Genomic DNA, 137,806 nt, shown 5'->3' with positions numbered 1-137,806 from the left:
ATCTTGGACACTGTGTAGTAATCTGTTAATGATCAGTTCTTGCTCAGCTGTCAGATGTGACCTACACCATTCATTGATTGGTTGCTTGGTCTTTCCAGCTATACACTACGAATAATGCGCTCATTTCTGATGATGATGGTTCTCACAATATTTGGTTTGCAGCAGACATCTGACACGATTTTCTAATATGCTCACCATCACCAGTAATCCCTGCCCCATCATCAGTGTCCTCCGCTCCTCAACATCTGTTTGCCGGTTGAGAGGACATACAGCTTCCTATTGTTTTCTTAGGTGTTCCATGCCTGACACAAGAACAAATATCTCAGAAAAATCTCTAATTAAAAAAATCCTTAAGTGCACCTCCAACCTCAGCTTCAGGTCCTGGTAACACTTTTGCAGCTACTGCTAGGGGAGCTTAATGACTCCATTAGGAGCTGTGTAACTCTGTATGTGGTGATCTCCAAGTAATAAGAAGTTCCTACTTAAAGGGGACCTGTCACCAGGTCAAAAATTGTCAGATTATGCTCTTATTTTATTCTCGCTGATCCCCTGTTTATTCCGGTTTTTGTTTTTTTAAAATCCGCCATATGGTTCCAGAGATACGGTCCTTTTTATTTAGAGCTTATTTTTAATGACTTTCCTTAGGGGGCGTGACTCACAGTGTAATTATGCAGAGCAACATAAAGACACGCCCCCACGGAATCCCGTGAGCCACACCCCCTTAGTGAAGATCATTAGCACTAAATAAAAAGGCCTATATCTCTGGAACCGTACGGCAGATTTAAAAAAATCAAAAAGAATATTCAAGGGAGCAGCAGGAATAAAACTATGCTCAAAACTGTCCACTTTTGACCTGGGGACAGATTCTCTTTAAAGGAATTTTTCAAGCTTATGTTACTGTTTTTGAATCCTTGCATCTGAATCTTTTGACAACGGAAGTTTGTATGCTACTTGTACTCCCCTGACATTCTACAAAATTTACCTAAATCAATAGTACAAGAAAATATAAGAACTTTTCACCTTATCAGAGAAATCAGCTTTTTTTCTCCACTTATGAGACACTTTTTTCTACTCCTTCCACCCTGTCAAACTCATTGTTCACTTTGAAAACCAGCTAGAATCCTCAAGCCAACCTACAAGTTCACAGAGAAATCAGGTTACAGCTGTTTATTGAAGTCTATGGAGAGGGCAGTAGCAGAGTGAGAAAGAGGCAGAGAGACAAACAGATGGCAGTGCTGCTTTCTAGTGACTAAACAGTCAGTGCTGGGTTCACAACTACAATGCACAGTAATGCTGTATAATGCTCTGTACGGTACCACAGCATTTGTAAGGAAAACACACACACACAAGAGGACTGGGGGGATATGGATATCACCCCGCCATCACCAATCTGTGACAGAGCTTACACAGTCGCAGCTCTCTGGCGCCCCCTTACCCTCAGGTCAGTCAGGGGACTGCACCTACGATAGATAGAGATTTTTCTGTATTTTCATGACTATGACAATTGTACATTCGCACTGAAGGCATCAAAACTATGAATTAACACATGTGGAATTATATACTTAACAAAAAAGTGTGAAATAACTGAAAATATGTCTTATATTCTAGGTTCTTCAAAGTAGCCACCTTTTGCTTTGATGACTGCTTTGCACACTCTTGGCATTGTCTTCATGAGCTTCAAGAGGTAGTCACCGGAAATGGTCTTCCAACAATCTTAAGGAGTTCCCAGAGATGCTTAGCACTTGTTGGCCCTTTTGCCTTCTCTCTGCGGTCCAGCTCACCCCAAACCATCTCGATTGGGTTCAGGTCTGGTGACTGTGGAGGCCAGGTCATCTGGAGTAGCACCCTATCACTCTCCTTCTTAGTCAAATAGCCCTTACACAGCCTGGAGGTTTGTTTGGGGGTCATTGTCCTGTTGAAAAATAAATGATGGTCCAACTGAACGCAAACCGGATGGAATAGCATGCCGCTACAAGATTCTGTGGTCGCCATGCTGGTTCAGTATGCCTTCAATTTTGAATAAATCCCCAACAGTGTCAGCAGCAAAGCACCCCCACACCATCACACCTCCTCCTCCATGCTTCACGGTGGGAACCAGGCATGTAGAGTCCATCCGTTCACCTTTTCTGCGTCGCACAAAGACCCGGTGGTTGGAACCAAAGATCTCAAATTTGGACTCATCAGACCAAAGCACAGATTTCCACTGGTCTAATGTCCATTCCTTGTGTTCTTTAGCCTAAACAAGTCTCTTCTGCTTGTTGCCTGTCCTTAGCAGTGGTTTCCTAGCAGCTATTTTACCATGAAGGCCTGCTGCACAAAGTCTCCTCTAACAGTTGTTGTAGAGATGAGTCTGCTGCTAGAACTCTGTGTGGCATTGACCTGGTCTCTAATCTGAGCTGCTGTTAACCTGCAATTTCTGAGGCTGGTGACTCAGATAAACTTATCCTTAGAAGCAGAGGTGACTCTTAGTCTTCCTTTCCTGGGGCGGTCCTCATGTGAGCCAGATTCTTTGTAGCGCTTGATGGTTTTTGCCACGGCACTTGGGGACACTTTCAAAGTTTGCCCAATTTTTGGACTGACTGACCTTCATTTCTTAAAGTAATGATGGCCACTCATTTTTTCTTTACTTAGCTGCTTTTTTCTTGCCATAATACAAATTCTAACAGTCTATTCAGTAGGACTATCAGCTGTGTATCCACCTGACTTCTGCACAACACAACTGATGGTCCCAACCCCATTTATAAGGCAAGAAATCCCACTTATTAAACCTGACAGGGCACACCTGTGAAGTGAAAATCATTTCCTGTGACTACCTCTTGAAGCTCGTCAAGAGAATGCCAAGAGTGTGCAAAGCAGTCATCAAAGCAAAAGGTGGCTACTTTGAAGAACCTAGAATATAAGACATCATTTCAGTTGTTTCACACTTTTTTGTTAAGTATATAATTCCACATGTGTTAATTCATAGTTTTGATGCCTTCAGTGTGAATATACAATTTTCATAGTCATGAAAATACAGAAAAATCTTTAAATGAGATGGTGTGTCCAAACTTTTGGTCTATACTGTATATATATACACATATACCTGGGTCCGTCTCTGCCAGGATCCCCCAATAACATCAAAATGGTATGCTGCCACCAGTTCCTCGTTAGATATAAGCCCAGTCCGTTAAAAAGCTTATATTGGGTCAGAAACCAACCCCAGGTAGCATATAAGTACTGGCCGAACTCACGGACGTGGGAAATCGGGTTTCGAGATAGAAGAGCAGCCCAAAATGAATTGATAGTTTAATTGCCGAAAGGCGCACTAGAAACTACTACTACTAGATAACACAGCCAGAGGTACAGATAAAAATTAGGGTACAAGTTGGGAATAGCAGTTAGCTGTAGTTGTCAAGTTACCATGTCTTATAGCATGTGGGCCCCAGGGAAGCTCTCATATCCACAGGTACTTCCTTAGTTCCTGGTCCGTCTCCACCCGTGACATAATGTTTCTTCCATGGCAGAAGGAAGACGGGGCTAAAAGTGTGTAGCTAGCTTTTAACCCTTTGCGCACCCCCTCCCATATTTGCCCCCGCCCCTCTGGGTTGGGCTGGATTCTCCTCCCTTTACCTCCTAGCCGAAATAATTCCCAATGTCTAGGATGGGTCATAACTTTTCATGGGAGGTCCAAACAGGACGACTGACGTCTCAACGGGTTCGTTGGGGCTGGATGACACAGAAAGTCCAAACTTAGGGGTCCTGTCATGGTTCCCAATGGCAAGGGAACGTAAGAAACATATAAATAACGAACGAGCTCTCGGGTGATGGAAACTCGAGTTGACCGTGAGCTAAATCTACCACACAACTAATAGTAGCCAGGGAGCATACCTACGGCTTCCTATATGCCACGCGCCAGCCGGAGGACTAACTACGCCTGGTAGAGGAAGAAACAGACCTGGCTTACCTCTAGGGAAATACCCCAAAAGATGATAGCAGCCCCCCACATGTAATAACGGTGAATTAAGAGGAAAAGACATACACAGTATGAAAGTAGATTTAGCAAAGAGAGGTCCACTTACTAGATAGCAGAAAGATACAAAAGAGGACTTCACGGTCAACTGAAAACCCTTTCAAAAACCATCCTGAAATTACTTTAAGACTCCTGTGTCAACTCATGACACAGGAGTGGCAATTTCAGCCCGCAAGAGCTTCCAGCTACAGAGAATTACAAAAACTGCAAACTGGACAAAAGATACAAAACAAAAGGACAAAGTCCACTTAGCTGATCAGCAGACTAGTAGCAGGAACATGCAACCGAAGGCTCTGGTTACAATGATGACCGGCAAGGAAATGACTGGAGAGCAAGGCTAAATAGGAAACTCCCAAACGCTGATGGAAGCAGGTGAACAGAAGCAGCAAAGTGCAAACAAGTCACCAATACCACCAGCAACCACCAGGGGAGCCCAAAAAGCGGATACACAACAGGGTCCTAGCTCTGCTCCTCCCTGCATTCATTAACACGTGGCCTCTAATTCTCTGGCCAAATGCTAAAGTTCTGCTATTTTGGGAATCTGTGTACTTTTCCCAAGGGTGGGGGCAACATTTCAGGAGTGGAGGAAGATCCCTGGATAAGATATGAGGCTTGAACTTATAAATCCAAAATGTAGTCTCCCTTGTCCCTCACATTTATCTTATCCAGAGCTGGATTCACATCTACACAGTTCAGCACTGCTGTATAATATCCTGCCAAGTGCCACAGCTTCCTAATAAGTGTTTTATCTTATCCAGAGCTGGGTTCACAGCTACATAGCTTGGTATTGCTGTATAATGTCCTACCAGGTGCCACAGCTTTCCAGTAAGTGTTTTATTTCATCCAGAGCTCGGTTCACAACTACACTGCACAGCAATGCTGTATAATAATAATAATCATTTTATTTATATAGCGCCAACATATTCCGCAGCGTTTTAAAATTATAGAGGGGATTTGTACAGACAATAGACATTACAGCATAACAATAATCACAGTTCAAAACAGATACCAAGAGGAATGAGGACCCTACTCACAAGCTTACAAACTATGAGGAAAAGGGAGACACGAGAGGTGGATGGTAACAATTACTTTTGTTGTTCAGACCAGCCATAGTGTAAGGATCGAGTGTTCATGTAAAGCTGCATAAACCAGTTAACAGCCTAAGTATGTAGCAGTACAGACACAGAGGGCTATTAACTGTATAAAGTGCATGAGAACATGATGCGAGGAACCTGATTATGGTTTAAGTTTTTTGAGTGGGTAACACAGGGATAGTTAGGTTAATGCATTGAGGCGGTAGGCCAGTCTGAACAAATGCGCTTTTAGGGCACGCTTAAAACTGTGGGGATTGGGGATTAATCGTATTAACCTGGGTAGTGCATTCCAAAGAATTGGCGTAGCATGTGAAAAGTCATGGAGATGGGAGTGGGAGGTTCTGATTATTGAGGATGCTAACCTCAGGTCATTAGCAGAACGGAGGGCACTGGTAGACTGAGACCAGAGAGGAGATGTAGGGCGGTGCTGAGCCATGGAGTGCTTTGTGGATGAGGGTAATAGTTTTGTACTGGATTCTGGAGCGGATGGGTAACCAGTGTAATGACTGGCACAGGGTAGAGGCATCGGTGTAACAGTTGGTGAGGAATATGATCCTGGCTGCAGCATTCAGGACAGATTGGAGAGGGGAGAGTTTGGTAAGAGGGAGGCCAATTAGTAGAGAGTTACAATAGTCCAGACGAGTCGAAAGTAAGAAAAGGGCGAATTCTTGAAATGTTTTTGAGATGCAGATAAGAAGAGCAAGCCAGTGATCAGATGTGGGGGGTGAAGGAAAGCTCAGAATCAAGTATGACCCCAAGGCAGCGGGCATGTTGCTTGGGAGTAATAGTTGAACCACATGGAGATGGCAATGCCAGGCAAAGGTAGGTTATTAGAGGGAGAGAACACAAGGAGTTCAGTTTTTGACAGGTTCAGTTTCAGATAGAGGGAGGACATGATGTTAGAGACAGCGATAAGACAATCACTGGTGTTTTCTAAAAAGGCAGGCGTGATATCAGGAGAAGTGTATAATTGTGTGTCATCAGCATAGAGATGGTACTGGAAACCAAATCTATTGATTGTTTGTCCAATAGGGGCAGTATACAAAGAGAAGAGGAGGGGGCCTAGGACTGATCCTTGAGGAACCCCAACAGTAAGAGGAAGGTGAGAGGAGGAGCCAGCAAAAGATACAGTGAAGGAGCGGTCAGAGAGATAGGAGGAGAACCAAGAGAGAACGGTATCCTTGAGGCCGATGGAGCGGAGCATAGTGAGGAGGAGTGGATGGTCCACAGTATCGAATGCTGCGGAGAGATCCAAGAGAATTAGCTGTTGTGATTCGGTTCGTGGGCTCCCCCGGTGGTCTCTTGTGGTACTGGTGTCCTGCAAGCTTTGCCTTCTCAGTTCACCTGTTCCTATCAGGATGTGGGAGTATCCTATTTAACCTTGCTCCTCAGTCATTCTAATGCTGGCCATCAATGTATCCAGAGTGATTATGTTGCATGTTCCTGCTCCCAGTTTTCTGCTCAGCTAAGTTGGACGCTTTAGTCCTTAAGTCTATTTTTGTATGTTTTGTCCAGTTTGCACTTATGTGAATCTCTGCAGCTGGAAGCTCTTGTTGGGCTGAAATTACCACTCCAGTGGCATGAGTTGTCACATGAGTTAAGGTAATTTCAGGATGGTGTTTTGAAGGGTTTTGCAGCTGACCGCGAAGTCCTCTGTTGTATCTTTCTGTTATTTAGTTAGCGGGCCTCTCTGTGCTAAATCTGCTTTCATACTACGTGTGTCTTTTCATCTGCTCTCACCGTTATTATATGTGGGGGGCTGCCCTCTCCTGTGGGGACATTCTCTGGAGGCAAGCCAGGACTGTGTTTTCTTCTACCAGGGGTAGTTAGTTCTCCGGCTGGCGCGCGGCATCTAGAGACAACGCAGGAATGCCCCCTGGCTACTTCTAGTGTGGTGTGTAGGTTTAGCATCGCGGTCAGCTCTAGTTTCCATCACCCGAGAGCTTGTCCGTTTATTCTATGCTTCTGATGTTTCCTTGCCATTGGAAACCATAACAGTATGGCCAGCCCAAATGTTTAATCTATAGGCTGAAGCAGGAGAGAAAAGGAACTGTGTGAAACCTTTTTTTTTTTTTTTTCCTTCCTCTGAAGTTGCACTCCAGCTCTAATTGCAGTCTCCTGTTTTCCTCTCCTCTTAACCCCTGAATGGCTCAGACTTTATCTGTTGAAATATGGATCCCCAGAGTCTGGCTACCAATTTGAATAATCTTGCCTCTAAAGTTCAGAATATACAAGATTTTTTGTTACATGCTCCTCGGTCTGAACCTAAAATTCCTATACCGGAGTTTTTTTCTGGAGATCGATCTTGTTTTCTAAATTTTAAATACAATTGTAAATTGTTTCTTTCGCTGAGATCTCATTCTGCTGGAGATCCTGCCCAGCAAGTAAAAATTGTTATTTCTTTACTGCGGGGTGACCCCCAAAATTGGGCATTTTCATTGGCACCAGGGGATCCTGCGTTGCTCAATGTGGATGCGTTTTTTCTGGCTTTGGGGTTGCTTTATGAGGAACCAAATTTGGAGATTCAGGCTGAGAAAGCCCTAATAGCCCTCTCTCAGGGGCAAGATGAAGCCGAAATATATTGCCAAAAATTTCGAAAATGGTCTGTGCTTACTCAGTGGAATGAGTGCGCTCTGGCGGCAATTTTCAGAGAAGGTCTCTCTGATGCTGTAAAAGATGTCATGGTGGGGTTTCCTGCGCCTACTGGTCTGAATGAGTCCATGACAATGGCAATTCAGATTGATCGGCGTTTACGGGAATGCAAACCTGTGCACCAGTTGGCGGTGTCTTCTGAAGAGGCACCACAGAGTATGCAATGTGATAGCTTTCTGTCCAGAAGCGAACGACAGATTTACAGGCGCAAAAATCATTTGTGCTTCTGCGGCGCGCCCCCACACCGCCGCAGGGCCGAGGGGTACCCGGAGCCGGGCCTCTGAGATCTCAGTCCTGGGGTTGTCACGGTGGCTAGACCCGGTCCGTGGCCCTGTCTGTCAGTGGGGGACGTCCGGTGCAATAAGTGGTGTTGTAACGGTGCAGGTCGCGGTAAATAATGAGGACACCAGGTTGCAGTCTCTTTACCTCTTTACTGAAGATGTTGGAGACCTCAGTCCAGAGCGCTGTTAACTGGGTTTTCAGAGACCGGCCGGTCCAACGACACATCAGGAGTTCCTCCTTACAGGTGGGAATCAGTATCTACCTTCTAGCGCTGTGTGTTGTAGTTCTTCCCTGCTGAGCTCCCGGGATAGTCCTCACAACTGTTTCTTTCTGTCTCTACTGTTCTTTCTCCGTCCTCCAGATGATATGGTAGGACGCACCCGTATGACGGGGTAGGCCTGGAGTTCTTCCGGGACCCTAGAGTCGCCCCTCTCCCACAGCTGCCTCCGTTGTCTGCTTAGGTGTTAAGTGAGACAGCCAACCTGTAATTAGCTGTCCTGCCGTGGTTTGCAATGTACTTAAAGTCTCTTACTTGCTCGGCGTTCCGGCCACCGACTATTTGCGCCTCAGAAGGATGTTGCCTCGGTCTAGCAGCAGGACCCCTTCTGGTATTTCTCCTTTTCTGTATTCCCATTGTTTACTGGTTAGTTCTGCTCTGAGGAGTCTGCCAGGATCCCATCCCTGACAGGTCCTCTCACTAGCTCTTCCCAGCTACTTCTCCCTGTCTTCCTGTCCAACCCCCAGTTTTACCAGAGTTGTGAGGAGTGGCCTACTAGATAGGACCACCCCCCCTGGTGGCCGGAGTGTGAAGTGTGGTGTGAGTGTACCTGGTCAGAGAAACTCCTTTAGTGCAATCAGACGTACCACAGCTCCCCATAGTGGCGGAGCCACAGTACTGCAACAACCAGGACTCTGGGGTGCTGCACTCCCCCCCGGTTAAATCCAGTACTCCGGGACTGGGAAAACAAGAACAATAATACATGTTAACAGGAAACACACAAACTTTTGAAATAGCATAACAATTGAACATAACAAGGCTTCCCTTTACGGGAGGTGAGGATTCTTGAACGTTGCAAAAGTTAGGTCATGCACAGTTTATGACTCTCAGTTCAGTGATTGAAACAGCGGGGACCCCGGGTAAACAAAGGGGCCCCCCTTTTTGAAAGTTTTTGAGCAATTCACCGTCCATTACTCTATTGTCCATTTAAAAACCTGTAACAAAAAGATATATATACAACATTTTCAATTAAATAGCAGCCCTTATTAATACCTCCAAAGTTTGTAGCGGAGGGGAGTTTGATTTTGAGTGCTGCGTGTGGACCTTCGCAGCGCAGGGGTTGCTATTGGCCTAACAGGGCCCGCTATGCTTGCTACCGCTGGTGTAGTGCGCTGTCTTCTAACTACACTTCTAGTGAGTCTGGGTAGCACTGGCAGGTTGGGGCTCTCAGAGCTGCTGCTATCAACAGTGGGTACGGCAGGCTCACTGATAGCAGAGGGAGGATTTGCCGGTTCAACGGTTGGCATGGCTTCTTCAGGCAAGGCTTGTTGAGGTTGCGGGGCCGGATGATCTGGTACCACCGTTGTTTCTGGTGGGTCCGGCTGTGGAAACGTTAGAACAGGTACCGCGATGGCCTGATTTATCTGAGTCCAGGACTGGGGAAAGTCACCAAGGACAGTATGGAACATCTTCTCCTTTTCTACCGGCGGGGAGATTTCTGGGGCCGTGCCCCTCTCTTTCAACTTATCGGGGCAGACCTTAAGGTGATCCCTGGATACCGCTGTCGAGGTCTCCCCTCTGTCCTTGCTGATGAGACAGACCTTAGTGTTGTCGAAGTCGGATGGCAAGATGGTATACGGTTCCGCTTCCCATTGGTCATCAAGCTTGTGTAACCTCCTCTTTCGTTTAAGCACTTGCTCACCAGGTGACAGGGGAATCGCAGGAGCATGTTGATTGTAGTCCCTTTCTTGTTTCTGCCTAGCCTGGGCGAGACTTCTCTCCACACACTCCTGTACTTCGCGGTATCTTCGCTGCCTTTCTGTATCCCAATCTGCCTCCGGCGAGGTATCTTCGGGTACTAGGACCCCCATGTCCAGATCAACGGGTAACCGACTAGACCTTCCTCGCATCAGGTACGCTGGAGTACAGTTGGTGGAACTTACTGGGATGTGGTTGTACATATCCACCAAGTCAGGCAACTTTGTCGGCCACAGGTTCCGTTCCTCCACAGGCAAGGTCTTCAATAAATCGATTACTACCTGGTTCATCTTCTCGCACATCCCGTTGGTTTGGGGGTGGTACGGTGTAGTTCTGATCTTCTTACACCCGTACAACTGGCAGAATTCTTGAAACACTTCCGCTTCGAATGCAGGCCCCTGATCGGTCAGTACTTTCTCTGGGTAGCCATGGGGTCTACAAAAGTGCTGCTGGAAGGCCCTGGCGGCAGTCCTAGCTGTTAGATCCTTGACAGGCACAACCACCAAAAACCTGGAGTAGTGGTCCACGATGGTAAGGGCGTAGATATAGCCCGACCGGCTAGGCGTCAGCTTCACATGATCCAGCGCGACCAGTTCGAGCGGCCGTTTGGTGATGATAGGCCGCAGGGGAGCCCGTTGACTGTCACGGTCCTTCCTTCGCAGACTACACGGACCACACTCTCGACACCACTTCTCAATGGTTCTCTTCATGCCAATCCAATAGAACCTCCCTCGGAGCAGCTTCTCCAGCTTCCTCCATCCGAAGTGTCCGGCTCCATCATGGTAGGCTCCCAGAACCATGGGCGCATCTCGCCTTGGCACCACTATCTGCCACACCAATTCATGAGTACGTGGGTCGATGCTCCTCCTGCACAACTTGCCATCATGGATAAACAGTTTGCTTCTCCCCTTCCACAGCTGTTGAGTTTCTTGTGGATCATCTGGGCCAGGGTGCAACCCAGCCTGCGTCAAGAGTTCCTTCACCTGACGGACCGCGGGGTCACTATCCTGGGTTTCTGCCCATCCGTGGTGGGGCAGGGGATTCAGCGTGGCATCCGGTTGGTTCTTGTGCCTGTTCTTCACATGGTGAGAGTTCTGAGTGGCTTTGGGGCGATGGAAGGCAGGCAGCTCCACCTCTTCAAGTGCCTCCGGGTCTTCTCCCACTTCTGGTAGATTGGGCATTCGGGACAGAGCATCGGCATTGGCATTCTGGTGTCCTGCCCGATATTTGATGGTGAAATCATAGTTGGACAGCCGGGCCATCCACCGCTGTTCCAAAGCCCCGAGTTTGGCAGTATCCAGATGCGTTAGCGGATTGTTGTCCGTGAAGACGGTGAATTTCGCAGAGGCCAGGTAGTGCTTAAATCTCTCTGTCACTGCCCAGACAAGGGCAAGGAATTCCAGTTTGAAGGAACTGTAGTTGTCAGGGTTCCTTTCCGTGGGACGGAGTTTCCTGCTGGCGTAAGCGATCACCCTTTCTTTGCCGTTCTGAACCTGGGACAGCACGGCTCCTAATCCCACATTACTGGCATCTGTGTACAGCACAAACGGTTGATCGTATTCGGGGTAAGCCAGTATCTCTTCTCCCGTCAGTGCCGACTTCAAACAGGTGAAGGATTCCTCCAGCTCTTCGTTCCAATCAAAGGGGGTTTTCCTCCCCTTGGTCTTCTTTGGTTGGCCCACCAGCAGATTTTGCAAGGGTGCGGCCTTCTTGGTGAAATCCTTAATGAATCTCCGATAGTAACCTACCAACCCGAGGAACTGCCGGACTTCGTGGAGGTCACTGGGCTTTGGCCAGTCCTTGATCACTGTGACCTTGTCGGAGTCTGGGGCCACTCCTTCAGCGCTCACCACATGGCCCAGGTACTGCACTTTAGGTTTCAGCAGATGACACTTGGACGGTTTCACTTTTAGGCCGAAGTTGGACAAGGCTTCGAACACCTCGGCCAGGTGCTTCAGATGGTCTTCGTAGGTTTTAGAGAAGACTATGACGTCATCCAGATATAGCAGTACGGTTTCAAAGTTCAGGTGTCCCAGGCAGCTCTCCATCATCCTCTGGAACGTTCCGGGAGCATTGCACAATCCGAAGGGCATGTAGTTGAACTCACAGAGGCCCATTGGCGTCGTGAAGGCCGTCTTCTCTTTGTCCGCCTCCGCCACAGGAACCTGCCAGTACCCACTGGTGAGATCTAAGGTAGAGAAGTAGTTAGCAGATTTTAAAGCAGCCAGAGATTCCTCTATCCTGGGCAGTGGGTATGCGTCCTTATGTGTAATGCGATTCAACTGCCTGTAATCAACACACATCCTCATTGTACCATCTTTCTTTTTAACGAGGACTAACGGAGCTGCCCAGGGGCTACAGCTGTCTCTCACCACCCCAGCCTCCTTCATTTCCCGCAACATGTCCTTGGCACACTGGTAATGAGCTGGGGGTACAGGGCGATATCTCTCTTTTATGGGTCGGTGATCTCCCGTGGGGATGTGATGTTGGATCCCTTTCACCTGCCCAAAATCTGAGGGGTGTTTGCTGAATACCTGCTCGTACTCGTGTACTACCCTGTAAGCCCCCTGTATTTGATGAGATGGGGTAGAGTCAGTGCCCACATGCAATTCCCGACACCAGTCTTTCGAGTGCTCTGCAGAACCTTTGTTCTCCGCCACGTTTGACGGGACCAAGGGTCCAGGTGTCTGTATTACACTATTATTGACAGTGAACAGTTTGGCGAGCGTGGTATACTTGGTTAGGTGGACCTCTTCCTCCCCACAATTGAGGACACGTACGGGCACTCTCCCCTGTTGGACGTCGACCACCCCCCGGGCTGTCAGAACAGTAGGCCTATTGTCTGAATATACAGGTTCTACCAAGGCCTGGTAGTCCCTACCCCTGAGGCCTATGGCTGCTCGACACCATATTAACATTTCACTCTTGGGAGGTATCGCGATGGGGTTTGAATCACTTACAGTGACACGACCAATCTCACCACCAGTCAGCTCTACCTGCTGTCTCTGCATCAGAGCTCTGATTTCCTTCTGCAGGGCACGTTGCTCACTGTGGCCAGCGTTTTCTGCCACCTGTTGCAACAAAACAATCACTTCTGCAAGACAATTTTCTATAACATTAGTACCAAGAGTCATCATGGGATTACATTCTCGACGATCAATATCTACAATCACAATCCCTTGGGCTTTCAATTCCACCCGCCCCACTTTGATGGTGACCTCCTTATACCCCACTTGTGGCAACGGCTGACCATTACTGGCGATTATGGTGAAATCATCGTCAGGGCCACGAGTAATATCAGCGTCCTCCCAATACCGTTTGTAGAGCACGTAAGGTATAGTCGTCACCTGAGAACCGGTGTCCAGCAAAGCATTCAAGGGGATTCCATCAATCACTACAGGGAGAACTGGTCGTCCTCCAATATACTTGGTTCTCCAATGCTGCGGGCCTGACCGTCCTACTCCTGGGGGTTGGCCCTTTGCCCCAGGGGTTGCTCGTTTAAAGGACAGTACCTTGCAAGATGGCCCACCTGGTGACAGCGGCGGCAGATGGGTCGTCCATCCTGGTGGAAGCGGTCGTCGGGCCGGCTCCTGGTCGGCGGAGTCCTCCTCTGTCGCATCCAAGGGACATCCTCCGGGCTGGAAGCCAACTGGATCTTCTCTTTGGGGGCCTCCTGTAGGGACTGCACCGTCCGGGCCAGGGCAGCGACGCTCTTAGTTAGCTCTTGCATCTGGAGCCGAAGTCCTGCGGGGGAGTCGTCCTCGAAGCTCTGGGCGTCGGCCTCCGCGGCAACTGGGGTATCCGATGCCACCTCCTGGTGGTAGGTGAGAGCGGGGCGCCTGGGTGTTACTGCGCGGCTGGGCTGTCGCTCCTGCAATGCCTGGATAGCTTTATCTTTAAACTGCACAAAAGTCAAGTCTGGATTTTGCATAGCCAGGAAGTGCAATTGGCCCCGCTGGTGACTGCACAGGAGCCCCTCAATGAACCGCTCCTTCAGGATTTTATCTTCATCCTGCATGCTGCCGGGGTCACTCTGCTTAATGGCCCGCATCGCTTCCTGGAGATTAAGGGCATAGTCCCGCAAGCTATCCTGTGACCTTTGTTTGCATCCATAAAAAATCAGTTTAATTTCTGTAGCAGTGCGAGTATCAAAGGTGGCTTTAAGCTTGGCAAAAATCTGTTGTGCAGTTCCTTAATCCTCAGCGGGCCAGGATTTCAATTCTCTAAGAGCCGCCCCAAAGAGTTGGCCGGTTATCATATGGACTTTCTGGGGCTCGGTTAGGGGATAGAACTCGAGCAGGCTGCAGAGCCCTTCTTTAAAGTCAGTGAATGTATGCGCCTCCCCAGAGTATCGTGGGAGCCAGGTCGCTCCGGGCAGGTAGGGCATGGAGAAGGGCATTATGGCTTTTGCGTTAGCGGCGGTGTCCGACTGGCTGATGGGGGCAGCGGGCCCTGCGGCAGCCAGTGGCGGTATTAGGGCTGCGGCTTCGCCCGCTGCGGGGACCGGAGCTGCCCCTGCGTCCGCGGCTGCGACCGCCACCTCCTCTCCTCCCGACTCAGACATGGCTGTCCCTTCCTCCCACTAACCTGCTGGGGGTCGGAGTTCCTCTTCCGGGATTGGCGCCTTACCGCGCTTTCCGTTCCGCGCTTCTTTTGGCTGATCCCGCCCACGTAGCTAAGGCGCCTCCCTCCGCGCGCGGCAATGGCGAATTTTGGCGGTAACTCTCCGCGGCAAGCAGTAGCACACAGTTCTCTCAATAAAGTACAGTCCAAGCACGATAAATCACGGTTCCAAGGCACACATGACCTGATTCTTCAGGCTTAAGTAGATCCTGTTCGTGACGCCAAGTTGCGGCGCGCCCCCACACCGCCGCAGGGCCGAGGGGTACCCGGAGCCGGGCCTCTGAGATCTCAGTCCTGGGGTTGTCACGGTGGCTAGACCCGGTCCGTGGCCCTGTCTGTCAGTGGGGGACGTCCGGTGCAATAAGTGGTGTTGTAACGGTGCAGGTCGCGGTAAATAATGAGGACACCAGGTTGCAGTCTCTTTACCTCTTTACTGAAGATGTTGGAGACCTCAGTCCAGAGCGCTGTTAACTGGGTTTTCAGAGACCGGCCGGTCCAACGACACATCAGGAGTTCCTCCTTACAGGTGGGAATCAGTATCTACCTTCTAGCGCTGTGTGTTGTAGTTCTTCCCTGCTGAGCTCCCGGGATAGTCCTCACAACTGTTTCTTTCTGTCTCTACTGTTCTTTCTCCGTCCTCCAGATGATATGGTAGGACGCACCCGTATGACGGGGTAGGCCTGGAGTTCTTCCGGGACCCTAGAGTCGCCCCTCTCCCACAGCTGCCTCCGTTGTCTGCTTAGGTGTTAAGTGAGACAGCCAACCTGTAATTAGCTGTCCTGCCGTGGTTTGCAATGTACTTAAAGTCTCTTACTTGCTCGGCGTTTCGGCCACCGACTATTTGCGCCTCAGAAGGATGTTGCCTCGGTCTAACAGCAGGACCCCTTCTGGTATTTCTCCTTTTCTGTATTCCCGTTGTTTACTGGTTAGTTCTGCTCTGAGGAGTCTGCCAGGATCCCATCCCTGACAGGTCCTCTCACTAGCTCTTCCCAGCTACTTCTCCCTGTCTTCCTGTCCAACCCCCAGTTTTACCAGAGTTGTGAGGAGTGGCCTACTAGATAGGACCACCCCCCCTGGTGGCCGGAGTGTGAAGTGTGGTGTGAGTGTACCTGGTCAGAGAAACTCCTTTAGTGCAATCAGACGTACCACAGCTCCCCATAGTGGCGGAGCTACAGTACTGCAACAACCAGGACTCTGGGGTGCTGCACTTCTATTGTGGAAATTCTACTCATGTTATATCAGCATGCTCTAAACGAACAAAGAAAGTTGATAAATCCTCTGCTATTGGCACTTTGCAGTCCAAGTTTATTTTGTCTGTAACTCTAATTTGTTCGTTATCTTCTATTGTTGCGGATGCGTATGTGGATTCTGGCGCCGCTTTGAGTCTTATGGATTGGTCCTTTGCCAGGCGCTGTGGGTTTGATCTAGAGCCTCTGGAAGTTCCTATACCTTTAAAGGGTATTGATTCTACACCATTGGCTAGTAATAAACCACAATACTGGACACAAGTGACTATGCGTATGACTCCAGACCATCAAGAGGTGATTCGCTTCCTTGTACTGTATAATCTACATGATGTGTTGGTGCTGGGATTGCCATGGTTGCAAACTCATAACCCAGTCCTTGACTGGAAAGCAATGTCTGTACTAAGCTGGGGATGTCAGGGAAATCATGGGGACACACCTTTGGTCTCCATTGCTTCATCTATTCCCTCTGAAATTCCTGAGTTTTTGTCTGATTATCGTGAGGTTTTTGAGGAATCTACTCTTAATTCTCTTCCTCCTCACAGAGATTGCGATTGCGCCATAGATTTGATCCCTGGCAGTAAATTTCCTAAGGGTCGTCTATTCAATCTGTCTGTACCTGAACATGCTGCCATGCGAGAGTATATTAGGGAGTCCTTGGAAAAGGGACATATTCGTCCTTCTTCGTCTCCTCTTGGAGCGGGGTTCTTTTTCGTAGCTAAAAGTGATGGTTCTTTGAGACCTTGTATTGATTATAGACTCTTGAATAAGATCACAGTCAAGTATCAATATCCTTTGCCATTGCTGACAGATTTATTTGATCGCATTGAGGGGGCGAAGTGGTTCTCTAAGATTGATCTTCGCGGTGCGTATAATTTGGTGCGAATTAAGCAGGGGGATGAGTGGAAAACCGCATTTAATACGCCCGAGGGCCATTTTGAGTATTTGGTGATGCCTTTTGGTCTGTCAAATGCCCCTTCGGTCTTTCAGTCTTTTATGCACAATATTTTCCGTGAATATCTGGATAAATTTATGATTGTGTATTTGGACGATATCTTGATTTTTTCGGATGACTGGGAATCTCATGTTCAACAAGTTAGGAGGGTTTTTCAGGTTTTGCGGACCAATTCTCTGTTTGTTAAAGGTTCAAAGTGTGTTTTTGGGGTTCAGAAGATTTCTTTTTTGGGGTACATTTTTTCCCCCTCTTCTATTGAGATGGATCCTGTGAAGGTTCGGGCTATTTGTGACTGGACGCAACCGACTTCTCTTAACCCCTTCCTGACATCTGACGTACTATCCCGTCGAGGTGGGGTGGGCCCGTATGACCGCCGACGGGATAGTACGTCATACGCGATCAGCGGCGCTCACGGGGGGAGCGCCGCCGATCGCGGCCGGGTGTCAGCTGATTATCACAGCTGACATCCGGCACTATGTGCCAGGAGCGGTCACGGACCGCCCCCGGCACATTAACCCCCGGCACACCGCGATCAAACATGATCGCGATGTGCCGGCGGTGCAGGGAAGCATCGCGCAGGGAGGGGGCTCCCTGCGGGCTTCCCTGAGCCCCCCGCAGCAACGCGATGTGATCGCGTTGCTGCGAGGGTCTTACCTCCCTCCCTGCAGCTCCCAGACCCGGATCCAAGATGGCCGCGGATCCGGGTCCTGCAGGGAGGGAGGTGGCTTCACAGACGCCTGCTCAGAGCAGGCACTGTGAAGCAGCCTGCACTTTCCTCAGATCGGTGATCTGTCAGAGTGCTATGCAAACTGGCAGATCACCGATCTGTATTGTCCCCCCCTGGGGCAAAGTAAAAAAGTTAAAAAAAAATTTTTCCAAATGTGTAAAAAAAAAAAAAAAAAAAAATATTCCAAAATAATGAAAAAAAAAATAAAATATTATTCCCATAAATACATTTCTTTATCTAAATAAAATAAAAAAAACAATAAAAGTACACATATTTAGTATCGCCGCGTCCGTAACGACCCAACCTATAAAACTGCCCCACTAGTTAACCCCTTCAGTAAACACCGTAAGAAAAAAAAAAAAAAAACGAGGCAAAAAACAACGCTTTATTACCATACCGCCGAACAAAAAGTGGAATAACACGCGATCAAAAAGACGGATATAAATAACCATGGTACCGCTGAAAACGTCATCTTGTCCCGCAAAAAACGAGCCGCCATACAGCATCATCAGCAAAAAAATAAAAAAGTTATAGTCCTGAGAATAAAGCGATACCAAAATAATTATTTTTTCTATAAAATAGTTTTTATCGTATAAAAGCGCCAAAACATAAAAAAATTATATAAATGAGATATCGCTGTAATCGTACTGACCCGACGAATAAAACTGCTTTATCAATTTTACCAAACGCGGAACGGTATAAACGCCTCTCCCAAAAGAAATTCATGAATAGCTGGTTTTTGGTCCTTCTGCCTCACAAAAATCGGAATAAAAAGTGATCAAAAATGGTCACGTGTCCGAAAATGTTACCAATAAAAACGTCAACTCGTCCCACAAAAAACAAGACCTCACATGACTCTGTGGACCAAAATGTGGAAAAATTATAGGTCTCAAAATGTGGAGACGCAAAAACGTTTTTGCTATAAAAAGCGTCTTTTAGGCTGGTTTCACACTTGCGTTTTTATCTGCATGCGTTTTTAAAAAAAACGCATGTGTGAAAAAACGCATGTAAACGTGGTAAAACGCATGCGTTTTTAGACGCATGCGTTTTTATAGAAAAACACAAGAAAACAAACAAAAAAAAAAAACCCTACCCCTAACCTGAAATACGTGGCACTAAAATATACGTTTATATACGTATATAAGTGCCACGATATTTCAGTGGCCACGTATATAAGTGCCACGTATATAAGTGCCACGTATATAAGTGCCACGTACTTAAGTGCCACGTACTTAAGTGCCACGTACTTAAGTGCCACGTATTTACGTGCCACGTATTTACGTGCCACGTATTTAAGTGCCACGTACTTAAGTGCCACGTACTTAAGTGCCACGTACTTAAGTGCCACGTATTTACGTGCCACGATATTTCAGTGCCACGTATAACCACATAGTTATAGTATTTATAGTACGTGGCACTGAAATACGTGGCACTGAAATATCGTGGCACTGAAACACGTGGCACTGAAACACGTGGCACTGAAACACGTGGCACTTAAATATGTGGCACTTAAATATGTGGCACTTAAATACGTGGCACTTAAATACGTGGCACTTATGACTGTCAGAAAATGTTCATTAAACGGTTAGAGGTGAGGTTAGGGGTAGGGTTAGGGTTACCGTTGGGATTAGGGTTAGGGGTGTGTTTGGGTTAGGGTTTCAGGTAGAATTGGGGAGTTTCCACTGTTCAGGCACATCAGGGGCTCTCCAAACGCGACATGGCGTCCGATCTCAATTCCAGCCAATTCTGCGTTGAAAAAGTAAAACAGTGCTCCTTCCCTTCCGAGCTCTCCCGTGCGTCCAAAAAGGGGTTTATCCCAACATATGGGTTATCAGCGTACTCGGGACAAATTGAACAACAACTTCTGGGGTCCAAGTTCTCTTGTTATCCTTGGGAAAATAAAAATTTGGGGGGCTAAAAATCATTTTTGTGGGAAAAAAATATGTTTTATTTTCACGGCTCTGCGTTGTAAACTGTAGTGAAACACTTGGGGGTTCAAAGTTCTCACAACACATCTAGATAAGTTCCTTGGGAGGTCTAGTTTCCAATATGGGGTCACTTGTGGGGGGTTTGTACTGTTTGGGTACATCAGGGGCTCTGCAAATGCAACGTGACGCCTGCAGACCAATCCATTTAAGTCTGCATTCCAAATGGCGCTCCTTCCCTTCCGAGCTCTGTCATGTGCCCAAACAGTGGTTACCCCCCACATAGGGGGTATCAGCGTACTCAGGACAAATTGGAAAACAACTTTTAGGGTCCAATTTATTCTGTTACCCTTGTAAAAATACAAAGCTGGGGGCTAAAAAATCATTTTTGTGAAAAAAAAAAGAATTTTTATTTTCACGGCTTTGCGTTACAAACTGTAGTGAAACACTTGGGGGTTCAAAGTTCTCACAACACATCTAGATAAGTTCCTTGGGAGGTCTAGTTTCCAATATGGGGTCACTTGTGGGGGGTTTGTACTGTTTGGGTACATCAGGGGCTCTGCAAATGCAACGTGACGCCTGCAGACCAATCCATTTAAGTCTGCATTCCAAATGGCGCTCCTTCCCTTCCGAGCTCTGTCATGTGCCCAAACAGTGGTTACCCCCCACATAGGGGGTATCAGCGTACTCAGGACAAATTGGAAAACAACTTTTAGGGTCCAATTTATTCTGTTACCCTTGTAAAAATACAAAGCTGGGGGCTAAAAAATCATTTTTGTGAAAAAAAAAAGAATTTTTATTTTCACGGCTTTGCGTTACAAACTGTAGTGAAACACTTGGGGGTTCAAAGTTCTCACAACACATCTAGATAAGTTCCTTGGGAGGTCTAGTTTCCAATATGGGGTCACTTGTGGGGGGTTTGTACTGTTTGGGTACATCAGGGGCTCTGCAAATGCAACGTGACGCCTGCAGACCAATCCATTTAAGTCTGCATTCCAAATGGCGCTCCTTCCCTTCCGAGCTCTGTCATGCGCCCAAACAGTGGTTACCCTCCATATATGGGGTATCAGCGTACTCAGGACAAATTGGACAACAACTTTTGGGGTCCAGTTTATTCTGTTACTCTTGTAAAAATACAAAAGCTGGGGGCTAAAAAATCATTTTTGTGAAAAAAAAAAAAGAATTTTTATTTTCACGGCTCTGCGTTATAATCTGTAGTGAAACACTTGGGGGTGCAAAGCTCTCAAAACACATCTGGATAAGTTCCTTAGGGGGTCTAATTTCCAAAATGGTGTCATTTGTGGGGGGTTTCAATGTTTAGGCACATCAGGGGCTCTCCAAACGCAACATGGCGTCCCATCTCAATTCCAGTCAATTTTGCATTGAAAAGTCAAATGGCGCTCCTTCCCTTCCAAGCTCTGCCATGCGCCCAAACAGTGGTTTACCCCAACATATGGGGTATCTGCGTACTCAGGACAAATTGCACAACGTTTTTTGGGGACCAATTTCTTCTCTTACCCTTGGGAAAATAAAAAATTGGGGGCGAAAAGATCATTTTTGTGAAAAAATATGATTTTTTATTTTTACGGCTCTGCATTATAAACTTCTGTGAAGCACTTGGTGGGTCAAAGTGCTCACCACACATCTAGATAAGTTCCTTAGGGGGTCTACTTTCCAAAATGGTGTCACTTGTAGGAGGTTTCAATGTTTAGGCACATCAGGGGCTCTCCAAACGCAACATGGCGTCCCATCTCAATTCCAGTCAATTTTGCATTGAAAAGTCAAATGGCGCTCCTTCCCTTCCAAGCTCTGCCATGCGCCCAAACAGTGGTTTACCCCAACATATGGGGTATCTGCGTACTCAGGACAAATTGCACAACGTTTTTTGGGGACCAATTTCTTCTCTTACCCTTGGGAAAATAAAAAATTGGGGGCGAAAAGATCATTTTTGTGAAAAAATATGATTTTTTATTTTTACGGCTCTGCATTATAAACTTCTGTGAAGCACTTGGTGGGTCAAAGTGCTCACCACACATCTAGATAAGTTCCTTAGGGGGTCTACTTTCCAAAATGGTGTCACTTGTAGGAGGTTTCAATGTTTAGGCACATCAGGGGCTCTCCAAACGCAACATGGCGTCCCATCTCAATTCCAGTCAATTTTGCATTGAAAAGTCAAATGGCGCTCCTTCCCTTCCAAGCTCTGCCATGCGCCCAAACAATGGTTTACACCCACATATGGGGTATCAGCGTACTCAGGACAAATTGTACAACAACTTTTGCAGTCTATTTTCTCCTGTTACCCTTGGTAAAATAAAACAAATTGGAGCTGAAATAAATTTTGTGTGAAAAAAAATTAAATGTTCATTTTTATTTAAACATTCCAAAAATTCCTGTGAAACACCTGAAGGGTTAATAAACTTCTTGAGTGTGGTTTTGAGCACCTTGAGGGGTGCAGTTTTTAGAATGGTGTCACACTTGGGTATTTTCTATCATACAGACCCCTCAAAATGACTTCAAATGAGATGTGGTCCCTAAAAAAAAATGGTGTTGTAAAAATGAGAAATTTCTGGTCAACTTTTAACCCTTATAACTCCCTAACAAAAAAAAATTTTGGTTCCAAAATTGTGCTGATGTAAAGTAGACATGTGGGAAATGTTACTTATTAAGTATTTTGCGTGACATATGTCTGTGATTTAAGGGCATAAAAATTCAAAGTTGGAAAATTGCAAAATTTTCAAAATTTTCGCCAAATTTCCGTTTTTTTCACAAATAAACGCAAGTTATATCGAAGAAATTTTACCACTATCATGAAGTACAATATGTCACAAGAAAACAATGTCAGAATCGCCAAGATCCGTTGAAGCGTTCCAGAGTTATAACCTCCTAAAGGGACAGTGGTCAGAATTGTAAAAATTGGCCCGGTCATTAACGTGCAAACCACCCTTGGGGGTGAAGGGGTTAAGGGCCTTCAGAAATTTTTGGGCTTTGCTAACTTTTATCGTCGATTCATAACTGGTTTTTCTAGCGTTGTCAGGCCTTTGACTGATTTGACTAAAAAGGGTGCTGATGTTGCAGATTGGTCTCCTGCTGCTGTGGAGGCCTTTCGGGAGCTTAAGCGCCGTTTTTCTTCTGCTCCGGTGTTGTGCCAGCCTGATGTTTCTCTTCCTTTTCAGGTGGAAGTTGATGCTTCCGAGATCGGAGCGGGGGCGGTTTTGTCGCAGAAAAGTTCAGATTGTTCAGTGATGAGACCTTGTGCGTTCTTTTCTCGAAAATTTTCGCCCGCCGAGCGAAATTATGACGTCGGTAATCGGGAGCTTTTGGCGATGAAGTGGGCATTCGAGGAGTGGCGTCATTGGCTTGAGGGTGCTAAACATCAGGTGGTGGTCTTGACTGATCACAAAAATTTGATTTATCTTGAGTCGGCCAGACGTCTGAATCCTAGACAGGCGCGCTGGTCGTTGTTTTTCTCCCGGTTTAATTTTGTGGTTTCGTATCTGCCAGGTACTAAGAATGTGAAGGCGGATGCCCTTTCTAGGAGTTTTGAACCTGATTCCCCTGGTGATTCTAAACCTACGGGTATACTTAAGGATGGGGTGATATTGTCTGCTGTCTTCCCAGACCTGCGACGTGCTTTACAAGAGTTTCAGGCGGATCGGCCTGATCGTTGTCCGCCTGGTAGATTGTTTGTGCCGGATGAGTGGACCAATAGAGTCATCTCGGAGGTTCATTCTTCTGCGTTGGCAGGTCATCCGGGAATTTTTGGTACCAGAGATTTGGTGGCTAGGTCCTTCTGGTGGCCTTCCCTGTCTCGGGACGTGCGTACTTTTGTGCAGTCTTGCGATGTTTGTGCTCGGGCCAAGCCTTGTTGTTCTCGGGCTAGTGGGTTGTTGTTGCCCTTGCCTGTTCCTAAGAGGCCTTGGACACACATCTCTATGGATTTTATTTCTGATCTCCCTGTTTCTCAGAAGATGTCCGTCATTTGGGTGGTGTGTGACCGCTTTTCTAAGATGGTTCATTTGGTGCCCTTGCCCAAGCTGCCTTCCTCATCTGAGTTGGTGCCCCTGTTTTTTCAGAATGTGGTTCGGCTGCATGGTATTCCGGAGAATATCGTTTCCGACAGGGGATCCCAGTTTGTGTCCAGATTTTGGCGGGCGTTTTGTGCCAGGATGGGCATTGATTTGTCTTTTTCGTCTGCATTTCATCCCCAGACAAATGGCCAGACGGAACGTACTAATCAGACCTTGGAGACTTATTTGAGGTGTTTCGTGTCTGCTGATCAGGATGACTGGGTCTCCTTTTTGCCGTTGGCTGAGTTTGCCCTTAATAATCGGGCCAGTTCTGCCACTTTGGTCTCCCCTTTCTTTTGCAATTCAGGGTTCCATCCTCGTTTTTCATCTGGTCAGGTGGAGTCTTCGGATTGTCCTGGAGTGGATACCATGGTGGATAGGTTGCATCGTATTTGGGGGCAGGTGGTGGACAATTTGGAGTTGTCCCAGGAGAAGACTCAACGTTTTGCTAATCGCCATCGTCGTGTTGGTCCTCGTCTTCGTGTTGGGGACTTGGTGTGGTTGTCCTCCCGTTTTGTCCCTATGAGGGTCTCTTCTCCTAAGTTTAAGCCTCGGTTCATCGGTCCTTATAAGATTTTGGAAATTCTTAACCCTGTGTCTTTTCGTTTGGACCTCCCAGCATCCTTTGCTATCCATAATGTCTTCCATCGGTCATTATTGCGGAGGTATGAGGTACCACTTGTGCCTTCTGTTGAGCCTCCTGCTCCTGTGCTGGTTGAGGGTGAATTGGAGTACGTGGTGGAGAAAATCTTGGACTCCCGTGTTTCCAGACGGAGACTTCAATATCTGGTGAAATGGAAGGGCTACGGTCAAGAGGATAATTCTTGGGTTACAGCTTCTGATGTTCATGCTTCTGATTTGGTCCGTGCCTTTCATAGGGCTCATCCAGATCGCCCTGGTGGTTCTTGTGAGGGTTCGGTGCCCCCTCCTTAAGGGGGGGGTACTGTTGTGATTCGGTTCGTGGGCTCCCCCGGTGGTCTCTTGTGGTACTGGTGTCCTGCAAGCTTTGCCTTCTCAGTTCACCTGTTCCTATCAGGATGTGGGAGTATCCTATTTAACCTTGCTCCTCAGTCATTCTAATGCTGGCCATCAATGTATCCAGAGTGATTCTGTTGCATGTTCCTGCTCCCAGTTTTCTGCTCAGCTAAGTTGGACACTTTAGTCCTTAAGTCTATTTTTGTATGTTTTGTCCAGTTTGCACTTATGTGAATCTCTGCAGCTGGAAGCTCTTGTTGGGCTGAAATTACCACTCCAGTGGCATGAGTTGTCACATGAGTTAAGGTAATTTCAGGATGGTGTTTTGAAGGGTTTTGCAGCTGACCGCGAAGTCCTCTGTTGTATCTTTCTGTTATTTAGTTAGCGGGCCTCTCTGTGCTAAATCTGCTTTCATACTACGTGTGTCTTTTCATCTGCTCTCACCGTTATTATATGTGGGGGGCTGCTATCTCCTGTGGGGACATTCTCTGGAGGCAAGCCAGGACTGTGTTTTCTTCTACCAGGGGTAGTTAGTTCTCCGGCTGGCGCGCGGCATCTAGAGACAACGCAGGAATGCCCCCTGGCTACTTCTAGTGTGGTGTGTAGGTTTAGCATCGCGGTCAGCTCTAGTTTCCATCACCCGAGAGCTTGTCCGTTTATTCTATGCTTCTGATGTTTCCTTGCCATTGGAAACCATAACAATTAGCATGGAGTAGTGACCATTAGATTTAGCTGTTAGTAGATCATTAGAGACTTTAGTGAGGGCAGTTTCAGTAGAGTATAAAGAGCGGTAACCAGATTGAAGAGGGTCGAGAAGAGAGTTATCTGAGAGATAGCAGATAAAGCGGGAGTGGACCAGGCGTTCGAGGAGTTTAGAGATGAAGGGAAGATTAGAGACAGGTCTATAATTAGCGGCATAGTTTTGGTCGAGGGATTTTTTTTTAAGTAATGGATGTATGATGGCATGCTTAAATGAGGAGGGAAAGATACCGGAAGAGAGAGAAAGGTTGAATATTTTTGTTAGGTGAGAGGTGACAGCTGGGGAAAGGGACTGGAGGAGAAATGACAGAATGGGTCACTGGTGCAAGTGGTCGGGCGAGAAGATGCAAGGAGCCTGATTACTTCTTCTTCTGTAACTGGTTCAAAGTCAGAGAGTGAGCTAGATGCAGTGGGGGAGGGAGGACAGTGCATGGTATGAAGGGATTGGGAGATCATTTCCTGTCGGATATGGTCAATTTTTTCTTTGAAGTAATTGGTCAGATCATCAGTGTGGAGATCCGTGGTTGGGGCCTGCACTCTTGGGTTGAGTAGGGAATCAAAAGTATCAAAGAGACATTTCGGGTTATTGGATAGTGAGGTGATGATGATGTTGAAATATGTGTGTTTGGAGAGGTGAAGGGCAGAGTTCCACATTTTAAGCATGAACTTATAATGGATGAAATCTTCGGGTAGATTAGATTTTCTCCACAGACGTTCGGCGCCCCTGGAGCACCGCTGCAGGAAATGTGTTTGCAGTGTGTGTCACAGTTGTCGCCGTCTGTGCCGTTGTTCTATGTATAGGAGGTGCAGCTTCATCCAGGGCACTTTGCAGGGTTTCTTTGTAATGCTTCAGTGCAGAATCAGGACATGAGATGGAGGAGATAGGGGCCAAGGATGACTGCAAGTTCTTCATACGTTTCTGAGTGTTAATGGCCGGTATGTTTTTATAAGTGTGGAAAGTGGGGGTGACCTGAGCGGGATGGCATTTCTTGATAGAGAATGAAAGAAGGTTGTGGTCAGAGAGCGGGAGAGGGGAGTTTGTGAAATCGTCCACTGAGCAGAGCCAGGAAAAGACCAAGTCGAGGGAGTTTCCATCTTCAAGCGTTGGAGAGTTAGTATGCTGCGAGAGGCCGAAAGAGGAGGTTAGAGATAAAAGGTGAGAAGCAGATGGGGAGAGGGGAAAAGCAATGGGGATGTTGAAATCACCCATGATGAGGCTGGGGATGTCACAGGAGAGAAGGTGAGGAAGCCATGTGGCAAAGTGATCCAGGAACTTATGAGAGGGGCCGGGAGGATGATACACCACCGCCCCTCGCATGGAGAAGGGGATGTCAAGTCTGACAACATGAACCTCAAAAGAAGGGAAGACAAGTGAGGGTACTTGGGGGATAACCTGAAAGGTACATTTGGTTGATAGGAGCAGACCAACCTCTCCACCTGCTCTGTTGTCCGATCTTGGGGTATGAGAAAAGTGTAGTCCACCATATAAAAGAGCAGCAGCAGCGGTGGTATCTGACTGCTGGATCCAGGTTTCAGTAAGAGCCAGGAGGTTAAGAGAATTATACGAATTATACAAGTCCCCTCTATAATTGTAAAGCGCTGCGGAATATGTTGGCGCTATATAAATAAAATTATTATTATTATAGTATCCTATTAGGTGCTACAACTTTCCAGTAAGTGTTTTATCTCATCCAGAGCTGGATTCACAGCTACAGAGGTCAGTACTGCTACATAATGCCATCCCAGGTGCCACAGCTTTCTAGTAAGTGTTTTAAGTCATCCAGAGCTGAGTTCACAGATACAGAGCTCAGTGCTACTGTATAATGTCCTCCCAGGTGCCACAGCTTTCCAGTAAGTGTTTTATCTCATCCAGAGCTGGGTTCACAACTACACTGCACAGCAATGCTGTGTAACCTCTTCCCAGCAGTCACAGCTTTCTAGTAACTGTTTTATCTCATCCAAAGCTGGGTTCACAGTTACACAGCACAGCCTGTATTGCTGTATAATATCCTCCTTATTGCTGTTACTTCTAAAAATGTAGTACATTGAGACATGAGAGTAGGAATCCCTCATTTGTGTGCAATACATTATAGCAGGTAGTCTTCTCCATCCCACTGTTGAAAACTGGAGGCAGAGAAGAAAAGTGGTGAACTATGCAGGATACGAGTCATATAACGGCCAGAAATAGTGTTATTCCGCATGTACACACAGCAGGACAGCGCATTCTGAAAAGTTACATCAAAGGATAGATACTCATTAAATAATATCAGTTTCAGGATAAGGTTCACTAAGAAGCACCAGACATGGTAAGGATTAGGGTCACCCTTCTGCATGTACTATTATCCCCCCAGACTCCGGGGGCAGAGTACTTCAGGCTCCTGTAAGCACAGTCACGTCGCTGCAGTCACAGATCACAGCTCTGCCATAATGAAGGTGAGTTATAAAGCAGCCAAGCAGCAAGGACTGGGGAAAAATAAATTACAAGTGAGTACCCCTCCATTAGGTACTGAATTTAAAGACCATTTCTAACAATCAAGACTGGAAATTTGCTTCACTTTAAATTAACAATAAGCCTTTAAAAACTGGAGCTGATTAATAAAGACAATAATTATAATAATAATAATAATAATAATACAAAGGATGTTCATATGTAATATCATCCTGGATCCGGCTGTATAATCAGCACTTAGATACAGTTTAACATAACGATGTAAAATCCCTACTCCACTGTTCAGTCTTTGTAAAGGCTAAGGACCCTGCAAGGACCTGCAAGGACATTCAAGGACCTGCAGGTCACTGGACTGACAGCAGAGACTGGGACCAGTTCAGTCCGTGCAGTGGGCAAACTTGATGCTTGTGTGAAGCCATTTTCATTTGTGTGGGGTCTTATTTTGTGAGGGAGACTTTGGGGGCACTATATTATATGGAAAGGATTGTGGGCTGGCATCATCATATTGTGTTGGGGTTGTGGGGGCAGCATATTGCATTGGGGGCTGTGGGGCATCATACTGTGTGTGAGAGGACTGTGGGGTGCATGGTACTGTGTTTGGAAGCTGTGAGGTCATTGTACTGTATGGGGGTTGTGGCAATATTTTATTTGGGGGAGCTGTGGATGCATCATTCTGTATGGGGGGTTGTGATGATATACTGTGTGGGCGACTGTGGGGCATAATACTGTACTTGGAGGCATAATATTGTGTTGGGGTATTGTGGAGACATTACAATGTGGGGAGACTCTAGGGACATAAAATTGTATTAAAGGGCTCCTGGGGCACTATATTGTGTGTGGATGACTGAGAGGTTATCAAACTGTTTGTGGGGGCATAATACTGTGTGGGGGTGTTGTGGGGGCATCATACTATTGGGAGAATCTGGGGGCATAATATTGTGTTAAAGGGCTCTTTGGGCATCATACTGTGTGGGGATATCTTATTGTCTGTGGATGATTGAGACGTTATCAATCTGCATGTGGGGGCATAATACTGTGTGGGGGTGTTGTGGGGGCATCATCCCAGGGTAAGAATCTGGGGGCATAATATTGTGTTAAAGGGCTCTTGGGGCATCATACTGTGTGGGGGTATCATATTGTGTGTGGGTGATTGAGACGTTATCAATCTGTGTGTGGGGGCATAATACTGTGTGGGGGTGTTGTGGGGGCATCATCCCGAGGTAAGAATCTTGGGGCATAATAGTGTGTTAAAGGGCTCTTGGGGCATCATACTGTGTGGGGGGCATCATATTGTGTGTGGGTGACTGAGACGTTATTAAACTGTGTGTGGGGGCATCATATTGTGTATTGGGGCTGTGGGATATCAAACTGTGTGGGGGCATCATTCTGTATGGGAGTTGTGGCGATGTACCGTGGGGGTTGTGGGAGCATAATATTGCGTTGGGAGGCTGTGGGGGCATCTTACTTTGTGTGGGGTGTCCAAAAAAACATCTTTCAGGTGAGAGGGTCCTGACGATTTTTTTCCAGGTCATCTTGGGTACCACTCACTGGGACCAGCCCTGCTTTAGCCTTGGAGAGGGGAAGGTTAGAGTTACAGTCAGGCCCAAGCCGTAGGTCAAGAAGCCTTAAGCCCTTTCTTCCTCTTCTGCGAAAAGAATCGGGAAGTTGAGCAAGATAAAATTTTTGTTAATTTTTGGAAAGTGCCAAGTCTCCAAAAAACATTGGTGGTCCTGACTCCTGACTGGTGGGAGGATTGTGTAAGAATGCCTCCAACATCGATTTTGCATTTTGTCGAAAACCATTAACGGGGTTCTGCAGAAGCTGAAATTTTTTCTTTTTTAAACGCTCAGAATTGTGAAAAATAATATAAGGAGTAATACTTTGCTTCGGATCCCTTGCCACTCCGCCTAATAATTCTTGATTCCATTGTTGGCATTTTGTCCTGGGTTTCCAGGGACTCATATATAAAAAGTGGATGACTTTACCCTACTCAAAAGTGGTCACTGCATGGCGGATCGGGGGGTTTCTGAAAGGTGTGGGAACTAAAACGCCCCCAGAAAAGTAGGCAACTATGTGGTTTCCCTACTCTCTGGTCTCCGTACCTCCTCTTCTGTCTAAGCAGATAAGTGACCGGGTGTCATCACCTGTCCATCGAAACTGAGCAATAAGTACAAAGTCTCTATGGTTGGACAAAATTTTTTCGACTGTAGAGGAAGCATGTTTGTCACCATTTTGGCCATTGATTCGATTCTGCATTTTAAAAAAAATGGAATTAGGCGTTGGAAAACTCCTTTAAGTGGCCGGGTGACCCTTTTGATGGAATTGTAGTGTATTTTTCATCTGTCGGAAATAATAATTTAGAGCATTGACTTTCCATTATTTGGGAAACCACAACTACCAACCATTTCCTAACAGTCAAAAGCTGTCATGGCATGATGTGGGAGTTGTAGTCTTGAAGTGTTGATCTAGAGCACTTGAGCTCGCGTTACCTTGGCGAGATTCATCTCATTAAAATAACATCCCTTCCTTTTAATTCTATTCCTTCCACGGACTGCCGCTTTTATTATGCCCCGAAGGTATAAAACCAGATTCTTTCGGAAAGTATTCAGCTCATGTACACGGAATGGAAATCGAGAGCCCAAAATAAGAGCGTAAACTCCAACAAAAATGGAAATAGGAAACATAGAAGAAATACATCCAACTCCTGAAAGCAATAAAAAGAAATTAGGCAATTGCTCGAATAGCAATTCCTTTGGGAAAATACAGAAATGAAGAAAGTTTTGCATTTACTGGCTTTATAAATCCAATTATACCCTGAAATTTAAACCCATAGTCTGGCATAAAACAGACGATTACGGGAGTTGGAATTTTCATAAACGTTGGGATTTTAGATTTTTGCCACAGGGGGGCACCGTTGAGTGCAGTGTAAAGAATGGGAAATCTGTTCCCTTTCCCGAAAAGTGATGGGAACGCAAAAAAATGTAGAAAATGTTGTTTACTGGCTAATTAATGTTCATATCCATAATGTCTGAAATTGCTCTTTGAGGAGTCAGAAATGTAACACGACTTCACCTCACTCTCCATGTGGTTTTTGGCTCCGGAGTCCTTTTCTTGGCTATTGCACAGCAGACGCCTGGAAAAAAAAAAACCTTTGATATTTCCTGTCTTTAGGGGCGACCTCGTATGAGGAATTCTGCAGCTGAGACAAAGAAACTTCAGAACAGGAGTAAAGGAGAAGAAGCAAGACATATCTGGTCAATTTCTAAGCTCACAGGCTCCAGGCTTGGTTTTCGGGAGGAGATCCTGCTCCATTTTTTTTCCAAATAATGATCTGGACAAGTATTTTCCTTATAGTATTCTGCAGCCTTGACCCCAGCAGCCAGGCAAAAGTACAAGAAAGTGAAGAGGATGGGACGGCTGAGATGGAGAACCGGCTCTTGGCTGAAGAACAAAACAAGAACTTGGAGAAGGTAAGGGAAATTTTCATTTACAGGTTTAGTGACATGACTTTTATGCCAAATATGACTTTTAGAAAGTCAACACAAAAGTTCTTGTCCTGCTATTTTTAATGGAAGATGACCATTCATGGTCATGAACACCTTCATCATTCGTGGTCAACGATGGCACCAGACTATGCCAAAGATCGGTGGAGACTCCGTAGACCGGTGACCAACTATTCATACTTGTCGTAGAGTTTTGGAACACCTCTTTAAGTTGTGATTGCTTCACCAGACCCTAAAAGTGGAATCACTATCGCAACGGAATCTAGTCTGGAGATCAGGTTGACCAGAGGTGGATTCTTGTTCCGAATGTTGACCCAGTCGATTGACACTCGGGATCATGAGGAAGAAACTTGCTCTTTCGGGCAGACTGGATTATGGATGGACCCTTTTTCCTTTCCCATCCCAAGGCTGAACTTGATGGACAAGTGTCTTTTTTCAACCAGGCTATGTAACTACTTAAAGAGTTATTCACAAAGGGGTTTGTCTGGGATTTTAAAAAACCTTTCTAACTTCTAAATATCCAGCTCCAGACTTTTGCTTTTGCTTTGCTGCAGCTATAACATTCCATACATTCCCATAACCACTGCAGCCACAATGTTTGTATGTAAGGCACAAGAGCAGTGATTGGCTGTTCGGGTCATGTGGATGTACGTGATGTCATCACTGTATGACAAGTAAACAAAGACCGGCAGAGGCCACCAAGACAGCAATGCTGGATCGGCGAGGAATTTAACAATTTAATATTGGATATTTTTTCCATTTTATCTCACTCCGTACTGTTAGAATAGTTTTTTATGGGTTTTTTTTTTATAGCCGAGAACCCCTTTAAATCTTACATATTTTTTTCAGTTTCTCTTAGGTCATTTAGATATTACTGTACCACCAGAAAAACGTCCACTGCTGCCCCCTAAAACAGAAACAAAGCTTTCCTTCAATGTCACGTTAATTTCCGTTTCTCAAAACAAGAACGGGGTGATTCTTCCAAAGCCGGATGATGAAGACCAAGAAGAAGAGGAAGTTGAGGAGATAGATGGAGGAACATCAGAGGAAGATGAAGTGGTTCCAACTACAACCGTACAGCCAGCTACTACTCTCCCAGCGGATGATAACTTGAACTATATCAGTGAGTATTTCCATGATATCTGGTGACATTTCCATCCATACGATCTGTAGGTATTGGGGATAAAATCAGTAATTTACATCAATAATAGTTGTTGTTTTTTTAACTAAATCTATTTGTACCAGTTATGACTTGTATTGTTTAAGATTATTGTACTTGTTTTTATTATGTATACCCCTCCTCACATGTAAAGCGCCATGGAATAAATGGCGCTATAACAATAAATAATAATAATAATTTGTCTAAAAACAGGGCAGAAGATTATGGAATCCGAATACTGGGACCCTCATCAATCTTTGAGGGCATTTTGGGACGTGTGTTCTCAAGAACAGTGGCGGTCCTAAAGTTCAGACCCCATCAGTCATACATGTAATACCAATACTGTGGCTAGCATATAAATGTTTTGATAGGGAAAAAACACTTTAAGGAGGACCAATCACTTGCTCTAAAAATTGGATTAACTGCCTTGCAAAAACCCCTGAGCTCCTCTGATTCTGGCGCTCTTTTCAATTTTGTGCTGAGATGTACATTGCAGAGATATTCTAATTTTATGTTTTTCGAGCGCAGTATGTGAAATCTCTGCTTGTAGTGCAACTGGGTGTTTCTTTAGAGTCTTCACTGGGGACGTATGATTTTACCCCTCCCAGTTTCTACCAATCACAGCTCAACGGCTGATCTCAGACTCAAATTGTGATTGGCAGCTCCTGAGATGAAGAGGTGAAAGCACACACTCACAGAGAAGACTCTGAAGAAACGCCTAGTTGCACTACAAGCAGAGATTTCACATACTGCGCTCCAAAAATAACAAATGTGAATATCTCTGTAGTAGAGCAACACAGAACAAAATTGAAAACAATGGCAGAATCAAGGGAGCTCAGGAATTTTTCAAGGTAATTAACTTTATTTTTTTTTGAGTAAGTGATAGCTCCTCTTTAAGGTACTACAGCTCCAAAGGGAAGAGGTTCCAAATCAAGAATGGACATATAAAATATATCAGGGATCCTTTTCCTTGGTTTAAGGATGCTCCTGCTACATTTGATAAATTGCTAACATTCATAAAAGAAGTAATAATAAATTACTAACCTGCAATACCAGACACATCCTATAGTCAAGTGTGGCGCTATTTTGGTATTTTATCATGTGGTCCTTATTAAGTGCCAAAAAAATAAAAAATTGATTTACTTTTGCAGCACCACTTTCATAAAGGTTGTGGTTTGTATTACTGTTAAGATTACAGAAATTGAAAATAAAATAAAGTACTTAAAGGGATATTTTTCAAGTTAATAATCACTAGGAAGTGCAATCAATCAATGATCATTGGTGGTTTGACTCCATTGACCTGATCGCTGGGGGTGTAACACTTTTGCACAGTTTATTCCTGGCCTCCCAGCTGCGCAGGGAACCGCACCCAGTACAACTATAAAGCAGATGAAGAGAGGAAGCGGTACTATGGCCCCTTTTTTCTCAGAATTAGCGAGGGTTCCAGGGATCTATCTTAGTGAAAAGCCATCACTTACTGTACTAAGATGGGAACCGAACTCAATGAAATAAGAAAAATTATTTTTTTTTCACACAGAACCAGCGCCACCCTTATCTATGGCTGCGTCTGGTATTGCAGATACTACAATATTTTTGCGAACATTTAAGAATTCATTATTCTTAAAATTCTAGGACATTCTGAGTCTCTGGCCAATACAAAAACCACAAAGTTTACATTTACATTCTGCCAGACTCTTGCCAGGAGAAAAAAGAAATTTCGGCTTTATTTCTTTTACACATTCCTCTTTCTAAGCATCGATTTAATTCCTCAACTTTTCCTTGTAATTTTTTTTTTGCAATGTGATCTTCTTGACGTGAATACAGACAAGGTTTGGGGGCTTCTGAAAGATGTCCTGGCATGTTGCTCGCTCACCACAAGTCTGTGTTAGGAATTCAGTACACTGAAATCAAACCACAGATCGAGAGGAGAGGGAGAGATTTTTACAAATCTATCAGTTTGTGTCTCCACAGTTGTATGTGTTCTGTTTCCATGGTAACAGACTACAAACAAACACTGTGTAGTCTGATCCTAGTCATACTTAATATCTGTTCCCATTTTTTTTGCTAAATTACCAAAAGTAAGTTAGGAAGAATTAAGGGACTGATGTTAGAAATTATGATTGTAAGATCAAACTAAATAAAAGGAGGAAAAAAGGAGCTTTTAATTACAGGGAACTTATCAGGATAATTATTTTTATTAATGAAACTAGTGATATGGTTGTATAGGACTTAACTCAATAATAAAAACGATACCTGTCTTGTTGAAATCTGATGTTCCAGTGTGGAGAAATTGAGCATTGACCTCTGGAAGTGCATTGGGGGCATGTCAATGCACTAAGAGTTCACGGACACGCCCCCTCAATGTACTTTCAGGCTAATTTGCATGTGGCTTCTAAGCTCAATTTCTCAGTGCTGGCACAACCAATTATTACAAGACTGGTATCATTTTTATTGTCTGGCTAGGACCTAAACAGCCGTACTATTAATTTTAGAAGTAAAATTGTCCTGACGGTTTCCTTTAAAACTGATTACAAAGTTGTATTATTTATTATATTAAATGCACTGGGTCAATCAGTATTTTCTTGTCCATATTAGGACACAAGATCCTGCATTACCATAGGACTCATTAGCTAATTTGGACCTGGATCGGGACTTGTGGCCGTAATAAAGATGAAAAAATACGGATATGTGAATTAGACCTAACAGGTTCCACGCTCAATAGCTGTCTGTCGTGAGCGCTCTCGTGTTTTCTATGAGAGATCAGAAATCTCTGGCAGTAGTGTATCTACTGAGGCTCGTTCAGATGTCCAAGCACAGACCGCTAGTGTACGGGCTAATTGTAGTTCTCTCAACCCAAGCGTGACAGCTTCATAGAAATACATGAAGCTGTAATTTTCAGGTTCGGAGAGCCGCCAGCCAGTCCGTGCATTGCGGTCCGATCTTGCACGATTTGCATAGTTGTCTCAATAAGCCCCACGAGAGCATAACGATCGGTTGTGTGAAATCAGACATGTGGGACCTTTGTCTACCCGACATTTGCCAGTTCGGCCACTGTTGTTAATATAATGTGCATGGGGACTTTTACGGTTGGAGTAGATGGCTGCCCGGCTAACTAGAAGACATCTTCTGACCGAGTATGTTCATAGTTGAAATAGAAAGCTCTGCACCACAAAAAGATGAGATTGTAGGTCTTCCTGAAGTGCTTTTTATATGATCCGGCAAAGCGTCAAAACAGATATGGTCCAAAGTTTCGACTGAGAGCGGTCTTTGTCAAGGACATCTATATGTTGAAAGAGCTGGAACCAGGAAAGGTGGCAAGGTGTGAGCCATTGGCTTCATGCTATGCTTATGAACATGACAAACATTGTTTCCACCAACAGCGAACACATGCGGGCAGTTGTGCTTCCCTCATACACATCAGATTGTTGGGACTAGAGATTATCCAAGACTCTTACCAATTTTTTCACCCAACCTTGACCCAGACCCTCGTAAATAAACAAGACTTGGATTCTGCCATAACATTTCTGAGTGAATCCATATTGAGTAGGTCACGGTTATATACGGTCCTTATGGTTAAATACCGATGTCTCTTCACCCACAGTGTCACGTCTGAGCGGAATAGAGGCTGCCATCCATCGCCTTAACGTCCAGTTCTACGGCCTTGACGTCAAAGTGTCCCAGATGTCTCAAAGCGTGTCCACCATGCGGACTAAGCTCGGTGAAGCAGAAGACACCATCGCCACCGTGTCTGAGATGAATGCAAGAAATCAAAGACAGATTGGACAGATTGAAGGTAGGATTGCCAGGCAGGAACATGTGTCAGGCTGTTGTTTTTCAAGTTAATGTCTTGTTTTAATTACAATATTCTGTACTTTCCTGAGGGATCATCTGTTTCTCGTAGGGGGTATGGGTTTCATTAGGCACAAACCTTGAAAAAAAACAAGAGAGAGCAATAGCAGGCAAAAACAGAAAGAATCAGGAAACAGAACCAGTAAATCCCAAAAATATATGGGAACCTTAGTATATGTGTTAATATGTCCACTCATACCTGCAAATTTTGTGAAGAACTCGGTCATAAGTCATGCATATATGATATATAGAATAACCAATGCCAAACAGAGTGGCACAACTTTTCTCTCAAAGTCGGTCAATCTGGCGCCAATCATCTCGGAATATTTAGTACAGTGAGGGAAGGTAAGGAGGACACATCTGCAGGTTTAAAGGGGTTGTTCTTTTTACTTAAGTGTATGCAATTTGGTCTAAAAATTATTTATTTTCATGAAAAATTCTGCACCATTTGCCTTCTACAGCCTACATGTTGGATTCTTCTCCAGAACAAGTGAATTGCGTTTCCATCAGTCATCCCACTATGTGTCTGTCAGGGAGTTTGTAACTCTTATCTGTCCCATAAAAGCAAAACAGTGAAATATATTTTTAATGAAACCCAATTGCAAAAAATCATTTTCAGAAGTTCTTGGAATGTCCTGTGTATGGCTCCATATTTTACACTCTGCCTGTTCTGTCACTGTGCTCCACACTCCTCCCCTCTTCATAGACTTCAATGGGCAGCAGTAATCTGATTCTTCAGTGAGCCCTTTTGTTTAGATCAAGATGGATTTTTGCTAGTTTTTCAGAATGAATGATGAATTCAGGAGGCGGGGGAGAAAAGAGGTCGCTAATAGGTGGAGAAATAAGCATATTTCTCTGATGAGATAAATTACAGAATTTCTTACAATGTTTCATACACATACTGAGCAGTGTAGCTGTAAATCCAGCTCAGGGATGAGATAAAACGCTCAGTGGAAAGCAGCACATCTGTGTCCCCCTCTGTTCTTTCACTGCATTCCTCACTCCTCCCATCTCCATAGACACCAAAAGGCAGCTGTTCACTGCGTTCTTCTTGTCTCCCTTCTCCATAAACATAAATAAGCAGTTGTAATATGATTCCTCAGTGAGCTGGCAATCCCTCTTGTTTTGATCAAGATGAATTTTAGCTGTTTTTCAGAATGAATTATGAATTCAGGAAGAAGAAAAGAAGTGGTTCATGGGTTGGGAAAGAAACATATTTCTCTGACTAGATAAACTATGAAGTTTCTAATATTAAGCTTCTTATATGTACTGAGCAGTGTAACTGTAAATCCAGTTCAGGAATTAGATCAAATGCTTAGTAGAAAGCAGAACTGTCTGTGTCCCCCTTTGTCTGCTCTTTCACTGCATTCCTCACTCCTCCCCTCTCCATAGACACCAATAGGCAGTTGTTACCTGATTCCTCAGTGAGATGGCTGCCCTTCTTATTTTGATCAAGATGGATTCTAGCTGTTTTTCCTAAACAGTTGATGAATTCGAGAGGCAGGAACAAGAAAATAAGTGGCATATAGATGGAAAAAAATTATATTTCTCTGATGAGATCAATTACGTTTCTTACATTCACTTGTGTGATCGATTTACACAAAGATTGTTGTACTAAAATGTGCATGTTGTATGATGATAATCTAGCGGTTTGGTAGTCCTGACCATGCAGGATTATCGAACTCCATGTTTATTACAGTACTTCTAAAAAGTTGCTTCATACAGAAACTTCCGTGCAGGTTTTGAGAATCTACTTTAAGAAATGTATCCCACAGTTTTGTAAACAAGATGACAGACCCGTAAGTAAGATCAGCACAAACTCATCCTGTTCCATTACATGCATGGTTAACATCCCACGATATTCCCCTTTAAGAATGAAAGAGATACTCTATTTCACCTGGAATTCCTGCTGAGAAAACGCTGTTCCAACCTCTAACTCAGCTGGAAGCCATCTTCTGCAGAAGTTAACCGTGCCAGAATTTGTTTCTCAGACGTGATCCTGCAGGGCGATTTACTATTGTACAATTCTTTAGGCTGTTACTATAAAAATACAGGACACGAGTAGCCGAGGGGGTCCTAATCCCATCACACACTGGTCTTTCCATATGTTTCATGCCATAAAAGTTTTAGAAAGTTGTAAAACTTCATGTATAAAGTAATTAGAGCGCTATTCCCGTCTTGGACCCAGGATATGCCATAAATGTTCGATATATGTTGGTCTACGACCCACATCTGTCTTGAGATATCGGGAATAGAGTGGCGGCTACGTAAGAGTTCCAAAAATTGATGAGCATTGGGCTCAAGAATTTTTGGAACTCAGATATAAAATCAATGGAGTCACACAAGAATGGCCACCGACCCAGCTACTTCGGCAAATTAAATCGCATTCTTCTAAAATGTTCTCAGATTGAGACACTGCCTACCATATTATCGAAAAATGGAAGGAGCAGCCAGCTCCCCAAAAGTAGTCCATAGTTTGACGGAGCTCGGATCAACCCCACTGCTCAGGAAGACAAACGAAGTAGACATAGGTCCACCTACATGGATAAAAATTCATGAAGTTTTCTTCTTTCATGGACATGGTCATGACTAAGAATGCAACCGAAATGTGTTGGTGGTGTTCCGCTTTTGGACTGCAACGGGTGTTTTGTGTAATTTTTAATAGGAACGAATAGAACTTCAGGAATTTGCATTCGTGTAGCTGGATCTATCTCTACTTCGTCAACCGCCTACCATAACTCTACTACGATAGGTTCTAAAAACTTTGATTTTGTCCATTCTTTCTAGGTTGCTTGAAGGGTAAGCGGTACCACCGAAAGTGCTATCTCATTTTTCAGCACTTCGAAAACTACGCAACTGCACAACAGCTTTGCCACAGCCGAGGGGGAAACCTGGCAATGCCAATAGACCAGAATGAATTTGCCTATCTGGCGCAGTATGTTCACGATGCCTTCTATCCATTTAACTGGCCCATCTGGATTGGGATTCATGATCGACGCTCGGAAGGGATGTACACGTTTGAGAACGGCCATCGTGTCTCCTATTTCAACTGGTACAAAGATCATTTGGTGACACAGCCAAATGGTGGCATTCTGGAGAACTGCGTGTCCATCTCATCGGATGACGGAAAGTGGTGGGACAACGACTGCTCGCGGAGAATGTACTACATCTGCGAGTACTAAGCGGCGTGGTGACAAATATGGAGCTTCTTGTAGCATCTAGGTCACGTTTTCTGTAGTTCATATCTCAGGTATTCATATGCTTTCGATAAACATGAGTGCAGGCAGTCATAGAATGTTCAAAAAGTTGACTTAATGTTTATTTCCCTCAAGAATCCTTTTTGATACTTTAATAAGGATGAAACATTTCAACGATCCTTTGTTCCCAAGGGAGAAAATACTTCTACGAGTGGAAGTGGCCTACTCAACTCCAAACTGATCCTTCAGCCAACAATTGGCAGTGTAAGGCCACTTTAAAAAGGGTTATTACCATGTTCAAAAAGGTTTATTTGTCAGGTAGACCTTGGAAATACAAGCGATTTTGCAATTTATTGCTTATCAAAATTTTCAGCCGTTCTTGAGATATTAACACTTTTCTTTTGTTCACAGCTCGTTGACTTGGAGATCGACCACCGCTACTAGAAAGCAGAACATGCACAGTGCTTACAAGCTCTTTTTTATTGAGCTAGTAAGCGCCATTTAAAAGCCAGCCAGGATTGTTGGAGCTCACCGTTACCTCCTCATCACTTTCACAACAGTGCTTACAAGCTAGACAACAGCAGTGGTCGGTCTCCTAGACAATGAGATGTAAATAAAACAAAGGAGTTAATATCTCCAGAACGGCTGAAAATTTTAACAAGCAGTAAATTGCAAAATTGCTTGTATTTACAAGCACTGTTCGACAATATCCATCTATGAAAATGAGAATAACCCTTTAAGTCACATAGATAATGAGGTAATAGCCCAATAGACATCAGAGAAATACAAAAATACGTAATTCCAATTAAGTGAAAAATGCAGGTTTTCATTTAGCCAGGTTTTCTATCCTGTGGATCAGGACATGGTAGATTTTAACCAATCGTGTTTAAGCTTTGCTTCTATTTCCTGTTGAAAATTCAAAGTGTTTTCTATAGTGTAAGCTGTATTTTGCTAAAAACAAAAAATATGAATATTAATCTGTTGGATCACCTTCTACCATTTCAGTGTTTCCCTGGTTCCCCATTAGTACAGATTTCTAGACAAGAGAAAGGAGAACCATGGAGCAATGTATTGGGTTTGTCATGCATAATCTTGGATTATCCACTCTTCTGTTGGTTTGAGGCATGGGGGTCCACCAGTAGGCTACAGCCAATTAGTGATCTCAATCATTGTCGTTGAGGACACTTAGACACAAGGCCCCAATTCATAAAGCGGTTTTTCGACATGCGGTGTAGAATTGCTTGAATTGTCGTAATCGTTTTTGCGTTAAAATAATAGCAACTTTTGGCATCTTTACACAATTCCTGGCCAGCTTCACCAACCAACATGGGCAGAGCTCGGGAAGAACATGGTGTATTCAAGAACTCCTGACAAACTCATCATAATTTATGCCGAAGATGATATACGCCAAATTTTGCCAAAATTGTATGCCAGCCCCTGGATGCATAGTAACATTTCTGGCGTTAGTGCACGGCCGTGCATTTTAATGAACTCGGTGAATCTTACTCCAGTGCTCCCTTTATATAGTCTGGGGTGCAATTTGCAAATTCTACATTGAACATGCAACATCTGACACATTCATCTCCAAGTCGAATCTAACATTGGGATGGGCTTAAAAGTTGCCTAAAAAGTCGTGATGGTGTAATTTGGCAAAAATTTGGCACAAAACAAATGCAATTTTTGAAAAATGTGAACCTTTATCTTTTTTTTCCAGATACTACTTATCATGACTTTGGTATAATCAGGTAATACCCCTTTTAAAGGAGTTATCCGTGAAAATTATATTGATTGACCCATCCTTTGGTCATCAGTATTGGATCGGTGGGGGTCCAACACCAGACACTCTTAAAAATCAGCTATTAGCTCCTTCGGGCACATGGAACGGATCTGCACTGCCAAGTACTGTAGATAGGCTTCTATACAAGGTTCTCCAGTTCACCGGTTGACCTTCCTTGGACCAATTTTGGTAGGAATTACTACTGTATTCCAGGAGCAACCCACAAGGCCTATCGTTTTGGTGCTCTCACATAGTTGTCTCGTTCTCAAATTTTGGTCACCGTCAAAGTTGCTCCGATCCTTTTTTTTTTGCCCATTTTTCCAACACATCCACAACTGACTTAATATCTCCTTCCCGATGACGAGGAGATAATCGGTCAGTCTTATTGCTATGGCTACTCAATGAAGACACAATATAATAGCGATTCCTTAGACCAGTACAGGTTAAGGAGACAATGATGTGCCTTTTAAGGTTTTATCAAGTCACCTCTTTATCCTCTGTGATCCGAGTACGTATGATGTCAGCGCCACTTAGCGGGTGTTTTTACCAAGATTTTGCAGGTATTATTTACGCTGGAGATCTAGTCATTTTCCATGGTGGTAGAGATATAAATAAAGTCAACCAACCTTCAAGAACACTTGGCGGGGGGCTCAAATTTAAGCAGCATGGGTTTATTTTTTTGGTTTAAGACAAAAATGTCGTTTAGACCCCCACTGTTCCAAAATTGAAGCAGCTTCGTGCCGGGACAAAGGAATAATAAACTCCACGACAAGGACGAGAGTTGAGAGAAAATTCTGTTTTGTGACTGTTTGTTTAATCCTCCTGCGCCGTTTAGCGACTCCTCTCCGACTTCCAGCTGTTGTGCCTCGCGCCCAAGGAATATCATTGCCCAAGTGCTAGCAATGGATTCAGCCATGTGTGTATTTAATAAGCGAGTCGTGCTATTAAAAACCACAAGAGTTTTGTAAAATATATAGATTTTTTTTTATTTCAGTGTTTTTGTTTTTTTCAGTTTCATCATATTTGGAGACTTTTACAGAATGCAACACGTAGTCCTTTTTTTTCCCCAATAGTGATTTATTTTGGAATGCCACATTGGCCATTTAAAACAACCAGAGCGGGGCCATTTATCTAATGTCTATGAGAACCTTTAGATGTTGTCCAGCCCAAAAATTGGGGGTGTTTTTTCCTTTATAAATGCTCCTTCTATACTAGCTATTGCTGGTGCTGAGTGAGAGCAGCGCTGTGTATTTTAATGTCTCCTCCTTCTGCTCTTCCCTCCCCTCTCACAGCAGGAACTCTCAGATGGACTGAAGGAGAAATCCTGCAGCTTCATCTCCCCATCCTTCTTTTCATCTCTTTAAATTAACTGGATATTTAGTATATTTGTGAGCCTGTACGCAAAAAAAATGCATCTAGAACTTTCTAATAAAGAAAAGAATAAGCTACATTTTGCCAATACATATGTACTACTAATTTAAAGGGAGCAAAACTGCGTCTAGTGATTGGCTGCTGTCATTCCTGTCGAATGCGGCTAGAAGTCCAGAAACTGGATAGCGATCCAGGAAAGGTCAGAACGGGATCAACAACAGATCGCTTATTTTTATGACTTTACACTATTCTAAACCCTAGGCTGAAGCAAATTGGCGAATACAGGTCGTGTATTCAAAGATCAGTCTCTACTTGTCTGCTACATCAGGGTTGCAATGAAGTCACGACTTCGCAATAGTTTTCAGGTCCCATTTAACTGCATCATGCCACAATTTGACAGAGAAATATAGCAATGTTTAGCCAAGCGAGCTTTGTCACTGGCATGAAAAAAAATAATTAAGTGGCTGGACAACTCTTTTTTAAGCCAGCTGGAGGTACACTTTGAATGAAAAGATAGTCTTTTCTGAGCAGGAATTTTGACTTTGGCCACCGATTTAAGGTATGTTTTAAAATGACTTTTGGGCATCCCCCTCTCGAATTACCATTTCTAAAAAAAAATTTCATCTAGAATTCTCTAAAAGAATTTACAATGTAACATTCCGGCTAACATGCAATAAACAAGATCGTGTAAAAAAAGGGAAGCGAGGAGGTCTTTCGTTACAGTGCTTACACATTTCTTTGGTTTCTAAATTACTGTGTACGCGACATCTTCATGAAACACATAAGACCTAAATACACACACACAACAAAAAATAAATAAAACAAACAGTATATATATATATATATATATAAAAAAAAAAATCATCCAATGACGATCGCTTATCACTGGAGACCAGCTCTCAGAAAAATAAATTACAGTGAAAGGTACTACAGATAAAACTGACCCCTTTTTTTTCCCCCAGTGATCGTTTTCAATTCTGCTGCTTTCCTGTAACTCTCAGCTGCTGAACTTCACAAGTCACTGCTGCTCTCTGCTGGTACAGTGACCTGTACAATGCCTGCTCGGCTGTGGCCGCCTCCAAAAGTTCACCTGCAGCTTTGGATGTGCATGGAGCAGAGGACATGTTGTAACTTATGATCGGTACAAGATCAGCACATTTTAAACCAGGAAAAGTTACTAAAAATTTAATTCTATAGTGCAAAGAAGGATTTAGTTAACAGTAACTAATAAGGACTGATACCTATACGGAGGCTCGAGGCGCTAAGAGGGTGGATTCTTGCCAACTTGAAATTTCATGCACATTACTTGACACTCGCCTAGTTTGGAATTCCTTACAGATCATTTTGGGTACATTTTATAGCAAATATCACAATTATAGTGCAGCCATGTATAAAGTATCGCCTTTTTTGAAATTGGATTTCATTAATAAATTTTACACTTTTTGCTTTCTACAGCCTCTGTTGCACAGTTTATAGCTGGCTGCAGAATGAATTCACTGAGAATCTATCAATGACAAAGTTTATAACTCTACTGACTCGTTCAGACGTAGTTTTTCTGAGTGTAGCCTAAGGCCGTGTTCCCCGACTTTAGTCCTCGAGAGCCAGCAACAGGTCACGCTTTCAGGATATCCTCAGTGTTGCATGATGAAATTATCACCTGGGAAATACTATAAAATATGATCTGTCGGTGGCTCCTGAGGACTGAAGTTGGGGTAGTTGGGACCAAACTCAAAAGAAACTGATGAAAACCTTATCAAAATCACTGATGAAACTAGAACAGTTTTTCTCGTACGTAAAAAGAAAAAAAAAGTCTTAATGAGGCCTTAGAAATCAACGGACAGGACCTCAGAAGGAAGAGAAGTTATAAAAATCAAAGAGCTCATTGGCTGATCCTTAGTTAACTCTTTCTTCAGTGCAACACAGGCTATATAAAAGGCTGATGATGCTAAATTTTTAATGACAATTACAAAAAAAGGCAAAAATGAAAGCATCAAAGAACATAACACTTGGGTTTTGCAGTGTAATGGTAGCATGGGAAGCCATCTCCATCCTTTCTTTTTTAGTGTACAGGGGTAGGCACTGTTGTGTGCCTCGTAAACACAATGAGCAGACAAATGAACCATCTTCCTGTGACACATACATAAAGACACTGATATTTCTCCATCAATACAATAGACATTAACACCATCTATACGATACCATAACTGTGCCTTATATCAGGGACCTAACTGCCCAGAGAAATGATAGTTCAACTTTTAAGTATTTTACACAGGACTGGAAAAATAAAACATGGACTATTATAGGCAGCAAGAAAAGACGATTTCAAGAAAGTAAAAAAATCTATCAAAGTACATCAACCTGCATAATAAAACGTACTATAAATTGGCACCGCCTATTGCTATATAGTAGGACAACTTGGTCTTACTGAGAATCATATCTCCTTGTAATGGTGAAATGACCTGAAGACTGTTGAAGTAGCTTTTGAACCCGATCCCGGACGAGCTCCCAACTTACGATTCTCGGTTTCTTCCAAAAGGGAACAAGTCGGAAACATAAAGGAGTCAACACTACAACACTAACTCCTGAAACAACGGGTCATGTAAGCTTAATAGTAGAGGAGAACGATATTCTGCGGTAAATGACAAGCCTTTGGTGTTTCAACATAGTTCGTTATTGTTCCAACCCGTTTCAGCACCTCTTTCACCCTTGAGAAAGGTGCCGCTCCAGTTCTGAAACATGAGCACCTCATTTTTCTCCTTGGGAAAGGCACAGCTCCAGTTCTGAAACGCGTTGGAACAACTGATAAAACTTTTGTGTTCCAAGTTGGTGCTTTACTGCCCAATACGTTTCAATGGCTTATTTTTCACCTTAGGAAAGATGCCACTCCGGTGCCGAAACGCGTTGTAACAATCGAAAAGACTTTTGTGTTCCAAAATGGCTCTTTATTGCCTAACACGTGTCGATGCCTCATTTCTCACCTTGAGAAAGGCGAAGATCCAACGACAAAACACGTTGGGAGAATAAAGAACCATTTTGAAACACAAAAGGCTTCTCATATACTGTCAACGTGATATCGCCCTCCTCTCCTATTAATCATCTGGAAGACGTTTTTCTTCTCCAGCCGTGGGGCCACAGAAGCGTTACACAAATCTACAGGTGTTGTGCGTTCACCCAACTCCGCCAAGTGAGTACAAACTCCACTTTCTACGAACCTTACCAGTCGATACTGCTTCGAGTGGTTGCGCTTTTGTCCCCCAAACGGCTCATCTAAGCTTAATTAGATTTTTTCCATAAAAAAGTAATATTAGTATTTTTTTTGTTCTAATTAATCACCTTTATAAAAGTACAACAGGTCGGTGAGGGTCCAACCAGTCACTAATATACCACCTTCCCTTGAGAAGTGTGCAGCTCAGAGTACGGATTCAATATCAAGCCTATGCTTTCTATTACATCCGTACCCCACTCAAGCAAGAGATCAAGAGGTGTGGGGTGATAAAGTTAACGATCAGTGGGGAGCCAACCACTAGGACCCACACCAATCAAAACAAATCACTTGTATCATCGTTGGGAAAGACTCAGACAGCCGTATATCTCTGGCGACGATCTCAACGCAATGCTCGGACTGGAGTGGCAAGACAGATGCCCACCACCTCTCCATTCCTTCTCCATAAGGCTGCCGGAAAAAGCCAAGTGAAGATCTCTACAACACCACAGATGGTTGGCCATGCGCATTGGCATTCCTGCGCTTAGTAACCCGATGTTTACCCTGGTTACCCAGGGACCTCGGCATCGTTGGTCGCTGGAGAGCGGTCTGTGTGACAGCTCTCCAGCAATCAAACAGCGACGCTGCAGCGATCGGCATCGTTGTCTAGATCGTTGCAGCGTCGCTTAATGTGAAGGTACCTTTAGGGAAGAGTTAAACAATATATAACACGGGTGAGAGTCGTAACCTAATGCTTGGACTGGCCGTCAGCTCTCCTGACCAGAGCGTGACAGCTGCATAGAAATATATGCGGTCACACTTGGATCATGAGAGCCAACAGCCAGTCCCAGCATTGCACTGCGATCCTTGCCTGAGATATACGGCCGTCTGACTTCCCTCAGAATGGAACGCCAGTGCATATACACACACCAACTATCTAGAGTGCTGCAGAGTGCTGCACTTAGCTTTTTCCACCAGCCCCATGAAGGACAAATGGAGTGGTGGTGGGGCATCTGTTCTGCCGCACCATTTTGTAACAAGGATAAAAGTACTCCAACTGGGATAAACTTTCCCCGTTCTGCTAACTGGTGCACGTCCCAGCTGTGGAACCCCCACTAATCAGTAAGGATAACGGTGACAAATTTTTGTCACCGGAGAGCCCCTTTAAATCTATGAATTCCCTAATAAAGGATTTGGAAAATATAATATATAATGAGGACTCTCGGTAGTTGGGTTAAACTAGGCAGAAAAGCTTCATAAACACAGTAAGTGGGTCACGAGGAGCTGCAATATGAAGACTATGAATACTGATTTACAGGCAGGAGAATGTAAAATATTTATCTCGCACACTTCATCCGCTCAATACAGATGAACAAGATAACAATAGACGACCAAGAACAACCACATAGCTCGGGGTCATGGAAGATGGAAGTAATTAAAGCTCATTCTCCTGATCACATCATCCATATCTCCATCGTAACGCAGCCATCTATCCGACAGTCGCCTCAGTCTTTTATGGTCCTTCAATCTAGATACGCACTAGAAGGTCATGTAACAGTCAGTCGTCGCTTGTATGTACAAAGCAGGAGGGTGAAAAACACGTACAGGATGCGTGAACAACTGACATCTGAACGAGGCCCAACACTGCATGTCACACGAGTGTGTAAGCCACGTAGATAAATGTTAGTTCTATCAAAGTTGTCCTACAGCACCACAGATCTTCGCATCCCAGTGTTCCAACACTTTTCTTTGTATCCATTTACAATACCATAAAAATATGAAGTTTAAGGAGTTTTCTGGGCAAAAAAAAGTGTGTTGCCAGGGGGATTAAAATAAACTAATACTCATCATTCGGCATCCAACTGGATCCACAGGCTACTCCATGGCCCACGCAGGCACAGGCGGCACAAAGTTGAAAAGTTTCTTGTTTTTTTTTAAGCCTCACTGCCTTCCATTACCTGCCTTATCTCCGTCTACCACCCAACCCATCCGCTGCACCGCACTACATCTCCTCCCTCATCTACCAACCCATCCTCTGCAGTGTTGCACCGCCCTACATCTCCTCCCTCAGCTATCTACCACCATACCCATCATATGCAGTGCTACACCGCCCTATATATCCTCCCTCATCTACCACCCCACCCATCCTCTGCACTGCCCTACATCTCCTCCCTCATCTACCAGCCAACTCATCCTCTGCACTGCCCTACATCTCCTCCCTCACCTACCAACCCATCCTCTGCACTGCCCTACATCTCCTCCATCACCTACCAACCCATCCTCTGCACAGTGTTGCATCACTCTACACCTCCTCCCTCAGCTATCTACCACCATACCCATCATATGCAGTGCTACACCGCCCTATATATCCTCCCTCATCTACCACCCCACCCATCCTCTGCACTGCCCTACATCTCCACCCTCACCTACCAACCCATCCTCTGCACTGCTCTACATCTCCTCCCTCACCTACCAACCCATCCTCTGCACTGCTCTACATCTCCTCCCTCACCTACCAACCCATCCTCTGCAGTGTTGCACCACTCTACATCTCCTCCCTCAGCTATCTACCACCATACCCATCATATGCACAGTGCTGCAACGCCCTATATATCCTCCCTCATCTACCACCCCACCCATCCTCTGCACTGCCCTACATCTCCTCCCTCATCTACCACCCCACCCATCCTCTGCACTGCCCTACATCTCCTCCCTCATCTACCACCCCACCCATCTTCTGCACCGCCCTACATCTCCTCCACATGTATCCATCTACCACCCTATCCATTCTGCTAATGATCTAAAAAAAATATCCTCCATAATCCAAACATCCCATTCTTGTCTCCAAGACTTTTCTTGCTGCACCATTTCTGGGAAATGCCTCATTCAGACGTCTCCGCATCACAAACAACTGAATGAGGCCTTACACCGACATGGCAGAGCCATGTATCTAGACCTATCATATGTGACAGCGTGAGCAGCTCAACGTCAACTAACAGATTTCATGCCGCCAGCCATCCTTGGCGAGACTGACCACCAACAAATTGTTTCCGCACTCTAAGCCTAAACTTCATCCTCCCTTATCCTTCTGCAAACGCCCAAAAGGGGAGCAGTGATGGCACACACATGAGCAGATCCTGCCCACATTTACAGCAGTAGTAAAGCGAGCTAGCAGTTCACTAGGTTTCCATGGCAAAATTCAGCAGCTGCTCCCCCTAGTGTTTAAAACTTGAAGTTATCAAAACTTCCACTTCTTCATCTTTAAAATGAAGTTTGTACTTAGTGACTTGGTGATTTCTGGTGGGCTCATGCTTACACGCAGAAGCCAATGAGAAGAAGCAGAGTGCAGTGTAAAGTATCTGGGCAAAATAACTGCCTGAACTTCCAATTACATAATTAGTGAATATCAGGCACACAATAAACAACTAAGATTAACTGTCAGTGATAATAACCATGTACTTAACCAACACAGTAGTTTTATCATCACCGCAAGGGAAGCTCGGCATATTCCATAAACGTAACAGAGCATGATTTTAGGTCTTTTTTTCCCATCATGCCTTCACTGAAATAAGGAAGGACTTGCAAAAAAAAAAAAATTTGCTAAATGGAAACGGTCATCAAGCAGGCTGCCTTCTGATTACAGATCTTTAACTTTAAGATCCGTCAACAGCAGTTTCCTGACAGTCTCCAAAAATGTCACCGACTACGGAGAAGCCAAAAGTGTGAATGCCGTTCCTGAAGCACCGTCTAGTAAACGGGTACAGATGAGAAGGAAGGCGTCATTAGCTGATCGCCCCCTCCTTGTGTTCTGCGCATAAAATTTAGCAAAAAAAAAAATCTTATTGTAAATTTCTGGACTTTTTTTTTTTACCTTAATACATTTTGGACCAAAAATTATTTTTGCCATTGGGTTTCATTAAAAACTTTGCCGAACTTGCATCCTATAGCTTCTGTATTGAACGGTTTATTGCTGGCTGTAGAAGGAGTTAACTGAGAATCCATCAGTGAGCCGGATATAATGGTCTGATGGGAGGTTTGTAACGCTTATTTGTCTTTTTATGGGCTGATTTATGACAATGTTGTGCAAGGAAACAGAGAGCCTGTAAAAGCTAAACGGTGCAGAACTGGTAATGAAACCCCACTGCAAAAATAATTTTTAGCCACATATAACGTGTGTTTCAGAAAAAAAAAAAATCCCCAAATGGTAGACAACCCCTTTAAGTATTAGAAGCTGTTTGTATAATAATTTAAATAAAGTTAGGACATAAAAATCAAACACTAGCTAGCTTCATAATATCAGCTGCCCCTTGTGGCCATCTGAGGAACTACAGCTGCAGGAAACGGGAGCACTGTAAGTTCCCATACCATCAGGCATATAGATCCCCACATAATACTAGTCAAATATAAAACTGCGCATTACAAGCTATTCTTTCTTTTAAAGGGCTTGTCCGATTGTAAAATAAAGCTTAAAGGAGTTATTTAGCTGGTCTCCTTTTGCAGCAGGTCTCTGCTCTGGTAAATGCAAAGGAGGTTGGGAGGCAGTTTCGGCTGTGCTTACAATACTGTCTAGGAAAGGAACGGAAATGTATGCCAAATACAGTGGCATGTAAAAGTTTGGGCACCCCTTATAAAAAAAAATTACTGTTATTGTAAACAGTGAATCAAAGTTGTAGATGAAATGATCTCAAAAAGGCCTAAAGTTACAGATTACACATTTACTTTGTATTTTAGGAGAAAAAAAAAATATATATATATTGTCATCTTTTACATTTAAAAAAAAAAGGCACCCTGCATGGTTAGTACCTAGTAGCGCCCCCTTTTGAAAGTATCACAGCTTGTTAACACGTTTTGTAGCCAGACAAGAGTCCTTCAATTCTTTTGAGGGATTTTGATTTTCAGCCAATCTTCCTTGGAAAATTCCTCCAGTTTTGTGAGATTCCCGGGTTGTCTTGCATCCTCTTCTCTTTTGAGGTCTAGTGACAGATTTTCAATGATGTTCAGATCAGGGGACTGTGAGGGCCATTGTAAAACCTTCACTTTGCGCCTTTTGAGGTCGTGTATTGTGGATTTTGATGTGAGTTTAGGATCATTATCTATTTGTAGGATCCGTCCTCTTTTCACCTTCAGCTTTTTTTTACAGATGGTGTTATGTTTGCACCAAGAATTTGTTGAAATTTCATTGAATCCATTTTTTCCTCTCCCCATGAAATGTTCCCCGTGCCATTGGTTGCAACAGAACCCCAACGTATGATTGATCCACTCCCATGCTTAATGGTTGGTGAGATATTCTTTTCCTGAAATTCTGAGCCCTTTTTACTCCACACAAACCTTTGATCATTGTGGCCTAAAAGTTCTATTTTAACATCATCGGTCCACATTACGTGTTTCCAAAATGCATGTCTTGTTTAGATTTTTTTTGCAAACTTCTGATGCTGAATTTTATGGTGAGGAGGCAGGAGAGGTTTTCTTCTGATGACTCTTCCATGAAGGCCATATTTCTACGGATGTCTCTGAACAGTAGAACAATGTACCACAACTCCAGAGTCTGCTAAATCTTTCTGAAGGTCTTTTGTAGTCAAGTGGGGGTTCTGATTTGTCTCTCTAGAAATCCTACAAGCAGCTCTCACTGAAATTTTGCTTAGTCATCCAAACCTTATCTTGACCTCCACTGGTAATTGCCATTTCTTAATTACATTTCGAACTGAGGAAAAGCCAACTTGAAATCACTTTCCTATCTTCTTAAAGCCTTCTCCTGCTTTGTGGCCGTCACCATTTTCATTCTCAGAGAGCTCATGGCTGCTGTTTGTTGGCACAAGGTTAGAGGAGGCTGGGTTTTTATAAAGCTGGGAAATTTGCATCACCTGGCCGTTTCTATTGATGATCGTGAACATGCCATTACCCTGACAGGCTAATTAAGGCCTGAAACCTTGGTCAAAGTTATCTGAGCACACAAATCTCCAAGGGTGCCCAAACTTTTGCATTTCCCTTTTTGTAATTTTTAGAATGTAAAAAAATGACAATTTTTTTTTGCCTAAAATACAATTGAATTAATTTGAAAAAACTGACCGTCACATCCAAACATAGACTAAGTGTGAACAGGTGCTGAACCTAGAGTCACCAACTCTTATATAGTCAAGCAAATAAGGCAGCACACTGTAGCGCTGAAACATGCAACATGAAACACGAAAATTGAACTGCATTACTGCACTAGAAATATGAAAAATGAGAGCGTTTAGCGCATAAAAATGGCCAATTTTATGTGTACCTGGTAGCCACTTTACGGCATCTCTCTACCAGGTCCTACGCTTTCCTTTCCTCACTGAGAATAAATGTCTCCATTTGAATGGGTACCTATGAAAACCTCTTCTTAGACTAGCATTCTCACTCTCTGTGGAGGGGTAATGGAAAGTTTTAGGAAAGTAGTGGAAGCACTAGATCCGACCTGGAGGATATACGATGGACCACTTGCTAACGGTGGCTACAGTAGGAGTTGGGAGAGGCACAAAGTGAAGCACCAACCATCAGACGATCACAGATATAACCTATTGCCATTGAGAAAGACCAGCATGTCAACGTGTTCGGCAGTAAGGGCAGAACGCTTCCGATACACCGCCAGGCCAGCATCTGTGAATAACCAGTTTGTGGGTACAGAAGTGGCAGGGATAGCCAGCAGTTTACGGGCTGCCCGTGCCAAGAGAGGATATTGGGTGTGGTGCATCTTCCACCACTGTAATGGGTCTTGGCATAAAGAAGACGCCTCGCTCGTCTGGAAGCTACTTATCTCCTGCTCTGCCTGTTGGTTGACCGTGCTAACCGAAATATTTCTTACGTTACACAAGTCTCCCAATAGAAACTCGATGCCAGAGTCCTGCTTGGCTTTTTTGGATGGTGGTCTTGAGTTTTGAGGTTCTGGTGTAACACAGATTGGTTCAGTTGTGGTTATTTTTGCCACGCTGGAAGCCTCGAGCTTCAACAAATGAAGGGTCTCTACCCGGTCTGGTTGACTGAGGAAATCAAGGCCACGGAAACGAGGGTCCAAGGCACATGCCAAGTTCAGAACCTGATTGACTTCGAGATTTGAATACTTAAAACTCAGCTCTTCATGTATGGCCTTTTTGATGTTCTTGGAAAATTCAGAGTCCCACTCGTTCGGTGCCAAGTGTTTATACAACAGGCTGGTGATCACCGGCTTCACCAGTGACAATCCGGCAAATTGATCTTTGGTAAAGGTTGAGGTAGCGATGGATAAGGGTTTAAGGATATCTACGACATCTTGGAGTATTGACCAGTCATCTGGCTGCAGAGAAATCCCGTCTTCGTTCAAGGTCTCGATTAAGCTTTTAAAAAACTTAGTATGGTCGACTATGCTCTGCAGCAAAGTGTAGATGCTGTACCACTTCGTACCGTCCCGCAGAAACATTTTTAAATGGACCTTCAAAACCGGCCCGTGAGTGGTCAACTCTTCATTTTGAGCTGCCGATGAGAAAATAGTAGCTATCAATCGTCGGAACCGATCCAACGTGGTCTGGATGGTATGGTGCTGGAGGATAGCTTCAATGCAGTTCTTCAACACCTGTCCCACACACGGCAGAGACTTCCATCCCACCTTCGAAGCTGCTATTTTAACAGAAGGACTGTTGAGTCCCACAGCGAAGAACGTGTTCTCCCGTATTCCCCATTCCTCCGTGACATCTTGAAGAACCGACTTCAGGCTTTCTTCGGAAAGGTCTTCGGAAACAACCCGACTTGTTAGCACCATATTCTTAGATTCAAAAGTGTCGTTGACGTAGTGGATGGTGAGCGTGAGGTAGGACAGTGAGCCGCTATGTTTCCACAGGTCGAGACTGACGGAGCAATCTTGAAGATTTTTCACCAAGTCCACCACCTTCATCTTGGCTTGAAGGTGCATCTCTTGCAGGATCGTATGAGCCAAAAAAGATGCTGCTGGTAACTTGTAATTGGGATCTAGAATGGACAACATTTGCACAAAGCCTTCACCTTCGATTATTTCAACAGGCATTAGGTCACGGACAATAAAATCCGCCACAGCTTTGGTGGTTCTCCCGACAGTGGGGGTCACGACAGCCCTGGATGGCAGCTCACGAGGAGAGGCTGAGTCAATGTTCTTCTGTGGCTCCACCACTGCTCCCTGGGTTCCCACTAATTCATTGTATTCTCTCCTATGCTTATATATAAGATGCTGCCTCAAGTTAGTGGTATTGCCGCTGTAGGAAAGCCTGACGCCGCAAAGTTTGCAAATAATCTTTGTTTTATCCATAATTCGACCGTAGGCGTCACCTTGAAAACCAAAAAAAGTCCAATAACGGCTCTGGGCTCGACCAAGGCTTACTAAGTTCTGAGTTCCCTCAAGTAGCTGGAAGCCAGATGAAGAATGGCCGATATTGTTTACTGGGTAATTCTGTTTGTGGGACTGTATTAAAGGGGTGACCATATTGTTGCACGCGTACTGACTTCGGGTAGATATGCGATTGGGTAAAGAATCGAGGGTCTTCAATTGCAAGTCTTGAAAAAGCTTCATCAGAAGTTCCTTCTCGCCAAACTCATATTTAAAATGTTCACCTAAGAACAAAAGGCAAAAAAGTGACATCTTAAAATGATAAATTGGTGAACAAAAACTAGACAAAAAAGGCCCAAATGCAATAATGAATCAGGTCCATAATATAGAAAGTGACCAAATCCCTCTAAACATCCAAGAAATATACACTATGGCTTCAAATCGTCAGAATTTGCCGTTTTTTTTTGGCCTTGAAAGGTCACAAAATTTTTGGTCAACTCGAAGTTGGGCAAAAATGTTGAGACTTCTGGTGTTTTTACACCAGTTCTGGAGCTGGGATGGAACGTGGTGAAGCCTGGCAGTCAAATTCATCATAATTTGTGCCATAAAAGTGGTGGAAATTACTCCAGAAATGAAAGTGGAGGCCACTAAAGTCCCATGGACTGGAATTGATCATGCCAAGTGGACTCCTCTCGTGTTATTTTTGGTCGGGGTGAGCTGTGCTGTCGGCGGACCTCCCGATAGGTAATAGTAAGAGGGGAGATCCTGTGGACCACCATCATAATGCCAGTCATGTTTACCTAATTTGAGCCCCAGGGTCCTGGCATACTCCTCCCCGATCCACACCATGAGTTCCGTGCCCGAAGGAATAGGCTGGCACGCCCGATAGTAGATTTTCCCCTGGTACTGAAACACGGTCAGATTGTGTTCCTCTTCGGTAGATGCACACGCCACATATCTAACAAAAAATAAATGTAAAAAATGGCACAAGTGCATATGTGCACCTCCACGTTATCTCCCCCCAATAATCTTTCCTGATATTGGGGTCTTCCTGTGAATGTCAGGACTTACCTCATCCAGCTGCTTTTGGAGTCATCGCTGGCATCAATGTAAAAATAGGATCCGTTTTCCCTAATCTGCACGATCAATAATCAGAAGAGGCAAATATATAAATATTCAAAAGGCAAAAAATACAAATAAAAGCAAAAAAAATAGGATAAAAATATAAGCAAAACTACACATATACAAATAAATAATACAACTATAAAATTAAGCAAAAATATATAAAAATTAAAAAATTAATATAAGAAGCAAAAATGTACGGTAAATGATACATTTTTGTTTTTTAGATGTGGAGTGTAGTGATTTTATAGTAATATTGTAATGTGTCAGGTTACGCCAGCTCACACCTCTCTGCATGCCAGCTGCTCTTTATGGAGGTCACTACTCTCCAAAACAGCGGTAATGACATCACTGTTCCTAAAATAGAACTAATGACATCACCACTCTCCAAACAAATGACATCACTCTTCCTAAAAGAGAAGTAACGACATCACTGTTCCTAAAATAGGACTGATGTCATTTTTTGGGGAGAATGGTGATGTCATCAGTTTTATTTTAGGAACAGTGATGTCATTACTTCTATTTTAGGAAGAGTGATGTCATTTGTTTGGAGATTGGTGATTGTGATGTCACTGGCTGCCGTTTCCATATTCATAAACGGAGATTTTTGGATAGAGATTATAAATACAAGCAATTTTGCAATTTACTGCTTATTAAAATGTTCAGCCGTTCTTGAGATATTCACACTTTTCTTTTGTTTACAGCTTGTTGCCTTGGGAGACCGACCACCGCTGCTGGACAGCAGAACTTGCAGTGTTTACAAGCTCTTTTCTATTGAGCTTGTAAGTGCTGATTAGAAGCTAACCAGAATCGCTGGTGCGCGCCGTTACCTCCTAATCCCGACCAGCTTCAGCGCAGCGCTTACAAACTAGCAAACAGCGGTGGTCGGTCTCCTCGGCAACAAAAGCAAAAATTGTTAATATCTCAAAAACGGCTGAAAATTTTAATTAGCAGTAAATTGAAAAAATGCTTGTCTTTACAAGCTCTAGCCAAACAAATATTCACCAATGAAGATGGGAATAACCCCTTTAAATAAACATTATATTAGAACTCAATAAATTAATTCAAAAGAGGCAAAACTTCTGAGCGCCAATCCAAAATCAGAAACTGGACCTCCCTGATCTCACACATACAACATGAGCAGAGGGACCTTTTTTGCGGCTCCTCAGGTTTTAGGACCTTGATAATTAGCCTCCACTTTACAGGATTTGTTACATATAAGATACTGTTAAAAAAATCCTGGAAATAAAGAAGTACCCATACCGCCCATGAGTAGACAGTGCAGTCGCTCCTATCCATTATTATGTCGCCTTCGTATGGGCCAAAAATGCAACCCCGGGGAATGATGGGAATTGTGCAGCAGACACCGAAGCCTCCTTGAGATCTTTCCTTGACCACCAGTCCTTCTGGCAGAGAAAGTAAAGCACGAGACGGTACATTTTCTGGAACCGATGTGTCCAAGATAAAGGTTGGTGCTCCATGTTGGGCGCAGGAGTCTCTGAAGTACAAGCGGCAATCTTCACAAACTACAGGGAGAGGAAGGATGGGATTACTGGAACGTTAAGGGGTATAGGAAGCCGAAACAGTCGGGGTCCATTGGGCATTAGTAGCAGAAGAGCCCAGACGAACCCCCATCAGAAGTTTATGGAGTCTGTCCTTAGCTATCAGAGAAGATCAGAGCTCGGTTGAGCATTCCTACCCCTCATTTCAGCACTCCAAGAGAGGAGACCCTAACCAATCAAACCAGCAGGGCCGAGCAGTGTTTGATGGCCACTGCTGACAGATCAGTGACATGATTAAATTCTGCTCTGTTCATGCATATGGCAGAGGATTATCTTCTGCCTTATGCATCAACAGAGTGGCATTTGCAGTTTCACATCACTGATCTGTCAGCAGTGGGCATCAAACACAGACCATACAGATCTCAGCTCATCTGTGTTTCTACAATGGTTATTTCCGAGAGCTGAGACCCCAACCAATTCAAATCAGCAAAGCTGAGCTGTGTCTGACACCCATTGCTAACAGATCAGTGATGTGATTAAACTCTGCTCTGTTTATGCACATGGCAAAGGATTATCTTTTGCCATATGCAACAGAGTGGCATTTAGGCTATGTGCACACGTTGCAGATTGTATACGTTTTTGCTGTGGTTTTTTGCCGCGAAATTGCGGCAAAAACACATACACAACACAGCCCATTGAATTCAATGGGATTTTGCAATGCTGTGCATTTTTCCTCGGCGGAATCGCATCGCGGAAAAATACGCAGCATGCTCATTCTTTGTGCGGAATCGTGGCGACTCCGCACCCATAGGAATGCATTGATCCGCTTACTTCCCGCATGGGGCTATGCCCACCATGCGCAAAGTAAGTGGATGATCAGCGGATGGTGCCCAGGGTGGAGGAGAGAAGACTCTCCTCCACCCTGGGAACCATATACCTGTAAAAAAAAAAAAAAAAAAAGAATTGAAATAAAAAATCTTGATATTCTAACCTTCCGGCGGCCCCCGCAGCCTTCCCGCTCCTCGCGATGCTCCTGTTCCCAATAATGCCTTGCGACAATGACCTGTGATGACGTAGCGGTCTCGCATGACGCTACGTCATCTGGGGTCATTGTCGCATCACTGGGAATGGGAGCTGCCGGGAGCATCGTGAAGAGCGGGAAGGTTGCGGGGGCCGCAGGAAGGTGAGAATATCACGATTTTTTATTTTTTTTTATTATTTTTAACATCTTTTTACTATTTATGCTGCATAGGTAGCATCAATAGCAAAAAGTTGGTCACACGTGTCAAACACTATGTTTGACAATTGTGACCAACCTGTCAAACATTTTTCCAAGCGATCTGTAGCTAGTGTTTAGCGGGAATACGCATGCCAATTCTGCATGTGTTATACCCGCGGAAGGGAGTTGCAGAACTGCCGCAGAAATTTCTGCGGCAATTCTGCAACGTGTGCACATAGCCTTACAGTTTTACATTGTTCATTCACATGGCAGAGGATTATCTTCTGCCATATGCATCAACAGAGTGGAATTTACAGTTTTACATCACTGATCTGTCAGCATCGAGCATCAAACACAGCTCAGCCCTTCAGATCCCAATTCAGCTGTGCTTTCACATAGGTTATTTCAAGATCCCTCAATGGAATGGTGTGTAGGACTGTTGAGCTCTGCTGGAAATCAGCTAACAGATTAATGATGTAAAATTGATGGATGAAATTCTGCTCTGTTCATACATATGGCAAAGGATTATCTTTTGCCTTATGCATCAAAAGAGCGGAATTTGCAGTTTCACATAATATATCGGTCAGCAATGGGCATCAAACAGAGCTCAGCCCTGCAGATCTCAGCTTGCCTGTGTTTCTACAATGGTTATTTCTGAGAGCCGAGACCCCAAACAATTCAAATCAGCACGGCTGAGCTGTGTCCGATGACAGATCAGTGGTGCCTGTGCTTCCACAATATATATTTCAAGCTCTCTACTGCCTAGGTGGAATGGAGTGCAGGACTGTTGGCTCTGATGGAATTCAGCTAACAGATGAATGATGTAAACTTGCTGTACTAAATTCAGTTCATGCATATGGCAAAGGATTATCTTCTACTTTATGCATCAACAGAGTGGCATTTACAGTTTCACATGACTGATCTGTCAGCAGTGGGCATCAAACTCAGCTTAGCCCTGCTAAACTCAGCTCGTGTAAAATTGCTGTATATGACAGAAGATAAAATTGGTCAGCACACAAGCATAGTGTATTAACATTACGTCCAAACTTACACAGCAGCTCGTCTTCCAGCTGGGCACAGGCCTCCTCCGCCGCCTGCATGGTTTGACTGACGTCCAAACACCTGAGGAAGTAACAAAAGACAACTGTACAAGCGGCGAAACCAACACCAATCAGCCGAGGACGTGAATCACAAGCCGGGTAACTGTCGCACAATCGTCTATTACTTCCATCAATGTGGAACAGCATAGAATCGAAAAATGCAAAAACGTGTTGTGCTAATGAAACCCATTGATCCGCTGGGAGGCGGGGCGCAGAGGGCAGCACCATGCGCCAGAGGTGCCAATGTGAACAGATTTCATTGATCCAATGCATTTACAATAAAGTAACACGGAACAGCATTGCAGCTGCTGACTATACGTCTGCTGCCGTTTTTTGTATGCAGCTCCCCTGCAGACTCTTATGGCGCTTTGCTTGCTTGGCTATTGTTGGATCTCCCATAGAAGTGAATAGAGAAATCTGCACATGAGCAACTCTCCATTCTTAAGATAATCAATACGTAGGGCTCAGTGAGCAACACCGAGGTCAGCATGGTGGCTCAGTGGCCAGAAAGGCGGCTCAAGGAGTAGCATGGTGGCTCGGTGGGCAGAAGGGTTTTCAGTAAAGGAGTATCAGTGTGGCTTGGCGGGCATCAGGGTTTGTCAGTAAAGGAGTAGCATGGTGGCTCGGTGGGAAGCAGGGATTGTCAGTGGGTAGCCAGGTGGCTCAAGGAATAGCATGGTGGCTCAGTGAGCAGTAGGGCTGGTCAGCAAGGTTTATTAGAGGGCAGCAGGGTGGCTCGGTGAGCAGAAGGGTTGGTCAGAGGGTAGCAGGGTAGCTCAATTTGCATAACAGTGGTTTGGTGGTAAACAGGGTGAATCAGTGGAAAGCACAGAGACTCTAAGCAGCATGGTAGCTCATTAAGCAGCTTGTGGCTTGGTGGGTAGCGCTGTGGCTCAGTGAGTAGCACAGGTTTCCTCTTGGTTTACACACTCACTCAAAACACAAAGAACACACTGCTGGGTTAATTGAATCGGCTTTGTAGAAATTCGTTCCCAGTTTGTCCTGAGAGAATTTGTCTGTATCCAGCGGAAAATCCCTGCACTAGAAAAGCAGCAAAAATCAATCATTCCTCCAGATGGCGCTCACACACACACACACATATAGCTGCTGTACACACATATACACAATGTACACACACACATACACACAGCTGTACACACACACATATTGTACACACACTGTATACACTATTATAATTACTATACACACACACATACACACATTAATAACACACACTGTACAAACACACACTGTACACACTACACACTGTATACACATATTATACACACACAGCTGTACACACACACTCTACATATATTATACACACACTGTATACACCATTATATATACTACTAGATGGTGGCCCGATTGTAACGTATCGGGTATTCTAGAATATGCATGTCCACGTAGTATATTGCCCAGCCACGTAGTATATTGCCCAGCCACGTAGTATATTGCCCAGCCACGTAGTATATTGCCCAGCCACGTAGTATATTGCCCAGCCACGTAGTATATTGCCCAGCCACGTAATATACAGCAAAGAGCCACGTAGTATATTGCACAGCCCACGTAGTATATTGCCCAGTGACGTAGTATATTGCCCAGTGACGTAGTATATTGCCCAGTGATGTAGTATACAGCACAGAGCCACGTAGTATATTGCCCAGTGACGTAGTATATTGCACAGCGACGTAGTATATTGCACAGTGACGTAGTATATTGCACAGTGACGTAGTATATTGCAGTGACGTAGTATATTGCACAGCGACGTAGTATATTGCAGTGACGTAGTATATTGCAGTGACGTAGTATATTGCACAGTGACGTAGTATATTGCACAGTGACGTAGTATAGTGCCCAGTGATGTAGTATATTGTCCAGCCCACGTAGTATATTGCCCAGAGCCACGTAGTATATTGCCCAGTGACGTAGTATACAGCACAGAGCCACGTAGTATATTGCCCAGTGACGTAGTATACAGCACAGAGCCACGTAGTATATTGCCCAGTGACGTAGTATACAGCACAGAGCCACGTAGTATATTGCCCAGTGACGTAGTATACAGCACAGAGCCACGTAATATTTTGCCCAGTGACGTAGTATATTGCACAGACCACGTATATTGCCCAGCCACATAGTATATTGCCCAGCCACGTAGTATATTGCCCAGCCACGTAGTATATTGCCCAGCCACATAGTATATTGCCCAGCCACATAGTATATTGCCCAGTGACGTAGTATATTGCCCAGTGACGTAGCATACAGCACAGAGCCACGTAGTATATTGCCCAGGGACGTAGTATATTGCCCAGCCACGTAGTATATTGCCCAGCGACGTAGTATATATATATGTATAATATATATATATATATATATATATATATATATATATATATATATATATATATATATATATATATATATATATATATAGCCACGTGTGTGACGGGTTAAAAAATTAAAAATTAACATATACTCACCTTCCGAGGGCCCCTTGTAGTTCTGTCGCCTCCTTCTCGCGCAGGACCTGTGATGGCGTTGCGGTCACATGACCGTAACGTCATGGCAGGTCCTTTTCGCAGACCATCCTTCCACCGGAACCTGCCTGGAGCGTCGCGAGGAGCGGGAAAGGTGAGTATATAATGATTTTTTATTTTTTTTTATTATTTTTACCATTAGATGTTTTTACAATTGACGCTGCATAGGCAGCGTCAATAGTAAAAACTTGGTCACACAGGGTTAATAGCGGCGGTAACGGAGTGAGTAACCCGCGGCATAACACGGTCCGTTACCGCCGGCATTAACCCTGTGTGAGCCGTGACTGCGGGGAGTATGGAGCGGGCACAGGGCACTGACTGCAGGGGAGTAGGGAGGGACTAATCGGACTGTGCCCGTCGCTGATTGGTCGCAGCAGCCATGACAGGCAGCTGGCGAGACCAATCAGCGACTTGGATTCCATGACAGACAGAGGCCGCGACCAATGAATATCCGTGACAGACAGAAGGACAGACAAACAGTAAGGCTACGTGCACACGATGCGGTTTTTGCGGCGGATCCGCAGCAGTTTTCCATGCGGTGTACAGTACAATGTTACCCTATGGAAAACAAAAACCGCAGTGCACATGCTGCGGAAAATTCAGCGCGGATTCTCTGCGGAAAAAAAGAAGGAGCATGTCACTTACTTCTGCGGATTCCGCAGCGGTTTTCAACCAGCACCAATAGGAAAGTGCCGTTGAAAACCCACAGAGGAATCCGCAGAAGAAACCGCAGGAAAATCCGCAGTGAAAACCGCAGTGATTTTGCACTGTGGTTTTTCCAAATCCGCTGTGGAAAAATCCACAGCAGAATCCGCAACGTGTGCACATACCCTAAGACGGAAGTGACCCTTAGACAATTATATAGTAGATACACACACACACACATATATACACACATTAATATATATTATACACACACAGTAGATACACACACTGTACACATATATATTATATACACACTGTACAAACACACACTGTATACACACACACTGTACACTGAACACACACACTGTAGAAACATTATACACAGCTGTACACACATATTATACACACACACTACATATATTATACACACACTGTATACATTATATATACACATACACACACACATTATACACACAGCTGTAAACACACATACACACACTGTTTACACTATTATATATACTATACACACACATTAATATATATATTATACACACACTGTACACAATACACACTCACATATATTATATACACACAGCTGTACACACACACACATTATACGCATACACACATATTATACACACTACATATATTATACACATACTGTACACAGTATTATATATACTATACACACACATTACTATATATTATACACACACAGTAGATACACATTATATATACACACACTGTACAAATTACACACACTGTACACAATACAAACTGTACATACATATTATATACACACTGTACACATACAATGTACACACATATATACACACACTACACACATATATACACACACACTGTACACATACACACACTGTATATACACACACGCACACTGTATACATGCACACACACTGTATACATACACACACTGTACAAACATACATATACATACACACACACTGTACACACTGTACACATACACACTGTACACACACACACTGTATACATACACACTGTATACATACACACACACACTGTACACATATATACACACACACACTGTACACATATACACACTGTATACATACACACACACTGTGCACACTGTATACATGTACACACACACACACACACTGTACACACACTGCAAGTTTACACTGTACCCAGCTGTGATGCGTCACTCCTCCACACCGCACATGCGCAGAGCCGGCGGCCGCGTCACATCCATTGCGATATATCGATTATGTGCTGGCTGGTCGCGATTCCCCGCCCCCGCAGCCCCTCTGCCGCCGCCTCACCTCTAATATCGGAGATAATCGGCGATGCTCCTTCCGATTCCTCCTGCGATCCGGACGGATTGTGTTGCCCAGAATCAGGCAGGATTTCTTCGCACCGTTTTTCGTTAAATATCGATATCAAATCGGCAAATATCGGCGGCTGTAGGCGCGATACGATCGGTGAGCGATTCCCGGACGTCACTGTTTATTTTTCTGATATTCTTCGATTTTCTCTAGCAGGACGGTGAATCTGATATCGCGGGTCCAAGCCCCGCCCCGCGGCCTTTACCGATTGGACATATCGATTAGTAATCACACGATGACGGACACTACGAGTAGCCAATCAGGGCCTTGATCCGTCTCGGTTGCCGCCCCCTATCGCCTTGATAGACGGTTAGCTAACCAATCAGCGCTTCGCGTTACCCCCACCTACTTCTCGGCGGATATAGATGGACAGCGTCGCTAGGCAATGGTCGCTAAGAAGGGCAGAACGAGGCTAGATGAATAATAATAAGTAGCGTGTCCAATCATGAAGGAATATTTATAGAGATCCCGCCCCTATGAGCTGAATGACGTGCAGGCTGACCAATGAGAAAGCAGAGGGGGCTTTGTAAGCAGGGAGCATGTCAGGTGTGGGGGACAGACTGTGACTGCGGCTCTGGGGTCAGAGCTGATCACGTGGCCACTGAGAAACGTCACACAGTGGCTTAGTCACTAATGCAGGGATTCATTCTGAGGGCGTTCATGAGAAAATTCACGTCAGCTGTGATATCTGGTCCTGGGAAAGCTGGGTGACAACCAAAATGGCTGCCACTCTAGTTACTAGGCCTCCAGAATGTATAGAAGTCAGTGCTGACCACCATGCACTACATGTGACCCCTGTACGCAGCGCTACGTCCTTTCCCTGCTCTTCAGGAACCTGGGAAAGTTGGGTGACAACGGAAAATGTAATAACGATTAAAATTAGCTGCCGCCAACTTTCCCAGAAATTTTGGATAGACGATAACTAGACGCAGAAAACAAGACCTCATACTTACAAAAAAAGTGACGGCTAGAAAAGGGTTTTGTTTTTTTTAAAGGGGTCGTCAAACGCAGATCATTTCCACATTCTGAGGCGAATGGCGCTAGTGATGGCCAACTGTCTGCGCCTCGGGGGAGGAATGTAAGCGGGGGCTCAGCCACTAAACCAAAGGGCTATGCCCCAAAATGTCACCCTGTTCTCTATCCATAGGATAAGGGATAAATCTGTTATTGCTGGGGGCAACTTCTGGGGACCCGAGGAATCCCAAAACTGGGCTCTGGTACCCTGAAAAAAAGGCCTCAGCAGCTCGGTCCTGAAGGGGGCAGAAATGGGTATACGGGTCTCTGCTCCCATTAGTTACCTATAGGAGCGTGGGCAACTCCACTGCATTCAGGACAGGGTGGCAGAGCACTGCTCCCTGGGTCGCACAGCCCCTTTCCTCTGGGTCGCACGGTCCTTTTTTCCTGGATTGCATGGTCCCGTTCTCTGGGTCACACTGCCTCTTTCTCTGGGTCACACGGCCCCTTTCTCTGGGTCACATGGCCTCTTTCTCTGGGTCACACGGCCCCTTTCTCTGGGTCACATGGCCTCTTTCTCTGGGTCTCACGATCCCTTTCTCTGGGTCACATGGCCTCTTTCTCTGGGTCACACTGCCTCTTTCTCTGGGTCACACGGCCCCTTTCTCTGGGTCACATGGCCTCTTTCTCTGGGTCTCACGATCCCTTTCTCTGGGTCGCAGGGCCTCTTTATCTGGGTCACATGGCCCCTTTTCTCTTGGTCGCGCGGCCCCTTTTCTCTGGGTTGCACAGCCCCTTTCTCTGGGTCGCACAGCCCCTTTCTCTGGGTCGCACGGCCCCTTTCTTTGGGTCAGACGGCCCCTTTCCTCTGGGTCACACGGCCCCTTTTCTCTGAATAACATGGTCCCTTTTCTCTGGGTCGCACAGCCCCTTTCTCTGGGTCGCACGGCCCCTTTTCTTTGGGTCAGACGGCCCCTTTCCTCTAGGTCACACGGCCCCTTTCCTCTGGGTCACACGGCCTCTTTCTCTGGGTCTCACGATCCCTTTCTCTGGGTCGCACGGCCCCTTTCTCTGGGTCGCATGGCCTCTTTATCTGGGTCGCACGGCCCCTTTTCTCTGAATCGCACGACCCCTTTCACTGGGTCGCACGGCTCCTTTCGCTGGGTTGCACAGCTTTCGCTGGGTCGCACGGTCCCTTTTTCCTGGATTGCATGGTCCCGTTCTCTGGGTCACACTGCCTCTTTCTCTGGGTCACACGGCCCCTTTCTCTGGGACACATGGCCTCTTTCTCTGGGTCTCACGATCCCTTTCTCTGGGTCACAGGGCCTCTTTATCTGGGTCACATGGCCCCTTTTCTCTTGGTCGCACGGCCCCTTTTCTCTGGGTTGCACAGCCCCTTTCTCTGGGTCGCACAGCCCCTTTCTCTGGGTCGCACAGCCCCTTTCTTTGGGTCAGACGGCCCCTTTCCTCTGGGTCACACGGCCCCTTTTCTCTGGGTAACATGGTCCCTTTTCTCTGGGTCGCACAGCCCCTTTCTCTGGGTCGCACGGCCCCTTTTCTTTGGGTCAGACGGCCCCTTTCCTCTAGGTCACACGGCCCCTTTCCTCTGGGTCACACGGCCTCTTTCTCTGGGTCTCACGATCCCTTTCTCTGGGTCGCACGGCCCCTTTCTCTGGGTCGCATGGCCTCTTTATCTGGGTCGCACGGCCCCTTTTCTCTGAATCGCACGACCCCTTTCACTGGGTCGCACGGCTCCTTTCGCTGGGTTGCACAGCTTTCGCTGGGTCGCACGGTCCCTTTTTCCTGGATTGCATGGTCCCGTTCTCTGGGTCACACTGCCTCTTTCTCTGGGTCACACTGCCTCTTTCTCTGGGTCACACGGGCTCTTTTCTCTGGGTCGCACGGCCCCTTTCGCTGGGTCGCACGGCCCCCTTTTCTCTGGGTCGCACGGCCTCTTTTCTCTGGGTCGCATGGCCCCGTTCTCTGGGTCACACTGCCTCTTTCTCTGGGTCACACGGCCCCCTTTCTCTGGGTCTCACAATCCCTTTCTCTGGGTCGCACGACCCCTTTCGCTGGGTCGCACGGCCCCCTTTTCTCTGGGTCGCACGGCCCCTTTTCTCTGGGTCACACGGCCCCTTTTTCCTGGATCGCGTGGCCCCATTCTCTGGGTCGCACGGCCCCTTTTCTCTGGGTCGCACAGCCCCTTTTCCCTGGGTCGCATGGCCCCGTTCTCTGGGTCGCACGGCTCATTTCCTCTGGGTCACAAGGTCCCTTTCTCAGGGTCGCACAGCCCCTTTTCTATGGGTCCCAAGGTCTCTTTCCCAGGGTCGGACGGCCCCTAACTGTTGTTCGCAGGACCTTTTCTCTGGGTCGCATCGTCTAGTTCTCAGAGTCGCTCGGTCCCGTTCCCTGGGTCGCACGGCCCCTTTTCTATGGGTCGCAAGGTCCCTTTCTTGGGGTTGCAAGGCCCCCTTTTCTCTGGGTCACACGGCCCCTTTTCTCTGGGTCACACGGCCCCTTTTCCCTGGATCACGTGGCCCCATTCTCTGGGTCGCACGGCCCCTTTTCTATGGGTCGCAAGGTCCCTTTCTCTGGGTCGCACGGTCCTGTTCCTTGGGTCGCAAGGTCCGTTTCTCTGGGACGTACAGTCCTGTTCCTTGGGTCTCAAGGTCCCTTTCTCTGGGTTGCACGGCCCCTTTTCTATGGGTCGCAAGGTCCTGTTCCTTGGGTCGCATGTCCCCTTTTCTCTATTATATCTGTGCACTTACTCCCTGAAATGTAAAAATGCTATTAAAGGGCTTTCCCCCAGGATAGGTGATAAAATACTGACCAGTCGCAAGGCCCCTTTTCTTTGGGTCAGACGGCCCCTTTCTTCTGGGTCACACGGCCTCTTTCTCTGGGTCTCACGATCCCTTTCTCTGGTTCGCACGGCCCCCTTTCGCTGGGTCGCACGGCCCCTTTCTCTGGGTCGCATGGCCTCTTTATCTGGGTCGCACGGCCCCTTTTCTCTGAATCGCACGACCCCTTTCGCTGGGTCGCACGGCTCCTTTCGCTGGGTCGCACAGCTTTCGCTGGGTCGCACGGTCCCTTTTTCCTGGATTGCATGGTCCCGTTCTCTGGGTCACACTGCCTCTTTCTCTGGGTCACACTGCCTCTTTCTCTGGGTCACACGGGCTCTTTTCTCTGGGTCGCACGGCCCCCTTTTCTCTGGGTCGCACGGCCCCTTGTCTTTGGGTCACATGGCCCCTTTTCCCTGGATCGCGTGGCCCCATTCTCTGGGTCGCACGGCCCATTTTCTCTGGGTCGCACGGCCCCTTTTCCCTGGGTCGCATGGCCCCGTTCTCTGGGTCACACTGCCTCTTTCTCTGGGTGACACTGCCTCTTTCTCTGGGTCACACGGCCCCCTTTCTCTGGGTCTCACGATCCCTTTCCCTGGGTCGCACGACCCCTTTCGCTGGGTCGCACGGCCCCCTTTTCTCTGGGTCGCACGGCCCCTTTTCTCTGGGTCACACGGCCCCTTTTCCCTGGATCGCGTGGCCCCATTCTCTGGGTCGCACGGCCCCTTTTCTCTGGGTCGCACAGCCCCTTTTCCCTGGGTCGCATGGCCCCGTTCTCTGGGTCGCACGGCCCCGTTCTCTGGGTCACACGGCTCATTTCCTCTGGATCACAAGGTCCCTTTCTCAGGGTCGCACAGCCCCTTTTCTATGGGTCCCAAGGTCTCTTTCCCAGGGTTGGACGGCCCCTATCTGTTGTTCGCAGGACCCCTTTTCTCTGGGTCGCATCGTCTAGTTCTCAGAGTCGCTCGGTCCCGTTCCCTGGGTCGCACGGCTCCTTTTCTAAGGGTCGCAAGGTCCCTTTCTTGGGGTTGCAAGGCCCCCTTTTCTCTGGGTCACACGGCCCCTTTTCCCTGGATCACGTGGCCCCATTCTCTGGGTCGCAGGGCCCCTTTTCTATGGGTCGCAAGGTCCCTTTCTCTGGGTCGCACGGTCCTGTTCCTTGGGTCGCAAGGTCCGTTTCTCTGGGACGTACAGTCCTGTTCCTTGGGTCTCAAGGTCCCTTTCTCTGGGTTGCACGGCCCCTTTTCTATGGGTCGCAAGGTCCTGTTCCTTGGGTCGCATGTCCCCTTTTCTCTATTATATCTGTGCACTTACTCCCTGAAATGTAAAAATGCTATTAAAGGGCTTTCCCCCAGGATAGGTGATAAAATACTGACCAGTTGGGGTCTGACCGCTGGAACCTGCACCGATTGGGAAATTTAAACCCTGACCCCCACTCTGTTCATTCCCTATGGGGCTGCCAAGCTTTGAGGATAAATGTCACGGGGCCCAATATACTTTCTAACCAGAATAGAAATGTCCCGTTCTGACGATTTTCTTGGGGGTCTGACCCCTGAAACCTGCACCAATCAGGACAATCCCTTTTAATAAAAATACTAAATTGTTACCATGCTGCTCATCGAAAAGAAAATCTGGGTGTAACCAACAACGTGCCCAGTAGAGGGAGCCATTGCAGCATTCCATCGGATGGATGACCCACACAGGTAACCGACCCTCCATATCTGATGGGTGGTCATAACTTTGATCATGGGACCCCGTCCTCTTATTCAGGCCTATTTTTGTCATGGTCGTTGGTCTCCGGCCTCTAATTTTGAAGAATGCGGAGCGTCTGTCACCCGACAGTAACTCTTTGTTTTCTCAGGTAAACGTACAGGGAGTGCCCTGAAGCTAATGACAAGGTGCGAGCTGGCAGGCTGCCATGCTGCCACATTAAACTGAAACTCTGGGAAAGCGGTACTACCTGAAAAAACAATGAGAAGGAGAAACCCCGATTGGGTCCCTATTCACTCCCTGACGCTTCTTGGAACAGTTGCTTTGTGAACTCTGAATAGAGAGCAGGTAAAGACTCAGCCAATGGCATAACTGGGACTTTCTCCACCGCTGTGTACTGGTTTCCAGTAAGACTGCCTCCTCCTGTGCTGTCAGTCAGCCTCTCACCCATCCCGCGAAGCCCCTCAGCCCTTAAGGACAATGTCATCATCTCACCTCCTGTGATCAAACACTACCCAGGTGTACCAGCGGCCGACTGTCAGCCCGCCAGGATGTACCACTCATCGGCACTACCCTTCAACCTCTTCTCCGGCTTCACCGCAGATCTGGCCAACAGCGCTACCCAGACAGGTAAGAAGTTTAACCATTACCAAAACTTTTTAAAACTTTTTTTTTAGCCTCACGTCAAGGAGATCAACCGGTGATTCCAAATTCACACTAATGTAAAAAGTTTTTTAAAAGTTTCCAAAACTTTATTCTCAAGTTCTTTTACACCTTTTTTAAAAAAAAAAAAAAAAAACCTGTTACAACTATTTTAATTATACAACGCTCATACAGTAGAGCCTGATATAATTCTGCCTATTTTGCGGTCTTTCTCATAAAACCCCAAAGAGATAACCCAGGACGAAAGTGAAAGAAACAAAAACCTAAGTAGAAATAATAATAAAATATAGCTTTTATTAACAATGGGTTAATGAAATTACATTATAAGACGCACCCCTATTTTCCCCCAAAATTGTTGGGGAAAAAAGTGCGTCTCATAATCCGAAAAATACGGTATATGTCTTTATTTAACACAGTAGAAGCAAATGTATCTGTGAGTGAATCAATGGGGAAACCTCAGAAAAAGAAAAGTGGCACAAATGGCAAAGTAGGCTTAATATATGTGTATAGTCTAAGTGAAAGTTAATAGTGCAAGGTTCAGATCATATTGACGTCCCCCTAAAAAATGAGGTACATGCTAAAAAAGCAGCTCCCCCACCAAACAAACCTGACTAGCTTCATCAGGGGCACCCAAGTTTCACAAATGCTTTGTCAGGGGTGTTTGATGAATTTACAAATTCCTTGATAAAGCATTTGCATTGTAAAACACCCTGTCGAACGCCCCCCAGTATATAACCTTTGGTCCCCCACTCCGGGTGTATTATATGTGGCCCCTCGCCATCTGCATTTACTAAAGTGACGCTGATGCCAGCGCAGTCTTATAATAGGAGCCACCGGCGTAACAAGTCCGTTCATTCATGACATTTCCTCCTGTTAAATCTTCCCCTATCATCGGTGAAAGATATTATTGAGAAGTGGAAGGAACCGCGGCAACTCAGGCACAAAGTGGAGACCCCGTAACGTTACAGAGCAGGGGGCTAAGAGCTGAGGAGCAGAAGGCAGAAAAGTCACCATCACTCTGCAGCGTCCAGACCTCCTCTGGTATAACATCAGCACAAACACTGTGCCCCCCGCCGGGAGCTTCATGGCCGAGCAGCTGCATTCAGCCTTACATCACCAAGCACAATGCAGAGTGTCGGATTTAGTGGCCTCTGGAGGAGACGTGTTCTGTGCAGTGAGGGATCACACTTCTCTATCTGGCGTCTGATGGAGGAGACTGGATTTGGTTATTCCAGGAGAACGTTACCCCCTGACTGCATTGTGCCCGCTGTACAGTTTGGTGGACAAGGATCATTCTTTGGACTGTTATCAGGGGTCGGCCTTGGGCTCTTTTTTCCACTGATGGGAAATCTTAATACTTCAGCACAAGACATTGTGGACAATTGTAGCTTCCAAAATATTTCTCATCACTGCACCGATCCGTCAGTAATTGATCCAGCCGGGGTTAGTAGTTATGTATTTAAAAACAATTCTTAGGATTAGTATAGGAATATCTATAAAACCTTTCCTGTTAGTAATAAAACTTTTATATATGGTGTATGTAAATAATCCACACCCCAACCCCCCCGCAGTGATGGAATCTGAGCTCCTACCTAGAATACTACACGTGTACCATATACTTGTGGATATATAATAACTGAACACACACATTGCTTTATGACTTGATGGCAATGTGTTCGCAACCTAAAGTGTCAACCGTGCCTTTAAAAGAGTTCTAAAATGGGTTAAAATTGCAAAGATTGTAAAAAAAATAATCAACTTTACAGTTTACTCATTTTTTTTTTTTTTTTAAACTCTCTGCTCTTTAAAGGGAACCTGTCACCCCCCCCCCCCCCCCCAGTCGTTTCAAACTAAAAGAGCCACCTTGTGCAGCAGTAATGCTGCATTCTGACAAGGTGGCTCTTTTAGTTCTGGGTGCTGTAACTAGAGAAATAATCAGTTTTATAATTTGTCCGAAATACCTGGTCCTCAGTCATGTAGGCCGGCGTTTCCCCCCTGCTTCAGACAGCACACAGCTGTCACTCACATCTTCTTGGCGCCGGGCGCCACCTCCTCCTCACCGCTGTTTTCAAAAGTAGCCGGCGCCTGCGCTCTTATCCCCTGCCTGGTGCAGGCGCAGTGAGCGCTGGCCGTCTTTCCTCATATGCAGCCCAGCTGACTGCGCCTGCCCTGCCTGTGAATCCCAGCCCCGCAATGTGAATAAATCATAAGTCACTGCGGGGCTGGGATTCACAGGCAGGGCAGGCGCAGTCAGCTGGACTGCATATGAGGAAAGACGGCCAGCGCTCACTGCGCCTGCACCAGGCAGAGGATAAGAGCGCAGGCACCGGCTACTTTTGAAAACAGCGGCGAGGAGGAGGCGGCGCCAAGAAGATGTGAGTGACAGCTGTGTGCTGTCTGAAGCAGGGGGGAAACGCCGGCCTCCTTGACTGAGGACCAGATATTTAGGACAAATTATAAAACTGATTATTTCTCTAGTTACAGCACCCAGAACTAAAAGAGCCACCCTGTCAGAATGCAGCATTACTGCTGCACAAGGTGGCTCTTTTAGTTTGAAACGACTGGGGGGGGTGACAGGTTCACTTTAATTTTGTAATTTACAGCTTGTTGTTTTAGTAACCGGCCACCTCCTACAATATCAGAGGTGGCAGGTTTCTTAGACAAGGAGCAAAGCCCTTGCTACCTCCTGCCCGATGCTGCCTTTTCTAGCAACATAGGAGAGCCATGCTGCTATTCTGAACTGTGAATCCACACGAGCACACTGTCACTACCCATCAAGTTGGGAGACAGAGGAGTGGTGCACTCCTAAATAAGAAACCTGAGACCACTCCATATTTAAAGAGTTTAGAAAACAAGGGTTATTCACTTGTAAGATTTGACATTCTCTAATAGACTATTTGGACGAATTCATCACATTCAAGATCTCTGCTTGCTGTCATTCATTGGAAACCTTCATTGTACGTTTCCAGGGGATGATAATCTGCCTCGGTCATGGGATGGTCGCAAGTGGAAACAGCTTGTCACATGAGAAGCTACTGTGCACCTGTGTGAGCATCATATGACGAGAAGACATGGCGGTTTCTATTAAAGGGAACCTGACAACAAAAAAACAAAATAGTTACTTGCTACCTTGGTGGCAATTTGCAGGTAAATACCCTTTTAAACATGTGGCAGTCTAATTGGAGCAGCAGCTACAGGGAGAAAGTAAAGTTTTATTCTCCCTGCAGCCACTTGATTCTCTTCGTCGGGGCAGTAACAGTCTATAGTGAGTACACTGTAATCAATCCCCACTGTGCGGCATGTGAGCAGAGCAAGCTGTCAATCAATGTGCCACTTGAATAGTGAGTGGTGACACTTGCCGCTTCTTGCACCGCCTCGATGATTGGAAGCGAGCAGCTGCAAGGAGAATAAAATTCACTTTCTCCCCATAGCTGCGCTTCCAGTAAGCCAGCCAAACATAAATAAAATGATATTTACCTGCAGATATCCACTATAAAATACAGGATTTCTTTGTGGGGTGGGGGGCCGACAGCTTCCCTTTAAATAATAAGAAGCTGAGATCTTGAAGACTGTAAGGAATTTATGCTCAAAGTATATAAAAATGTGTATACACATGTATATAAAATGCTAATAGAGCAAATAGAGCGCTAAAAGGAATTAATCCAACCCTTAAGTTTCAAAAAAAAATGGTTATGATGGAGTGACATACAAAATGAATTAATACCCCTGTGAGGACACATCATTTAATCTTAATTATGCATACGTCTGTTTCCAGCAGGCGAAGAGACATACGCTATTATCTTTATGTATAAGTATTTTTTCTCTGGTTGGTCAAGAAACACAGACTGTTGTTCGTATGAGCCTGGACATTGACTTTTGAGTTGATGTATGTTGTAACTTATCGTCTTATCTCTGGAGGACAGGGACAGAGGGTAATTGAACAATAGATGTTTTTTAATATGTTGATTACAGATTTACCAGGCTAGCTAGTTTGTTGACATGTAAAACCGAGAACGGACTATGCAGATTGATTAAACATTCAAACAATGAGAGTTAAACTCACCCCCCCCACTCCCCCGACCTGTGGATGATGACCTGAGCCACAGATGTGGGTATAAAATGGGATTTCTATAGTTCTGCAAGAAGAATAAAGTGACTTGACAGAACAACATCCAAGACACGATGACTCTATAGAGGAACACTCTACCAGGACAACATGGCTCCATCAAGAGGGACACAGATTTGATATGCTACAGGATGTGAGCTTAGAATACCACGGTCCCAACTGAAAGAATACAGATCTGCTCTATTGACCATCACTGAACCCATTGATACATTTGGGGAAGCCAGGATTTGGACGCACCGGCCACCTGAGCCCCACAGATACGTTTGGGGAAGCCAGGTTGGGACCATTCGATCGCCTGGCTCCATAGAGACGTTCGGAGGATCCAGGTTGTGACCCACCGGTCACCTGGCTCCATGGAGACATTTGGGGATACCAGGTTGGGACCCCCAAGGATGCATTTGGAGAAGCCAGGTTGAGACCATCCGATCACCTGAAACCCATGGATATGTTTGGGAATGCCAAAATTGTGACCCTCAAGTAACCCGACTCCATGGAGACGTTTGGGGATACCAGGTTGGGACCCTCTGGTCACCTCAACCCCATGAATGCGTTTGGAGAAGCCAGGTTGGTACCATCCGGTCACCCAACTTCATGGAGACGTTCGGAGAACTTTTCATTACCTTCTCTCTGTGGCTGTCTGCGAAAAGCAGGGTGCCACAGGTGGGGGTAGTCGGCCCTGGAAGTCCCGTAGTTGCAACTTTTCTAATCCCGGCGAGTCAGATGAAGAGTGGGACTCTGTAATTTTGCCCTATTGAGTATTTTGCGAGGACTGTTCTATGTGTCATTGTCTGTTTTGTGGTTCGGTAAAGTATTGCCACACTGTTTTACTGTGACCCTGTGTTGTCTGAGTAGTATTATGCCACGGGAAAAAGTGAATGAGCATTCAGTGGGACGATACATGGTCCATGGGGTCTCGGGCCAGTGCACTAGAGCACCCACTGACCCCCCATGTCTCCACAACTCCCTTTACCAACTCCCTGTGCCGATGCTTCCCTGGTTCTCCAGTACGAGCGATGACGTGTGACCGCTGCAGCCAATGACTGCCTATAGCGGTGATATTTTAACACCACTGAGGCCATTGATTGGCTGCAGCGGTCACATGTCATTGCTGGAGGAGGGGAGCTGGCTGTTTTGCTGTGTGTAGACAAAATCTTTTTTGCCATTCACTAAAGCCCCGTGAACCAAAAAATGTACAAACTGAGTGCAGTATAAGCCGAGAGAAACACAGGTGGTTGTACTGCAGGTATCGAATGCCTGAAATGACGTCACTGCTCTTGGCTTTGCACAGCCGGGTGCAGACAACAGGTTTAACTGGAACGTGCAGATTTTGAGAAGTTCCAGTAAAAATGATAGATACGAAGGAATCGGAACAGGTCCTGTTGTAATTATCAACATACATATTTCTAGATCCAGCATGTCCGGGCGAGTCTGGGCCTCCACCATACAAATTACTGTGCTGAAAGTTCATACCCCCAGAACGTGGAAAGCAAACAGACAATCCCTACATGTGTTACAGATGTCGAACAGTCAGGAGACATGCAGCTGCAGGGACTCAAACATATTTTTCGGGCATGCCGAGGACACTTGGTTAGCACCTGAGCATGCTCGGATGACACCTTATCCCAGCACATTCGCTCATCACTATTGCTCACCCCGGATGGGCTATGATAACAGACAACTAGTTCCAGGGAAAAAAGGCAACACTCCAGCAGACAACGGAGTGTAAAATTAGTAAAACTGAGCAATGAAAAAAAAACATGGTCTGGTGATTCCTGATTACTGTTACACCATGGTGATGGAAGGGTCCAAATTTTGCTAAATTTAGGCTGATGAATGTGGAGTAATGGCAAGGGGAAGGTGTTTCAGCACCATCTGGATCGCAAAACTCGAGGACGGACTTTTGGCCTGTAGGACTTCCATAACCATTTTGGCCAACCAAGCTCATCCCTTCATGATAGCTGTTCTAAGGACACTTTTTCATCAGGCTCATACATTCATAGATTGGATCCAAGGACACAGCAGTGACTTTTCCAATGCTTTCCTGCCCCATCTTTGGATGAGGCCCTTCAGAAGATGTCATTACCTTTTATCTAATTAGCTTGTCCACAAACTACTAAATGGGTGTCTATAGAAAGTAGCCATTCAATAGTTTACGTGTAACGAGATGTCCGTCACTGAGCAGAAGATCTTGAGGCTCTTTGTATTGATCTTGGGATGTAACGAAACAGACATCCATGTATCGTAGTTAAGACCTTGGATTGGTGATCTGACATATAGAGTATGACAAGGTTGGTGAACTTTCTGTTCAACAGACAACTTTTTCCAAACTATTTTTAAAAGAACTTGTATTGTGGTATAGACCTACAATTTTCTACCCATATGGTCTTATTATATTGGTCACACACATTTATCCTTGAGGTTTTTCCAAGAAAGACATTTATCTCTTATCCATAGCACGGGTCCCGATCTAATGTGAGTGGAGCTACATGGTTGCTTATTGTCTATCGACTGATGACCGTCATGCCACTCTAGTCAATCCTGACCTCCAAAAAGGCAGAACAAGAGATTGGGATTCTACACTCCCCTCTTCTAGTGCTTGGTGGGACCTCAAGAGATCAAACCTATCCTATGTGTACGTGTTCAATGTCTTTGGTGGGAAAATCCCTTTTACTTATAAAGGCATTCTTCATCGCGTACCGTGTTACGGAGATATTCTACCCTAAAGGCACTGAAAGTAGATCTGTCATCGTAATATATTTTCACAGGTCTGAGGGCTGTTGAGCGAAATAGTTCAAAGATATATCATGCTATTTGGTTAATACCAGAGTCCCTCCATTAATCTCCCCACCTTCTCTCACCTCTTGACCATTGACGGCCATTCACACCAGTTGGTATTAGGGCTGTGGAGTCAGTAAGCCAAACCACCGACTCCTCAATTTCCATGACACCCACTCCACGACTCCGAGAGCCCTGGTTGGTATCCAGTATAAAGGTCATCCCACCCATACACAGTGGAGTAAAGTTGGTCGAACCCACCAACATTGAGGGGAGAGTCAGGTGGCCACCATACACATTAGACTGTTGGCCAATCCCACCAATATTTGGTGTTGCTGTGTATGGTCAACTCTAACCCAACTGATGATGTTTTAGAAGAGAAGAATTGGCACCATATTAGATTCTCATAGAGGACACCATCAAGCAGAAGTTGGGAAAGATGGCTGTCGGCCAAGCGATGGTTCAACTGACAGCTGTCCAATGTGTATGAAGGTCGAAGAGCCTGTCACTGTGTTATGCTACATATTAGGGTGAAGGATTGAAGCAATCACCCAAGAACCAAGTAACAAAAACTAGTCTTATTATATCCCTGTGTATATATAATTCTGAACCTTGGTTTGGCTTTTATTTGCAGAGCTTTCCACCCTCATGAATTCCTGGGACTGTACGGACTACGACTATGATGTCAATGACATAGATTTGCCCTTTTTGGCTTATCTTACCTCCCCTGATTATTCCTCTGGTGACTCAGACATCTGTACCCTGTCTGAAAGCACTGGCGTCAGTGAAACCCTCCCTCACTTTACAGGTGAGTGCACTGATAAGAGTTTTATTATTTGATTATAGATATTACCTGTCGAAAGCTGCTCCTACACTAAAGGTCGATTTACAATTATCGGGACATGAACCTTCATAGGAACACTCATTTCCCGATAATTGGCTCATGATCACTCGACGAACGAGCAAAACGCTTGTTCGTCGGGTGAAATGATCTCTTGGTTTGCACAAAAGATCATCCTTCTCGGCAGCACATTGTTCTGTGTAAACAGGACTCGTGCTGCCGAGAACAATCTACAGTATTACTGATCGTTCTGCCCATATATTAAATGTGATTGGCCCATCTAAACGATCACTGATCAGCACCCAAGTAGCTGATTGGAGGTAGTGTAATGCCGCATATCAGGTGGTGGAAGCCCACCATAACATGCTATAGTCTCCACGACATTACCAAAGAGTCTCATGGATTATTTCCAGATCGGGGATAACTTGCTGATTCTCCATGGGGCTCTGAATTGTGAGAAATTGACTCTGCCGATCCCCATCTCGAATAAAGTGGTGTTGTGCATGCTCGACTTCCACTCCTGCCCTCATTATCTATGGGACTGCTAGGAATAACGGAGCGCCGTTGTCTGCTTTTGCCAACTGTCCCATAGACCATGAATGGAGGTGGTCAAGCATGTACACCTCCGCTTTATCCACGACTGGTTCAGGTCTTGAGATCGCTTGGAATCTCATAAGTTATACCATATCCTGCAGAAACACCCTTGCGGTCTTTAGTTACTTGGTAGTGTGACCTTTGGGTCCTTTTTTTTTTTTAAAGGGAACCTGACAGCTGAAACATGCTGACTGATCCTCATGATTTCAGCCATGGAGAAGACTAGTCGGACAGACTGGTCCCCGGTGGCTTTTCCCCTTAATTGACGGGTCTCACTGTGTGCATGTATAGGGAGAGACCTGTCAGTCAGTGGCAGTAGGCGGGGAGAAGCCTCCGGGGACCCGCCTCTCTGACTAGTCCTGTGCAGACCTATTATACCGACCTCATTTCCCTCCTGGAGGTCTTCTCCGTGCAGCTGTTTCTTCTCGTATTATGTCATTAATCCTAACAGAAGGTTTATCACAATCTCCGTCATTCATATCTGATCAGACTTTACGGTTTGTTTGCCAACCCTCAAGTTAGAGGCCTCATAACGCTTTTCTTTTCTTTTTTTTTTATGAGTTATTTACTTGAGGTGGTTCTCCTATACAAACATGAGAGTTTATATAGAGGGAACTTGCAGAGCAAAAATGTCCGGCTCAAAGAGGAGTTAAATGGCCCCCGAAATGATGGAGCTTGAAAATGAGGAGTTAAATGGGGGGCCTCAACAAAATTCAAGAACAAAATGTAAAAAAAAAGTCTCCAATATATAAATACCAAAAAGACAAAAAAAAAGCGAAGCGTAAATTAATCGGGGCCCTAAAATAAAATAAAAAAAGTGGCAATGTTGGGTCCTACTCTGCATTTCATAGGCAGTCCGTTGACTTCAGTAGAAAAGGTGTAATGCTTAATTTCCCCTGTGGTGGCGCTGCAGAGATATTGATCGCTTTCTGCCAGGGTTTCCAAAAGATCACAGTTGATCGTTGGAGGCCTCAGGAGTGAGCCACCCTGTAATCAGTTTTACCATGAAAGGACCCTCCCCCCAAAAAAATGAATTATCCAAAGCAGAGAATTAGAGAAGACTGCTGGGAATGAGCACGCAGAGTCTCAGGATCAGTGATACTAGTGAGAGACTTTGTTCCTCCCAGTTGCTGCAGTTTTGATAAAATCCCTGTTTTATCTGCTGCAGATTTATCAGTTCTCTGAATGATGTGCTCTGTATAACCCCGCCCACACCACTGATTGGCAGTTTATGTGGAGTGTGCCCAGAAAACAGCCAATCAGTGGTTGGGGGCGTGACTGGACTACCTGGCTGTAGGTTTACTAGTCCTCTAGAGATAATCTCCTGCTTATAAAACTGTGATTTTATAAAATCTACACCAAGAAGCCCAGTAAATGACACCGCTGGAATCAGGGTCTCTGCCCCTACATCATGATGTTCTCTAATTAGTTTACAGATTTTAAAAGATATTTTGGCTTTAATTGAGGCAAGGTTCACACGGAATGTTTTTGCTTTGGCAGAAAAATCCGACAAATTTTCTAAGAAAAATCTGTTTTCAGGGAATGTTCCTTTTTTTGTTCTTTTTGGAGACTTTTTTTTTCCAGGAAGAAGTTCTCTGAAGCATTACCGCTCCCTCCCCATGTTGTTTAGCAACTTTTTAAACTTGACCATATCAAGTTCAGAGCAGAATCCACCTCCAAAGAAGCATAGCTATACTCACCCCGTATTTTTTTTTAGGACCCACCCTGCTGTTCAAACAGCGAGTTTTGTACATTTTGACTCAAGTCAATAGGGCACAAAACATTGAGCGAGGGGAGGTAAAAAGGCTTCAAAAAGTAGCTTCAAAAAAAGTTTCTTGAAACTTTTTTTTTTTACGCCCTCAAAACCACTGTAGCCTCAGAGAGGTTTTCACAACCTTGTAGCAAAATAAAATGCTCAAAAAAAAAAAGTGAAATAATCTTTAAAAACTAATAAGCATTTAATTACTTTAAAATAAAAAATAAAGAGTATTTCGGACCGGATACACTTTAAAAATCATCCTCAAAGCCCAGCCTGAGGATCCTGCGGTGATGACAAAAATATCCTTCCAAGTGGAATAAGGTTGATTCACAACCAAAAAAGAAGCAGCAAAATTAAAAGAATCAAAATTTGTGGGTTTTGGAGAGTTTCTAGTATGAAAATTCAGCAAAAAACAAGATCGCTCAGGTGGGAAGGGGTTAAGTTTTTGGCAATTATTGGCAGCGAGCGTGGTATCGACCACAGCCGCCTTCTAGCTAACAGTCTCCGGCTTCTTGTCTCCCTTTGTTTCTGGTTAATGTGTCACCGCCCCGTAGACCTGCTGGCCACAGTGACAACACATAGAAAGAATTTCGACCAACAGGTTTTACAGGAGAAGATAAACCCTCAGACCCCGGCGTGCGGTAAGTGCGACGCGGCATCTCCAATAGTGCGAGTGTATGTTTGGAGACGGCTGATCGCATAAGAACACAATGTATGATCCCACGCTACCTGCTATTTGGGGGAAATTCAGGCAAGGCGGAGACGACCTGGACTTAGCGTCAAGATGCCGGGAAAATCCGGGGAGAAACTGAGCAGATCTTTATTTTACCAGTTCAGGATTCGCCGCGGATTTTCCCTATTAAGTTTTTTATGTCCTATTTTTGTAAACTTTACATAATCGCCCAAAATCTAAGACTGTAGCGGTCACACGGGACAAGAGCACATCGCATGACCAGGCAAGGAAGCCGCTAAGCAAATGACCAGCCAACAGACTTTCAGTGTACGGGGGCCACAATATCATAAGTGTCTTGTTTAAAGGGGTTTAAAGTTATTTTCTATTTGGGGGACAGGTGATCAGTGGGCGGGGTCCTGACTGCTGGGATCCGCACCAATCGACAGCTCGATTATACGAAAAATGCCGCAACAGGTTGGGCGCCTTGTCCATGGAGCGGCGGTTGACCGTGTGCACTGCCGCTCCATTTTAACAGGGTAAAAGTGCCCCATTCTGCTGAATGGTGTGGGTCCCAGCGATCGGACCACCACCTATTAACAAGTTATTACCTATCCTAACTTGTTTTGACCGGACAGCCCCTTTAAAATGGTTGTCCGGGATTTTAACACTTGTGGTCTTTTCTTAGGATAGGTCACCAATGTCTGATTGGTCAGGGTGAGACCATCACCCCTGCCAATCAGCGTTTCCCGGTTTCCCATGACAGGACTGAGCAGAACAGCTCCATCAACTCTATAGTGGCCGCGGCCTGGTACTGCACTTCCTCCCTTATTGATTTGACACAGGTCTAACTCCCTCCATGGCTGTAGGGTTAACCTCCTCCATGGCTGTAGGGTTAACCGCCACCATGGCTGTAGGGTTAGCTACCTCCAGGCTGTAGGGTTAACTCCCTCCATGGCTGTAGGGTTAACTCCCTCCATGGCTGTAGGGTTAACTCCCTCCATGGCTGTAGGGTTAACTCCCTCCATGGCTGTAGGGTTAACTCCCTCCATGGCTGTAGGGTTAACTCCCTCCATGGCTGTAGGGTTAACTCCCTCCATGGCTGTAGGGTTAACTCCCTCCATGGCTGTAGGGTTAACTCCCTCCATGGCTGTAGGGTTAACTTCCTCCATGGCTGTAGGGTTTACTTCCTCCATGGCTGTAGGGTTTACTTCCTCCATGGCTGTAGGGTTAACTTCCTCCATGGCTGTAGGGTTAACTTCCTCCATGGCTGTAGGGTTGACCTCCTCCAAGGCTGTAGGGTTGAGGTGGAGACCTGCGGCTGCTCCAGTAACATGGACATGGAGATGCAACCTGATACTTAGGTTAATAAGTCAACGCAAAGTAATACACCACGTTTAGAAACATTTGCGACGGTCGCGGTGTAACACCATAGGAAGTACTAAGATGCTACGTCGCAATTCGAAACCAAGATCTCATATGTCGCCATGTAGTCCCCAGCCTAACAGATTCATGAACAGCAGATAACCTACTTATTGATGGTTTCCAGTCGGCTAGTAGAGAGTAAAAAATCAAAATAGATGAGGTTGCTGATAAGTCTGTTGTGTTGTATCTTATATGGTCTGTATCCTGGTCGTAGATTTGATATGCAATGTCATATATTCCTCTTTTATTATAGTAGAGGAGATGAGTATCAAGGAAACCAAACCATCCCCAGTTACTCCAAAGGATCACAAACGAAGAGGAGCCCGAACGAGTAAGAGACCTGCCTTTCCCTGTACTGATGTATCATACTATGTTTTTGCGGAACCCATTGGTCATACATTACCACAATGCTCAAAAATAAGATCCAGGAGTCTCCATGCTGTTTAAAAATGTACAATTTGTATTCACATATTTAAAAAAAATCTGTGAATACATGAGTTAACTATATATATATATATATATATATATATATATATATATATATATATATATATAATCTCAGATCATATTTAAATAGCACGGTTGACAATGACCGCTACATTATGTTATTGCTACAACCCCAACTTGCGTTTCGCCAGTATGGCTTCTTCAGGGGAGAAGGTTAGAATGATCCTGGAGACATCTTAATGTGTCTTATAGACAAAACACCATTAAAATTTAAAGAACATTACATCTATGTCTTAACTCAAAGCAAAACAAGACTTCCACTACCCCAAAAAGGTGGTATATAACCTGAGAAACTGAACAACACTGTATCTTCTAGGCTTGGAGCTAATGATGGCAAATATATTAATCAGTAGGTAGTAATAATCTATCTTCTGCAGTAACAGTCTTTATGTTTCACTCCCCACTCCTCGACGGGAACAGTTCTTTCCATTTTAGCCAAATATCGTCTTCCTTTCACTGTTTTAGTTTGTGAATATTTCCTTCCCTCCTAGTGCAAATCTGCACCATCAAAAATGGATTCTCGCTTGTCTCCAGTCTACGGAGGCTCAAGAGGTCAGCTCTGTGAGCTGCACTGATTCTTCTCCAAAGCGTTATCACAGCCTTAGTTTTAATGAGACCATCCTGGACTTGGGAACGATGGGGGAAGAAAATACACCGAGTAGATCTTGATTAAAATGTACTTCTCTGCACTTACAGGACGTACAGTTAAAACCCATTAGATAAATTGACCCGTTTCACCTCATCAGGCTCTCTCAGGGGCCTCTCATTCATGAATAAATAAATGATGATCATTTTTATTTTTTATGTATGATTCTAAATTAAATCGATGAAAACACCAAGTGCAAAAAAAAAAGAGGAATCCATGGACTTCTTTTGTTACTCAAGTGGTAAACAAAATGTTTCACAAAGATATCCACAGGAAGCTGGTGAAAGGAGGGAGTAACAATATACGACTAATGAATGAACTGTACAAAGGCATAAACAACCTCAAATTAGACATAATAAAACCATAAAAAAAATAATAAAACATTATCAAATAACAAATACTCAGAAGGAACAAAACTCAATGTTTAATTAAGTCCAAGGTGAGCCACAGGTCCCTCTCTCGCCATGTTAAATGGCATCTTGTATCCCCCCAATGCCACGTTGAGTTTTATCAACACGCCTAACCATAAAAGATTTAGGATTACCGCCATGATGAATTGTAATAAAGGACTTTAATATTAGGACTTTACCTCCTTTTTTCAGACCAAAGTGTTCACCTATGGGAGTTTGTACGCGATCTACTACTGAGTCCACATAAAAACCAAGAAGCCGTCCGCTGGGAGGACCGGAAAGAAGGGACATTCCGAGTCGTTAAGTCTGACATGATCGCACAGCTATGGGGGCAGCAGAAGAAAAACAAATGTATGAATTATGAGAAGTTGAGTCGAGCATTGAGGTAAGAGAGCAGGCAAACAAGATGCAGTACCTGAGGTTGCATCTTTGTTGATGTTTTTTGAAGAAAAAAAAAAATTCCCATACCCGATTTTTATTTTAGGATTTAAAAAAAATAAAGTTTACTTTATAGCAAGAACTGTGAGAAAATAATAAAAAAAAAAAATATCCAATACTCGTCTGTTGAATTTGCTTCTCTGCAGTTGCTCCAGTTGTCCTCACCGGTATTTTATTTTTTTTTACTTTGCTGCAGCTATGATGTATTTTACATCCACATGACCACTGCAGCCTGTCTCTAGCAACAGGGATGGTGCTTGGATGCAGAAGAGTAAGGTGTCACAGGTGTGTCAGATGCTACAGACAGTCGCTCTGCATCTGGCTGAAGGTCTCTGCATTTGGCATTGCAGATGCCTTCTTAATCCTTCTGACTTTTGGACCCAGTGGCAACCTCCCTCCGGCTCTAATTGAAACATCTGGACCTGGGTGTTTATAGACTCCCAGTCCGATTCAGGGAGTCGCCAGTGATATTCACATTTTCCCCTTGTGAAGGCTTGGAGCTCAAGCAGTCGGCTTACTTCCTCTCTGGTGCTGTTGGTGTTACCTTAGTCTGCTCAAGATAAGTTTCTTCTCCCTTGTTTGTCTCCCCTTCTTCTCTTTAGTGTACAGTAGGGACTGACCAGTGCTCATCCTCCCTTCCCTATTCAGGGTCTAGCTGTAGAAACATACAGGGCTTAGGTTCCTGCTCGACGATTGGTGTGGAACCAATATAGGGATGGTAGGGGAGGCAGGGTGCTATTAGATCTTCCTCAGGGTCTCCACTCCCCCTTCCCCTAGCGTTTGGGCTTCCTTTCCCTCTTCCCCTCTTCTTGCACTAAGCCTTCCCACATGGTGTGTGACAGTCGGTGATTAAGTGCGGACATCAAGTGGATGTATAGCACATCATCGATGCAGCAAAGTAAAGACTGGTAAGGCCCACCAGAGCTTCGGCACTGAAGCCGTGGGTGATTTAATGGATTTTTTTTTTCTAATCCTGGATAACCTATTAATACGAAACAGATCCTTTTTTAGTATCTGACCCGATTACTTTAGATGAGCACTGGGTTGACCCAGTTTTCTAGTCCCTAATAGTGGAAGCTATGATGTTACTTTTGAAGAATTGTAGGATTACATATGGATGATTTCATAATCTCTTTAGGGGAGGTGGAAAAATAGCAACCATATTCTATTGTATAACCTTTTTCACAAGAGATACGGTGACTCGATCCGGTTTCAAGTCATACGACGCTGATAACCCTGGGAATTTTTCCACTGAAGTCTCGTGACTGACGGTGTCAGTAAATTCCCAGCAACAGATGGGTGTAAACAGTGTGACTCACCCTGCAAAATGTCTTTGTGCAATAGTGAAACCGCGGCTTCCACACAATAGGTAACGGTAGACGGATCTAATATTAGACTCCCAGTGTGTCATGTCTGATCAAATGCTGTGTAACCTGACTGGTCACGTGCAGAAAATTACCAAATGTTACTGCTGAGCCGATAGGACCTGTCTCACTTGGACAACTTGATTCAACGGTCGTTTGTCGGCAGCACATGCCGTCGTGTAAATATGGACGTGCTGCCAAAAAATAATGTAAAGTATTCGGGGGAAGGAACACCTCCCACCTTCACAATCATTCCCGCGCGTTTTTGTTTCCTTGGCCAAAGTGCTTGATGCCCTCGTGAAAAATTGTGCATCGGTCGGAGCCGAAAAAGTTTTGTATTCAGTTCTAGAACCATTCCAAGGAAAACAAGTAATGCAATAGATGACCCAAAGCATCCCATAGAAATCTATGGGATCATTTCTGACATCGGTTACCCAGAGGGGGGAAAAACAAAATCACCGGATGACCTGAGACTAATTATACAGTTTACAGCTCATTACATTGGCATCCTCATGGGTTTCACAATCTGCCAAGTCTGGTCATCGGCAGCACCGAGCCAAGAGTAACAGGTCCACGCCCTGAAACCATAGGACACGTAAACATATTTGTGGTCGATCCATAATGTGGCTTTTTGTTATTATCGTTTGCTCTGCCACAAATTAAACCCCACGACAAAATCTGTTTGGTTGTCGCACGCCAGATTCGAAATGGATGTTTCGCCAGGTGGTTGGAAATTTTGAGGGTGTGTTTTTGTTTTGGCAAACATTTGCAATCATTGGAGAAACTCACCCAAACGTGGCCTTAACACGAGATAGCGATCAGCAGAACACTGAGACTTTTCCCTCTTGTTCAAGTGTTTCCATCAGCCACTAATTTCTCCCGAGATCAAAAGGATCCGGGAGTCTGAATTTTACATTACGTGGCTCCCATACTCAAATACTCGGTCTATACCGAAAAACTCAGAGTCTGTCCATCTAAAAGTCCCAATACGCATTAGTTTAAAGGGAGTCTGTCAGCACAAAATGACTGGTCAAACCAAGCACAGATGCTTCGTGTACCCTTGGTGTGGCCGAGCCATTTAAAGCACCTTCCCACCCGTGTTTCATCTACCTCCGCTTTCTTTAAGTGCCTGAAAACATCAGAGCTGTCAATCAAGGAAGGGGAGGGACAGAAATGTAGGTTGGATCACACTAAGGGTGCACCAAGCATCTGTGCTTGGTTTGTCCAGTCATTTTGTGCTGACAACTTCCTTCGTAAAGGATTCGGTTTCAACAGTCATTTTGTACTGACAAAGTACAGGCGTTCAGTGCATCATGGCGTGGCCAAATAGTTCCATGCATCATGGCGTGGCCAAATAGTTCCATGAATCATGGCGTGGCCAAATAGTTCCATGAATCATGGCGTGGCCAAATAGTTCCATGAATCATGGCGTGGCCAAATAGTTCCATGAATCATGGCATGGCCAAATAGTTCCATGAATCATGGCGTGGCCAAATAGTTCCATGAATCATGGCGTGGCCAAATAGTTCCATGAATCATGGCGTGGCCAAATAGTTCCATGCATCATGGCGTGGCCAAATAGTTCAATGCTTCATGGCGTGGCCAAATAGTTCCATGCATCATGGCGTGGCCAAATAGTTCCATGAATCATGGCGTGGCCAAATAGTTCCATGAATCATGGCGTGGCCAAATAGTTCCATGCATCATGGCGTGGCTAAATAGTTCAATGCTTCATGGCGTGGCCAAATAGTTCCATGCATCATGGCGTGGCCAAATAGTTCCATGAATCATGGCGTGGCCAAATAGTTCAATGCATCATGGCGTGGCCAAATAGTTCAATGCTTCATGGCGTGGCCAAATAGTTCAATGCATCATGGCGTGGCCAAATAGTTCCATGAATCATGGCGTGGCCAAATAGTTCCATGCATCATGGCGTGGCCAAATAGTTCCGTGCATCGTGTTGTGGCCAAATAGTTCCGTGCATCGTGTTGTGGCCAAATAGTTCAAATAGTTCCATGCTTCATGGCGTGGCCAAATAGTTCCATGCATCATGGCGTGGCCAAATAGTTCCGTGCATCATGGCGTGGCCAAATAGTTCCGTGCATCATGGCGTGGCCAAATAGTTCCGTGCATCATGGCGTGGCCAAATAGTTCCGTGCATCATGGCGTGGCCAAATAGTTCCGTGCATCATGGCGTGGCCAAATAGTTCCGTGCATCATGGCGTGGCCAAATAGTTCCGTGCATCATGGCGTGGCCATATAGTTCTATGTATCATGTCGTGGCCAAATAGTTCCGTGCATCGGGTCATGGCCAAATAGTTAGTGCACCTTAACATCTACATGTTTTCTATCTTTCTCTGACCTTCGTTGGCTCAATAAAGCCACAGCTGTCAATCAAAATAGGGTAAGGGGTTGCAGAGACAGAGAACTGTTTGGGCACACAAAGGGTTCACTGAGCGCCTGTGCTTGGTTTGATCAGTCATACTGTACTTACAGGCTACCTTTTAATCCACAGTGAGAACAAAAGATCAAGCATGTTGAAATCCAACATGCCCAATCCTTCCCCACTCATCATGTGAAAGTTGGGACTTGCAGGATGCGAACTTTTAGCAATTTTTAGGAAGAATTTCTGAAACTAACACCAGACAGACTACTTGTAATCGATAGTAACAAGTCTTGTGTTTTTTTTTGTTCCAGACATTACTACAAGTCCGGGATTTTGGAGCGGGTGGATGGAAGGTTGACTTACAAATTCGGGAAGAAAGCCTACGGATGGAGGGAAGACTCGCCTAAACAACTGACTTAGTTCTGCATGGACGTCGTATGGAAAACAGACATGAAGACATCTCAGGAGCACAGCGGCCGATAAAGCCAAGTTCTCATCATATACATTTACCAACGCGTGGACGTTCCAGATATTTCATGGGATTATACAACTTTTTTTTTTTTTTTTTTTTACGGAAAACATTTTTGCTCATGGGTTTTACCAGAACATGTACAATATTGTGATGAAAGACCTGTGAGTGATGTAGCCCCCGGTATTTGTGGGGTAGACCCAGTAGGGCAAGGTTGTCCTAGTCTTATGCCCAGTGAGGGGTCAGGGCAAGATGGCGGAGATGATGGCTGCTTCTGACAATGGTAAAATTACAGGAAGAACATGGATAACCTGCGGAAACAATCCTCCTCGACTCTCATAGGAGACAACGGTAGGGTTTCTGATCTCCGGACATGAAGACTGATGGTTGGTGGAGCATGATCTTTGGAAACTCGTCAAGAGCCGCCGGCTGTCAGGGTTGATGGGAATTGTAGTTTTGCCACAGGTTGGGGAATACTACTCTAATCGAACTATAATATGACAATGATGGTTTGGGGCTACACTGAAGATCATCGATCTCCACAGTGAACACAGGACTTGTGCTGCCGAGAACAATGGCCGCTTCTGTGCTCTAGAGAATCTTGCAGATCGTTCAACAGGGGGAATCTGACGCCGGGTCGGCCTGTGGAAACAAGCAGCTGATCGGTGGTGGTCTAGGGCTGTGTAAATGAAACCTTACTTACTGGTTTACGTAACAGCAGCGGTGAAGTCATGAATACAGAAAGTGACCACTGCAGCCAATCACTAGGGTTCAGCTGTCTACCTTGGCATGTGACCGACTGCAGTGGTCACATCGCCAATGCTGCAACAAAAACTAGGGGCTGAGTAAGGGCGATTTCTTATGTCGACACAGAGCACGTATGTACACAAATAAATCCGGAACACCCCTTTAAATAATGATGGTGCCAAAGTTGTACATTAATGTAAATTAGCTTTGTACATTAGATGTGGAAACCTTAAGGGGTATATATTATTTTTGCACCTAAAGGCATGTGTTTTTAGCTAAAAAAGCATTTATACAAGTGTTTTATTAAATGTTAGACTGTTTCTGTCTTCTACTGCTCAGATCAGAGCGCACAATCACTCTACCGTCACCATTAGTCTATGGCCCTGTCGGCGCATGCGTTCGGACTCCATTTTGCTGGGGGTTCGGACATATGCCCCGATGTTCACTGGTCACATGACCCTAAACGTAATGTGAATGCATCGTTATTATATATACCCAGACTAAAATTTGAGGATGATGGCTACTCTCCTTGAAATTGATTACACAACACAAAGAAAGATAAGTCGTGGAAATCACAGGATGGATGGACATGTTCAGTACTTAACAGTGGGGAAAACACTGCATATTTTATAATGGAGTCTGAGCCATGTGCAGAAATCTCCGCACTTCCAGCCTTGGAGTTATTAATGGTCGTCTGCTGATGAATGCACTCGGACAAATCATCAAGATCCGCTGCTGGCAGCTCCTGTGTAATTACCGACTCGATGGGAGACAAGTCTGGAGACGCTGCAGTCATGGGAGCATGACTACGAGGGACCTCCACACCGGTCCTACTCCTGGGGTGTCAAAGTACAATTATTTTTATCATTTAACCTGTAACCTGTCTGCATTCTGGGATTTCCATCATTCCACCACGACTCCTTGGTGTTGCAGGTTCGACGCCGAGGATGAGGAGCGTACGTTCATTTTTACAGAGGTCTTGTCTTTCGCTGCAGTACAATATCAGACGAGGTGGCACTAAATGACAGCCGATCGTCTGTCGCGTGATTACACAGGTTCACAACCGTGCTTCAGATGTGCACAGGTTACCACTGTTCTCGGCAGCACAGGACGATGTGCTGTCGAGAACGATTTTTTTCTTTTCTTTTGCAGCACCTGATGAACAATCATTTTCCTTGTGCATCGGCAACCTATCCACACTGCGATATTATGGTGAAATCGCATTCAACATAACCTTGCAGTGTAAATGGAGCTTTCGGCTTGTCGTCCCCTGCAATCAGCCTGAGCGATCGGTCTCCCTAAGACTTGCTGAGTGCACATAGCCACTCAGGATAATGCTGCGGCCATCTTCTTGCACAAACAACGCAGTGTTCCCATATAAAGAGTGCAAATTATAAGTTAATAAATTAGGTTGTATTGTGCCTCTGTGGATAAGATGCATCATTGACAATATAAAGAAGAAAAAAAAGTAAGAAAATCTACATCCCGCTGATCTTCTGGCGGACATCACGGGTAAGGAGCGACCAGTGCGGAAGTCTGTATCCCGGTGTTCGGCTCTGGTGCATCCCATCACCTGCCGCCAGCGTTGCCACCGCCTCCGCCATTTCCTCCTTGGTTACCGGCGTCGGATGCTCCAGACATCATCAAAAACAGAACGACAGGGATTATGTACATCCACTGCAAGAAATAAAACGGAAAAGTGTTATCCTCACGTACTGGACATCCGGGCCGGGTGGGCATGTTTCTGGACGTTGTGAGATAAGTGGCACAGGAGGCGTCCGGTCGCCACAACTGTGCGGGGTCTTCAGTGCTGCAAAGATGCGATGTTACACCCTTTATTATCTAGATTAGTTACCGGAGATGATCGGGGCCCCCAACCAATCTACAAACTTACACTCCTTCCGGAAAATGGGTGGGAGTGCCAAGTGTCGGACCCCGACCGATCCAACGTTGATAACCAAATAAGTGGCCGGTGAGCAGACCGATGGTTGGTTTGCTGCCGATCACGACATGACCCTCTTCCGTGTGTTTCTAGTTTACCCCTCATGTTTGTCGTTATTTCCAAATCACAAGGAGCCCACCACCTTTATTCTCTGCTAAACTACTACCACGGTGCAGAAGGAAAGAGACATGGAGACCCCATCACCGGAACAAAGAGCGGAAAATTGTGCCAGACTAGAGATGGGGGGCAGAAAACATGCATCTACAGGGGGCAGTACAACAGAGAAGCGTGGCGGGCTAAGGTACCAAATTTAAAGAGGGTCTCCAGTGAAAACAAATCAGCTATGCACAGCAATGGTGACAACTTGTTGGTCGGTCGGGGTCCAACACCAATCAGCAGAACGCTCGACCAACGCTCCATTCCCTAAGGAGCTGCGCTCTGATTTTTCTGGAATAAATGGGGCGGCAGTCGGTCATCACGGAGATCACCACCGATTGGTAAGTTATCACCTATCCCGTGCACTTTTCAGGGGAGAACCCCTTTAAATCATAACGCAGAGACCTCTGAGATCTGAGTTGCCCTGTGATGCTCTGACGCTTTAGTCGCTTGATTGATTTTAATGACAGATTTGTAGGTAAAGTACACGGCTACCCAGAGCCCCTCATGTACAAATGCACTTGAGCATGTGTTATCAATGAGGAGAGCGCTGGCAGATGCATCATGAATCCAACACGTCCATCCTTCCCCACCCCCCACACATCTGCCCATTAAGGAGAGCCAGGACCCCTGATGTCATAAAAGCCCCACATGGCAATATCATCAGCATTGCTCGGTGCCTCATTTTTTTTTTTTAACGTCCATTCCTCGGAGCTGCAAAAGTACAACTCCCATCATGCCCCGACAGCTAGAAAGTAAGAAGATGGGAAACTCTACTCCGCTCTGGACCACGTAAGATCACCTTCTTTCCCCCATTACTGTCACAATGTGGAGGGTCCGGGCTGACACTAATGTGCTCATTAAATCCTCCTGGCAGCAGCGCTGTCACCCTATGCCGGCAGCACCTGACGATGACGCCATGTCTGCAGGGTGCAGTATCCAGGTCAGGACAACCTACTTTACACCCAGCTACGTGCAGACGACAAAAATAGGTATCATTGTTTCCTAACAAACTAAGGATTTTTTTTTTGGTGTGCATCCAAAAGACACGATGATAACAGTCTGATCAGGTGCGAGAGGAGACTGCGGATTAATCATTAAAGGGGGTGTCATAAATGGGAATAAAAGAGGCTGCTATAAAATTAACCCCTTATTAAAAAGATGTTGGCGTTTTAATACTATGATTTACTGCTCATTGCCGCTTCTGCAGTCCGTTGGTGGCGGCCGACTCTAGACAAGGAGCGTAGTTTTCTTTCCGAAAACTCATAGGTTGTGTCTGCTACTGCATTCATTGAAGTCAATGGAGCTGAGCTGCAATACCACGTGCAACCTGTGGACGAGGTGTGGCGCTTTCACTCAACAGCTGCACGGCCTATAGATGCAATATAGATTTTTATCAATGGAAGTAGAAGCAGTCATGCTGTAAATTATACGCCCCCAGCACCGAGTGTGTTCTGATAACACACGGCACGCAATGTGTTAACATTTCTGAAATCTCCGCACCATTTTCAGCGCAAAGAGCTCCTAAGCACCATCTAGTGGCGGTAAGCCGCAACTGCAATGTAAAACTGAAAGCTTACACTTGCAAAAGTATTGGAAAACCAGGTTTATTAGCAAAATATACAAACTTTCTGCTGTGTGCAATAAACCTATGAATCAAGAACAATGTAGAAACCTCAACACGACTACTTCAACGCTAAATGCAACTGACTACTGCAGTCTCAGAATTAGGCCTCGTTCACCAAATGAGATTTTCATTTTTTTGTCCCGAATCGTCTTTGCATCAAAAACTATAAGCCGGCGCCTACAAAATGTTGTATGCAGGTACTCTGAGGTGTATACTAAACACTGAAGGTGTCCACGCCCAAACTCCAAAGCGTCATCACTACTGATCCAAATGCAAGAGAAAAGTCGCCTCTAATCTGGTCACAACCAAAGAAACAGCTAATAGAAGTTTTGGGGGCTTGCCGATGCCTGCAGTCAAGCATGGCGGGGGCTCGGTGATGTCTACAGTAAAGCACAGCGGGGGCTCAGTGATGTCTACAGTAAAGCACGGCGGGGCTCGGTGATGTCTACAGTAAAGCATGGCGGGGGCTCGGTGATGTCTACAGTAAAGCATGGCGAGGGCTCGGTGATGTCTACAGTAAAGCATGGCGAGGGCTCGGTGATGTCTACAGTAAAGCATGGCGAGGGCTCGGTAATGTCTACAGCAGGGGTCTCAAACCTTGAGTGTTTTCAAGATTTCCTTAGCATTGCACTAGGTGCTAGAATCATTATCTGTGCAGGTGATTAAATTATCACCTGTGCAATACAAGGAAATCCTGAAAACATGACCTGTTTGCGGGCCTTGAGGAATGCAGCTTGAGACCTCTGGTCTACAGTAAAGTATAGTGGGGACTCAGTAATGTCTACAGTAAAGCATGGTGGGGGCTCGGTGATGCTCTGTGGTTGCTGTACTTCCTCTGACGCTGGAGTCCTACAGCGTACAGGGGCTCTATTAAGTACTGAAGTCGCTTGTCATGAAGGGGGTGAATAATCCTGATACTGCATTAGTCAATAAATGACATTTTGTGCTTAATTTTGAGAAGCTGCTTGTTATATCAGTTGTGATGAACAGCAGAAAGTTCATAAACTTTACTAATAATTCTGATTTCCAACGAAGGGTGAATAATTTTGATTACAACAGTACATACACACGCAGTATGTGCAGGAGTAGGTATGGAGTTTTTGCTTTTATGCCAAAAAAAAGGGTAGCGTTTATTTTTTAGTTGCTTATATTAGTTTGGTCTCAGATCTCAGAGGAACAAGAGCGAGGAGGTAGAGCAGCGTTAGAGGAGGGATAAGGATGGGGTATATTACTTTGGTTCCTCAGGCCTGCTGTCCTGGCTCTCTCGGTACTTTCGCCGAATTGGTTAACATTAGCAACATTGCCCCTCCTAGTATTAAATGCCACTGCAAGGAGGGAGAGACAAGAGTCACAAGGTATCCTGAACACGGGAGGTCTGCAGGGGGCTGTCACTTTACTGAACTATGTAAAGGGGCCGTCAGAGAGGAGGGTCCGCTGCTGCCACCATTGCTCAGATGGATAAGCTGAACCCTCAAAGATCAGCTAATTGCCAGATTGGCGTCTTAGACAATTGGGATTGTCGACCCCTTTAAAGGGACACTGTCACCTGAATTTGGAGGGAACAATCTTTAGCCATAGGGGCGGGGTTTTCGATTCACCCTTTCCTTACCCGCTGGCTGCATGCTGGCTGCAATATGGGATTGAAGTTCATTCTCTGTCCTCCGTAGTACATGCCTGCACAAGGCAATCTTGCCTTGCGCAGGCATGTACTATGGAGGACAGAGAATGAACTTCAATCCCATATTGCAGCCAGCATGCAGCCAGCGGGTAAGGAAAGGGTGAATCAAACACCCGAAAACCCCGCCCCTATGGCTAAAGATTGTTCCCTCCAAATTCAGGTGACAGTGTCCCTTTAAAACATGAAGAACTTTAAAGCAGGAAATGTAAAACACCAAAAACTTACATATTTAGCGAAAAAGGATTTCTGCTCTTGAGGATTCTTGGCTTTCTGCGCTTGCTCCATCTCCAGCCGCTCAATGAAAGCGGCCGTCTCAGGCCTAAGGAACAGACAAGGTCAGATCTGAGCAGACACGACCGCATGTGAAAAGACAAATGTCGGGCATGGACTCACACTGCTGCGGGAATCGGCTGCTGGATGAACACTGTGGTGTTAAACTGCTCCAGATCCACGTCTTCCACCTCGGCGCCGCTGCAGGATCCGGGGAAGGTCACGATGGACACTCCCACGATGCTCCCAGAAACGTCCGTATGGACGGAGATCTGATCCGAGAGGTGAGATTCAACCATGGAGCACTGGGGAAAGAGAAAGGCGTTAATAACAAAAAATGAAAAGCGTAATTTCTATCTTCATAAATGGATAGTACTTATAAATATGCAGCTGGAGTGACAGTTCGCTCCCTGTCAGTCACTGGGGAGAAGCCGCCGGGACTTGGCCTAACATCAGTTTTACCCCAAGTGTTCCCTACTGACGGAGCTGAACTTACCGCTCGGACAAAAGAAGTGACGTACTCATGAGATTCTTCAGTAACTCCCAGTTTACGAGGGATTCGGATCCTGTAAAGTCCATTTAAATTTGCAATATCCTGCGAGACATAAAAAAATAAATAAATAAAAATCACTGCATTGTATAATATCTCTCTCATCACCACTTACTCTTAATTTGTTCCTCTCGTCTTCTGTCAGTTGTTTCTGTAGAATCGAGACGCTATGGTCGGCAGCGGGACCCCAGATCAGCAGCCCACGCTTCTTATAGTTTATGCTGTCATCTGTTTCGTAATACAAGGAATACAATTATAGATTTCCATTTTGCAGCTTTCGAGTTTTTTTTATTTTTTTATTATTGTGATTTTTATTTCTTATTTTTAATTTATTTTTTCCATTTTTTTTTTACTTTTATTATTTTTAGTATTTTTTATTGTTTTTATTTTTTACTTTTATTATTTTTTATTTATTTTCAATTTTTTTCATTATTTTTATTTATTTATTTTTGTAACTTTTGCTATTTTTATTAATTTATTTTTTTTTTGGTAGGGCGGAGAAGGCGGCACTTGAAAACTTGATTTACTGCAGCATAGATTTAAAGGGGTGCTCTTTTATGAGAACCAACATGGCAGCTATTAGGGTCTTCAGCAGCCCCCCCTCCAGGTTGCATGATAACCAATGTGCGTGCCACAATCACATCACATTAATAGGGATGGGTGCCCATGCACGGGGACACCTGCAACCCAGCCGACTGGCAACAGCATCTACATGATGAACCAGCAGCAATGAAAGCTTGCTCCGATCGCTGCTGCAATGGACAGATATACCACAGCTGTCGTCTGCTTGATCTGCTGCTGGCTCAGCTCTTGGCCCTCTGCTGCTATATGACACAAGCCAGGGGGTCTGGACTACACAGATATGTGATCGCACTGACCACATCTGCAAGATTCTACACGACGATGAACATTCATAAAGACAAGCGGCGATATCTGATCAATTACCAAGCTCAAACGAATGCTCCAAATCCAGGTTTGCTCCACAACTTTCCGATTCTCTCCCGTCCACTGCCTGTGAATGAAAAAAAAATAAATGCAACATGGCGGAAATCTTGCAGGTACAATTTCATTTTTTCTTCCACCCCCAAAAAAGACCCCAACATTTTTTTCCCCCATCCACATAGCCATCAAATGACTTGTTTTTTTGCAAGAAGATTTGCAGTTCTGAATCACACCAGTCACTTTTACCATTTACAGCACAAATTATGTTTCAGTGGTTTAAAATTATTTTTTTCTGACGGAAAAAACAACAATTCTGCTGCATCCATTGTTTTTCTTGATTATGTTTATCTTGTGGGTGAAAACATTTTCTATTTTGAGATCTCGGTTTTTAACGCACATGGCAATACCAAATATGTGGGGGCTTTTTATTATTTTAATATCTATAATTTTATATAAAAGGGGGGATAATTCAAACCTTTTTTATATAAATATTTATTTGTAATATAAATATATTTTTTAATATATATATATATATATATATATATATTTTTTTTTTTTTATAGGATATATATTTTTCGCTGTTAGTTTTTGCTGGACCTGTGATCGTTTGGTCGCATCTATCCTATATTACACTACAGAAGTATATAGTGAAAATAAACCTGTACTATTGCTGGGCTTCACGGTAATGCCGGTATGATGGCAGCGGAGGGTTTCATTAGGCTCCCACCTGTCACAGCGACCCATCAGCACCCTGCAAACGCGTCAGAAGGTACGAGGGGCATGCAGCCCCCACGGGTGCGTGACGGCAGCTGTACAACAGGGGGTCACGATGGCAGCTGTACAACGGGGGGGCACGATGGCGGCCGTACGGGGGGGGGGGGGGCACGGCGGAGGCCGTACGGCTGGGGGGCGCGGCGGAGGCTGTACGGCGGGGGGGGCGCGGCAGAGGCTGTACGGCGGGGGGGGGGCGGCAGAGGCTGTACGGCGGGGGGGGGCGGCAGAGGCTGTACGGCGGGGGGGCGCGGCAGAGGCTGTACGGCGGGGGGGGCGCGGCGGAGGCTGTACGGCGGGGGGGGGGGGCGCGGCGGTTCAGTGTAATGTCAATGAATGGCGGCCACATTATATTCCACAAATTGCAAAATCCCCATTGAGTTCATATGTAACTCGGAGCTCAGAAAGTGAATGTGCTTCTATTCACTGACAGCAAGCAGAGGCTCCCAGTGTACACAATGTGCAGTGACATATCACACATTACATACTCCTCACCTTCACCCTGCACACATTGCCGAGAATCCCCGCGGGTAACAGACAGGAGACTGTGACAACCACCAGGCAGCCATACCAGGCCCCGCAGGCCGGGAGACTCCTAAACAGCCAGGAAGCGGCCATGTCTCCGCTCCTCCTCCGTCCTAATCCGGCCATGACAGGTAAGTGTTAGTCTTCCTCCGGCTGTGACGTATTTCCGGGGGCGTGTCATGCGGGGAGGGGGCGTGTCATGCGGGGAGGGGGCGTGTTCTGATTAGCAATGGCGCGGAACGGCGGAAGAGAAGCCAGCATTACACATTTGCCTCAGCCGGAGCCGGCGTCAGGAGCTCAGCTGTAGGGAGCGAGATCACCGGTCAGACTCCTCGGTGACAATCAAACAGGAGTGTTAATTAATTAACGGGTTGATGGTATCTTTGATTTTTGGGTGAGGGGGCCTGATGCTTGGGGCTAATCTAGTGGGATATGGGGGGTTAATGTTTGTGTGATTTGGGAGCTTTGAGGGGGCTAATACGCGCTATTGGGGTCTGGTTGGGCGCTCTGGGCGGGTTGATAGACACTTCGGTCTGGTTGCCCTCCTGGGGAAGGGGGGGTTAATGCACTCTTGTGGGGGTCTTGTCGGGCTCTGGGGGGGTTAATAATAATCTTTATTTATATAGCGCCAACATATTCCGCAGCGCTTTACAGTTTAATTCATGCTTTTGGAGTCAGGTTGGGCCCTGGGGGTGTTAATGCACACTTGTGGGGTCTGGTAGGGCTCTGGGAGGGGTTTAACCCCTTAGTGACGGAGCCAAATTTTTGAAATCTGACCAGTATCACTTTATGTGGTAATAACTCTGCAACGCTTCAACAAATCCCAGTGATTTTGAGACTGTTTTTTCATGGCACATTATACTTTATGATAATGGTAAATCTAGGTCAATATGTTTTGTGTTTATTTATAAAAAGTATCAAAAATTTTAGTAAAATGTTAATGATGTACAATAAAAAAATGTTAAAAAATTTGCACTTTTCTAAATTTTAATGATTATCTCTTTAATCCAGATGGTCACACCACAGCGAACAATTAATAAATAACATTTCCCACATGTCGGCTTTATATCAGCACCATTTGTAAAATGTTATTTTGTTTTGTTAGCATTTTATGAGGTTTAAAAATGTAGCATCAATTTTTCATATTTTCAAGGAAATTTACACAATTTCTTTTTTTAAGGACTTATCCATGTTTGAAGTGACTTTAGGGGTCTTATATATTAGAAAAACCCCAAAAGTGATACCATTTTAAAAACCGCACCCCCTGACATATTGAAAACTGCAGTTAGTTTGTTAACCCTTCAGGTGCTTTACAGGAATTAATGCAGAGTGGCATGACAGAAATGAAAATGTCTATTTTTACCACCTAAATGCCTCTAACTTCTGAACAGATTACTACAGCAGTCAGACTGTAAGGGTACCGTCACACAGTACCATTTACATCGCTACGACGGCACGATTCGTGACGTCGCAGCGTCGTATGATTATCGCTCCAGCGTCGTAGACTGCGGTCACACGTTGCAATCACGGCGCTGGAGCGATGCCGAAGTCCCCGGGTAACCAGGGTAAACATCGGGTTACTAAGCGCAGGGCCGCGCTTAGTAACCCGATGTTTACCGTGGTTACCAGCGTAAAAGTAAAAAAAAAAAAAACCGTACATACTCACCATCTGATGTCCGTCAGGTCCCTTGCCGTCTGCTTCCTACTCTGACTGAGATCCGGCCGTACAATGAGAGCAGAGCGCAGCGGCGACGTCACCGCTGTGATCTGCTCTCACTTTCCGGCCGGCAGTCAGTCAGAGCGGAAAGCAGACGGCAAGGGACCTGACGGACATCAGATGGTGAGTATGTACGGTTTGTTTTTTTTTACTTTTACGCTGGTAACCACGGTAAACATCGGGTTACTAAGCGCGGCCCTGCGCTTAGTTACCCGATGTTTACCCTGGTTACCAGCGAACGCATCGCTGGATCGCTGTCACACACAACGATCCAGCGATGTCAGCGGGAGATCCAGCGACAAAAGAAAGTTTCAAACGATCTGCTACGACGTACGATTCTCAGCAGGGTCCCTGATCGCAGTAGCGTGTCAGACACTGCGAGATCGTAACGATATCGTAGAACGTCACGAATCGTGCCGTCGTAGCGATAAAAATGCCACTGTGTGACGGTACCCTAAGGCTGCTATTTGGTCATGAACTGACATGGCAAACATCAGGACCACACAATCATGATCTGAGGGCACCAATTTGGATAAAGAGGAAGCCCTCATACTCTGTTAACCATTTATAATGATGTAGTCACTACTGACAGCAGCATCTAAGGGGTTAAACAGATTTGGATGGTGCAAACACTGATCATGGCTGATACAGCAAGTTGTCAGCTATAGCGCACAACCGACAGATGCTGGATTGTCACCTGTATGGGAAGGCTATTCTCTTATATCTCAGGTCAGTTAAAATACGTATTGGCGGTCATTAAGGGGTTAATGCACAATTGTGGTGTCTGAGTGGCTTGGGGATTTGATGCTTGGACGAGGGGGCATCTGGTGGGGACCTATGCTTGGGGAGGGCCCGTCTGCATCTGTTGAGACTTGAAGGGGTGTATTGTTTTTGGGGTAGGCGCGCAACTGGAAGGGGTTTATGATTGGCTGAGTGGTGCCGTCTAGTGGGAGTTTATGCTTGGAGGGGGGTAGACATCAGATGGGAGTTTATGCTTGGGGGAGCGGATGTCCGATGAGGGTTTATTCTTGGATGGGGGGTGGACGTCTGATGGGAGTAATGCTTGGGGAGAGGGGTGGACGTCCTATGGGAGTTGATGTTTGGGGGGAGGAGGTGGACGTTCAGTGGGGTTGAGTGTGCAGGCGTCCAATGAGGGGTGTAAGCTGGGGTGGCGTTTATGGGTTTATGTTTGGGCGTGGGGGGGCATCTGATGGGATTTACGGTTGGGGGAGGGAGTGTCTGGTGGGCTTTGTTGGGTTTATCCTGTGGGGTCCACTGATTAGTGTGAGGTGAGGTTTATGATTGGGGGAGTGGGGTTATGCTGTGTACCCTCTGGTTGGTGTGGGGGGGCTAATGCTTCATTGGGGTACACAAAAAACCATGGGTGTATGCTGCTTATGCTATGCAAAAAAAAAATATAGGTCTTCCCCCATAGAGGAGGGTACACCACCAACTGGCACGAAACTAATCCGTTTTAGCTTAGTGTCAGTAGGTGGCAGACATGGGTCCAGACCACCCAGGCCATTTTCTGCCTTAGGTTTTTTTTTTTTTACAATTAAAAATGTCCCTTTTTCTTTCAGATACGGCTTTTGAGGGCAACAAAGTGGAATTGTCACTCTGATCTCCCACCTAGAATGGTCACTGCCGTATCATCTGTGGTTTACGAGGCAAGGCCCTAACACATTGTGGTTCCCTGGAGGACGGTCCTTGCCACTAATCCCCTACCCTCTCGCCCCCCAGAGCCAGATACAGTAGGGAGGGAAGACGAATCCGTTACCTGCCAGCCGCCCAAAAGTCTGCGTCCAGGTTATTCCATGCTCGTCTTCATCACTGGTCTGCGAAGAAAGACTTGGGATCTCAGGGCAGGTATATCCAACCAGGTAGTGAGGGGGCTCCTGCTCTTAACCCCTTAAGCCCCGAGGGTGGTTTGCACGTTAATGACCGGGCCAATTTTTACAATTCTGACCACTGTCCCTTTATGAGGTTATAACTCTGGAACGCTTCAACGGATCTTGGCGATTCTGACATTGTTTTCTCGTGACATATTGTACTTCATGATAGTGGTAAATTTTCTTCGATATAACTTGAGTTTATTTGTGAAAAAAATGAATATTTGGCAAAAATTTTGAAAATTTCGCAATTTTCCAACTTTTAATTTTTATGCCCTTAAATCACAGACATATGTCATGCAAAATACTTAATAAGTAACATTTCCCACATGTCTACTTTACATCAGCACAATTTTGGAACCAAAATTTTTTTTTGTGACGGAGTTATAAGGGTTAAAAGTTGACCAGCAATTTCTCATTTTTACAACACCATTTTTTTTTAGGGACCACATCTCATTTGAAGTCATTTTGACGGGTCTATATGATAGAAAATACCCAAGTGTGACACCATTCTAAAAACTGCACCCCTCAAGGTACTCAAAACCAATTTCAAGAAGTTTATTAACCCTTCAGGTGTTTCACAGGAATTTTTGGAATGTTTAAATAAAAATGAACATTTAACTTTTTTTCACACAAAATTTATTTCAGATCCAATTTGTTTTATTTTACCAAGGGTAACAGGAGAAAATAGACCCCCCAATTTGTTGTACAATTTGTCCTGAGTACGCTGATACCCCATATGTGGGGGTAATCCACTGTTTGGGCGCATGGCAGAGCTCGGAAGGAAAGGAGCGCCATTTGACTTTTCAATGCAAAATTGACTGGAATTGAGATGGGACGCCAAGTTGCATTTGGAGAGCCCCTGATGTGCCTAAACATTGAAACCCCCCACAAGTGACACCATTTTGGAAAGTAGACCCCCTAAGGAACTTATCTAGATGTGTGGTGAGCACTTTGACCCAACAAGTGCTTCACAGAAGTTTATAATGCAGAGCGGTAAAAATAAAAAATCATATTTTTTCACAAAAATGATCTTTTCGCCCCCAATTTTTTATTTTCCCAAGAGTAAGAGAAGAAATTGGACCTCAAAAATTGTTGTGCAATTTGTCCTGAGTACGCTGATACCCCATATGTGGGTGTAAACCATTGTTTGGGCGCAGGGCAGAGCTCGGAAGGGAAGGAGCGCCATTTGACTTTTCAATGCAAAATTGACTGGAATTGAGATGGGACGCCATGTTGCATTTGGAGAGCCCCTGATGTGCTTAAACATTGAAACCCCCCACAAGTGACACCATTTTGGAAAGTAGACCCCCTAAGGAACTTATCTAGATGTGTGGTGAGCACTTTGACCCAACAAGTGCTTCACAGAAGTTTATAATGCAGAGCCGTAAAAATAAAAAAATCATATTTTTTCACAAAAATGATCTTTTCGCCCCTATGTTTTTATTTCCCCAAGGGTAAGAGAAGAAATTAGACCACAAAAGTTGTTGTGCAATTTGTCCTGAGTACGACGATACCCCATATGTGGGGGTAAACCACTGTTTGGGCGCATAGAAGAGCTCGGAAGGGAAGGAGCGCTATTTTACTTTTCAATGCAAAATTGACTGGAATTAAGATGGGATGCCATGTTGCGTTTGCAGAGCCCCTGATGTGCCTAAACATTGAAACCCCCCACAAGTGACACCATTTTGGAAAGTAGACCCCCTAAGGAACTTATCTAGATGTGTGGTGAGCACTTTGACCCAACAAGTGCTTCACAGAAGTTTATAATGCAGAGCCGTAAAAATAAAAATTCTTTTTTTTTTCACAAAAATGATTTTTAGCCCCCAGTTTTGTATTTTCACAAGGGTATCAGGATAAATTGGACCTCAAAAGTTGTTGTCCAATTTGTTCTGAGTATGCTGATACCCCATATGTGGGGGGGAACCACTGTTTGGGCGCATGACAGAGCTCAGAAGGGAAGGAGCGCCATTTGGAATGCAGACTTAAATGGATTGGTCTGCAGGCGTCACGTTGCATTTGCAGAGCCCCTGATGTACCCAAATAGTACAAACCCCCCACAAGTGACCCCATATCGGAAACTAGACCCCCCAAGGAACTTATCTAGATGTGTTGTAAGAACTTTGAACCCCCAAGTGTTTCACTACAGTTTATAACGCAGAGCCGTGAAAATAAAAAATCTTTGTTTTTCCCACAAAAATTATTTTTTAGCCCCCAGTTTTGTATTTTCCCAGGGGTAACAGGAGAAATTGGACCCCAAAGGTTGTTGTCCTATTTGTCCTGAGTACGCTGATACCCCATATGTTGGGGTAAACCCCTGTTTGGGCACACAGGAGAGCTCGGAAGGGAAGGAGCACTGTTTTACTTTTTCAACGCAGAATTGGCTGGAATTGAGATCGGACGCCATGTCGCGTTTGGAGAGCCCCTGATGTGCCGAAACAGTGGAAACCCCCCAATTATAACTGAAACCCTAATCCAAACACACCCCTAACCCTAATCCCAACAGTAACCCTAACCACACCTCTAACCCTGACACACCCCTAACCCTAATCCCAACCCTATTCCCAACCGTAAATGTAATCCAAACCCTAACCCTAACTTTAGCCCCAACCCTAACTGTAGCCTTAACCCTAGCCCCAACCCTAGCCCTAATGGGAAAATGGAAATAAATACTTTTTTTTAATTTTTCCCTAACTAAGGGGGTGATGAAGGGGGGTTTGATTTACTTTTATAGCGAGTTTTTTAGCGGATTTTTATGATTGGCAGCCGTCACACACTGAAAGACGCTTTTTATTGCAAAAAATATTTTTTGCGTTACCATATTTTGAGAGCTATAATTTTTCCATATTTGAGTCCACAGAGTCATGTGAGATCTTGTTTTTTGCGGGACGAGTTGACGTTTTTATTGGTAACATTTTTGGGCACGTCACATTTTTTGATCGCTTTTTATTCCGATTTTTGTGAGGCAGAATGACCAAAAACCAGCTATTCATGAATTTCTTTTGGGGGAGGCGTTTATACCGTTCCGCGTTTGGTAAAATTGATAAAGCAGTTTTATTCTTCGGGTCAGTACGATTACAGCGATACCGCATTTATCTCATTTTTTTATGTTTTGGCGCTTTTATACGATAAAAACTATTTTATTGAAAAAATAATTATTTTTGCATCGCTTAATTCTCAGGACTATAACTTTTTTATTTTTTTGCTGATCATGCTGTATGGCGGCTCGTTATTTGCGGGACAAGATGACGCTTTCAGCGGTACCATGGTCATTTATATCAGTCTTTTTGATCGCGTGTTATTCCACTTTTTGTTCGGCGGTATGATAATAAACCGTTGTTTTTTGCCTCGTTTTTTTTTTTTTTTCTTACGGTGTTTACTGAAGGGGTTAACTAGTGGGCCAGTTTTATAGGTCGGGTCGTTACGGACGCGGCGATACTAAATATGTGTACTTTTATTGTTTTTTTTTATATATTTAGATAAAGAAATGTATTTATGGGAATAATATTTATTTTTTTTTTTTCATTATTTTGGAATATTTTTTTTTATTTTTTTTTACACATTTGGAAATTTTTTTTTTAACTTTTTTACTTTGCCCCAGGGGGGGACAATACAGATCGGTGATCTGTCAGTTTGCATAGCACTCTGACAGATCACCGATCTGAGAGAAGTGCAGGCTGCTTCACAGTGCCTGCTCTGAGCAGGCTTCTGTGAAGCCACCTCCCTCCCTGCAGGACCCGGATCCGCGGCCATCTTGGATCCGGGTCTGGAGCAGGCAGGGAGGGAGGTAAGACCCTCGCAGCAACGCGATCACATCGCGTTGCTGCGGGGGGCTCAGGGAAGCCCGCAGGGAGCCCCCTCCCTGCGCGATGCTTCCCTGCACCGCCGGCACATCGCGATCATGTTTGATCGCGGTGTGCCGGGGGTTAATGTGCCGGGGGCGGTCCGTGACCGCTCCTGGCACATAGTGCCGGATGTCAGCTGCGATATGCAGCTGACACCCGGCCGCGATCGGCCGCGCTCCCCCCGTGAGCGCGGCCGATCGCGTATGACGTACTATCCCGTCACCGGGAATTAAGTCCCAGGTCACCTTGACGGGATAGTACGTCATACGGGATTAAGGGGTTAAAAAAAATAAACAAAAATTTTAGGCTCCGGTCTAGGCCTTCTCTGGTGGCTGGTCCACGCCACCAGCGCCCTGAACAATCACACATGCCGACTTTCTAGTGCTTCCTGCTCGGCACCTATCAGGGTAAGAGTACTTCACTTCTGCAACAGAAGACTAAACTCTGCCTCCCTACAGATGTACAGTTCAATTTTTGTTGTCTCGGAAATGGGACAACTCACCGACCCGCCAGGAATTAAGAGATTTTCCTTCAGGCCAGCCCCCTCCTGGCATCCACGAACCCACCAGTTATAATTTGCTAGGCCTGGACCCGATCAGCTCTGCTACATAGAGGCGATAATCAGATTGCCTCTATGTAGTAGAATTACTCACTTGCTGTGAGCGCCGACCACTGGGTGGCGCTCACAGCAATCCGGCAGTGACAACCATAGAGGTCCCCAGGAGACCTCTGGTTGTCATGCCAATGAATCGGTGACCTGCGATCACGTGATGCTGGTTTCTGGCCCGATGGCCGGAAGTGTGAATTAAATGCTGCTGTCAACGTTTGACAGCAGCATTTAACGGGTTAACTGCTGCGGGTGGATCGCTATTCCACCCGCGGCTATTCCGGGCACATGTCAGCTGTTCAAAGCAGCTGACATGTGCCGGGTAAGATGTGGGTTTACCGCCAGATCCCACATCAAAGGGAGGGAGTCTGACATTGGTGTACTATTACTCCCGATGTCGGAAAGGGAGTAAAGATATAATTTAAAAAAAAATTGTTACAAAACTTGAGACACAAGATAGTCAAAGCTGATGAGTATAACTTTGTATTAATAGCATGATACAAATTGGATATTATAATAGAAATAGGATTAAGCACTAAATGGTAAATGCCAGAGATTAATATAATGGTATAACAAGATATTTAAAATGTAATCTCAGTATTACACACAGATACCAGTTAGCATAAAACCGTGTAAGTGCTAAGCAGACAATATGTCAAAATAAGTGTCAAGAGGTAGAAAAAGTATAACTCCCATGAGAAATGTAAGTGCACAAGTGGAAAGTACCCACAAGTCAATGAAAGAAACTCACCAGACACTCGTTTCGCCCTTCGCTTTGTCATGGGGTTGTTTTACAAGGGGTTGTTAAGACATGGAAATATCTGTATGGACAGAGGAGGCAATGACTATGGGTGAGGTTATTTGCTTCAGATCTGCACCTCTCCCTTATCTGCTAGTTTTGTATAGGTAATAAATATATAAATTTATGATGAACCCCAGACTGTGAGCCCTTGCGGGCAGGGTCCGCCCTCCTGTTAGTGCCTATTTTTTTGCTCATGATTATTGTATTTGTCTATATTTTCCCCTTTTCACATGTAAAGCGCCGTGGAATAAATGGCGTTATAAAAATGTATAATAATAATAATCTAGCAGACTCTTTTCTGCATGATGGGGCGTTCCCACCTTGGATGTTTCTCCGGGTCGGCTGCCGTCTCCTTCACTATTCAAGGCAGGTGTTCTGATCTCTGGTCCGGGACACCGAAACCTCAGACACCGAAGGCAGGCCTGGAGGGGCAGATCCACAGACCCTACCGACAGTCCTGCCCACATGCACCAACAGCAGATTACAGTTTTACAATACAAAAGAAATGCACAAAATGAAACATGCAAAGTCATAATGCAAAAAAATGCACTTTTATAAAATTAGACATGTTTCTATATAGAATGCTAAAATTATATTTATCCAATATTTCTTTAAATACAAGTCTGAGATTTCTGTGGGAAATGGTAATTTGTTCCTTTTAACGACCGCCGATACGCCTATTAACAGCGGCAGTTAAGGGTACTTAAACCACAGCGCTGTTAATTAACAGCGCTGTGGAAAAAGTGAATAGCGCCCCCCCAGAGTCGGATTTTTTTCTGGGGTCTCGGTTGCCGGGGGTAGCCGAGACCCCAGAGAACATGATTCTGGGGGTTTTTACCGACCCCCGGGTTGCGAGCGCCGATTACCTTTTACCGGCGGTAGCAAAAAAAAAAAATGCGATTTCCCATTTAATTTCCCCCATTGCCCCCCAATACACACCGTTCTTCCCCGGTGCTCCTCGTGGCTCCCGAAGGGCGCCGCCATCTTGTTCCAGCAAAAAAATCGTGGGCGCATGCGCAGCCCGCCAGCCGAGACCCCAAAGAACATAAGGGTCGGTTTTTACCGACCCCTGTTTTGCGATCGCCGGTAATTAACTGTTTACCGGCGGCCGCAAAAAAAAAGCGGTGTGTCATTCTCTGTCCTCTGATGTGATCGCACATCAGAGAACAGAAATAGGGGATTCGGGGACCCTATCATACTTACCGGTGTCCCTGGGTCCTCCAGCGCCTCCTCCTCGCCGCCGGCTTCTTCAATGATCGGCCGGCAACTAGAGGAGTTGGGCTAAAGTTAGGGTTGGGGCTAAAGTTAGGATTAGAGTTGGGGTTAGGGTTAGTATTAGGGTTACGTTTGGGATTAGGGTTAGGGGTGTATATAGATTAGGGTTAGGTTTGAGGTTAGGGTTGAGATTAGAATTAGGAGTGTTGAGCTTAGGGTTTTGAGTAGGGTTGGGATTAGGGGTGTTTTGGGGTTAGGGTTGTGATAAGGATTATGAATTGGGTTGGGATTAGGGTTAGGGGTGTGTTGGGGTTAGGGTTGGAGTTAGAATTCGGGGGTTTCCACTGTTTAGGTATATCAGGGGGTCTCCAAACGCGACAGCCAATTTTGCGCTGAAAAAGTCAAATGGTGCTCCCTCCCTTCTGAGCTCTGCCGTGCGCCCAAACAGTGGTCCCCTCCCCCGCACATGGGGCATCAGCGTACTCATGACAAATTGGACAACAACTTTAGGGTCCAAATTTTCCTGTTACCCTTGTGAAAATAAAAACTTGGGGGCTAAAAAATCCTTTTTGTGGAAAAAAAAAATTTTTTTATTTTCATGACTGCATTATAAACTACTGTGAAGCACTTGGGCATTCAAAGTTCTCACAACACTTCTAGATAAGTTCTTTGGGGGGTCTAGCTTCCAATATGGGGTCACTTGTGGGGGATTCCTACTATTTAGGCACATCAGGGGCTCTGCAAACGCAACATAACGCCTGCAGACCATTCCATCAAAGTCTGCGTTCCAAAACGGCGCTCCTTCCCTTCCGAGCTCTGCCGTGCACCCAAACAGTGGTCCCCCCCTTCCCCACATATGGGGTATCCGCGTACTCAGGATAAATTGCACAATACATTTTGGGGTCCAATTTCTCTTGTTACCCTTGTAAAAGTAAAAATTTGGGGGTGAAAAGATCATTTTTGTGGAAAAAATATGATTTTTTTTTTATTTTCATGGCTCTACATTAGAAACTTCTGTGAAGCAATTGGGGTTCATAGTGCTCACCACATATCTAGATAAGCTCTTTGGAGGGTCTAGTTTCCAAAATGGGGTCACTTGTTGGGGGTACATCAGGAGCTCTGCAAATGCAACATTACGCCCACAGACCATCCCATCAAAGTCTGCATTCCAAACAGCGCTCCTTCCCTTCCGAGCCCCGATTGGTGCCCAAACAGTGGTGTCCCCCCCACATATGGGGTATCAGCGTACTCAGGACAAACTTGTCAAAAATTTTGGGGTCCAATTTCTCTTGTTACCTTTGAGAAAATAAAAAATTGCAGGCTAAAAAATAATTTTTGAGGGGAAAAAAAAGGATTTTTTATTTTCACAGCTCTACTTTATAAATTTCTGTGAAGCACTTGGGGGTTTAAAGTGCTCACCACACATCTAGATAAGTTCCATAGGGGGTCTAGTTTCCAAAATGGTGTCACTTGTGGGGGGTTTCCACTGTTTAGGCACATCAGGGGCTCTGCAAACGCAACATGGCGTCCGATCTCAATTCCAGCCAATTCTGCATTGAAAAAGTCAAACGACGCTCCTTCTCTTCCAAGTTCTGTCATGCGCCCATACTGTGGTTTACCCCCACATATGGGGTATCGACATACTCAGGAGACATTGCACAACAAAATATGTGGTTCATTTTCTCTTTTTACACTTGTGAAAATAAAAAAAATTGGTTCTGAAGTAAAATGTTTGCAAAAAGAAAGTTAAATGTTCATTTTTTCCTTCCACATTGTTTCAGTTCCTGTGAAGCACGTAAAGGGTTAATAAACTTCTTGAATGTGGTTTTGAGCACCTTGAGGGGTGTAGTTTTTAGAACGGTTTCAAGTTTGGGTATTTTCTGTCATGTACACCCCTCAAAGTGACTAAATGTGATGTGGTCCCTAAAAAAATGGTTTTGTAAATTTTGTTGGAAAAATGAGAAATCGCTGGTCAAATTTTAACCCTTAGGCTAAGTGCACACATTGCAGAATTGCGGCGGAAACTTCCGCGGCAATTCTGCAGCTCCTGCCGCGGGTATATCGCATGCGGAATTGGCATGCATATTCCCGCTAAAAACTAGCGTTTTGCAAGCATAATTAGCTTGGAGAATGCTAGCGTTTTCCAAGCGATCTGTAGCATCGCTTGGAAAACTGATTGACAGGTTGGTCACACTTGTCAAACATAGTGCTTGACAAGTGTGACCAACTTTTTACTATTGATGCAGCCTATGCAGCATCAATAGTAAAAGATAGAATGTTAAAAAAAATCGTTATTCTCACCTTCCGCAGACAGCCGATCTCCTCAGCGGCTTCCGTTCCTATAAATGCTGTGTGAAGGACCTTCGATGACGTCGCGGTCACTTGACCGAGCGTCATCGCAGGTCCTTCACACACAGCATCTATAGGAACGGAAGTGGCCGCGTGCACCGCTGAGAGGCGGAAGGACTCCGGGGGCCATCGAAGGTGAGTATATCACGATTTTTTATTTTAATTCTTTTTTTTTTACCAATTATATGGTGCCCAGTCCGTGGAGGAGAGTCTCCTCTCCTCCACCCTGGGTACCAAACGCACATGATCTGCTTACTTCCCGCATGGTGGGCATAGCCCCTTGCGGGATGTAAGCAGATCAATGCATTCCTAGGTGTGCGGAATCCCCGCGATTCCACAAATTTAGTGAAGATGCTGCGTTTTTTTCTGGAATGCGATTCCGCTCAGGAAAACAACGCAGCATGTGCACAAAAAATGCGGATTGCTTTCTATTAAATAGGATGCTTAATGTGAGCGTTTTTTTCGCTGTTTTATAGCGAAAAAACGCGGAAATCTGCTACGTTTGCACACAGCCTTATAACTTCATAACAAAAAAAAATTATGTTTCCAAAATTGTGATGATGTAAAGTAGACATGAGGGAAATGTTATTTATTAACTATTTCTCTAGTCACCTTCCACGACAGCCACTTCGGAGGTTGTCTTCCCCGCCCTAATAGGGGACAGGAACACAGAGGTTAAATACCCCTCCCCTTCCTGCAACCACCAGTGTTTTCCTGTCCCCTATGGAGCATGAAGAGGATCTGAAGGGGCTGCCGTGGCCGGCGATCGGAGCTCCACACATACCTAAATAAGCCGGGCAGCTGAGGTCGGGCTCCCCTCCTCTAGACGCTGCTCCCATCTCCTCCCTTTGGTGGGACTCGGGACCTTCACCGCTCCTCCTGCGCCTCCTTTGGGGGTAAAGCGGGGCGGTGACATGCATGCTGGGGGCCTCCTGTAGCCCCCCGGCTTCCTCCTCCTGCTGTGTCCCGGGCGGTCCGTGCTGGGGCTCTCTGGGTGGCGCACGTCTCAGCATGGTGCATCGCTCCTCGCGCGCGTCACTTCCGGTGGGACGCGCGTCTCTTCCGGTTCATCCCTGTGCGTTCCACGATGGAGCGCGCGCTGTTCGTTTTTTTTGTACGTAATCGCCCGGGGCAGCATTTCGGGGTGTTTTCGGCGGATCTCCCCCCAATTGGGCCATGAGGAGGAGGAGCACAGAACACGATCCTATAAAGATCCGGGCGGGGGACCACCAGGTAAGGCCTGTCTGACGTGATGGACGGTGACAAACCCCCTTGCTCTGCATCTGCAGAACCCAGCGTACCCCCTCCTACTGTAAGTAGCAGGGTAGCCCTTGCTATCCATGATACGTATACATTTTTTAGCGGCTTAAAGACCTTTTTCTCTCTTTTAGGGAGAAAAGGTCTCTGATCCTAAGGCTACTTTCACACTAGCGTCGTGCACTGCACGTCGCTATGCGTCGGACCGTCGCCACCAAAAAAGTTACATGTAACGTTTTTTGGTGCGTCGTGACCGTCTTTTCCGACTGCGCATGCGCGGCCAGAACCCCGCCTCCCCGCACATCACAGTGGGGCAGCGAATGCGTTGAAAAACAGCATCCGCTACCCCCTTTGTGCGGCGCTTTCACTGCTTGCATCGGTACGTCGCAACGCCGCAATTCGTTGTGCGTCGTACGACGCTAGTGTGAAAGTAGCCTAAAAAGGCCAGCCGCAAATGCAAAGTTTGTGCAACCAGACTCCCATCTACTTATGGGAAAAAGCTCTGCCAGTCCTGTACAGATGAGGTTCTACGCGCTGAGCAGCCCTCCTGGATAGCGTTAAAACCCTCATCAAGCAGGAGGTCCAGTCATCCATGGCCAGACTCCGGTTCCTCTTCCACCTACTCTCAAAAAGAGGAAAAAGGCCCCAGTAGAGTCTGACTCGGGAGAAATTCAATCCTTGGGTTCGGAGGACGTTTGGGAGAATGAGGGTTCCACCCCCACTCCTAAATCAGAAAGGAAAAAGTATTACTTCAATTCTGAGGATATGGGTGATCTGATTAGTATAGTAAGAGGCACCATGGGGGTGGAGGATGAAGAAATTAAGCTTACTGTACAGGACGAAATGTTCGAAGGGTTAAAGCCCAAAGATCAAAAGGGGTTTCCTGTACATAAGAATATTCAGGATTTAATCCTTCACGAATGGGGTCTCCCTGAGAAAGGTCTTAACACCCCCTCAGAGCTAAAAAAACAGTTTCCCCTTGATCGGAGATAACTCCTTGTGGGAAACCCCAAAAGTTGATGTGCAGGTCTCCAGGGTAACTAAGAAAACGGCCCTTCCATTTGAGGTCTCTTCGCAGCTCAAAGATCCAATGGATCGGAAGATAGCCTGCTAAGAAAGTCCTGGGACACCTCCACAAATCTGTTAAAAATCAACATAGCCTCCACGTGCGTAGCTAGATCTTTGGTTACACAAGCTCGAGGATCAGTTGGTACAGGGCACCCCAAGAGAGGAGATTCTAGACTCCCTCCCCCTGCTGCAAAAAGCAACAGGATTCCTAGCTGATGCTTCAGCTGAGTCCGTCCGCATGGCCGCAAAAGGTGCTGTCCTCTCAAACTCTTCTAGGAGAGCACTTTGGTTAAAATCATGGGGTGGTGACTTCATGTCTAAGTTATGCAGCATTCCCTTCCAGGGCCATCATGTTTTTGGTCCTATCCTGGATGATATCCTGGATAAGGCAGCAGATAAAAAGAAATCGCTCCCTGAACAGAGGAATCCCAGGAAGCGCTTTTTTCTCCCCCCCAACCCCCCCCCCCCCCCCCCCCATGACACATCCTCCCAAAAGGATTATAGGGGAAAGGGCAAAACAGGGAGATGGAGTTACCCCAAGGGAGGCAAGGGCAGGAACATCCTTGTTCCCCAGGCTCAACAGACCCCAGATAAGCAATGACACTGCTCCGGCCGGGGGTCGTCTCTCTTCACCCAGTGGCAGTCCATCGCCACAAATCAATGGGTCCTCCGTACTATACGAGAGGGACTAAAAATAGAATTTGAGAGACCTCCCCCACAATATTTAAAAATAACCTCCCTACAAACTCCACATCTTCAAAACTCCCTACTAAGAGATCTACAAAACCTGCTCCAGTCAAATGTGATCTCTCAGGTACCAAAGCTGGAAGAGGGACATGGCCACTATTCACGTCTTTTTCTGGTAACAAAACAGTTGGGGAAAAACAGGATTATTATAAACCTAAAACCGTTGAACGAATCTGTCCGCTACAGAAGATTCAAGATGGAATCAATCAAATCATTGATTCCCCTCATAGGACAGAATTGGGTAATGGCGACGGTGGATCTGAGTGATGCGTACTACCATGTACCAATCCACCCAGAACACAGGAAGTTTCTCAGATTTGCAGTCTCACAGGGGCAGCAAATCAAACACTTCCAGTTCAACGTCCTACCCTTCGGCATCTCTTCAGCTCCGCGGGTTGTTACAAAAATCAAGGCAGAAGCCATGGTCTTCATACGTCGCCAGGGAATATGTATAGTCCCATACTTAGATGACTTCCTCATCATGGCACCATCTACTCCTTGTCTGGAGGCGGATGTGACAAAGACCCTGGAAATGTTAAGATCCTTGGGCTGGATCCCGAATCTGGAGAAATCAGAAATTTGTCCCTCCACGAGGAGAACATTTCTGGGGGTTATTCTGGACTCAAAAGGAAGAACATCATTTCTACTCAGAGATCGTCAGATTGACCTTGTCTAGAAAATAACCAAATTCAGGAACCAGCAAGTGCCTACCCTCAGGGAGTCTATGTCTGCTCTGGGTTCCCTAACCGCATGCATCCAAGCGGTTTCCTGGGCCCAGGCTCACACACGAACTCTACAGACCTACGTGCTCCTACATTCCAGGAAGCGACAGTTCCCCTTGACCCAGAAGATCTTTCTCCCCGGCCACGTTAAATCGGCCCTAAACTGGTGGTTGGATTACAAAAATCTTCAAAAGGGGGTGAGCTGGGACCAGCTTCCCCTGAAAACACTCCGCTCAGATGCCAGCAAACGGGGCAGGGGCGCAGTGGTGGATAGTTACCACTTCCAGGGACGATGGCCATCAAACAGCAGCAGTTCCTCAAACCTGCAGGAACTGAAAGCCGTGAAACAAGCTTTAAAAGCGTCATCTATGTTAATCCAAAATCACGTTCAAATTTATTCGGACACCATGACCACAGTGGCCTACCTACGACACCAGGGAGGAACAAGGTATGCCGGTCTAAAAGAGATAGCCGCAAGAATCTTCTTTCAGTCTTGGCAGTACATCTCAGAGGAGTAGACAATACTCAGGCGGACTATCTCAGCCGGAAAGACATACATCCGGGGTAGTGGTGCCTGGACCAAGCCGTGTTTTTGTCCCTAACCAACGTAGGCACGTTCCCCGGCTGCTTCTATTTGTGGTGCTAGGATTAGATATATGGTCAGCCCAGTTACCACTGCCCTATGAGCTGGTTTTTTGTGTTTGCAGACTTGGTATTATTTCCTGAGACCCTCTGCCATTGGGGCCATAACAGGGAGGGGTATTTAACCTCTTTGTGTTCCTGTCCCCTATTAGGGCGGGGAAGACAACCTCCGAAGTGGCTGTCGTGGAAGGTTCCTAGAAACCGAATTACTGGTAAGACTAATTATTTTTGTGTGACATATCTCTCTGATTTAAGGGCATAAAAATACAAAGTTTGAAAATTGCAAAATTTTTCGCCATATTTCCGTTTTTTGCATAAATAATAGCAAGTAATATCAAAGAAATGTTACCACTAATATGAAGTACAATATGTCACGAAAAAACATTCTCAGAATCAGCGGGATCCGTTAAAGCGCTCCAGAGTTCTAACCTCATAAAGTGACAGTGGTCAGAATTGTAAAAATTGGCTCGGTCATTAAGTACCAAATTGGCTGTCACCAAGGGGGTTAAACCAGAATATAAGACTCTGGGTAAGAAAAATTGAATGAATAAATGATAATACGTCAGAGATGGTACGGTCCGAAAGTGGGCGGTAAATGTTGGTAAAGAAATGCAGGAAGAAGGTGTGACGTCGGTGGTCACGTGACTTTTCCTGTATGTAAGGAAGGGTGGCCTTGTTTCCGCCGTGCGGGCCGTACATTGTGTGTGGTGGTTTGGGTGGATGATTGGGTTTACAGCTGTGGAGGAAACACGCTCAGGAGGAGCAGAAATTGGGGCCACAGTGAGAGAGGAGCATCAGGGGGTCAATCTATGTGACCAGGGATCAGTGGTGTTAGGGGGCCTCAAAGTGCAAATGTATGTGACCAGGGAAGATTGGGCAATAAAGGGGTGCAAGTGTATGGGACTGGGAGAAAGGGTAATAGCCCGGGGGTGCGATTATATGTGACTGATGGAGGGGGGCGCAAGATGCAAGTATATGAGACTGATGGAGAAGCTGCAATGTGCAAGTATATGAGACTGATGGAGAAGGGGCAATGGTGTGCCACAAGGTGCAAGTATATGTGATTGATGCAGAAGGGGCCGCAAGGTGCAAGTATATGTGACTGATGGAGAAAGGGCAGTGGGGGTGTTAGGATTCTCCCGCTGCGCAAGATAGATACCAAGCATTGCCTGGTGCTGTAGTCTCCCATTCAGCTCCAGCCGAGGCAGGTACTGCTTAGCACAGACGTCGGTCCCAGCGCCTTGCCCAGGCTCGTGGTATATGTTTGGTTACTGCTGGCTGTCCAGCCAAGTCTATGAGAACGAGTGATATTCTGGTTCAGTTCTGCGCTCCGGAGTCAGTCTAGAGATCACCTTTACTGAGCATGTCCGTGATGGGGCGTCTTCTCATTGGTGGTTGGGCATTAGCGGCTCTGGTGATGTGGTGGCTCCGGATAGGCCCACGGGCGTTGACACGGCCGGTTGGGCGTGAGTGTTTGGGGTGGAGCCTATGGTTTAAAAGGCTCTCACCGGCACACGCGGGCGCCCTAGTATCATTTATGTGTGCTGTTTGATTGGATACTGTACCACTCTTTGCACGTGACGCTCTATACACTGAGAGTTCTTGGGGTTAGGTCTGGGTAGCTTCCCCTTGGCTTAGCATCTGTTTCCCACATGTGTGCGGTTAGCACAGCTGAGTCATAGCAAGTCCAACCCTCAGGCTTCACCTCTCGGGGAAAGCGTTGGGCATTGCACCTAGCGTCACATTAGTTCTTTGGCTCTGCATCTGCTTCATTTTTGTGTGCTGGGTGCTCTGACTTCTGTGCACACTGTGTGGCGTTTAACACAGTGCGGTAATAGTATTCGCTCGCTGTTTAGTGCCGTCGTTGTTCACTAGCAGCAGCTATCCATCCCTGCACGGTGGACCCCGGGTTGCTATTGCACTTATTGCAATTATTATTAGTGCAATCTGCCAACCCTAACATGGGGGGCCCGCAAGGCGCAAGTGTATGTGACTGATGGAGAAGGGGCAATGGGTTTTCGCCTTCCTCTCAGTCTATACTGTCTTAAATAGGTTACCGTAAGTTATATCTCTTAATAAGCTGATTTACAAATAAGTAGCTTGGCAAAAAGTTATACAAACAATGTTAGGAAATTTTTATTTTTTTTTTCAGAAAAATACATTTTTAGCTTAAAAATATTAAACTGTATTAACCCCTTCCCCCCGGAGCTCTTTTTGGTTTTGCGTTTTCGTTTTTCGCTCCCCTCCTTCCCAGAGCGATAACTTTATTTTTTCCATCAATATGGCCAGGTGAGAGCTTTTTTTTTTTGCTGGACGAGTTGTACTTTTGAACAACACCATTGAGGTGAAATTGCAAAAAAAAGTGCAATCCCATACTTGTTTTTTGTTTGGCTTTTTTGCTAGGTTCACTAAATGCGAAAACTGACCTGCCATTATGATTCTTCAGGTCATTACGAGTTAATAGACACCAAACATATCTAGGTTGTTTTTTTTTCTAAGTGGTGAAAAAAAAATTCCAAATTTTGATTAAAAAAAAAAATGTGTGCAATTTTCCGATACCCGTAGCGTCTCCATTTTTCATGTTCTGGGGTTGAGTGAGGGCTTATTTTTTGTGTGCCGAGCTGATGTTTTTAATGATACCATTTTGGTGCAGATATGTTCTTTTGATTGCCCATTATTTCATTTTAATGCAATATTGCGGCTACCAAAAAAATGAAATTCTGACGTTTTGATTTTTTTTTTTATTGGTACGCTGGTACGCCATTTAGCGATCAGGTCAATCACCCCCTTTTTTTTTTTTTTTTTTTTGTTAATTGTATTATTTTGAATGGGGCGAAAGGGGGGTGATTTGTATATATATATATATATATATATATATATATATATATATATATATTATATATTTTAAAAAACTTTTTTTTAAATTTTGGCATGCTTCAATAGTCTCCATGGGAGGCTTGAGGCTAGAAGCTGCCACAACTCGATCGGCTCTGCCTCATAGAGGCGATGCTCAGATCAACCCTATGTAACAGAATTAGTGCACTGCTTTGAGCGCCGACCACAGGGTGGTGCTCACAGCAATCTGGCATCAACAACCATTGAGGTCTCCAGGAGACCTCTGCTTGTCATGCCAACGCACCGATGACCCCAGATCATGTGATGGGGGTTAGCGGTGCACATATTTCCAGCCAGATGTGCGCTTTAAATGCCGCTGTCAGAGTTTGACAGCAGCATTTAACTAGTTAATAGGCGCGGGGGTGGATCGCGATTCCGCCCAAGCCTATTTCGGGCACATCTCAGCGGCTTTGAGGTGGGCTCACCGCCGGAGCCCACCTCAAAGCAGGGCTTCTGAAGTCGGAAGTACTATGACGTCCAATGTCAGAAAGGAGTTATTACATTTATTTTTTAAATATCATTTCATTGCTCAAGTTCGGCATCAGCCATTGATCCTTGGAATTATTCTAACCGCCATGTTTTATTTGGGGTCAGGAAGGAATTTCCCCCTGATATGAGAATTGGCCTATTCCTCACTGGAGTTTTTCACCTTCCTCTAGATCAACACGGCCCATGAATAGGATTATTCTGATAAATGAATTTACATATATACATGATAGTAAAATTTATAATAACCCCCATCTATAAATGGAATCTCTATTTTGTCCCCTACGTCTTTGTCCTGGTCTTTATTTCATCGGACGTCCTTATGGTGAACGCTTGTCTTTTCTCCAGCATTATGGACCTTGATGAAGTCGTCCAGAATCCTATAAAATGTTCCCATACAAACGAGTCGGATGTAAAGCCCCAATGAAGGGATTTTCGGCTCTTTACCATCGTTTTGTTAGTGGGGTCCCTGATAAGTTGCATGAGTATTCAATGATTTTCTCTGATCTTAGTGAGCACCTGGCCGCAAGTGTTGAATTTCCCTTCAGCTCCTCTAAAGAAGAAACAAAGCATTACACATTGTGCACTGTAATCACCGGGCTGTCCATGGAAATCGTGGAAGTGTCAGGCCCTCCAGAGCAGGTGACGCTGTTTATAGGCCTTTTTACTCTGGATAATAGAGTAGAATGCTGATTTGGGTCCTATATTTTACATCATAATTTGGAAAATGTTTATTTTTCTAAATCGTATAAAACGTTTACTGGTTATATAATTAAAAATGAAGGTTTGCTGCAATGTATCAGTGTAGGTGAGAGTTCCAGTGAGGACAATATAGCTCACAAAGGATTAACCAAGAACATATTCACTACATTCAGGACAGTCTTGGCAAATCCAGGACCATCTCAGGTCCCAATTAAAGGGAATCTGTCACCTAATTTTACCCTATAAACTGCGGCCACCAGCATCAGGGGCTTATCTACAGCATTCTGTAATGCTGTAGATAAGCCCCCGATGTAACCTGAAAGATGAGAAATAAAGGTTAGATTATACTCACACAGGGGCGGTCCGGTCCGGTGGGCGTTGCGGTCAGGGGCCTCCTATCTTCTTACGATGTCGTCTTCTTCTTGTCTTCACGCTCCGGCGCAGGCGTACTTTGTCTGTCCTGTTGAGGGCAGAGCAAAATACTGCAGTGCGCAGGCGTCGGGAAAAGTCAGAGAGGCCCGGCGCCTGCGCACTGCAGTACTTTGCGCAGGAGCCGCGACAGAAGCAAGGAAGAGGACATCATCGCATGAAGATGGGAGGTGCCGGACCTGCGGCGCCCATCGGATCGCAGCGGGACATCCCCTGGGTGAGTATAATCTAACTTGTTTTTCTTATCTTTCAGGTTACATCGGGGGCTTAAGTACAGCATTACAGAATGCTGTAGATAAGCCCCTGATGGCGGTGGCCGCAGTTTATATGGCCAAAATTAGGTGACAGATTCCCTTTAACTTTTATGTGTAAAACCAAGTAGCGTATGGTGAAATTGGGGCATTACCTGCGTATACTGTACACACGCTAGTATCTGTTGTAAAGGTACAGCAAGGGGGGAGTATAAAATGCAAGCCTCATACTCCTACCAGGTATATAGGGTACAACCCAACCTACAGAAGTATATGTACTCCTTCACAACACCTTAAATTGAATATGTAAGAGAGTAAAAAGTAGTCTGTCAAGATCCGGACCGTATTTTGGGTTCTGTCTCTCCCCGGTCTGGTCATGTCAGGGGTTAACTTCCTGCCTCGTTTTGGTTTCAGTTCTGCTATTTTTCTACGCTGCAGGCGGTGTCATTTATACTTCCTGCCTATGGTGTGAGTAGCTGACTGTGGTGAAACCCTGATTTGTCCTGCTGCATTTAGCTGACTTTGCCTTTGTGTGTTCATTCCTCTCTTCCCGCCCCGACTCTGTGTTTTCCCTTTGTATCTGGATTCCCCGGTACTCTGACCTGACTCTGTCTCTTCTTTCTGGTACTTCTGCTTTGGACTGGTACTGACCTCTTGGCCCTCCTCTGACTCCGTGTGTGATTTTCCCCTTGGTACTATGCAACTCTTTGGTATCGATCCGGCTTGTTTGACTATTCTGCTGCCACCTGGTGGTAGCCTCGCTGCAGTTCTGCTGCTCTGCTCTGAACAGGATCTCAGTCCTCTCTCCACTCTGCTGCCACCTAGTGGAGTTTACATTTACCTGCAGAGCTGCAGCGTCACAGTCTGCCACCCTCTTACAAAAAATGAATCACACTGCTATATCCATCCTCAACTGCAGTTTGTCATGTCTGTCCAAGCCGCAGTGTTTCTCAACTCCGGTCCTCAAGACCCACCAACAGGTCAAGTTTTCAGGATCTCTTAGTATTGCACAGGTGATAGTTTCATCATCTGCTCCAGCATTAACTCCATCACCTATGGAAATCCTGAAAACATGGCCTGTTGGTGGGTCTTGAGGACTGGAGTTGAGAAACACTGGTCCAAGGTGAAGGAGACCATCCTACCATGGCAAGAGGAAGCAGCATTAGAGGAGCAAGGTACCACACAGCTGAAAGGAATATAGACTCTTATTCCTCTTGGTGAAAATTGTATCTGCCAAGGAGGAGAGAGGAGACAACCACATAAGGGGAGTCTGAAAGCAGAGGTCTGTGTGAGTGCCATGCCAGAGTCAGCTAGGAGAATGACACATGTGAGGGTTGGCAAAGCACCACACAAGATACTGGAGGAAACTTGCCAGAGGTGACCAGAAGTGAAACTGAAAAGCAATGAAAGGTTGTGACTAGGGTTGAGCGAAACGGGTCGTTCATTTTCATAAGTCGACGACTTTTGGCAAAGTCGGCGTCTCATGAAACCCGACCCGATCCCTGTGTGGGGTCGGCCATGCGGTACGCGATCTAGGCGCGAAAGTCGCGTTTCGTATGACGCGTTTAGCGCCATTTTTGCAGCCAATGAAGGAGCGGTAGAGTGCTGACGTAGGTGTTAGGGGGCGTACACAACAACAGGCATTTTTTTTCGCGTGCATTACAGCGATGTGCAAAGTGTAAAATGAGCGTTCTGGGAGCGATGTGGAAAATCAGCGTTTAGGGGGAGAGAGAGAGAGATTTAAAAAATAATATTAAAAAAATTTCTTCATTGGGTTTCGTGTTTCGGCCGAAACCCGACTTTTCACGGTGGTCGGCCGATTACACTCGACTCGACTTTTAAGACAGTCGGGTTTCACAAAACCCGACTCGACCCTAAAAAACTAAAGGTCGCTCAACCCTAGTTGTGACTAAGTGATACCGATCACTGCAGAGTGATGAAAGGGCAGCTGAGGAAAGTGCCAGCAAATTGTCCCTGGTATCAGCATAAGTGTAAACTTATTGTTCGGGCTCATACATGCGGGAAACTCGGATGAGTCTCGCACGTCAATACCCGGCACTCAGGAGCAGAGCATGCTGCTGCATGTATTGCTATGCGGCCGCACTCTCCGCTCCTGAGTACCGGGTGCAGTGCCGGGTATTGACTTGCAAGACTCATCCGAGTTTCTCATATTTGAGTATGAGCCCTTACAAGTATAAACTGACTGATCTCTGCAGAGTGATTAAAGAGCAGCTGAGGAAAGTGCCAGCAAATTGTCCTTGGTATCAGCATAAGTGTAAACTTATTGTTACAAGTGTAAGCTGACTGATCTATGCAGAGTAATGAAAATGCAGCTGAGGAAAGTGCCAGCAAATTGTCAATAGTATCAGCATAAGTGTAAAGTTATTGTTACAAGTGTAAGCTGACTGATCTCTGCAGAGTAATGAAAGTGCAGCTGAGGAAAGTGCCAGCAAATTGTCAATAGTATCAGCATAAGTGTAAAGTTATTGTTACAAGTGTAAGCTGACTGATCTCTGCAGAGTAATGAAAGTGCAGCTGAGGAAAGTGCCAGCAAATTGTCAATACTATCAGCACAAGTGTAAACTGACTACCGGTTTTAAAGTAACCTGTTGCTTTATGTAAGATTGTACCGCTAAAGCTTGTTGCCACCTTGTGAGTAAAGTTCTTCACCATCCAAATGAACCAACTCCATTACATCCTTCCATCCTCCATGAAAAAATGGATAAAAATCAAGTTCAGCATGCTGTTAAAAAGTTGTTTTTTTTTTGTATGCCCCAAAAAAAAGAATATCCAAATGAAGCCTACCACTCCGTCAATTTATTCATACATTTCTAGGGGGAGCAAAAAAGTAATGACACAATGCAAAAAAAAAAAGCTTCAGAATTTTTTTTATGGGGTATACAAGTACTTTCTAAAACAGACTTGTCAAGTAAGCAGATCTATATAAAAAAAAAATCATATGGGTAGATAAGATCCTGCTGTGATTAAAAACCGCCATAGGTTAGGTTCCATCGCCTTGTCGTTGGCTACTGGGCATACATGAATTGGCCAATTTAGTATTTTTGTTTCTTCCTATTTTCTAGGGCAGCAATGCAATTCAAAGGTGGTCTTTTGGCAATGTAATAAGTTGAAATATACCAATACAATAAACTTTTTCACTCGGTAACTGTTGGGTTCCCTTTCATGCCTTTATGTACACTCCCGCGTGACTAGCAATTGCCCGGCTTACATAAAAATAAAATTACACAGAATGTAAATGGGAGCATTGAGGGACAAATAAAGCTATGGAAAGAGAATGATAAGAGAAGGTTAAGCATATTTACATATTTTTATTTTTGTATATTGGTTAATTTTTTGCTCCAAAAATGACCTTTACCTCTGCTCTGTATCTGTCATAATGTATCTCTACAGCAGGTGGCGCTCTTATAACGCTAATACTACAGTATGTGGCGCTGATTTCTCAGTCCGGTAGCCGAGAAGGATATACTTGGCTATCTAAAAAAAAAAAAAAAAAAGTAGTCATGGCGTCGCCAACACCGATATCTAGTACATAATCATACTCATAAAGGGTTACATGTAACAATCGGTTTATTTGGTTTGCATTTTTTTCCATATTCTATTTTTGTGTCTATTTTATTTTTTTAAAGATTGTTTTTTTTCTTGCAATGTCTTTTATTTTGATTACAAATCATATGATTTGGCCAATTTTGACCATAACGACTTGTCCAATTTTTTACATTCTGACCCGTGTCAATTCGTGTGTTAATAACTCTGGAACACTTCAACATATCCCAGTGAGTTTCAGACTGTTTTTTTAGACGCATCGTACTTTATGATACTGTTAAATTTAGGTTGATATGTTTTGCGTTTATTTGTGAAAATATCAGAATTTTGGCGAAAATTTTGAAAAATTCCCAATCTTCAATTTTCATATCCTTAAACAAGTGAGTCATGCTGTACAAAATAATTCATAAATAACATTTGCCATTTGTAAACTTTGTCATTTTTCAAACTTCACTTTATTGTGTTAGGATGTTAGAGGGGTTAAAAGTTTAGCAGCAATTTTTCATTTTTTCAAAACATTTACAAAATTTGTTTCTTTAGGGACCGATTCAGATTTAATTGGACTTTGAGGGGCCTGTATATTGGAAAGGAAATTTTTTAACCCGTCAGGTTCTACACAAGAATTAATGAAAAGTGGAATGAACTTTTTTTTTTTTTTTTAAGTTTGACCTCTAAAATGTTGCTTTAGTCCCATTTTTTCTCTTTTACAAGGGATAGCATGACAAAATTGAGTGCAAAATGTGCTACCCAGTTTCTTCTGACCTTTCTAATACCCCACATGCGGTCAGAAACCTCTGTTTGGACAAACAGCAGGGCTCGGAAGGGAAGGAGCACCATTTAAATTTTGGAGCACAAATTTGGCCGAAATAGATTGCTGGCACCATGTCGCATTTGCAGAGCCCCTGATGTGCCTAAACAGCAGAAACCCCCCACCAGTGACCCCATTTTGGAAACTACACCCCACTAGGATTTTGTCCAGCATATAGCAAGGATTTTAAACTCGTAGATATTACACAGAAATTGATAACATTAGGTCATCATATTGAAACATTTCATTTTGTTCATGAAAATGTTGCTTTAGCCCCAAATTTTTCACTTTTGCAGAAGGTAACATGAAAAAGTGGACCCCACAGTTTGTTACCCAGTTTCGACTGAGCGTGGCAATGCTCCACATGTAGTCAAAAGTTCTGTGTTGGCGCATGGCAGGGTTTGGAAGGGAAGTGGTGACATTTGATATTGGGATTGCCTGGAATAGGTTGTCTTTTTTTGAAGAGCACCTGAGGTACCAAAACAGCATAAACCCCCTTTAAGTGACCCCATCTTGGAAACTAATCCCATCACGGAATTCTTCTAGGGCTGCGTTGTGCATTTTGGACCTATTACGTGCTCCACATAACTTTTTAAAATGTGGATATGAGAACGAAAATAGTTTTTTTCAAAGTAATATGCCCCAAATTTGTAATTTTCACAATGAATAATAGGACGAAACAGATCCCATAATATGTTACGCAATTTCACATGAACATGGTCAGATGTGGTCAAAAACCGCTATTCGGGCACATGGTAAAGATCGGATAGGAAGGAGCGCTACTTGGCTTTTAGAACGCAGATTCCGCTTGATCAGTGGGCGCAATTAAATGAGACCCCGAAATGCCAGAATAGAAGAAACCCCCCCCCCCCCAGGTAACCCCACAGTGGAAACTTCACTGCTTACGGATTTCATCTAGGGGTGTAGTGAGTATTTTGAACCCACAGGTGCTTCACAGAATTTTATAACAATGAGACATGGAAATATAACAGTGGTAAAAAAATGTACGGTATTTTTATTTGCTGCAAACTAGTTAGTACACAAGCGTTAATAGGTGAAACTGGACTCCACAATTTATTGAGCAATTTCTCCCGAACGTGGTGATGCCCCATATGTCGTCGGAAACTACTATTAAGCCACATGTTAAGGCTGATAAGGCAATAGCACTTTTTGGCTTTTGGACATTTGCAAAGCCCCGAAGGTGCCAGAATATGATGAAAAAGCGTAATTTCTGGTGGGTTTTTTTACTATTTTTTGCACGGTGTTCACCTTATGGATTCAACAAAATGACCATTTTATAGAGTGGGTCGTTCCGGACGCGGCGATACCAATTACTTGTATTTTTTCTGTTTATTTTTGCTTTAGCACAAAGGCTGCGTTTTTAGTGATGAAACGGCTTTTTGTGTTTTTTTGTGCGCTTTTTTGTGTTTTTTTACTTTATTACATATTTTATCTAACTTCTTTTTTCACTTTTTCAATAATTTCCATTGTGGGACATGTATGTTTTTTTTCAATTTGATCTCTGGTCTCCACTTCAGTGCTCGGGTGCATAAAACATTTCAATCAGCTTTTTTTTTTCTCTGCATTTTTGAGGGGAATCGAAAAAATTCAGTTCCGGAGTTTCGATTTTCTTTTTTTCTTTTTAATTTAAATTTACTGTTCACTTTATGGGATATATATTTATTATTTTATATAAGTTTAGGTAATGTACATTTCCTTATCAATATATTATTATTTTTTACATTTCGCTATTTAAATAATTTTTTTTATGTTTTTTTTTACACTTTTAATTAGTTCCCTCAGGGGACTTGTACTTGCGATTGCTTATTTGCCTATAAGATACACTGCAATAATATCCCTCAGCATATTGGTAATTTCATGTTCTCCATTGAAGCCTAGCCGTGGCGAGATCTAACATGGCAGACAAGGGGGCTTCCAGAAGACCCCCAGCTATTATAGCACCCTAAAATAAAGTTGCGACCTGGGCCAATGATCGTTAGAAGCTATGGCTGCCATTTTAAAGCCTTTTAAGCCTGTGTCAACACTTAACAGTGGCAGTTATAGTGACAGCAGCAGCTACGCTCAGTTGTCGGCTATGTAAAACAGCTGCCACCTGCTTCAGGCTCAGCTCCTCTAAGGCAGCCATCGCAAGGGCTTAAATCACGCGATTTCTAACGTGAAAGACACCACAGAAAACTTTCTGCGGCTTAACAAAATGGAGGACATCTATCAAAGCAGTCTGTGAGGAAAAACTGCCCTTTGTTACCCATAGCAACCAAACAGAGCGCAGCTTTCATTTCACTGGAGCTGTTTCAGAAATGAAAGGTGAACTCTGATTGGTCGCTGTGGGCAACAGAGTGTTTCGTAAATGAGGCCTAGTGCGTTTTTAGGCCCAGGAGAAAATATATATAATAGTAGGAAGTCCAAAATGTAGAGAGAACCATTTTTTGCTTTTTTTTTTTTTTTCAGCACTTTGTAGGAAATGGATGAATGTCGACACATCGATGAAGGAGGCGGAATTTTCCAGTGTTTTCTTTCAGCCATCCCCTGTACCAGGGCTCTTTATATCACTCTGGTACAAGGGTTGGGAGAGAGAAAGAGTGGACGGCTCATGGCGTGGAAATGGCCCAGCTTTTCACATACCTGTCAGAAAGGAGAAATCAGAAAAGACACTTAATAGTCGGCCAGCGCTAATGCTTTCCATAAATATGAATAAGCAGTGGGAGTGGTAATAAATTATTTCAGTCATTATTAATACATTGGCGATGTCATTCCCCCATGAAGCTAAAAGCCGCCGAGTATGACAGGAAATCTACATTGCATTAGTCGAATACAGTCACCTTATAAAATGTGAAATAGTCATCGCTGAGACAGAGCAGATCTCCCAAACCATTGCAAAGGCATCAAAAAATGTAATGTTACCACACGGGACGCAAAGAACCTACGTATGTTCATGTCAGCCACCATTTTTGTGTTCTGAAATCTGGTTTTGTGTCCACAGCTCCTATGCAGATCAGCATGTCTCCACGGTAACAGACAAAAAAAAAATCCATTGCAAATTTGACCACTGATTTGTAAAATCATCTACAAAATACCGCCCCGCACTGACGGTACGTCAACCCCTGACCTTTTCTACAACTGGTCCGTATGGTGGATCTGTCCACTATACGGACCAGTTGTAAAGTTTTAGCTCAAAATTGCTTACGTTTGTGCTAAGCGCCGCCCATACAAACAAGATTTACCAAAATAATCTATAAACAATAATACTAATTTATTACTGTTTTTATATTATTTATACAATTATGTCTCATGTAATGCATCAATGTTATTCTACAGAACTTTGCAGACGTAGATTTATTTCGCTCAATCCCCTTGATGAATGTGTTTATCACTCAGAAATAAGTCTAAAACTAGATGTATTTACAGACAAATTTGAAAATCTCTTTCAATTTTTCTTATTTTTCTTTATTACAGGGGCATTGTGATCATTCTAAGATCATGGAAAGAAAAGTATGAAATCTGCAAATGGGAGGGGACATGTGAAGTGTTTCCTGTCTGCACCGGGTCTTGTGGTTGTCATCAGGCTTCATAGTCACGGTTGATGGCCCCTGTGCTGATATTTGTTAAAAACCCTCCCAGTCCCCTTCCTAGCAGATATCCAGCCCGCACGGCGGTGACATGTGAGTGAATGTGTCGGCCAAATCTGTCATCTGTGTGCGGTTTGTTTCATGTTCATCTCCTCTCTCATTATGAGAAATGACTGGATGGAGCGTGCACTGGATGCTCCACATCACCCCACACCTGCTTACATGAGCGCTGGGATCACCTGGCTAGTTAATGGTTAATTGGACAGAAAAATCACTATAACAACCCCAAAAATTGCAGCAATGGAGCCCTGAGCTGGGAGTCCCCTGTATCACATCAATCGGAAAAGGGGCCGAGACTGTTCCTCTATTATGTTCAGAAAGTATTATGAGGACTGGGAATAAATAGGAATGAACCACTGGTAAATGTGAGCTGCCAAGTACCTCAATAAAACTGCAATGAACTGTGGAACTACAAAGCCCAGCATTCCCCTTTCCCTGATAAATCTATCACTACTCAAGTACAATAACGATCTGTTTGCAGTATATATTATCTATCTATGGTGTCTGTATCTGTGTGTTTATATATTTATATTTCTTTATTTTACTCACTTATATAGCACCATTAATTCCACAGCGCTTCACAGACATCATCACTATGTTATACTTAGAAACCACAAGTGATCAGGAGATTACTAGAAGATTCTTTCTTTCTTGTTCATTCTTTATTTCCTCCCTTCTCTCTTGCTCTCTTTTTCCCTCTCACTTTTTCTTTCACCTTTTTCTTTTTCTTTCTGTTTTTCTCTCTCGCGCTTTTCTTCATCTGTTTCTATCTTCCCTTCTTTCTTTTTTTCTTCCATTCTTTCTCTATTTTTTATCTCCTCTCTTTCTTTTTAATTTCTTTCTTTATCTTTTCTTTCTCTTTTTCTCCCTTTCTCTTTCTTTCTTTCTCCATCTCTTTCGTTGTCTTTTTCTCTCTCTCTATTTCTTTCTATACATTTTCTCTCCCTGTCTATTTCTCTCTCATTCTCCCTCTTTCTCCTTTTTTCTTTCTCTTTCTTTCCCTCTTTCTTTCTATTTGTCTCTATATTTTCTCTCCCTCTCTTTTTCTCACTCTTTTTCTCTCTCATTCTCCCTCTTTTTCTCCCTTTTTCTTTCTTGTTTTCCCTCTTCTCTCATTTTCTTTCTCCATCTCTTTTAATCTTTCTCCCCTTATTCTTTCCCTCTCTCTTTTCTCTCCCTCTTTTTCTCTCATTCTCTCTTTCTACCTTTCTCTTTCTCCATCCCTTTTGCTGTCTTTCTCTTTCTCTCTATTTCTTTGTATACATTTTCTCTCCCTTTTTCTTTCCCCTTTTTCTCTCCCTCTTTCTTTCTGTTTCTCTCTCAATTTTCTCTCCCTCTCGTTTTCTCTCATTCTCCCTCTTTTTCTTTCATTTTCTCTCACTTTCTTTCTCCATCTCTTTTCCTCTCCCTCTTCCTCTCCTTTTTCTTTCCCTTATATCTCTCCCTCTCTTTCTCTACTTTTTCTTTTCCCCTTTTCTATCCCCTCGCTCTATTTCTCTTTCTCTATTTTCTCTCTCCCTCTCTTTTCTCCCTTTTTCTTTCCCTCTTCCCCCTCCCTCTCTTTCTTTCTTTTTTTCTCTATTTCTCTGTCTTTTATCGATCTTTCTCTTGCTTTCTTAATCCTTTCTAATTATTGATTACATGTAATTAATATCAGTGATATTAAATATCTGCATCTAAACATAAAATATATGACAGTCAAATAATATCTTACCTGTATATGGATGAGTTTGCCCCCTTGTACTGTGATATGTGAACCTGTATGATAAAGTCTCCAAATAAAAACACACATGATCCCTCCCCGAGCTATCTAAGGCTGCCATGCAACCAATCAGGAAGCGGAGTCTTATGATGGCAGGAAACGATAGATCTGGGGCTTCCTGCAGTAAAGGAAGTATAGGCTGAGGGAAGTGAAGTCACCACTAACAAAATAAGGCAGCTGTTTACTCCGACAATCAAATACTAAGAGCATAAACAGGAAGAGGAGTTATAGGAGGGGAGGGCGGAGGTCACGGCGTAAGGGTGTGTGAAAGGGAGTCGTAAGAGAAAAGTTCACCTTGGTATTGATTCCACAAGTTTCACTCTGATGCCCTTTCATGTGGTTTCACCTCAAAGACCTGGGTTACTACAATGATGGTTACCGTTACATAGTAGGGTGAGGTTCTCATACTCAGGTTTCACTTCCATGTATTCTACTGATCAAATCCATCTGTGAAAGTTATCTACCTTCCAGGGAGCTCGAGACCATAAACCGTAATCGAAGGGAACTGAGATTGGTCAAAAAACAACGAGCCATCAGAAATGATAGAAATAATATGTATAGCAAGGTGTGAACAATTGCCCAGTTTAGAAAACCCTCATTTAATGTATTCAATTTGGAGTTAATAGAAGAGGGGACCTCTTGATCAGAATTTTCCACTGTTGGACAAAGAGAGCAGTGAGAAAGAGCGTCTCTCTCTGGAGGACTTCACCTATTCTGGATTCCACAGGGAACCAATTCATGTGAATGGACATTGTGTAATGCGTAAAAGGATATTCCAAAAATTTTAAAAAAATTGATCCCAACAGTTGGACTCAAGCGATACTGAGAGGTCCATCTTCAATTCAGCAGAGGTGCACATTTTCGGTCTCATAACAGTCACAAAAATCATCAAATCCATCAATGACCACACATATCCTTCAAGAATGTTAGGATGTAGGTGTTGATGCGTTTGTTTAGGATCATGATCCTCATTGGTCATGTTTTTATGTTCAAAATTATCACATAACTAATTGCATGGTGTATTTGTGTATATGCTATCAATACTTTCAGAAATCCATTTGATGTGAAATCTCCATCTCAAATATAACAAGTCCCAACAAGGCTGAACGATGGTCGGCCGCTCCTTCGGCTTGCAGCTATCTCATACGTAGGATCTCTACTGACTCTATCATACACAGCACTCCTGCATTCTCTCTGAACTCATCTGACGGCGGCTATTCTCTCCAAGATCAAAGGATCAGCAGTCCGCAATCGGACATGCCAGATCTTTTAGACACATTAGACTAAAATCGGCAGAACCAGCCAATATCAATTGGCTAAGTTGACAGTCTAATGTCTATGGGGCGCCCAACTCTCCACTGGCAAATTATGTCATGGGAGATAAGGATTTGGCATGTCTGATTTTGGACTGCCAATCTTTTTGCTCTATAAGAGATAAGCCTCAGCTAGAGAAGTCTGGCAGCGGCTCTCTCATAGAGAACACAGCAGCACTCGGCAGAGTCAGCCAAGACTGCTGTGAATATTCGGCAGAGCCATCGTTCAGCCGATAGCAAGGTAAAATGTATGGGGGCTTTAAGGCCAACCTGTATTCCTTTGGAAGAATCTGATGCCCAAAAGCTGCCTCATGAGAATGGTGAATCCATACTGTATGTAATGTTTTGGTGTACATTTAATGGGTTTTCTCAAAATCAACACTTACTACCTATCCACAGGGATGGTGGAAAGTGTCATCATCGTGGCTCTCTCCGCTGGGTCGCCCATTGATCATGAGAGTAGATGAGCTGCGATTTCGATTTTTTAAAATTGTTTATTTAAACCAAACTGTGACCCCCATTTGAATGGAAAAGTGATCACGCATGCCTCTTTGGGAGTTACAACCTTCGAGACTCCCAGGGATTCAATCTTAACAGGGGTCTTCAGCTCCATCCATGGGCAGACTGAATGGCCATGCAATTATTCTTTGAGAGTGTCACTTAATTTAGTTTTTGACTAGTTCGTCACCTTGTTGGAAATGGGATCAGAGGACACTCATCCTATCAGTTGGGGATGGTCTCAGTCTGATTTGTGTAATTTTGGTTTCTTTAGAAAACCCCATTCTGTATGTAACCCAATGATCAGCTGCAATCAGTGTTGAAACCTTAGAGTAAGTGTTCAGTTCTACTGAACACTTCACCACAGGAGAAATCAGGCATTACACATTGCGTACTAAAAGATGAGGCATGTTGAAAATCATCATGCCGACCCTTCTTTTCCTCGACATCTGTCGTTCGTTGAGAATCAAGACGCTACCAAACATATCAGGTAGTCAACCAGTCCGGACAAAATTGGCAAGTCGGCAGATATTCATCATGTGCATTGCCACTTATTCCCAGTGTAATGTATACGTAGTTGTCAATCAGCATCTTCTACCAATGAAATAATTCAGAAATGTGTTAAGAATTAATATTCAAACTTTTGTCTTATAATAGCAGATAATTTCCCGATTTAGGGGTGTAAGGAGGCCTCATAATATACACCGGTGGTCTTCAAGAAGTTGTGTTGTTGTGAACAGCGCTTCCCTCCCCACCCAGGGAAATTCCTATCATCATTGACCAAACATTTAGTTTCCTGGATGTTTCCTCTGTTGCTTTCATTTTAGGCTTTTTTTTGTGTGAAATGTTTGAAGTTTTCTGTTTTGAGAGTGGTGAGGGAACAGTCCAGACCTACTGGAACATGCTGCACTGAATGAGGAATCAACAATGCAAAGATTGTAGCATGTAATAATATCTATGTAATACAGGTGACTGGATGCAACACACAGATAACGCAGGGCAGGAATGGTCAGTGAATGATAGAATTCTGTTATAAAACAATGGTAATTTACAGTAATTGTAACAGTTACTAAAGGCAACTCAACAATGAACCATATAACGATAAGGATAAAATGGTAACGAAAGTTTTTCACTATGTAATATTAAAGTTCTCTTCACAAAGGTGGTACGCCCAGTCACGGGAGTCACCACGTAGGTTCTCTCCTTAACTCTGGTCCTAACGGGGGTCACCTGGTTTCTCAGCTAGGCAGCAAGTCTTTCTGACAGTCTATTAAGGCGCATTGAGCTTCCTACACACCAACCGGTCTCCTCCCAACCAGTTGTCCTGATCCCGGCCGGCCCCGGTACCATAGGTTAAAACTGGAAGTGACAGCCCTGCTCACTCATGTTGTTCTTCTGCAATCGCAGGCGTGCCTCTCTCATCGCCATCTCGTCTCGGAACTTCGCTTCTTGACCTTCGGCGAATGTCTCCTGGGCCTGGAGTGGAAAGGACTGGGCCTGTGCTCTTGACAAGTGACTTCTGGCCACTGAGCCATGACTGGCTTAAGGTGCACATCCTGGTCTTGACCGGTGTAGTCAGAACTCTGGATCTTTCTGGACGTAGCCTGAACCTTATCCAGCAGTGACCGGCACCCTGGTGGCGCAGACTTCCCGCTGAAGCCTTTCACGCTGGCCTCAGCGCCATTCGAGGTCCGCATCTGCTCCTTTCTCTTCTTTGGCACCAACTCTCTCTGCCGTTTGGCATGCAGGGCCTTTATATCCCGGAACTCTGTTCTGCGAGTCACTTGACCAAGTCCAGCACATGAAGGTACTCCCCTTACAATTCTTCCAGTGTAGATTGGTTCCACCTGATTGCGCCCGACCAACAGAAGGCAGTCTTTCCTCACTATGGTCACATCCTGCAAGGGCTCTTCAGGGGTATCACTGCTTTCTTTTACATATAGATCACATAAAAAAAATGGAGATTGCCTGCTCTAAGGGCCCCTCGTAGATCAATCATTCGGCCGACAGCTATCTCTCTTGACTCCTAATACACTGGAATGCTAAACTTGACTGAGTGCTCCTGTGTTCTCTACGAGAGAGACTCCTCCGGAGACAACGAATCTTCAGAAAAACAAAAAGAACGGCTGTAGAAATTCCAATAACTGGATCCTTCTCTACCCCAAATCATGTTGGGGCATCCATTAGATCATCAGTGGATGCCAACAAAATTGGTGGCTTTGGACAACTTTTGCTTAAGTGTCTGAGGGCCTTTAAGACAGACCTTCAATATCATATTGGTGGTCTGATTCTCAGCAACCGTTGAAATCAGCTATTTGACGAGGCTGGAGCCGGTGGTGACCTCATTATACAGCCGGCATCTGCCTCTAATAGCAGCGACCAGAGATGGCTCTGATCACTGCTGTGTAACCACTTATCAATCTTTTTTTAAGAGACTTTTATATGGTTCCAATGTGAGTGCATGCATGATATATTACCAGCATGAGTGCAGGTTCAAGTCCCCTACAAAGACTAAAAAAATAAGTAAAAGTTTATTGAAAAAAAGTTTTAAAAATAATGTATAAAAGTTTTCATCCCAATCCAAAAATAAATTGAAAAAAGTAGCATATTTGGTAATGCCGCATCTAAAAATATGAAATTCCGCAAAAAAAAGTTAAATCAACTGAATTGGCGTTTTTCTATCATTTTGCATCCTCCCCCCCCCCCCTCAAAAAAAAAAAAATCAATCGGAATAATAAGAGATAAAAATATTTTACGTGCCCCAAAATGGAACTGATTAAAATCACAGCTTGCCATGCAAAAAAAAGTGCAGAATTTTTTTATTTATTAATTTTTTTACAAAGTTTAGATTTTTTTTCCCCATTTTTCAGGACAGTTTGTGGGGCAACGAATGGTGTTATTCAAAACCATAAGTCATCCTGCAAAAAGATGGCTGTGTCGCCGGAAAACTTAAATAGTGATGTCTCTTGGAAGATGGGGAGTAAAAAAAATAATAGTGCAGTTTCGCCCGAAAATTAATTGTCATCAAGGAGTTATTGAGCCTTGCCATATGGTCAAGGATATAAACCAAAGTAGAGTGTCCTCCAAATAAAAGGGGTAAAGCTGTGCATGTCGTACAAATATACTATGCGTTTGTCCAGTTTGACTCTAAGGGTATGTGTCCACGTTCAGGATTGCATCAGGATTTGGTCAGGATTTTTCATCAGTATTTGTAAGCCAAAGCCAGAAGTGGAACAATTAGAGGAAAAGTATAACAAACATATGCACCACTTTTGCATTTATCACCCACTCCTGGTTTTGGCTTACAAATACTGATGAAAAATCCTGACCAAATCCTGATGCAATCCTGAACGTGGACACATACCCTGCAAAATTGTAAGATATCGGTTGGGTTTCCTCCTTGTGCTTATTCAGGTGGGGCAGAGATTTCACATCCTGCAGTGACAAGTGTCGGGAGTGGCATCAGTAAGGGTATGTGTCCACGTTCAGGAAACGCTGCGTTTTTGACGCTGCGTTTTTCCGCAGCGTCAAAAACGCAGCGTCCAGATGTTACAGCATAGTGGAGGGGATTTCATGAAATCCCGACTCCACTATGCGTTAAAAAACGCATGCGTTTTTGCCGCGAAAACGCACATGCGGTGCGTTTACTCAAAACGCAGCATGTTGCTACAATGAGCAAAACACGCAGGCACACCGCAGGTGACCTGCCAGTGACCTCAGGTGCAGTTTTGGTCAGGATTTTACTTGCATAAAATCCTGACCAAAGCCTGAAGCAAACCTGAACGTGGACACATACCCTCAGGGTATGTGTCCACGTTCAGGATTGCATCAGGATTTGGTCAGGATTTTCCATCAGTATTTGTAAGCCAAAACCAGGAGTGGAACAATTAGAGGAAAAGTATAATAGAAACACATGCACCAATTCTGTATTTATCACCCACTCCTGGTTTTGGCTTACAAATACTGACGTAAAATCCTGACCAAATCCTGATGCAATCCTGAACGTGGACACATACCCTTAGGGTATGTTTCCACGGTCAGGAAACGCTGCTTGTTTGACGCTGCGCAGAGCTGCAGCGTCAAACAAGCAGCGTCCAGATGTTCCAGCATAGTGGAGGGGATTTTATGAAATCCCGTCTCCACTATGCGTGGAAACCCGCACGCGGCGGCCCTGCGACTCCGGACATGCTGCGCGTCTGTTCAGATCGCAGCATGTCCGTACACCTTGCGGGGACGCAGCGTCCCCGCAAGGCATATCACAGGGCGCTATGGGAGAGAGCGATCATCCCGGATGTGAAGAGTTAACACATCCGGCATGATCGCGTCCCAGAAAGGGGGCGGGGCTTAGCGCCGAGCGGCTTCGCCGCTGCGGCGATACCGCCAGCCATCCTGAACGTGGAGACATAGCCTTAGGGTATGTGCACACGTCAGGATTTCTTGCAGAAATTTTCCTGACAAAATCCGCATATTTCTGCCAGAAATCCGCATGCGGGTTTTTTTTTTTGCGTTTTTTACGCGTTTTTTATGCGGATTTTTTGCGTTTTTTTCCTGACACTCCAATTTAATGGGAAATCCGCAAAAATAATGAACATGTTGCTTTTTTTCCGCAAAAAAAATGCATGTGCACAAAAAATGCGGAATGCATTCTAAATGATAGGATGTATAATGTATGCGTTTTTATGCGGAATAGCGTTTTTATCGGGGAAACCCGCAAAAAAAGCGCAAAAATTCCTGAAGAAATCCTGATGTGTGCACATACCCTAAGTTAGATTTCTGTCACTCCACATCAGACCAGTATGGCTGCTGAAGAATGGATTTGGCTTTGGGAACAACAACATTGATTTCACTGTTGAGCAGCACCTTTCCGGGACAGTAAAGCTGAGACTTGTGGGTTTCAGGGTGGGGTCACTTTCTTTTGTAATGTGAGATCAATGTAGAATGGTGCACACATCTCTAAACATAGCTAGAAAGATAAGTATTCTATGACTTGCATATACTTTCCAATTTTTGGCAAAATTTGTAATCTTCAAATACACTATATGCACAAAAGGATGGAGATGCCACACATCAGTCCAACAGAACATCACACCTATGAGGACCACTCATTCTAAATCCATAGACATTAATATATAGCTGGTTCCCCCTTTACAGGTATAACAGCTCGCGATCTGGGAGGGTCTTCTATAAGATTTTTGAATGGTCTATGTGAATTTTTGCCCCTTCATCCAGATGAGCAATGGTGAGGTCAGACCCTGATGTTGGGAAGAGGTCGGGCTCACAATCTCTGGTCTAGGTGATGGATGGGGTTGAGGTCTGGGCTCTGGTCGGCCAATCATGGTCATGTTCTTCCCACCATGTCTGTACGGAGCTTGTGTGCTAGGCTCAGTCATGGGGAACAGAAAAGGGTCTTCACCAATCTGTTCCCACAAACCTATAATTGTCCTCAATGTCTTGTGCTCAAGTATTAAGATTTCCCTTCACTGGAAAAAAGAAGTTGAGGCCGACCACTGATAACAGCCCCATAGTATCATCCTCCACCATCTGTACAATGCAGTCAGGGGGTAACGTTCTCCTGGAATCACCAAACCCAGACTCCAGATAGAGAAGTGTGATCCGTCACTTCACAGAACACGTTTCCTCCAGAAACCAGTGGTGGCCTTACACCACTCCATCCAACACTCGACATTGTGCTTGGTGATGTAAGGCTGCAATCAGCTGCTCAGCCCTGAAGCTCATGGTGGGGGAGCAGTGTTTGTACTGATGTTATACCAGAGGAGGTCTGGACTCTGCAGTTATGAGGTCAACAGAGTGTTGACTTTTCTGCCATCTGCTCCCGGGTTAGGGGTCCTTTCACCAGACCACATACCTTTTTCTCTACTCAAAAAAAAGTTATTTGGGTCATTGGATGTTGTCTACCTACATCCGAGCCTTTGTAAAACCTTCCCGGCGTATATGGTGCCACCGATAGAAGACACAAATGCAGTCATATGTAGAATGCCCTGATTCCTCAGCTTGTGTACTACTCCATGACATGGCTGAAGAGCTAGCAATCAAGAGCATGTATACTGTGCCTGAAGAGGAGCGCTACCTCCATCACCACTCCCCCCCCAGTCACTGCGGGAATCACAGGGCTGTAATCACGGTCGTGTGTGTGGGATGGCATTATATGACTGCATTAATGTCTGAAAGTTGTGACCGGAGGCTACACTCATCTACCCCCTACCATCGGGCCCCCGCTCCTTGAACCCTCCCCACAGCACTGGCAATTAGCGCTCCTCCAGTTCGCTCCAGCGCCCTGATTCGAGGTGACCGCGCTACAGTTCACAGTGACAGCTTCCTGGCGCTCAGGGGCACGACTGTGTACAGAGGCAAAGGATGGCGAGAGAGCGAGCGCAAGGGAGAGGGGACATTTTCCAGGACGACAGCGGGGATGGATTCGGGGAAATGTATTCCAGGGTGCAAGGTGCTGTGTAATATTGCACGGTTCATTTTATTACTAAAGGGTTTGTACTTTTACATTTTACACCTAATTTAATCAGATATAATCCGTGTAAACGCATCCGTAGGTTCATTCGCGACGTTCGTTCAGGAGCCGCTAAGGCTCGTTAGACTTATTTTTTCCCGCCGTCTCTGATTAATTCAATTTTTGCAGCTGCGGAAGACGATGTGAACGCATGTCAGATGATTATTGTACATTCGCCAGATAGGTTACTTCACCTCAGCTTCTTCATTAATATAATCACTGCCCACGTGTAGGGTCAATAGAGCAGTCATGTATATCCAGGCCAACTTTTTCTCCCCGTGTCGTTCCTTAAAGGTTTTTTTCCCGTTTTTATAAATGAATATTTTCGGATCGTACTTGTATAAACAAGCACTTTTGCAATTTACTGCCTGTTAAAATTTTCAGCCGTTCTAGAGATATTAACACTTTTCTTTTGTTTACGGTTTGTTGCCGAGGAGACCGACCACCGCTGCTGTCTGGCTTGTAAGCTCTGTTGCATCTGACTGGGTTCAACAGGTAATTGTGTGCTCAAGTGATCCTAGGTAGCTTCAAAACAGTGCTTACAAACTCAAAGAAAAGAGCTGGAAAGCTCTGTGTATTTTGTACTGTTTAGCAGCAGTGGTCGGTTTCCTGGGCAACAAGCTGTAAAGAAAAGTGTTAATATCTCGAGAACGGCTGAAAATTTTAATTAGCAGTAAATTGGAAAATTGCTTGTTTTTACAAGC

General features: G+C 44.8%; 4 protein-coding genes and 2 long non-coding RNA genes across 10 annotated transcripts in view; 4 read left to right on the top strand and 2 right to left on the bottom strand.

Annotated features, from left to right (window-relative positions):
- The first annotated feature begins 30,727 nt into the window (after window positions 1-30,727).
- On the top strand, window positions 30,728-43,433 carry CLEC11A (C-type lectin domain containing 11A). Its single transcript, XM_077259810.1, has 4 exons — window positions 30,728-31,206; window positions 32,089-32,362; window positions 36,000-36,191; window positions 39,035-43,433. Exons 1-4 carry the CDS (start codon window positions 31,063-31,065, stop codon window positions 39,427-39,429), a joined length of 1,005 nt encoding a protein of 334 aa, XP_077115925.1. The 5' UTR covers window positions 30,728-31,062; the 3' UTR covers window positions 39,430-43,433.
- A 2,541-nt stretch (window positions 43,434-45,974) lies between these two features.
- LOC143770310 (E3 SUMO-protein ligase ZBED1-like) lies at window positions 45,975-64,647 on the bottom strand. Its single transcript, XM_077259809.1, has 6 exons — window positions 63,520-64,647; window positions 58,985-59,055; window positions 56,476-56,738; window positions 55,162-55,226; window positions 54,891-55,048; window positions 45,975-54,374 (listed from the first exon to the last, which is right to left on the bottom strand). The coding sequence occupies exons 2-6, from the start codon at window positions 59,031-59,033 to the stop codon at window positions 52,324-52,326; spliced, it is 2,586 nt and encodes an 861-aa protein (XP_077115924.1). The 5' UTR covers window positions 59,034-59,055; window positions 63,520-64,647; the 3' UTR covers window positions 45,975-52,323.
- Window positions 64,648-69,185: 4,538 nt separating this feature from the next.
- Window positions 69,186-89,223, top strand: LOC143770307 (ETS homologous factor-like). 3 transcript variants are annotated; one of them, XM_077259807.1, is made up of 6 exons: window positions 69,190-69,713; window positions 77,282-77,455; window positions 80,396-80,482; window positions 82,193-82,267; window positions 83,692-83,884; window positions 87,999-89,223. In XM_077259807.1, the coding sequence occupies exons 1-6, from the start codon at window positions 69,635-69,637 to the stop codon at window positions 88,105-88,107; spliced, it is 717 nt and encodes a 238-aa protein (XP_077115922.1). In that variant the 5' UTR covers window positions 69,190-69,634; the 3' UTR covers window positions 88,108-89,223. The 3 variants fall into 3 exon arrangements, with proteins under 3 accessions (XP_077115923.1, XP_077115922.1, XP_077115921.1); XM_077259806.1 differs by having other exon boundaries at window positions 69,192-69,713; window positions 82,190-82,267; XM_077259808.1 differs by lacking the exon at window positions 80,396-80,482 and having other exon boundaries at window positions 69,186-69,713; window positions 82,190-82,267.
- A 1,071-nt stretch (window positions 89,224-90,294) lies between these two features.
- Window positions 90,295-97,693, bottom strand: EMC10 (ER membrane protein complex subunit 10). 2 transcript variants are annotated; one of them, XM_077259803.1, is made up of 8 exons: window positions 97,335-97,528; window positions 96,072-96,138; window positions 95,242-95,354; window positions 95,073-95,171; window positions 94,700-94,881; window positions 94,532-94,625; window positions 93,861-93,953; window positions 90,295-90,580 (listed from the first exon to the last, which is right to left on the bottom strand). In XM_077259803.1, exons 1-7 carry the CDS (start codon window positions 97,488-97,490, stop codon window positions 93,870-93,872), a joined length of 795 nt encoding a protein of 264 aa, XP_077115918.1. In that variant the 5' UTR covers window positions 97,491-97,528; the 3' UTR covers window positions 90,295-90,580; window positions 93,861-93,869. The 2 variants fall into 2 exon arrangements, with proteins under 2 accessions (XP_077115918.1, XP_077115919.1); XM_077259804.1 differs by lacking the exon at window positions 93,861-93,953 and having other exon boundaries at window positions 97,335-97,693.
- On the top strand, window positions 97,576-100,986 carry LOC143770308 (uncharacterized). Of its 2 annotated transcripts, XR_013214595.1 has the most exons (3): window positions 97,576-97,686; window positions 100,662-100,748; window positions 100,822-100,986. It is a non-coding gene; the product is annotated as an uncharacterized LOC143770308 (long non-coding RNA). The 2 variants fall into 2 exon arrangements; XR_013214594.1 differs by having other exon boundaries at window positions 100,662-100,986.
- A 17,141-nt stretch (window positions 100,987-118,127) lies between these two features.
- LOC143770309 (uncharacterized) overlaps window positions 118,128-137,806 on the top strand; it is a 46,044-nt gene continuing 26,365 nt past the window's right edge. Inside the window, exon 1 of the long non-coding RNA XR_013214596.1 lies at window positions 118,128-118,247. This is a non-coding gene — a long non-coding RNA (uncharacterized LOC143770309). The remainder of the gene's footprint in view (window positions 118,248-137,806) is intronic.

Source organism: Ranitomeya variabilis, chromosome 4, assembly GCF_051348905.1.
Source record: "Ranitomeya variabilis isolate aRanVar5 chromosome 4, aRanVar5.hap1, whole genome shotgun sequence".
In the NCBI taxonomy this organism is placed as follows: domain Eukaryota; kingdom Metazoa; phylum Chordata; class Amphibia; order Anura; family Dendrobatidae; genus Ranitomeya; species Ranitomeya variabilis.
The sequence above is the reverse complement of the archived record's forward strand: the minus strand, read 5'-3'. Positions and strand labels throughout refer to the sequence as shown.

Bases quoted from the DNA above. Each gene is read 5' to 3' on its own strand.
- CLEC11A (XM_077259810.1), top strand. From the start codon at position 31,063: ATGATCTGGACAAGTATTTTCCTTATAGTATTCTGCAGCCTTGACCCC. The intron at 31,207-32,088 runs GTAAGGGAAATT...TATTTTTTTCAG, and splicing joins AAAACAAGAACTTGGAGAAG to TTTCTCTTAGGTCATTTAGA. The intron at 36,192-39,034 runs GTAGGATTGCCA...CATTCTTTCTAG, and splicing joins ACAGATTGGACAGATTGAAG to GTTGCTTGAAGGGTAAGCGG.
- LOC143770310 (XM_077259809.1), bottom strand. From the start codon at position 59,033: ATGCAGGCGGCGGAGGAGGCCTGTGCCCAGCTGGAAGACGAGCTGCTG. The intron at 56,739-58,984 runs GTAAGTTTGGAC...CTCTCCCTGTAG, and splicing joins GCTGGAAGACGAGCTGCTGT to TTTGTGAAGATTGCCGCTTG. The intron at 55,049-55,161 runs GTAAGTCCTGAC...ATTTTTTGTTAG, and splicing joins TCCAAAAGCAGCTGGATGAG to ATATGTGGCGTGTGCATCTA.
- LOC143770307 (XM_077259806.1), top strand. From the start codon at position 69,635: ATGTACCACTCATCGGCACTACCCTTCAACCTCTTCTCCGGCTTCACC. The intron at 69,714-77,281 runs GTAAGAAGTTTA...TTTTATTTGCAG, and splicing joins CAACAGCGCTACCCAGACAG to AGCTTTCCACCCTCATGAAT. The intron at 83,885-87,998 runs GTAAGAGAGCAG...TTTTTGTTCCAG, and splicing joins AAGTTGAGTCGAGCATTGAG to ACATTACTACAAGTCCGGGA.
- EMC10 (XM_077259804.1), bottom strand. From the start codon at position 97,490: ATGGCCGGATTAGGACGGAGGAGGAGCGGAGACATGGCCGCTTCCTGG. The intron at 96,139-97,334 runs GTGAGGAGTATG...TTTCATTCACAG, and splicing joins GCAATGTGTGCAGGGTGAAG to GCAGTGGACGGGAGAGAATC. The intron at 95,172-95,241 runs GTAAGTGGTGAT...TATGTCTCGCAG, and splicing joins ACGAGAGGAACAAATTAAGA to GATATTGCAAATTTAAATGG.